At 40.5% G+C, this 144179-nt stretch overlaps 3 protein-coding genes across 3 annotated transcripts; all 3 read right to left on the bottom strand.

Moving 5' to 3' along the window:
* Window positions 1-9920: 9920 nt before the first annotated feature.
* Window positions 9921-20105, bottom strand: LOC139461846 (uncharacterized). Its single transcript, XM_071243324.1, has 4 exons — window positions 20023-20105; window positions 19075-19154; window positions 10282-10345; window positions 9921-10122 (listed from the first exon to the last, which is right to left on the bottom strand). The coding sequence occupies exons 1-4, from the start codon at window positions 20072-20074 to the stop codon at window positions 9977-9979; spliced, it is 342 nt and encodes a 113-aa protein (XP_071099425.1). The 5' UTR covers window positions 20075-20105; the 3' UTR covers window positions 9921-9976.
* A 5690-nt stretch (window positions 20106-25795) lies between these two features.
* On the bottom strand, window positions 25796-47937 carry LOC139461845 (thrombospondin-2-like). Its single transcript, XM_071243323.1, has 6 exons — window positions 47574-47937; window positions 46625-46816; window positions 27600-27791; window positions 27271-27462; window positions 26344-26463; window positions 25796-26064 (listed from the first exon to the last, which is right to left on the bottom strand). Exons 1-6 carry the CDS (start codon window positions 47887-47889, stop codon window positions 25796-25798), a joined length of 1281 nt encoding a protein of 426 aa, XP_071099424.1. The 5' UTR covers window positions 47890-47937.
* Window positions 47938-60514: 12577 nt separating this feature from the next.
* Window positions 60515-134971, bottom strand: LOC139461844 (coadhesin-like). The gene is made up of 8 exons (XM_071243322.1): window positions 134620-134971; window positions 132909-133100; window positions 116972-117163; window positions 114863-115051; window positions 64607-64798; window positions 63183-63374; window positions 60947-61063; window positions 60515-60783 (listed from the first exon to the last, which is right to left on the bottom strand). Exons 1-8 carry the CDS (start codon window positions 134951-134953, stop codon window positions 60515-60517), a joined length of 1677 nt encoding a protein of 558 aa, XP_071099423.1. The 5' UTR covers window positions 134954-134971.
* Between the last annotated feature and the right edge of the window lie 9208 nt (window positions 134972-144179).

The raw sequence follows: 144179 nt of genomic DNA, 5'->3' as shown, positions 1-144179 counted from the left end.
AAAGATAGATCTAAATTGATGCATGTCATCGTATACCAACTGCGTGGATTGATGCCCATGAGGTCAATCACTGGATAGTCTGGTCCAGTCTCGTGAATTTACAGACCGCCGTCATTTAGCTGGAATATTGCTAAGTGTGGCGTTCAACAATTACACCTTGGTGGTTGTTTAACGCCGCACTCCGCAATTTTCCAGCTATATGATGGCGGTCTGTATAAATAGTCAAGTCTGGACCAGACAATCCAGTGATTGACATCATGCGCATCAATTCACGCAATTGGGATCGATGACATGCATGAACCAAGTCAGCGAGCCTGACCACCCGATCTCATTAGTCGCCTTTTACGGCAAGCTGGGTTGCTGAAGACCTATTCTAACCCGGAATCTTCACGGGTCATTGCTGGCTATCAATATATATCGAAAAGATCAATATATTCGTTCACTGAATAACGATCTGTTACTAATGAATATCAGAAGTAATTTTGAGCAAATATTCAAAAAGCTCAGAGGCACCACAACATGTTTCAAGTCACGGTTATCGGTGACACATTTTTTCATGGATTACTTTGTGGACATTTATATTATGATTAAGATATAACATAATCAGTTGCTTGCCGTCTTCGGCAATGTTGAAAACCAAATCTGCTTGAAATTAATTCATCACAATAGTTTGTGTAAGGTATTATTGATGACACAATTTTCATATCGATAATTGTTAATATTTCTTCCCATCAATTATAAGTCTTTTTAGCCAGCCCTACCTTTCAGGTGTATGGGGTGGCTACTTTGGAAAGCATCATTCCTTTTTTAACTTATAATTTTCATGGGATGTTGTGTGTGGTCATGTTAATTGTTTATTACATTTCTTTTTCAGCAGCACAGGTGGTGACTCATGAAACAAGAGTTGGAGACTCCTCAGACGAGGACAATTGAATACAATTTTCAACGAATAAATATCTCCTCAACCAGAGTTTTCAAAAATATTGTGCTTTATTTTGCTGTAATGTTCACCTTATTTTGATGTAAGAGAGATAATGGAATACTGTAGTGCCTTTGTTGGTCTCGAACCTGCTCTGAATGCTGTACAGTGATATTGCTGGACACAAAGTAATGGCAACAGGACTTTTCTTTTGATAGGACATCTGAAACCCTGCTGTTTACATGTAGGGTGACACCAATGGAGATTAAGATTACTTCATTTTATCGGACATATTATCTCATGGCTTTTTCAAACTTCTGGGTAAAATATTAATCTTTAATTGGCATTTGAATGATTTGAAATATTTTGATACAGTTGATCATCCCGTGTTTAGTTATAACTCTACATTTTAGGACTGTCACTTAAGAAATAGGTCGATGTGATTCTATCATAATCATAGCTTTAATAATGGATATCAAGGAAATGGATCAAGATGCATAGATTATTTTGCTGGTTTCAGTCTTGCCCTCATGCGGAATGTATGGAGTATGGCCAAGAACAATTCAAATGTTTCACATTATAATGTGTGACTTTGTGAAGGGCTTATTTCTAATGGTTTTTTGTTTGCTAATTCTTGGGAAAACCATCTTTAAATGACATTGAAACATTTGTGAACAATTTGCACATATCCTTGAAAGTTGCTTTGGCAATAAATAACTTATACAACCTATTTGTACATGTAATTTAAAAAACATTTTGATTGTTTTCTTGGCCCAACATCAAACAATACGGGGATACCCTACCAAGAAAGAGAGCATTTCATAGACTTGCTGTTTAATGGATAGAATTCAAAGTGAATTCAGCTGGCAGAATGTATTGTTTGTTTACCTGATGTCTCAACTAGATTGGTACAACATTTTAGGTTGCCTGGAAGGTATTGAAGAATTAAACAGGCGTAATTTAACGTTGGCTATCAATGTTGGCCCAACGTCATTTTGACCGGCGGCCCAACGTTGGCTAAATATCGTTGGCCCACCGGTCAAAATGACGTTTGGCCAACGTTGCCCCAAAGTCTGCCTACTATCTGGGTGGTAGATTACGTACACCGCACTCAGCAATGTTCCACCTATATTACTGTGGTCTGTAAATAAACGAGTCTGAACCAGACAATCCAGTTATTAATAAACATGATCGAGCATCGAATACTCCGAGACGCAGTTTTTAAAACATATCTATACGTTCTTCGCCGTTCAAATTAGTGTAAGCCATTTCGACACTGTGTCCTTGACTCAATACTGCTCAAGCCTCGTTTTCGATTCAAGATGGCTAACGTGTGAAAAAAGATTAATACAACGGCGGCCTGTAAAATATTCCAGTGTCGACCAGACAATCCAGTGATTGACATCATGACCATTATTAGCAACCCATGCTTGCCGCGACTGGGGATCGAGTGGTCAGGGTCGCTGAATTGGTTGATGCGTGGATCGATGCTCATGACATCAATCACGGGATTGTCTAATCCTGACTCGATTATTTACAGACCGCCGTCATATAGCTGGAATATGGCCGAGTGCAGCGTTAAACCACCAACAATCATGATGACAATCAGTTGATTGTTTGGTCCACACACGATTATTGACATTCAGACAGCCGTCATTTAGCTGGAATATTGCCAAGTGAATGAATAAATCCTTTAAGTATAAAAGTGTGTTAACCAAGTGCTATGTACTTTGTAGTAATTATAAAATTATAGGTTGCACACAACAAATGTCCTCAGAAGGACGGAAAGAATTCCTTGGTATAACTATTTACACCATCCATTTAGGTCGGTGTATATAATAAGGAAATTGGTACATTAATTGTATTGGCCCCGGGTTTGCAGGCTAGTGTTAAGTTCTCTAACCCTGTGTAACTGATAATCAAACAGGTTGATATTTTGTTCGATTAAAGATTGTTTATCACTGATTGTTATGCAAAGACACCAAAAACGATGATTACACTAAGAGTATTTATTAACGTTGGTTGGTTTGTTGTTTTACGCCGCACGCAGCTATATGACGGCGGTCTGTAAATAATCGAATCTGGACCAGACAATCCAGTGATTGACATGAGCATCGATCCACGCAATTGGGATCGATGACATGTATCAACCAAGTCAGCGAGCCTGACCACCCGATCCCGTTAGTCGCCTTTTACGGCAAGTATGGGTTGCTGAAGACCTATTCTACCTCGGAATCTTCACGGGTCTATTTATGAACGAGATATCTACATCTGGGTGGAATCAAGGGGATACCTGCAACAATTGTCCACACATGTAAATTCTTCAGACTTAAACGTTTCCGGTTTGTGCAGTGGAATTTAAGACACTATGTTCCTCGCAAGAGCAAAATTTCCCGGGATCATGACTCAATTGTTACCCTGACTTGAGTATACACAGAATTCTAAAAATTCAATTTGCATTGTTCATATTGCTCAAAGGTATCCATTAAGGGATAATTTGTATGAGACATTTTGAGTACGTAGCCGCTGGCATATGTTGGAAACTGAAACACAGGCTGTTTTTGCTCTGATAATCTTCGAATGATTTGTTAAAGAGGAAACTTGGATTGACGAATCATTTTCTTCAGCTTTCCCACAAAACTTTCAAAGGGAAAACTCGAGAAGTTGTCTAATGGGCCAATTTTTTCTACATGTTAGGCCAAATGAACAAGGTTGTGTTTATTGTACACAAGCATATCTTTGCCATACTAATTCCCAAACTCTTGTACAAAAAGACCAAGGATTTCCCTGGTATATTCACGACGTGATTGACAGATCTGGTCACTTGCAGGGCAATATATTCCAACAAATAACAACATGAAATTCTTATACATGACATCCGATAGCTTTCCACAAAGAACAACAGGTCCCGTATACAGGAGAAAGAGCCTAAATTCAGTTGCCTTCCATCTATCAACTTCACGAAGTGGTCGACCCTTCCGAAAAAAACTCTTTGGGAAAGTAACTTTGCATGGCCGTAACATGACCTGAAATCTGACTGATAAGGCTCGACCCTATCCTACAACCAGTTTAAAGAAGACCCTTCATCCACAACCTAATAATTCTTTTGACCACTCCCAAACACATCAGTTGCATATGATCAAGAGGGAATTGGGATACCATACCAATGTTTCAAGACCTGAGAGAAGGGCCCAAATGATGATTTTCATCAGCCATTTCGTCAAACTGATCATCCGTTCGAAGGGGGGGCTGTTTGTGACAGGAAAGATCAACAAACAAACCAAAGCATGGGTGTCACAGATGAAGTTTTGGTTTGGTTTGTTGTTTTAAGCCGCACTCCGCGATATTGCAGCTTTGTGACGGCGGACTGTAAATAATCTGGTTTGGACCAGACAATCCAGTGATTGATACCATTATCATCGATTCACTCAATTGGGATCGATGACATGCATCAACCAAGTCAGCGAGCCTGACCACCCGATCCTGTTAGTCGCCTTTTACGACAAGCGTGGATTTCTGAAGACCTATTCTACCCCGGATCTTCAGGGGCCGGTTGATGCATGTCTTCAATCCCAATGATCGATGCTCATGATATTAATCACTGAATTGTCTGGTCCAAACTCGATTATTTACAGTCCGCCGTCATATAGCTGGAATATTGCTGAATGCGGTGTTAAACAACAAACCAACCAACCAATCTGGGATCCACAAAAGTAGTAAATGTCCATAAGCTGCATCAATTTGGACTTTCCGCCCACTGTAAGATTAGATGCTTTGATATAACTGAAATACTGATTAAAAGCGGCGTTGTTTACACCAATTTACTCACTCACTCAAACATGTTCAATATTTAATATTTATAACAACAATCACATCATAGATCTATGCAAATACTTGAAGTAGAATCCAATTGATGAAGGGGAGGTTTGCCACCGTGGCAACCCTATAGCGAGATACCGGTAGCGCTATGGCGAGATAACAGCACTGCTGGGGGTTGAAATGCCGACGAGGCTGCGCAGGTAAACGGAACTGTTTCCCAATTTTTTACATCGGAAACAAATACGCAGTAGCCAAACAAACACAATGCGATCCACTGCTGTACCGGAATATTGAAAGAAGTCATATCAGTTACTAGCTTAAAGTTTGTTTGAAATATACGCGACAAGTGTTGCGGACAGTCTTTAAAAAGACATGGCTAACGACACCTCGCGTCAATATTCGGACTCAAATGTGCCCATTTTGCCATGAAGAAATACTTTATATGTCTAACAATTTCTTGCAACTATTAGAAAATGCATTTCAAGGAAAAGACATCATTACATTGTGTACATGAACGATGAATGAACAAGAAGACTTTGATCTAACCTTTTGGTCTCGTTTGCTTTTGCCGCCCAAATGATCACGCTAATCCGCAGTGAATGTAGTATTTACTGCTGGAGATTTTGCAAAAATATATGGAGTCCGCCTTCTTTGGTAAAAACATACTTATTTCAAGATGAATACATATCTTTCAGTATATATCATAACATACTTATTTCAAAACATACTTATTTCAAGATGAATACATATTTTTCAGTATATATCATCACTTATTTGTAACTACATGTATGTATGTATATTAATAATAGAAAAGCCCCCTGTCGGCCCAGTGCTGTTCAAGGATGCAGATATTAGCCGATGGTGCCGACTGTCAGACAATGATGACATGCTACCTGGGTTGTTGGGTGCTACGTTAAACAACAAACAAATAAATGTCAGAGAGTCATCTTGTGACAACTTTGAAGTTATCAATTACCTTTCCATACACAGGTCAACTTTCAAAATAGGACAACTTGATTAGTTTTAAGTAAGCGAAAATGTACGAAGACCAAGTTAAATTAAGTCGTAATATGGTGAGTTGATAAAATCAACAGATTTGTACAGAACTGACCCAAAATCATGTTTTGTATTGGTGAGGACATATTCATGTTTTATATTTATTTTTTTGTATTAAGGCCTTGTTAATGGTTTGTCGTTTAACGCTGCACTCAGCAATATTCCAGCTGTTAATGGTAATGTTTCTTGTGCCAAACTGAACAAACCCATCTAGTTAATACTTGCAGTAAAAGTATGAACAGTGATGAATATTTTTAATAAATGAACCGGGAGCATTGCGTGGATCGATGCTCATGATGTCAATCACTGGTTTGTCTGGTCCAGATTCGATTACTTACAGACCGCTGTCATATATCTGGAATATTGCTGAGTGCGGCGTTAAACAACAAACCAAGCACGCAAGATTTCATAGGTTCAATGCTTTGTACTTCATCAATGATAAGAACATTATGGAGATCCTCAAAGCGTTTGTAGAGGTGGGATACGGGTGACCCAGTTTAAGGCGCCGCGATTCGCTATGCAGAGTTGCGTCCTTTGGGCACTCCAGACACCTATGATTGTGGGTTCGATTCCCGGTTCACCACGATTATGTTTCTATGTTTGCCCGCACCATACCCGTGCTCCTGGGTTTCACCGAAGTGCTAAACGTCTGAGACCTGCATCACTTTGGGCTTTCCCTTCAACATTAAGCTGACACGCCATGATATAACTGGAATGTTGTTAAAAGCGGTGTTAAACCTGACTCACTCACTCACGTTTGTAGAGCTACGACTGTTGTGAGTTTTTCATGTGACACTGAGTTATCAGTCATTAAAAGATTAACACTTCATAAATTATGCTCCTTGAGATGAACTTACGCTTGTTGTCAAATACTGTCAAGAGGGATGTTGTATGTTAAGACAGACATTTCGTGTTTCGTCATTATCACTGATAATGGATAGTCAACTAAAGACTTGATTCTCTCTTAACATGTTTTGGGTGTTACTATCATAATAAAGTTACGTTGATATGTATTGATATGAAAGTTACTTAGGCTGGCCACAAATATAGTGCCTGAAATATATGCTGAACACTTCAAAATAAATTTTTCAACCAGATGCTGATTTAAAGATGATAAATTTCCAAAACAGTTGTCAAACAGCAGAAACATTAAACCCTATTGAAAGGTGAGGATCCTCCGTTTTGCATCCCTTGTGATGAAAGAATCACAGTCAAGCATGTCCTGCTTGACTATTGATTTTGCCATCACAAGGGATAACTATTTCAAATCTTCATCTCTAAAGGATCTTTTTAATGGTATCAGTTGTCATTTAATTGTTGGATTTTTAAAAGAAATAGAACTTATTGATAAATTTTGATTGTGTACATAGTTGATTTTTATAATATTGGTAGTGTTTAATGAGTAACATAGATGGTTAGTGGCTGTATCCTCAAAGGGGGTTGAAGTAGTGTAAAATTATTGTCCCCCTGAGAGGTTATGTAAGACCACGTCCTGAAAGTACGTGTATTCATACCACTGTTTTTAAACGTCTACTAGTATATTTGTTATGTTTTAATTATGGCTTAATTGCGTACCGTCGCCAGCTGCTGAAGGGATGGTGTAAATCCTGCTGGGGAGCCATGCAGGTAGCAGAAGTATTGTAAGTCCCCACGGGCCCCAGTTAGGTGGCCTAACTTTGATTGCTGGCGATCTCTAGCCCGTTTTTATAATGTATTGTTGAATAATAGGTTATTCTTTTAATTGTTCTAAACTAGTTTTACTTATAAATTGTGATATGCTAGTTGTTCTACTGTCCGTCGATGACAGGTGTTTTATTCTCTTGTCAGTATTATAAATGTTCTCGTCACGATATGGCTGAAATATTGCCGATGTGACGTAAAGCTGTAACTCACTCACTCACTGTTCGATGAATGTGCGCCATGCAGATACGACAAAAATGAAGTCATTGCAAATGATGATTTACGGCAGTGAAAGATGATCTGTACAATGAAGATTGTCAATCATGAACAGGAAAAATATGTGGGTTGTGCAGGTACGGAATTAACATGACCTGAACATGCCCACTGCAACAAACCGTATTGAGCAAGAATTTTGTAAATGGGGCTATTCCAAAGAATTTTGTATTGATCATTTTCCATGACGCCCTCTACATGTTCCGGGGTGGACCTCTGTGTCATAACCACAAGCATAGCGAAGACGGTAATAAAATAATCAAGCTATACCATCATGTTGCTTAAGATACAGTTTGTGCCAAAGCTGGGCATCCACTGGTAATGTGTTTGACAGTCTCATTAAATTCATTACATAATCTACATTTCATATTTACATTTTGATGCAAAATCACATATTGACGGTTTCGAGTGGGCAGTGACTGGTCCTGAGCAGCGAACAGAAAGGTTTCAGTTTTGAGGCCAGACGACGTCATCCAAGCGAAGGATTGATCCAAGATATTCTTGGATGGGTACTGTGTCTCCCCCTGGGGCAAGTCCCATCTCCAGTTTGGTGGGTGTGTATACCGGACGGAGGGAGGCTGACTGGGCTGCGGAGTTGAACAATGGTGTTTCTCTTGGCGTTCTGTAACCCAGTAGTTGACCAGCTTAAGGGTGTTCGTCCTAACTGGATGATGTATGTTTAGTTCGGGGGAATAATGACTAAATTGTAATTATATTAACTTGGTCGTGTCGGCTCAATGTGGGGGGAAAGCCCGAATTGATGCAGGTCTCAGACGTTAACACTTCGGTAAAACCCACGAGCGCGGGTATGGTGCTGACAAACCTAGAAACATAATCGGGGCGAACCAGGATTCGAACCCACAATCATAGGTTTCTGGCAAGTTCATGGGACGCAACTGTGCACAGCGAATCGCGGCGCGTTAGACATCTGTGGCCCCCCGTGCCCCCTCTGACATGTCATGTCGATGACATTTGTTTGACCTTGATCTATGTATAGCTCATGAAATCAACATTTTCTACTTGGGAACGGAGGTATGTGCGCATGACTACCCAGTCCCGTTTACAGGCCGCCGACGCATAGCAGATGTACTGTTATGTGGCGTCAGGCATGAAACACCTTATTTTGAAACTTGTGAGGCGGGTGCTGCCGGTAGAGCAGGACATACTTACCTTTTTCACAAACACCTGGTGTCATTTGCAATGATCAATTCATATAATTACTATGCTGGTAGATATCACGAAGGTGGTAAATATAGTACAGATCTGCATCACCTCGGGCTTTCCTTCCACGCACACGTTGAAATACAGTAAAAACAAAACTCGTGTCATGTGGAAGGAATGTTTGGTGCTTGCTTGCACCTTGTAATCAAAACTGGGTTTCGCCTCAAGCTGAAGACTTCTAAAATGTCCTCCACCCATGATGTTGGTTGTTTGTCGATTGAGGAACAACACTAAATATCAATGTAATAACGCCAGATTCAACCTCATATTGGCAGCCAATTTGGTTCATGTAGAATCAAGTTAAACTTCCGGACAAAGGAAGGAATACCCCCTTGGTTGATGGTGTCTAAAAATGAAACAAACAAGTAATGGCTATTCCATGATGATGTCTTAGATATCGGTGTCATATTTGTACTTCGGGCCTTGAGTTTGTAGTATTTCGGTGACTGCTTTTAGTCAAGTAACATTTTGAAAACGGTTTATACTTCCTTTGTCCAGCAGTGTGAAAGCGTCATGATTACCGCGAGGTTGTTCTTCCAGTTCCAATCCAACATGGCTTCCTCCGAATGAAACCCGTGAAGATCCCGGGTAGCATAGGTCTTCAGCAACCCATGCTTGCCGTTAAAGGCGACTATGCTTGTCGTAAAAGACGACTAACGGGATCGGGTGATCAGGCTCGCTGACTTGGTTGATGCATGTCATCGATCGCAATTGCGTGGATCGATGCTCATGATATTAATCACTACATTGTCTGGTCCAGACTCGATTATTTACAGACAGAAGACGTCATATAGTTGGAATATTGCTGAGTGCTGCGTTAAACAACAATCAAACTGAAGCGGCGCTATAATTAGATGGAGATCACACAGGTTGTTTGACCATATATTACATACTTTCTTTCAAAGGATTCCGTCAACTTCAATTTCTATTTATTCATTTTTATTAAGTTACATCGTTGCCCAAGGCTGATATGAAGGGTATCACCACAATTGAGTGTTTCAATTCTTTCTATATTTTACTGTTGCATCCATCAGTTTCACAAAAACAGAAACGCGCTGTAAAATTGTTGTTGCTCCACTGGTGACATCCATTGGTTTCATTCATCCTGGGTAGAGATCCTAGGGGGTAACAGACTCTCATCACACCAACCCAGCCTGGAATTACAGAGAGTATGTAATGCTTTATTACGCATAATAAAAGTCAATGTGACTGGAAGATTGGTTTCACCAAAATGGCTAACGCCTACTGGACCCGTGAAGAATCCGGGGTAGTATAGGTCTTCAGCAACCCATGCTTGCCGTAAAAGTACGTACCGTCTTCTGCAGGATCTTGTATTTGTGTTCCACATTTTACGTTCTCGTCATCACATTCTACGGGCTGAAATTTAAGCATACACGAATCAGTTCTTGCACAATGAGTATGTTATTTATTCTTCTTACACGCCTGTGGGTGAGACACCCATTTGAGATAGAAACATATGTGTGAGATCGCATTCCTGGCCCGTTATCAGTTACATCGTTTGTTGTTGTCAACGTTATGTTTTTTAGAGTGTAAACCTGGATGCCACAGCGATATATATGTCCCTCCTCTTCAACTCTCACTTCGAAGTCGCATAAAATTTAAAATACATTACACCAACTAATACACTTCACAGTTTTGAATTTCCTCTTCTCTGATATCATTTCAGGCTAAGCAAAATTACTGAAAGTGACATTGGAAATCTTGCTGAATCACAGTTCACAGCGTTATTTACTGTGTGTTTAGAAATCTAAATATGGGTTATTTAATCTAAATATGGGATATGTACTCGAAGAATTAAATTTTCAAACAACATATTTATTGACTATGGGTAACTGTTTTTCATCAAATCACTAATGAGAATTCTGAAACGTCACTGATAAGCCTAGAATCGTTTAGAATGTTTTGGAAAATACGCATACACGAACGCCATATTGGATTGTGTTTCTAAATGCCTGTCATGAGACGCCTATTAGATCAAGTATATTTCAAACTCATCTGCGATACATGCATCCCCGAATTCCTCATACATTTATTAATCAAATGACCAATGGTTTTTGTCATCAATGAAAATTATCTAGATGGAATCAAGCGAAATAAATTAGGTGTGGAAGCGAACATGCACTGTGCTCGGAAAACTGTACTAACTGAAATGTAAACAGATTTTACACTGTAGCATTTTTAGAGGTACTTTCGTCTAATTGTTGCATACATTGAATCGATCACGCGATTGAGAATATTCATTGGACGAGTATCGTCGCACGAATATTGGAATTACTTATATATATATTATAATGATGTGTAAATTCAACAGAAATCGTAAAGGTTTCCGTCCTGTGTGACACCATGACTAACGCAAAATCACGCGCACCGACGACGGTAGTTATCTGCATTTCTGACTAATTCTCTTGATTACATTGAAAACCTAAAACAAAAAACAGTACGCCGATTGTCAGAATGTTTCTGATTACGTATGTGACACGTTCATGTGTATACGATTCCTCAATCAACAAAAATCCACCTCTGAAAATCCCGCGTTGTGTTGTCAGTGAATACGCCATTTCGTAAAAGTCGGTCACAGGTAGTGATGTCATACAGAAGTAAACATTGTTGTACATATTTGGTAATTTCTCTGAGGTGAAAACTTTTAACTCGGCATCCAGCGTGTTCTTTGTGTTTGTCTAGTTTGCAGTATCATCATCGCCTTGATAATCCACAGATGTGGCAGAAACCTTTGTGTTTAGGGTCACATGATTTATCATAAAATGGGTAGGTTTCTCGGCAGGATAAAGCCAACGGATAACAACGACATCCGTTGGGATCATATGCGGATAGAGATGCAAATATCAAAGGTCAAGTAGGGACTACTTTCACTGTTTATGAACAACTTGTCATTCGGCATCCAGTCAGAATTAACCATCGGGAATCTAGACAACCTACTGGGATAACTGCTATCACTATGAAAAGAATAGTCTAATATACTGAAAATCAGTGTCTAATTGTGACGTAGCTGAGGCATTTTACAAGTTTGGGCAACTTTGGAGATAAAATTTGCGAAACAATTTAGCGAGGGCACATGCCTAGCGGGATCACTTTACATATCTGTTCTGGTAGACCTCTGCGGCTTGGAACTATATTCGCTATTGTCACTGTCCGATTGTCACATCACTTACCCTCTGACGTAATATATATAACCTCTATATATGCGTAGATCTAGTAAGCAGTACGTCGGATGACGTCACTCATGGCCGTAGTGTTATGTATTAATGCGCTACTGCGATCATGAGACAAAATGCATCGATGATTCGATGCTGAATGTGTGATTTTAGGGTGTGTGAGAAACAGATTACTGCCTGGCAGATACCATTTATCTTACAATTAGTTGTTACAAAGCGTATCTAACTCTTAACAGAAAACAACCCCGTAAGATATCTGGTATCTGACAGACACTCGTGTAGTTCTCTATTTATGCACTTTTTTTGTTTTTAGTTATTCATTGATATTTGTTCATATACAGACAGATTACATACTGAACTGGATTCTGCCGCTATATTGCTGGAATATTGCTGAGTGCGGCGTTAAAAAACAAAAACAAACAAAACTAGATCGTTTCACAAGAATTGTAAGTTATATTATTATTTGTTAGTTTGTTTAACACCGGACACAGCAATATTCCAGACCGCCGTCATATAGCTGGAATATTGCGGAGTGCAGCTTTAAACATAAAAATGCCGAACAAACAAAATTCGACTGCGGCGAATATTGTGACGATGCTTCGATGTTATGCTTATGATTGATGCTCTTAACCTTCACAAAACCACGATGCTCTCTCTATTTCAAACGTGTTTCTTTGCGAGGTCTGCTCTAGATTAACCGCCCCTGCAACAACTCACAGAAACATTCAGCGCATTGCGTGTCATCAGCACGTCACTCAGACAGATAGTGTAGATAATCAGTTTACATTTGCACTGTGCCAGCAACAGAACGGAACAAAACAGAACTTAAATTAGTCTCGGGTCGGGATCTTCGGCATATATATGAGCTACGAATTTGCAAACATTATGTACCCCGTGAAGATCCGGGGTAGAATAGGTCTTCAGCAACCCATGCTTGTCGTAGTAGGCAACTAATGGGATTGGGTAGTCAGACTCGGTGACTTCGTTGATGCATGTCATCGATCCGAATTGCGTGGATCGACGCTCATGATATCAATCACTACATTGTCTGGTTCAGACTCGATTATTTTACAGACCGCCGTCATATAGCTGGAATATTGCTGAGTGCGACGTTAAACAACAATCCAACCAACCAACCATCCAACCAACATTCCTGATGTTATCCGTCTGATATAAATTGCATTAATTTTCCTTTCAGTGGGTGGGGTACCGTTCTACCGTCCAACCTCAATCGGAATGCGATGACTACACGTTCTAAATTGAATAAATATATATCCATCTATTTCAAAGTGAAAGATGACTCCAGTTGCACTGACTTAGTTTCAAACGCTTGACGATGTACTATAAATCAATGCAGACATGTGCTGACGTTCCCATTCGAATGACAAGTTGATTACATATGCCCCCGAAACGTCCGTATTTGATGTAATGAAACACCTTTTAATGAAGGTGTGTTATTAAACGGGTGATCTCTTCACGGATGAGTAATCATTCAACAATCTCGACCGCAAGAGCAAAAATAACACACACTGTCACTACAGGACAGATTAAAAAACAATGCAACCGCAGAGTAGCATTAGCGAAGGACAACACTTCTGCTATCCCCCACGAACACTAAATAGATTGTCATTCAACAATCTCAACCGCGAGAGCAAAAATGATACACACTGTCACTACAGGACAGATAAAAAAAAAATTACACTACAGGGCAGAAAAATGCATCAACCGCAGAGTAGCGTTCTAGCGAAGGACAACACTTCTGTTATCCACCGCGAACTCTAAATAGATGGTCTTTCAACATTTCAACAAGCAATGGTAAAATAGTAAAAAATGCAGATATGCTTACTTCTGCTAGTACAAATTCATTGCCAAATACGGCAAATACATCTATGAGCCGTGTCTTTCAGTAAAAAATGTTAACTGTTAAAAGGAAACTTTTCAAATATGTATTACAAATATACAATTATCTCGACTTCGCTTTTATAGCCAGCCTTAGCTAAAACCCTTCAGATCCGAATATGCAATAATGCAACCGCGCAAACTTCTATCCAATTTGTAATTGCCATTATCAGTCAAATGTACCCCATCCTTCCGGAAAATCGATAAGGAAGAATGAAAGATTTTCTTATGTTTCCAAAAACACATGCCTCTCTCCGGTAGCATAACACTCAAGTACTGGTTAAATTGCAGGCGTTTTCTCTCATACCCAACTACAACAGCGTTCTCGGAAGACCTAGGGAATTCTTCGCAGATGACTAGCTTGATTATGTTATATTTTGATTTTATCTCTTGGAAAAACTCCTCAAACTCCCTAGCGAGTTTTAGAGGGTCAACATCAGAAGGACACAAATCATTGCCACCCAGTTGAATTACAAGTATTTCTGGGTTGTAGTGATACAATCTCTCCTCGAAATCGCGCAAATAAATGGTTTTCAGACGATTCAGTGTCAATCCCCCGATCCCAAACCAATTCATACTACTTCGCCCTGTAAATCCAAAATCATATCTAAAAAGATCATGTCCCCAAGCAATATCCTTTTTCAGCCTAGCAATGAAAGAATGTCCTACAATCAAAATACGTTCTGACCCAGGCATTCTATGTAGCTGAAGTTTTGATACATCCATGATTACAATCCAACAAGACTAAGACGCCAGTAAGGATCGTACTTGCATTTGATTTGAAAAGAACTGAAAGTCCTCAATCCCTTTGCGTCCTAAGTAATTTTAAGTTGCTAAAATGAGACAGGGTAAAACACGTCTGGAGCGGGCGGCTATCTAAGCGGAGATGCGCGTAAGTCGGAAAGCTATAGCTAACGTGGATGACGTCACCGTTTACGTCATATCCTTTTAAGTGATGTATTGATTCCCGCCATGAGGTGTAACAGGGCAGCGCACATGAAGTGCAACTTGTTTTTTTCCCATAAAAAAGTTTTTTTGATTTTTTTTGCATTTAATGAAGGTTTGTTATTAAACGGGTGATCTCTTCACGGATGAGTAATAGTTGGAAATATTAATGTCCTGCACGAGAAACATTTATACTCCGAAGCTTGTTTCCACGGAAGTCATCGCATGGGTGAGATCACTTGTCCAACATTGCCGTGTTTCGGGTTGTATTAATATTCTTAAAGCTTATCATCATCCTTAAAGAAGCTGTACATGGTATAGAGAATCTCACCCTCGTGTCTTTTGATATCAAATATATCAACGAGTGATATCAAAAGACACGAGGGTGAGATTTTATTTATCATCCAACATCATTCTTCTAACTTTTTCAGTTTGAAGACTAATAAGCAGTGTCTTAAGTGTAAGAAGTACTGCTAACTGCTTCAGTAGCAGAGCTATTAGTGATGTCATTTGATTGTGACGTAACAATTACGTCACAATGGACTGCAAAGCATTGTGATGCAATTTCATTGCACCGATATCTGCAGTGTAGATATAGAGATTACTAAACGAGTGTCTGTCAGATACGGTTGATCTTACAACGAGTTGTTTCAAAACGTATCTAACGAGCGAAAGTTGTAAGATCAATGGTATCTGACAGGCACGAGTGCAGTAATCTGTTTCTTACACACCCTAAAATCGCACCTTTTTTAGCATCGAACCGATGCATTTTGCCTATTCTCATGATTGCAGTAGCGCATTAATACATAACACCACTGTCAAAAGTGACGTCATCCTATGTGCTGCTTACTACTCATAAATAATGGGACCCTACACAAAAAGGTTTCCGTCATATCTGTGGATTATCAAGCCGATGATAAAAATGCAAACTAGACAAAAACAAAGAACACGCTGGGTGCCAAGTTGAAAGTTTACACCTCAAAGAAATTACCAAATATGTGCAACAATGTTTACTTCCGTATGACATTACTACCGGTGACCGACTTTTACAAAATGGCGTGTTCACTGCCAACAGTACGCGGGATTTCCAGAGGAGGATTTTCGTTGATTGAGGGATCGTATTCAGGGATGCATGTATAGCAGCTGAGTTTGATATATACTAGTACCTGATCGAATAGTCGTCTCATAACCGAAGTTGTGTAAACACAATCCAATATAGCGGAACGTACGCTTCGGCGTTCGTGTATGCGTATTTTCAAAAACATTCTAAACGATTCTAGGCTTATCAGCGACGTTTCAGAATTATCATTAGTGATTTGATACCCGTGATCGCTAATATGCTGTTTTTCTACTATAATTATTTGAGTAAATATCCGATATTTAGATTTCTAAACACACAGTAAATATCTATATAATGCCGTGAATTGTGATTTGGCGATATTTACAATGTACCTAATTTCCAGAAGTCACTTTCAGTAATTTTGAATTGCCTAAAATGACAGTAAATGATAAACTGAAGGGGGAATTCAAAACTGTGAAGTGTATTAGTCTGCGTGATGTATTTTGAATTTTATTCGACTTCGAAGTGAGGGCTGAAGAGGAGGGACATATCTGTCGCTGTGACATTCAGGGGGTTTACACTCTGAAAAAAGACGATAATGTTGACATAACAACATATAACGTAACTGATAATAATAACAAACAAACTCGCAGACAAGGACGAGTTTGTTTATTTCTATTATTAATTACACGGTCCTGTTGTTCAATACAGACGTAGGTGAACATTCGACTGAAGTACGAGCAGCTTATGAATGACTTACACTCAGGAAAGAAGTCCGTCATCATCTGACCTCAGGTCATCACCATGGAGTAGCCAATCACGGGCCTGGAATTCGATCTCACATATGTTTGATACCATTTATCTCAAATGGGTTTCTCACCCACAGGTGTGTAAGAAATCTAGAACTCTCTAAGCCAGATAACGTTATTGAGTATGACGGTGACTGACAGTACATCAAACAAAGCTAACTAAATCACGACACAGCTGTATCCAATTATTGAATGAGAAAGCGGCAAGAAGCGACCACTCAACCTACACAAAACAACGCTGTTCGTTAGGAATATTGTGATCGGGTACATCTGGTTCTAGCAGGAAGACAAGAACTCTAGAACTTCTGCTACTTCCAGACCATCAAAGACTTGAAATTGATAAAACAAGGCGCTACAAACAGTGCTGGTGAGGGTGATGGGGGTCATTAGATAATATTTCATAATATAAGTATGTAACGGAAAAAGCACATCTACGTAACTGATGTTATCGTGTGTGTAATTAGAAGTCGAAAAAGGTTATAACTGATTTTGACATCATAGCATATGATTTGTTTGTGTTTTGTCGCTGTCGCCGCCCTCAGCTATATGACGATGGTCTGTAAATAATCGAGACATCTGTTCTCCAAGTCAAAAATTGAAGCCCAGTGTTGAGTTAGTGAGTGAGTTCAGAGGGTATTTTTGTGCTTTTTCTGGAGACAAATATTTGCAGACAATCCTCTTTTGTTGAACGATTCTGTTATTGCTTTGCAAAGAAAGTTTATTTTTGGGGAAGTATATTGTTTAACATGGGAATGAGTGAGTGAGTTGGGTTTAACGTCGCTTTTAACAGTATTCTAGTTATATCACGGCGTGTCAGCTTAATGTGGAATGAAAGCCCGAAGTGATGCAGGTTTCAGACGTTTACCACTTCGATGAAACCCACGAGCACGGGAATGGTGCCGACAAACCTGCAAACTTTAACACTGGAAGTAGAGGTAAATTTGGATAAGTCTAATTCAATAGTGTTTCGACATGGCGGTAATTTGCGTAGTGTAGTAAGGTTGTTTTATTTTGCGACTGAAACGAAGACAGTCGTAACTTATGATAAATATTTAGGCTTGATTGTTGTTGTTTTCCAAGGCTAGAGTCGTCCAAAGCCTGTACATGCCTGTAAGACTACCTTTCCTGTCCGCAGAGTCGAACTCATTCGTCTTTGTCATTTGATACCATTCAAAATATATTTGATGCTAAAATTGCACCAAGCTTATTTGTATGGTCAATAAATTTGGGGATATACTTTTAGGGAGACCATACAAGAGGTACAGAGTAATTTCAGTTAAAAGTGTCTGGGCGCCTCTAGACGAACGTCAAGCAATGCTGTATTAGGTGATGTGGGCAGAAGTTATAGGTGTGTTCATTATTATAGTCGGTATATAGGTCATTGGTGCAGATTTCAGGTATCCTAGGATTTGCTTTGATATGCTGCGTATTCTTTATGATTATGGTAAAATAAATCGCGCTCTGCATTTATTAAATCTGTTCTTTATGTGTTTGGATCACTCAGGACTGTGTTAATAGTAAAGCATTTTTGAGAATGTTTGCACAGAGATGTAAAGATTTACAGTTGTAGAATTGGCCTGATAATATATAAAAGTCCTCTTTTATGAATTTGTATTGTATTTTCAAAACTGTAATGGATGTTGGAAAATACATAAAAGAATTATTTCCTGCCAACCATTTTGTTATTAAAAGTGTTAGCTTTGTATTTGAAAATATAACAAGAAAAACACCAGACAGATAGATAGATGAACGATTGTGCTTTTTGTTACACGTGTGGGCATGAGAACACCCTGAGATCCCCGCGGTCATCCCGGGTTAGTATTCGTCCCAATCTATCTATCTTATGTCCATGGCGAACATAGTTGGTTGGTTTGTTGTTTAACGCCGCACTCAGCAATATTCCAGCTATATGACGGCGGTCTGTAAATAATCGAGTCTGGACCAGACAAATCCAGTGATTGATATCATAAGCATCGATCCACGCAATTCAGATCGATGACATGCATCAACCAAGTCAGCGAGCCTGACCACCCGATCCAGTTAGTCGCCTTTTACGACAAGCGTAGTCACTTTTTACGGCAAGCATGGGCTGCTGAAGACTTATTCTATCATGGCGAACATAAACGTTGTATGTGTTTTATTTCTTCACGTTGCCACCGCCTACAAAATCTAGCGGGCATAGTATTAAGGGTACATTACCTTAATCCTCTCTGTGTTGACATTTGCCCCACAGAACTCGCTCCCTGCGCTGTCACACACATAACACTGCAGCCCGGAGGCTAGGATACAAAATATAATCAGTTAAATTGATTGCACCCTTTTTATATTTCCGTTACTGCAAATAGAAATGATATCATGTTTTTAGATTTGTTTCAACCTGAAAAATATCGATTGGCATGGCATGGTGGCCTTGTGATGTAAGGCACCGCAATTCGTTGTGTCAAGTTAAGTTCCTTAGTTGTGTCAAATTCAGCTAGTATTAGGTTCTGATAGCGAAGCCCGAAGTGATGAAGATCTCAGACGTTTACCACTTCGGTGAAACCTACGAGCACGGGCAATGTGCTGACAAACCTAGAAACATAATCGTGGCGAACGGGGATTCGAACCCACAATCATAGGTTTCTGGCCTGCCCAAGGGACGCAACTCTGCACAGCGAATCGCGGCGCCTTAGACGACTGGGCCATCCGTGCCCCCTTATATATGATTAAACAAGGCGACACAAACATGTCCATAATCATAAGAAATCTCTCCTGACAATAGTCAGTTATACGATTCCGAGTATATCATAAGCATGTGTAAATGAATTATTCCCATACCTAAACAAACATCAACTAAGATGGTGTTCTCCCGTTCACTAACAGCAACACACACACACACACACACACACACACACACACACTACCATTTTATTTTATGCACACAAGGAAATGTATGCCCTCTTAACTGAACTATTCATACAGTGATCAGTTAAGACACATTTGCAAACTTTAAGATATTTTCATACGCAACCATATCACTTCATTCTAACATACATGGTCATAATGCTGGTTTGTTTACACAATAGACCAAAGCATATTATACCAATTTATGCCTATTAATCATTTATGCCAATAAAAAACTTTAAACTATGAACAAAATCGACTTACCAACAACAAGCGCGGCACAAAAGATGCAGATTTTCCTAAGAATATCGTTCATGTTTCTCCTTCGTGGACTGCCGTGCAAATGTTCTCTCTAATTCACCTCACGATTTCACCTAGCGTTGTTCAAGCAGAAGTGACGATAATTATAGGTCAAGTGAAATAACAGGAAATACTTCTACAAATTGGGTAGAACTGAATGTCAGAAGTGTTCAGCTAACCAGCAAATTGCGACAATTTGAGCACGCGCTGGTTCTAGAGTATGCAACCTACAGCTGGGGGCGAAATCGCTGTGACACAGAAACATACTGCAAGGACTAGACGGCCATTGAAGATCACGGCAATATATGTTGATCACCTTTGTTTGTTGCTTAACGCAGCGCAATATTCCAGCTATATGACGGCGGGCTGTAACAAAATAAGTCTGGACTCCAGACATTGACATCATGAGCATCAATCTACGCAATTGGGATACGATGACATGCATCCACCAAGTCAGTGGGTTGCCGAAGTCTATGTTGATCACACAAATGACGTTTCAAAACCCACCTTTAAATATTAGGTGGACTCGGAATTATCTGGAAGTTTCAGATTTCAAGCGACTGTAACTTTAGCTGGTGTATGGTCTCGGCATCGAATCGTTGCAATTTTAGAAGTTCAATCGTTAAAAACAAAAAAATAACTTTCAAGTATGTTTCAGAAAGCCCGAAAAAGATGAATTTCCTTAAGGTAAAGCCGAATTCTCACCGATTAAGCATTGACTTCGGGATATCATGTTATAGAATCGGAAAAATGAAAATGTGACCAGTGATCAATCTGCCCCAAAAGTGTTGTGTTCGTGACACAAGTTGTTGGGGAAGTTGAGGTTATTTGCATCCCAAACAGGGATGTACAGCAGATAGTGTTGAAATTCTCTACAAATTATTTTTTTTTTGTCCTGGTCTCACTTGGCAACAAGTATTATATTAGTTAGTTTTAGTTTGTTTGTTGTTTAACCCCGCACTCAGCAATATTCCAGCTATATGACGGCGGTCTGTAAATGATCGAGTCCGGACCAGACAATCAAGTGATTGATATCATGAGCTTAATGCTACATAGTAATATCATTAATTTTATAACTCTTTTTCAGTTATCGGGTTAGGCTCGCTGAATTGGTTGATTCATGTCATCGTATCCTAATTACGTGAATCGATGCACATGATGTCAATGTCATAAAGCTGAAATATTGCAGAGTGCGGCGTTAAACAACAAACAACAAACATCAAACAAACAAACCAATCAATTATCGATACCTTAAAATGATCAGTTTCTTTTGTATTTGAGTATGGATTCAGATATACACCAAAAGAATATCACATTTATTCTACATGTAGAGCACGTTTCTTTTTTTAAGAACATGATTCATGATCCAAAATAATAATTGTGACTTACAACCCTACTTTACAGGGACAGAGTACATTTATGGAATAAGCCTTTGATTGGCCTTGTCAATCAACGCCGTTCAGTTGAGAGTCGCAGCTGCTGTCCGCGCTTCAGCTGATTACCGTCTCCTGTGTTAACCTCACTTGTAACTGGTCAGTAGACACTCGGACTAAATATTGTTCATACTCGACCTTACATCTATGAAATGGTGGTTAATGATGTTCATTTGAGGACACGTATTTTCATCGATGAAAAACTGCAACTATAATATGTCACCGTGGCATGGCACTACTTGCACGAGAGAAGTGTAATCAAAATTGGTTGTCTCCGTCCACATGAAATCGTTTGCGTTCCTCCCGAAATCGTTTCAGGAGCAAGAGTCGAAAACTATAACGGCAACATTAACGACATAGGGTACACACGTTCACCATACACTCCAGTTATGCCATTTCCGATGATTGTTTCCTTAATAACTTCCCCTTTTTTCTGTTTCCGAGGTACAAATAAGGACTTTGTCCTGGCTGTTTTGGGGTTTTTTTTCAGAATAAGACAATTATTAGGGTTGTAAATGATATTTAGTCCACACAGTGACCATTAACTGTAGTTTCGCCGTTTGCGATTATCTTCTTGGTATTTCTCTTTTTTGGATTTAACGAGCCCGATTTTCGCTTGCAGCAACGTAATTAATGTGGTTGGTAAAGTCATTATCATTTTTCTTTATAAATTTAAATGAAATTTGCAATATGTGTACATAGTATTAGTGTTCAACGTACATGTTCCTTTCAGCTATATTTCCGATATCGACGTTGATTTTGAAGCACTCCAGCCATTTTGAAAACTGAACTACTCATGGCAATCACTCGGCCGTCTTTGTTCTGAATGTATTGTAATTAGTACATGTGTTGTTCGTAGAAGGGCAGTTTACGAGATAATGTAAATCATGACCACTAGAAAAGCAAATTACTACACTACATTTAAGACTACTATTATTAGAGAACCTTATCTATTAAGTGTAAATTTACATTAGTTTAGAACAGCTCTTTCTCGATTTCGTTGTGGCTCACATGGTCTATTTATTGAAACAGGCAGATATGAAGGTATTGCAAGAGAACATAGACTCTGTAGGATTTGTTAAACTGATTGTATTAAAGATGAATATCACTTTTTATGTGTATGTCCACCGTATAAAGATTTAAGAACAAAATATCTAAATAACTTTTTCTACCGCAACCCAAACTGTAACAATTTTTTTTAATATAATGACTTGTGATTGTACAGAAACTATTAGAAATTTATCAATGTTCGTTTATCATGCTATATAAAACTAACGAAATGTATGAATTTGTAACAAGCCCCAGACAATGTACCATGAATAAAGATTGATTGATTAACCCACTGGCACTAGACCGATGTGAAAAGCAAGTATCAACAAGAAATTTTCGACGGTTTAAGAGTTCGGTTCCAGAAACAGAAAACGGATGAAGACAGACGGACATGTATTGTAAATCCATTATATTAGGATAAATACCATGAACCCATTTCCTGCCATAGTTTCGTTTTAACCTCATTCTCTGAGAAAACCAATGAGACTACATTGAGCGAGAGAAACCGTGTGCTGAATTAATGACAATGAATATGGAGATGGTGACGTCGCTTAAGCTTCCGCTACTAAATTCTGATTGTAACAAATCATATTTTAACTTGCCATCAATATATTGCCTTTGGACCATAGACAAATGTAGCGCATTGACATGACTAAGTTCGATGCAAGTTCCTTGACGAGAGACATCGCGATCGGGCAGTCATCCATCTGACGTTCCCTTTGGTGTCCAAATCAAAAGTGTCGCTAATTGCTAAATGACAACATGGATTACTCTTAAATTGTTTGATATTTTATTGGCTCGTCGTGGTGAAATGAAAACCATTAAAGTACAGTTACCGAAATGTTACAATAACACCAAAACGCAGTCACTGGTAAACCGTTTTCAAAACGACAAAGACGCAGCTGTTAATTCTTTCACAAAATACCACTCCAATGTTGAAAATAAAGTTGGTGTAAACAAATATCTTCGACTAATATAAAACAGGAAGTGCACATGTAAAAAATATGTAACAATGGGGTTATAGAATATAGTAAATTTTATTAATGAAATACGAAAACACGAATATGAGCCTCATGTGTGTCATGAGTTGTTCAAATATATCGAATATATTCTCAACATTAAACTAGTTTAAAGAAATCGGACTGAACTCTGAGGTGGACATAAAGCCTTGCAACAGCGAGTGAGTGAGTGAGTTTGGTTTAAGGCCGCTTTTAACAGTATTCCAGTTATATCACGGCGTGTCAACTTAATGTGGGAGGAAAGCCCGAAGTGGTGCATGTCTCAGACGTTTACCACTTCGGTGAAACCCATGACCACGGGTATGGTGCTGACAAACCTAGAAACATAATCGGGGCGAACCGGGATTCGAACCCACAATCATAGGTTTCTGGCGTGCCCAAGGGACGCAACTCTGTACAGCGAATCGCAGCGCCTTAGACGACTGGGCCACCCGTGCCCCCGCAAGTGATACTAAACGACATGGCACACAAGTGATGACACAAATGTTGTGCATAATGTATTTGTCGAGCTGAGCCTGTAGATGCCTATCAAAACGTGCTAGCAGTATACTGAATGTGAGGGAATAAAGAAACTACATGTACGAAGGTTGACCCTATCAATGGCTTTCCAAAATTGTTTCATCCATGGGGAGGAGAGGGATCGCACCAGGATAAATGGAGCAAACTGGGATGCATCTCAGCATGTGTTATGGATCTCCGTGGAGATTAAGATTTGTTTGTTGTTTAACGCCGCACTCAGCAATATTCAAGCTTTATGACAGCGGTCTGTAAATAATGGAGTCTGGACCAGGCAATCCAGTCATTGACATCATGTAAATCAATCAAACTTGGATACGATGACATGCATCAACCAAGTCAGCGAGCATAGTCACCTTTTACGGCAAGCATGGGTTGCTGAAAACCTATTCTACCCCAGATCTTCACGGGTCCCTTATGATGGAAAGATCAACATAGTCTTCACGAAGATTAAGACAATTGGTAACCAGCAACCTTGATTGTACGATGCCACTTCATGGGGCGGGTGGTCAAATAATGTGACTTGGTTGATTGCGTGTCATCGCAAACAACCTTATCATCACAGTGTTGTGTTTAAAACTAGTATGTAACCATTAAAAATATCACAATACACAACAATACATTATAAAAACGGCCTATAGATCACGGCAACCAAAGTTTGGCCGCAATACTAGGGACCATGGTGACTTACGGTACCTCTGCTACCCCCAGGGATTCCTGGAGGATTTACACCATGCCTCTAGTTGCTGGCCATTGTCGTCAAATTTAGCCACACACTAACAAAACCCAATTATTTTACGATGAAGATAGTAGGAATGAACGTACTTTGATTATGTGATCTTCCATACCCTCTCAGGGGGGACAATTACTTTATGCTACTTTTATGATACATCCGTTAACAATTTCAGTTACAGAGTAGACACTTCTAATATTATAAAATGTTTACTATGTACACAAATTAAAAAATATCAATTCTTTTTAATAGCAAATGATTAAATGCGGCGGAACATTGTTAAAACATTTCTTCATGGTGGTTTTTGGTTGGTTGCTTGTTGGTTGCTTGTTGGTTGCTTGTAGACTTGTTGCCCCCCCCCCCCCCCCCCCCCCCCCCGCCTCACTGATTCACCACGTGGTTAATATGCCTGCGTGCTACATGTATTTGTAAAGGAGTAACATTTAAAGCACTTGATCTACTATTACTTGTGTGGTTGTTTATATGGTTGTAACGAGCCCTCTTATCTACCCGTGAGACCGCTTCCGTGGTCTAGTGGTATCGCGTCCGCCCGGAGAGCGAAATATCCGGGGTTCGATCCCCGGATGCGTCATACCAAGAGAAGTTAATAAATGGTACTTATTGTTTCTCAGTCTGGCGCTAGGCATTAGGGGCCTAAAACAAGGACTGGTCGGCTTGGAGTCAGTATACTGTGTCTGAGTGGGGCATTCGTGTTGAACTGCGGCACGGTATCTGAGTGAGCTAGCACAAGAAATCGGCATCAGTCAGGACTAGTACAAGCAGACACACACACACACACACACACACACACACACACACACACACACGTCGCTATATAAGGGCAAACATCTTGGACGCGACGTTAAATCCTATTTCACCTCACCTCACACACACCAGTGACTTTCTAACCATACAAACCTGACGCCATCCTTTACATGAAACACCCGTGTAGTAATAATGTAACTCCGCGTGGAGAAATAAGTTCTCTAAGCACAATTACGGATTATCTGATGATACGTGGTGCTGTTGATAGCCGAGCTCGATGGTACATCGTACCAAGCTGTTGTGCTCAACCAACAACTCTTCCTGGTAAAATCATAGTCAGCGGTAATGCAAGTGAAATTCGATGCTGATAGACACAGACTGGTGCACTCCTCTATTGTTTGAATGGAGTAGACAACATTGGCATTATAACCATTGGTGACTTTGTTGTTAAAGATGGTGAAGCCTGATCCATATCCAGAGCTACCACAATCTGAAAAAAGGAGCGAATCGTTTGATATGAGAATAAAGTTTGTTTATTTGTTTAACGCTGCACCCCACAATATTCTAGCTATTGTACAGCTGTCTGTAAATAATCGAGCCTGGATCAGACAATCCAATGATAGACATCATGAGCATTAATCCACGTAATTGGGATACGATGACATGCATCAACCAAGTCAGTGAGCCTGATCTCCCGATCCCATCAGTCGCCTCTTACAAGCATAGACGCCTTTAAGGGCAAGCATGGGTTGCTAAAGTAGATACAAACCTTGGACACAACTGCTGCCACGTTTCACATACATGATGTCGCACACACAAAAGCCGTTATTGCAGACCACGTTCGTCCCAGAACAATATTCGTGGCACGTGCCAAAGTTTGGTGGAGTTCCTGAAAAGAGGATAATCCATATACGCTCGTACCAGAATAGGCATTCATTTGAACAGACAATCCATTGAAATCGTAACCTTTAATCATTACGTTTCATTCTCGCCATCGCCAATACACTACGATTCTCCACTACCCATGATTGCATACGATCACTGTGCAGTGTGAGGCCTTTCGTCGGTGGGGTGGAATACGCTCACCTTTTCACGAATATCAAGCATCATCACCATGTGGTAATGATTCGTAAACACATTCTAATGATATCATCGTACAAGGTACTCTGCTATGATAAGAGAGGATGTATTATGCAGTAATGTCACGTTTGGGATTTTAGAATTGCACGTGAAAGAACATATAGTTATAGTAGAGTAAAAAACAATCATTAAATATTTCATACAATCTTGAAATAGTACCTTCAAAAATCAAGAATTGAATAATAAAACTATTCGTTTTCTTCAGCGGTCAAGTGTTAATAAAACCCTTTCTACTGAAATGAGAAATATCTGCACATCGATTGTATCCGATCATAGGTATGTGTTTTTGAATTACTATTACAGTTTTTTGCCCAAAAGAGAGCGTATCACTTCCCACCGATGGCACCCGTCACAAACACATACAAAGACAAGTCAATTGTTCACCTGATTAAACACGGGAACATATGGCACAAGTCAAAATAGGGAAGTGCATGCACATCATGTTTTTGTTACTGATGCGTCACATTGGGAAATGTTCGCAGATCGGGGTTCTTATCCGTTATTCTGTGGTTTCGATAACCTTATCCTTATTAGTAATTCCAATGGGCAACCTTACCTGGACACGAAGAGAAACCACAGTTCTCACTAGTCGTGCTGGAGAGAGTCTCCGAACAGTCCGCTCCTCCGTAAGCTGGAGCAGGGTTGGTGCAGGTTCGGGTTCGTGTCCTTGTTCCTGTAGCAGTGATGCCGCAAGTCAGTGAACACACCAACGTGCCCCACGCCCCCCAAGCGCTGACACCTCCATCAACTGAAAAACATAGATATCGAAAGACCTGTTAATAATAATCGAATTATTTGGAAATGTCCCCTAATCGGGGTTCTTATCCGTTCTTCAGTGGTTTCGATAACCTTATCCTTATTAGTAATTCCAATGGGCAACCTTACCTGGGCACGAAGAGAAACCACAGTTCTCACTGGTCGTGCTGGAGAGAGTCTCCGAACAGTCCGCTCCTCCGTAAGCTGGAGCAGGGTTGGTGCAGGTTCGGGTTCGTGTCCTGGTTCCTGTTGCTGTGGTGCCGCAAGTCTGTGAACATCCCAATATGCCCCACGCACCCCAAGCGCTGACACCTCCATCAACTGAAAAACATATAAATCGAATGACTCGTTGTTGGTAATAGTAGTCAAAGTACTGTGTAACTGTACAAATGATCGACTCCTCGTCTAGTTTGGTATTCCGACTTGTGCACGGAGGAGGATGTGCAGGATGTGCCGCTCGCACATGCACCACCACTCGCTTCTTTCTGTAACCTACAAGAACTTGCGAGGAATGGCAGATAGACAGACATATCAGTTAAAGACGATAAAATACATACAATACGATAAAAATGCGTTTTACAAAATAAGCTGATCAATTTCATGTAGCGTAACTAGAGGCTTTTGGAAAAATAGTAATATAGCGAACAGAGATACATACTAGTATTACAAGGCAAAAAGAAAATCACAATAAATAGAAAGCGTAAACATAACTTAAAACTGTTGATTGATGTACACTATGTTCATATGTTTATCCAAGATTAGTTTGCAAGTTTTATGTACATTTATACAATTCCAGGCATGATAAAATATGTGAAGGCTCACCACGTGTATTTCAGAGCTAAAAACTACACTCAGCGTTGTGCTGAACATGTACTCCGGCCATTGTGTTGTGTTTTTTTTATCAGTGCTTTGTTTTTATACCCTCTGCTCCATCAACATCCCGGAAATTGGCTTCATACATTATTCCCATATGGATAAGCGAATCTGGGCTGAACGAACGGACGCTTTAACCACAAGGGAACCACACCACCCCTCATCAAAGAGAACATCATTGTTTTGATCGGAAGGTATGTGTTTTATTCAATGATTGTCGGAAGAGGCTACTGAAGGGATCGGGTGGTCAGACACGCTGACGTAGTTGATGCATATCACCGTATCCCAATTGCGTGGATCGATGTTCATACCATTCACTGGATTGTCTTGTCCAGACTTTTGTAGAGTCAAATTAAAAAAACTTCACATTTTTAAAAGTCATCTCACATATGATATACAACGGACAAATGTATCAGAGAAAGTAATTTTTAATCATTAATGTCCAAAGAAGGATTTTAATTAATGGTGGTAAACATAATTTGTTCCAAGCACCTACGGTATTCGGTAATAACATCAACAGTTTAAAGTCCCAAGTACGAGAATCTGATGGCACACAAGTTCAGTAACGTGTTTGGCCACCATGTGCGTTGACAACTGCCACACAACGCCTCCGCATGGACCTTGTGATGCTTGTGAACACACGACTGGGAAGACGACGCCATTGTTGCTGCAAAATGGTGCCAAGATCTTGCAAATTCTGTGGTTGGTTCTGGAGAGTGCGCAGACTTCTGCCAAGAGCATCCCAGACGTGTTCGATTGGATTGAGGTCGGGAGACCTTGACGGCCAGTCCATGACGTTGACTCCCGCATTCTGAAGGAATGTCAAAATTGCTGTGTGGGGTCTGGCATTGTCGTGTTGGAAGATCAAACCGGGTCCATGTGCTGCCATAAAAGGCAGAAGTTCTGGTGCCAGTACCTTGTCGCGGTAAGCAGCAGCGTTGAGGTTGCCACGGTTGACAAGAAGCCTGGAACGTGCTTTGCCACAGAAAGCACCCCACACCATGACACTTCCGCCTCGAAATCTGTCAACTTCCTGTACACAACAATGGGCGTAACGTTCATGACGGCGCCTCCACACCCTCGCCTAACCATCAGCAAATCGAAGATTAAATCGGGATTCATCACTGAAGACGACTTGATTCCAATTCCTCTGAGTCCATCGTAAGTGTCGCTGTGCCCACAATTGACGTTGACGTCTGTGTAATTGAGTCAGAATCGACCCGCAGTATGGCCGTCGTGCTTGAAGGTGAGCAGTTCTCAGACGGTTTCGAACAGTTTGCGCACTCAGTCTACCCCTAAACAGTTCATTTCTGGTTGATGTAGCCGTCAAAAATCGGTTACGGAGGTGACGTAAGACAATCTGACGATCCTCTGCATGTGGCGTCAGACGTGGTCGACCTGGCAGAGGGCGATCAGCGGTGGTACCCGTTTGCTGTAGACGCGTCTGTAAATCATAAACAGTCCGTCGACTACAACCCATCGTTCTTGCGACTTCAGCTACGGATGTTCCCGTCTGCAACATGCCGATTACACGTTCACGTTGCACATTTGAAAGGAGTGGCATGACAAATGGCCGTAAAGACTTTTGTTTTCTTGTGTTTTTCTTTATTGTTTATGACTGCTAACAAGTATGGCTGAAAACACCAGTTGCACATACATGTAAAAAAACACTTTTGCCACTATAGTGATGTGCACATGATTTTGATCGATTCACCTGCACAAAAACGGGTGTTATCTGAAGACAATACGTGGCCATTACTGTTTAAATACAAAATAAGGGCCCGCAATGATAACTGGTCAAAATGTTAAAATTTTAGGATTGTGAAGTTTTTAATTTGGTTCAGTATATTTACAGTCAACCGTCATATACCTGGAATAGTTCCTGAGTGCGGCGTTAAACAACAAACAAACAAAAGGTGTTTTTATCACAAGTTATGGAGATTCTATAGTAGAGTTGGTCCCCAGGAAACTATTCTAGCCTTACAAGGCGGCTGATCAGAGTCGACAGTTATGGTGACATCGTTGATTGTTTTATTTCTTTGTTTGCGGCACTCAGCAATATTACGGCGGTCTGTATTTAATCCAAACAGGTCGCTATATGGCTGCGATAACGCCGATGTGACGTTAAATTTTAACTCACTCACTTATCCAAACAGGACCAGAAAATCCAATGGCTTACATCATAAGCAACGATCTACGCAATTAGGATACGACGACCTGTATCAACCAAGTCAGTGAACCTGACTACCCGATCCTGTTAGTAGCCTCTCACGCCAAACATGGGTTGGTGAAGAACCATTCTAAACCGGCTCGTCACGGTTTTTTTTATTGTTTGTCATCTTAGGTGAGGTGAAGGTGAAATGGGGTTTAACGTCCCGTCCAAGATTATTGCACTTATATAGCGACGTGCATGTACGTGTGTGTGTTTGTGTGGCTGCTTGTACTAGTCCAGACTGATGCCGATTTATAGTGCTAGCTCACTGAGATACCATGCCGCAGTTGAACATGAATACCCCACTCCAACACAGTATACTGACTCCGAGCCGACCAGTCCTTGTTTTAGCCCCTTAATGCCGAGCGTCAGACAGGGTAACAACAAGTACCATCTTTTAACGTCTTTTCGTACGACTCGGTCGGGGATCGAACCCCAGACCTTCCGCTCTCCGGGCGAACGCTCTACTACTAGACCACGGAGGCGGTCTGTCATCTTAGCCCTAAGTGTGACGGTAAGAAACAAACCAAACCAAAACAAACAGTGAACTATAATTTGCTACATACGTTGGCTTGATTCCCGGCGAGGGCCACAAACACAACTCGTAAATGTTCTGCTTACATTGGGCTCGTGTATTCACAGGCCCCTTTCATGTAGCCGAAATATTGCTAGAGTGGGACGTAAACGCCATACGAAACGAAGCATAATCGCGATTCATAGACAAGCAAGGCTACGTGATTAAAATCTGGTGAATCAGTGTAAGTATAAATGCATCTTCAGGTACGGCGGTCTGAATATAATTGAGTCTGGACCAGACAGTCCAGTGCTCGTCATGCTTTAACCAAGTCAAGCGAGCCTGACAACCCGAAGCCGTCAGTCAGATCTTATGACAAGAATAGTCGCCTCTTACGGCAGGCATGGGTTGCTGAAGACCTATTCTACCCCGGATCTTCACGCAAAAAGGCATTTCATGATTGCTTCTCTCCTTGGCAAATAAACGTCCATGTCGTTTATTATCCCCCGTCACGAAGTGGAAGGGGCATATATGAATGGGTGCCGTCCGTCCGGCCGTCCGTCACATTTCGTTTCCGGAGCAGATCTTGAAAACCGTACCATATTTCTTCACCAAACTTGGCACATAGATAGATCTAGTGGTGAACCGGTGCCTTTTGATAGTTTGTGATTTTTTTAAAAGTTATTTTTCGAGTTTCCATGGCAACGACTTTGATTTAGACTGAAAATGGCGGTAGTCCTCGTTTCCGGAGCAGATCTTGAAAACCGTACCATATTTCTTCACCAAACTTGGCACATAGATAGATCTAGTGGTGAACTGGTGCCTTTTGATAGTTCGGGATTTTTAAAAAAAATATTTTTCGAGTTTCCATGGCAACGACTTTGATTTAGACTGAAAATGGCGGTAGTCCTCGTTTCCGGAGCAGATCTTGAAAACTGTACCATATTTCTTCACCAAACTTGGCACATATATAGATCTAGTAGTGAACTGGTGCCTTTTGATAGTTTGTGATTTTTTTTAAAGTTATTTTTCGAGTTTCCATGGCAACGACTTTGATTTAGACTGAAAATGGCGGTAGTCCTCGTTTCCGGAGCAGATCTTTATAAACGTACTATATTTCTTTACAAAAAGGCCCAGTGAACATAGTTCACAGGAGCTAATGCATTGCACACACCCGACATGTCATATTGGCGGGGGTTGTGAGTATTTCATGCTTGTTTGTCTGATAGTTTTCGAAGCGGACCTCATAAAATATACTGCATTGTCGTTAATGATTAGTCATTGCCTCCGCGAACGTAATCAATATTCCTTCCAACAATACATTGACAACTAATATCTTTATATTTTCTGGGAAAATTAAATTTCCTCGACATGGTCAGAAAAAAATGACAATGGGTGACATATTGAATAACATATCCGCATCCGTTTAATTGTCCCTCCTTAGTTGGAAATAATCTCACATTAAAAATATTCTCTCTCGTGGTAGCTGTTGTGTTAGTCTCTATTAAAATGTGAAAAATGATACCGAGACAAAACATATTTCATCGAGACATTCTCTTCAAACAATCCGAAAAATAAACAGTTGTTTTTGTCATGGTCTGTATTGGTTACTGTGATGGTAATAATATGCGCATTTTAGTCAGAATGTCTTTAGTAATGGCTTTGTAAACACTGGTTTGAAAAAAGCGATGCCACTGCCGAATTTCTGACACTCTACCTTTGGAAATTGTTTCTGTTTATTCTTTTTTCAAAACTAGCAACATGCTATTCTAATTTTAAACATACCCATAGCTACTGTGATCTGAGAATCTGGGAAGTATTTTGACTATGTTTTTTTAGGATACCAAAGTCTTGCAAAGTATTCTAATCGGCGCTACCATCCGGATTATCTTGGTTCAAGAACCGTCAGACCGATCAACTTGTACGATGTTCTTTTACTTTTGAATGACAAGAAGCAGGTGTAATTTACAAAAGTATACAACTTACAAAAAAGGCCGCGATCGGATCTTACTGTGAGAATGTAAAGTTTGGTGTAAACCACTGTCAGGGAAACCATAAGTTTATCAATATTATAGCTAAAATCGATAGAATTATCATTAAATGCCCACAAGCTATTGAAATCTGCGGGCCAGTGTAACCAGATAGCAGTCCGCTTTTCCCTAACGACGGGATGCTGTATGTTCTATTGTTATTTGACGTAACTAGCAACACGTCCGAAGTTATAGAGATGTCACCCGTCACGAGATGCCATCAATGTGTCTTGCACGTATCGGCCAACACGTAGGTCACACCGTCCGAAGTTATAGAGGATATCTCATGTGTCGAGTGAAATATCATGTTTCTCATCGCGGGACGGTGGGTGTGTGTGTGTGTGTGTGTGTGTGTGTGGAGGGGGGGGGGGGGGGGGGAGATGGCCACGAGTGCAAATATCTCCTTTTCACCCGTCAGGTGATGAGAGAAACACATGATATTTCACGAATCACATGGAATATCCTATTTATTATATACTTTTTGTGTAGTTGTCTTCCGGAAATTTTATCATTTCATTAAAAATGTTAAACTTTAAAACGTAAGTTCTCCAAACCTAACACACAGGGACGGTACTCCACCCCTTGTATTTGCGACAATAAAAGTAGTTTCATTTTTTCAGCATCTTTATAAAATATAAACAAAAGTAACACAAAGTATTTAGGGGCAATTAAAATACGTATCATACATATAGATATGATTATATACAAAATCAACTTTAACAAAAAATATACTTGAAAACTACCCAACCACTGTTGGAAGTGAAATAATAAATGCTGATCAAGTAACAAAAATGGTTCTTTGCGAAACAAACTGTCTCGATTGACGAGTTTAGTGAGACATTAACAGTGTATAACGAAACATTTTCAAGAGAATAACAAACAACCTGAACCGATATTAACTCCATAAATGGCCATCTATCATTATTTTGCCTTACCAATGAGGAACTAACATAAAAAGGACGTAAAGGACGTCAACAGTTTCTGTACGGGCAGGAGACTTTCGATAAAGGGAGACAAATGAGGGGAGGTCACTCTTGTATGACAATACTTCCGTCAAAGTGTTATTTTCACAGCAGTGAAATATCAGGTGTTATGTTCACTGCAGTAAAATATCAATAATGTTCACTGCAATAAAAATATCACTTTTCTCAACTTCACACTTATATTAAGTATATTGCGTATATTATAAAATTTTACAGACGTTAATACATTTATCGTCAATACATCTTCACTTTCTTTTCATCACTTCACTTATTTTATGTCCGTTGTATGTAATAAACGTAACTCGGTTTGAAATCATTGACATTTCATCAGTTGTTTGACATAATAGCACCACAAACGGGCGTTGATTGTCATTCCTAATTTTGACACTTTCAATTACGGTCGATTAATCTCTGGACTATCATTTCCTTATACACTTTGATTGACTTGATTTTATTCGTTGTGTGTTTTTTAAAATGTGATGCAGCGTCTGCAACGCACGGAACGTCTACGGGCTATTGGCATGCTGAAAATTGGCAGAGGTCATCGTGCTGTGTCCAATACGTTCAATGGTTCACAATTTTTAATCAGTAGGCTATGAAACAGAAACTAACAAACCCCAAATGTTGTCAATCGATCCCACTAAGAGCGTCCCAGGTTAACGACAAGAGTACAGGATCAAATTATCCGAAACCAGACTCTACAAAATCGAGCTCAAACCCAGAATCAAACTTCTGCCAACTTTCATGACGCTTCTGGAGTACAAGTCTACATGCAACTCATCTCCATGCTTGATCGCCACGCGTTCAGCCGCCCCTTACAAATCGTCATATTGCCAACAAACGTCAATGGTGTACACAACGTCGGAACATTGATAGGCGTGGTCGTGTCTTTCGACGTCAAAATGAACGTCATACCAATGTCAACATCATAGGCCGCCGACCACGTTGGCTGTACCTTGATCAGGCACGGCTAGAGGCAGACTTCATCAAAACGCCATTCAGAAACTCATACGCAGTATGCCACGTCAAGTGAATGAATGTTTGACAAATCGGTATAACGCTCTACTCGTCAACTTTGAAATCTCCCATATTACACCTTTTATCCTTCAATATATTTGGCGGTCATAACGTCTACCGGTTGTAATGTGTTCCCAATTCGTTCATTATTATCATTCAACTATAACAAGAAACCAATATCTCTTACAATTCTGGAAATTTTAAGCTATTTCCGAGAATACCCTACTTTAGAGGAGTTGGAAATTTTAGAAGTTCCAACTCAATAAGTAAGGCATTTCGTGATAGCTTTACGCTGATTGTCAATATCCCGTCATTGTGTTTTAATTACGAAGGGGATCCCAACGTGAAGTTCATTGTATAATTAGTTATGGCCACAGCGAACATAATACATTGTCCATACAACAATTTATTGACTGATAACGAAACTGATATCTTTATATTTGTTGAGAATACTAAATTCCCTTTACATGGTTAAAAACAACAACAATGGGTAACATATTGAATAACACAACTGCATCTGTTTCTTCTTCGTTCATTGGAAAATATTTCACTCTAGCAAAACATACCTATTTCTGATATTTCTAATACCGAGAAAACGTATACCATCGGGACATTTTCCCGTAAAACAATCTGAAAAACAAACAGTTGATTTGCCAAGGTATGTGTAGTTTTATTACAGTGACTGTAATTGTATGGATCTTTTCGTCATTTGCAGCATTTGCATCTTTCAACAAACACACGGCCTTCCCATGGGATTCCCGCTATCAACCTTGATCACCGAGATATTAAAGACCCACCTTGAAGAAAATGCCCCAGAAACATCCCAAATAACTCCCCTCTGCTGGTTCCGCAAAGTAGGTGACATCTTTTTAATCCTACATCCCAACAATGACCCCAGAACCCTACTGGACCACCTGAACTCCCCAAACCCACGAATGCAGTTCACCATTGAGGACGAAACTAATCGTCAGCTACCCTTCCTTGATGTTCTTGTACAGAAAGACAATAACACCAAACTCCAGACCACTGTTTACCGGAAACCAACCCACATAGGTCAATATCTTCACTATGCCTCCAACCATCCACTTAAAGAAAGGTCAAGAAAGGAATTATCTCAACCCTAGCGAGTCGACCCCATCTGTTCTACAAAGCAACATCTTACAACTGAAATAAGCCACCTTAAACAAGTATATTCACATAGCACAACCACTACCCTGAGAAGCTCGTGCAACAGACAATACAGAACATCACCAAGAAATCTGAGAAATAACCCAATCAACAAACTGCACCCTTTTTGATCAGCTTCCCCTACTTTGGAACAGTTAGCCATAAAATGCAGAGACCAGGAATAAAGAAACAGGCCAACATTGATGTAGTTTTCAAGAGAAGTCACACCATTCAGAACACAATTTAAGCCACAGGACAAACACCCACCAGCCACAAACTAGAACCATTAGGAGCAGTGTACCACATTCCGTGCAATTGTGGAAAGGCTTAACAGTGGAGAAATATCTAGGCCCATCAAAACCCGAATTAAAGAACATCACAGCTCAGTCTCCAAAGATGACTCTAAACAGCTCTATCGGACCATATCCGAGACAACCCAAGCCACAGCATCCAGTGGAATAAAGTCAAAGCCCTCACCACAAAGACTTCAAAATCAGAAAACTACAAGAAATACACCAACCGTCAATCAACCGTGACCCCTGGTGTACCATCAACTCATCAAAGACCCCAATCAGTCATAATCCTTTTGTTGATATTACTGGCTTCCCCCTTTTGTTTATATTACTGACTTCGCCGATCAATATGTTTACTACCCTTTTTCCCTAATTAAAAACTTCACATTTTTAAAAGTAATCTCATATATGATATACAACGGACAAATGTATCAGAGAATACCATAATCATCAAGAATACGCAGCATATCAAAGCAAGTCCTCAGATACCTGGAACATTCCTTTTAAAGAAATATGCACCAATGACCTATATATCGACTATAATAATGAACACACCTATAACTTCTGCCCACATCACCTAATACAGCATTGCTTGACGTACGTCTAGAGACACCCAGGCACTTTTTACTGAAATTACTCTGTACCTCTTGTATGGCCTCCCTAAACGTATATCCCCAAATTTATTAACCATACAAATAAGCTTGGTGCAATTTAGCATCAAATTGAAAACTTCACAATTTTAAAAGTAATCCCATATATGATATACAACGGACAACGGAATTTTTAATCATTAATGTCCAAAGAAGGATTTTAATTAACGGTGGTAACCATAATTTCTTCCAAGCATCTACGGTATTCGGTAATAACATCAACAGTTTAAATCATAAGTCCAAAGCACGAGAATCTGATGGCACACAAGTTCAGTAGCGTGTATGGCCACCATGTGCGTTGACAACTGCCACACAACGCCTCCGATGGACCTTGTGATGCTTGTGAACACACGATTGGGAAGACGACGCCATTGTTGCTGCAAAATGGTGCCAAGATCTTGCAAATTCTGTGGTTGGTTCTGGAGAGTTCGCAGACTTCTGCCAAGAGCATCCAAGACGTGTTCGATTGGATTGAGGTCGGGAGACCTTGACGGCCAGTCCCGCATTCTGAAGTAAATTCCTTGTCAAAATTGCTGTGTGGGATCTGGCATTGTCGTGTTGGAAGATCAAACCGGGTCCATGTGCTGCCATAAAAGGCAGAAGTTCTGGTGCCAGTACCTGGTCGCGGTAAGCAGCAGCGTTGAGGTTACCACGGATGACAAGAAGCCTGGAACGTGCATTGCCACAGAAAGCACCCCACACCATGACACTTCCGCCTCGAAATCTGTCAACTTCCAGTACACAACAATGGGCGTAACGTTCATGATGGCGCCTCCACACGATCGTCTACCATCAGCAAATCGAAGATTAAATCGGGATTCATCACTGAAGACGACTTGATTCCAATTCCTTGAGTCCATCGTAAGTGTCGCTGTGCCCACAATTGACGTTGACGTCTGTGTAATTGAGTCAGAATCGGCCCGCAGTATGGCCGTCGTGCTTGAAGGTGAGCAGTTCTCAGACGGTTTCGAACAGTTTGCGCACTCAGTCTACCCCTAAACAGTTCATTTCTGGTTGATATAGCCGTCAAAAATCGGTTGCGGAGGTGACGTAAGACTGACGATCCTCTGCATGTGACGTCACACGTGGTCAACCTGGCCGAGGGCGATCAGCAATGGTACCCGTTTGCTGTAGACGCGTCTGTAAATCATAAACAGTCCGTCGACTATACCCATCGTCCTTGCGACTTCAGCTACGGACGTTCCCGTCTGCAAAATGCTGATTGCACCTTACGTTGCACATTTGAAAGGCGTGGCATGACAAATGACAGTACAGACTTTTGTTTTCTTGTGTTTTTCTTTTCTTGTTAATGACTGCTAACAAGTATCACTGAAAACACGTGCGGTATTATGGCCAAGTGACCAGTTGCACGTGAAAAAACACTTTTGCCACTATAGTGCTGTGCACAGGATTTTAATCAATTCACCTGCACAAAAACGGGTGTTATCTGAAGACAATACCTGGCCAATACTGTTTAAATACTGTAACGCAATAAGGGCCCACAATGATAACTGGTAAAAATGTTGAAATTTTAGGATTGTGAAGTTTTTAATTTGGTTCAGTATATATCTGATATCTACTCTACTGTATAAACACTGCCACCTACCTGTATATATTTGTATGTATATATATGTATGTATGTCATGTCATGTCAAACATACTCAGTACATCACCTGCGTGATAACAGTGTTAGAACCTTCACTAAAACGTGGCTCCTAATGTGTAATAAAGAAATTGTTCATCATAAATCTTTTCCTTACTCAGCAACATGCTATTTTAATTATAAATGTACCATTAATAACTATTCCATTTAGACCATGTGAATCTAGGTAGTATTTTAATTAAGTGTCGGAGAAAGTCCGAATTCGTCGATTAGTTTGGCTCATGATGCTTTTTCGAGACCCGTGAGGCCGAGAACGATCTTCGCGAGTGAAACTAATCGATGGACTTAGGACTCTCCTGCTTACAATGAATTCACTATTGTACTCACGTGTGTTACTAATGTACAGTGCACACCAAAACTGGTTCTTACGCGTACTATAACATTTGGTTGATGCATGTCATCGATCCCAATTGCGTGGATCGATGCTCATGATGTGACTCTCTGTATTGTCTGGTCCAGACTCGATTATTTACAAACCGCCGTCATATAGCTGGAATATTGCTGAGTGCGGCGTTAAACAACAAACAAAACTCTTAAAGGCGCACCTGTTAACAATAGTCCTGCTGAACAATCATCTGGTCGTGAGGTATAAAAATGAAACAAAACAAAAAGAAATTCCTGTACAAGTTTGGACCCAAAACCGATTTAAATCATCCTCATAAAATGATGAACTTTAGACGTTCATCAATTCCGATAAATCAAGCAAAAAGCTCAGTAATTCTCTTCTTAATTTGATTGGCCTGAACTTTGCTCTCAGGGCAAGACACGAGCACCAAGTATTGTGGGTAGGGGACACCTCTCAAGTTAAGGTGACGCAAAACTTGAACCAAGGGTCCAAGGACTTTGTTTACACTAAGGATACGTCCAAGGCCAACAGGGGTGGCCTTGCGCACCGGAAGTGCGAGCGTGAAATGGTGAAGGTGTCTCAGAACAACGAGGGTGATTCTTGACTCATTTATACAAAAGGTATATGAATCTAAGAGATATGACATGAGGTACTGAGGTAGATCCATGCATGCAGCTTCCATATCTGCATTGCCCTTATGCCTATGGGAAGTGTCCCGACGCTGATGTCTTACATTTACCACTTTGACATATTCTAATTTGATATTTGCAAGGTTTGCATTTGAGAGTTACAACAGAAGCAACTTACTAAAGAGGCCGCGGTTGTATCTTCTTGTAAACACGTTACCTTTGGTGTACACCGAAATCAGCGAAAATACAGCTATTGGACGGTTGTGCATGGATAATCGAGTCTAAGTCAAGAAGACAGTGCTTGACCGCAGAAGCAACAACCCAGGTCGACCGCGCATAATCACACACAAAATCACATAATGTAACATCCCAATGCTGAATAGTTCTCTCCTATCAGAGTGAATTAGTTTGGTTTAACGCCTTTGTGAACAGTCATGTAGTTCCACCACTGCGTGACAGCCTGATAAGGGAGGAAAGCCCGAAGTTATGTAGGTTATACTAATCTGACACGCCTGAAGAGTGCACATCCGAGTCGTGAAGATGCGAGGTAAAATAAGTCTTCAGCCCATGCTTGTGGTAAAAGGCGACTATGCTTGTCGTAAGAGTCGACTAACGGGATCGAGTGGTCAGGCCCGCTGTCCTAGTAGATGCATGTCATCGTATCCCAATTGTATGGATCGATGCTCATGATGCCAATTACTGGATTGTCAGGTCCATGCTCGATTATTTTTCAGAGTGCAGGGTTAAACAACAGACAAACAAACAAACTTCAGCCAGATGTTGCACCGTCGACGATTGCACGCAATATCTTGTAATTAAGCAGTTGAAACTTTGTTAAGACTTTGTTTAACATAGCACAAACCACAGCCTTCGACATTGTAATGACAGCCATGGAATGACATCATAGATCCACATATCAAAGCAGCCTGCATCCCTTAAAGGGGTAAACAGAAGCAAGACGATGCTTTCATAGTCATAAGAAATCTCTGCTGAAAGCAGCATCCATTGTACAAGTCCGACTACATCACTATCAACAGTGACACAAGCGAAAAGGTGGGCGTATCCGGCCCCACCGGTGGCACCCGTGACAAAAACACATGCAAAGGGAAGTCAATTGTTCACTGTCACCGGGTCGTAAAGCCAGTCTAGTCACGGTCTAGTGACCGCTCCGCTTCTCGCTTTTAATTATCCAGCTTCCGTTACCATTCGGCAAAGTCCGGCGGTCGCCATACGCCGATGTCTGTGCGAGAATTGATGACTCGAAAATTGTATTCTTAAGCTGTATAATCACACACTTTCATCATTTATTGATTTGATATGTTGTTATCTTATTAATGATTGCTACCTTATATATGCGTTGAAAATGTTTTAGTAACATTGATTTTCGCGGAGTAGCCGGATTATCTGGCACTGGTAGATATCTCACATGTATTTAAGGTCATATTTGCCACCTCGATAAATGTACATATACTCCACGACAAAAGTTCCTGTGACACCAATATTTCAGTGTATTTTCCAAACAAGTAAAGTTTGGTTTTCAATATTGTAGTACATGTATGGAATCAAGTCACCAAAACGCAACTGCTACAGAGAAGCATCCAGTCCATGCAAAATTTGACTTTTATGCAAGCCCAATGAATTTCACTATTCAAGAATGGGTATTTAAACATGTGCGTTAACAGGATTCCATATGCATTGTTTAGGTTCGTGCTGACAACAACCCAAAATTACGCAATTATTCAACATTACAAAATGCCACGCCTGTCCGAAAATGAGCGTTTGCGAGCCACTGGTATGCTTGAAGCAGGATCGAGGCAACGTGATGTTGCAAGACAATTTTACGTCCACAGAAACACCATTTGGTGTTTATGGCAACGTTGACAACAGACGAATGCAGTCAGAGACCATCCTCGGACTGGCAGGCCACGCGTAACCAATAATTGACAAGACAACTGGATTCGAACAACACGCCTAAGAAATCGATTTCAGCCAGCAACAGTGACTGCAAGAAGCATCCCTGGCCTTCGACGAATATCTTCACAACCCGTACGTCACCGCCTCAGATGTGCTGGGATTGTCGCCAGAAGACCCGCCATACCACCATTTGGACAGGAAACCACCGTCAAGCACGTCTACAGTGGTGCAGACAGCGTCTACGTCTGCACACACATATAGAAAAATCACGTGTCTCTACCTCCAGGTAAGGCTAGACTGTTTATGGCTACTGGTTTGGTCAGGTCGAAACTAAGGTTTCGTGAGCAAGTGGTTATGGGGCAGTATTGAACTGAAACTTATTTGCTTGGCTTTTATTTTTAGTAACCTGTTTTTCTAGTAATCCGTGGATAACCCAATTTCATGCGATTGTCTATTTACTACTGGAGTCAAGCTACTCTTTTGGTCAAATACCCTGTTTTTAATGACTGAGTCTACACACTTCTTAGGTCAAGTACCTTGTTTTTTTGTTTGTTTCTTGTTGTTGTTTTTTTTTTTTTTTTTGTTTTTTTTTGTTTTTTTTTGGGGGGGGGATTTCCGTGCCCAGTCAAAGTGACAGAGTCTTAAGGTTATAAGTCTAGTTTGATATTCAGGCGTTTCTGTCTATTTTATCGTTCAAGAGCTTTATTTCAGGAATGGGCCCAGTAGTATAGATGATGGGGGTTCTGGCTCACTTCAACTAGAGCTAGATTCATATACTTATACAACCAACACAGAGGGAATTTTTTATGTCAAAATGATAAGGCTATTTAACAATCGTCATGATATCATATTAAAAGAATCATCAATATTAATTAATAATGAATAAAATTTATTATTGCCAACGAGGATATTGGAAAGGTATAGGAGCAATACAAAAATTAGCCACCTCGGCAAAGGCATCTAAAGATGTGGCCAAGGATTGGTTAAAGAAACAAGCGATGTGGCAAATATACTTACCAGCACCGCGTTATATACCGAGGAAGAAGTTTGATATTTTTACAACGAATGAAGTTCATCAGGTTGACCTCTTGTTTCTTCCCCATGATAAGGTAAGACGCAAAACGTATAAATATGCTTTAACCATAGTGGATGTGGCTAGTCGATAGAAAGAGGCTGAGGCATTAACCTCGAAAGATTCAACAGAAGTAGCTCTGTATCTTGCTCTATTCTTGCAATTGTACTCCGTATGGCACTATGTTTGGTTTCCGTATGCGCAGAAATAGTATGCAAAATTGTTGTATGAATCTGTCCTCTTTTTTCGCCATCTGGAGTTTCTCCCATACTTGTTCGTACTGCTGTAGATATTCTTAATACAATATATTGTGCAGAAGTATCTTCTCCTGTTGTACATAGCAATTTTCCCTTTCTGTATACACATTCTTTGGAATGTAGATATCCAAACGCGTACAAATCGTCTACAAATGTTGGTAGGCCTTCTAGCAGTTGTAGATTTGTTCTACCAAGATTTCCTGCCAAATAGTCGGCATTGGTACATCTGGTACTAGATTGCTCTGGTACGCATTTTCGAGCTATAGGTGGGGTGCTACCGATTTTGCGGCTCGTAGGCCCATACTTTGGTATGTTGTCTCCATTCTATTTTGCTCCATTGTTGCTCTATATACTTTGGGCTACCAAATGTCTATATAGAAATTTTTCGCAACTTGTTCTACCTTTTTCTTTGTAGAATTGGGCTTGTGGTCTGTTTTTCGCTATACACTGCTGCCTATTTTGTAGATACTTGGGGATATGGTTTTTGGACTCTTTGGAGAAAAAAGTAGCCGGAAATTTGGTAGCCCTTACCAAAAATGCGCTCTAGTAAATACGAATCATGATGATTGTTAAATTACATTATCATTTTGACATAAAAAATTCCCTCTGTATTGGTGGTATAGGTATATGAATATGGCTCTAGTGGAAGTGACCCAGAACCCCCATCATCTATACTACTGGCCCTCTGTGTTTATTTCCTGTTATTTACCCCAGCAGATGGTATTGTGGTAAATAATGAGTAAAGCTTTAATTATGTTTAACTCGGTAAGCACAACGCAGCCGATCCGCTGCTAAGGTTACGATCCGCACGTGGTTCTGCTACCGCGAGGGCACTTCGCCTCACCCATGACGCTCAGTCATCTCCCTGCAGGCGAGAAAGTAAGACTCGCAAGCAATGGCGTGCAAAGAGAGTGTCGACTTCGAATCCTGTTTGGAAGAGCAAAGTTTCAGCAATAGCTCTATCTCGAAATTGCTGGCGGAAGAGTTCGTCGTGCCAAGTCAACATGCAGACTTAACTAAAGACGATATTGACGAGTTAGGTTTCAAGATGGCACAACGAAAACGTCTTGGGAAAGTGGTTGAAGACATGAAATTACCTTGTCATGACCAGCAACAACAGCAGCAGCAAGATAACCATACTACAACTAAAGACCTAGTGGCAAAATCCCAACTGAAACAACTACTAGAATCTATGGGTCGGCGTCATTGAATGACATCTTACATACAGACGATAATGGTGTTACCACCACAACTACGGTTAAATCAGGTGATAAACCATACTTTATACATGACTTTATTACCCGGCCCAAATGTGTAGTCCAAGATAATGAACAGACTTTTGGTTTATCAGATGGTAGTAGCCAACTTGTCATAAGGAAAGGAAATAGTAAATTAAAGCCAGAAGAAATTTCAATGTCACAGTGGATCTCGGCGAACGCAAGAATATTATCTCTACTCGGAGAAGGGCGTTTAGACTCCCAGGGACTGTGTGAATACCTTGAGTATACAGCCTGTATCGGCGACTATTTACAGTCCCACACCGTATCATCTGTAATGACATTTGACCACATTCACAGGCAAACACAGGCAGAACAAGGAAAACGTTGGTGTAAAAAAGATTTCTACTATTTCTACTATTCTACTATCTAAAAAAGCGGGACATGGGACGGAAATATGTAAAATCAGGCAAAGAGAACTCACAGTTTGTTCAAGTTTCCAAAATTCACCACTGCAAATATATGCACGTATGTATTCAGTGCCACGGCCCTCACCCCCAGTTTCAGCATAACAATTCCCATCAGCGATCGGAAAACTATCAGTCCAATCTCCATAGTGAGCGTATCCATGGGTAGGACAATGAACTTCAGGGAGACTTAGATAGAAAATTCATTTTAGGTGGCATTAAACATGGCTCCAGGGTTTTAGATAGAAAATTCATTTTAGGTGGCATTAAACATGGCTCCAGGGTTATAGATAGAAACGTTCAGCTTAAAGACGTGTATTGTAAAAAATCGAAATAGGCGCTTACTCCTGAAACTCGGGATAAAGTTGAAAGTCGATTGAAGTGTTAAATGTTACAGGGAAACTATATTATTACCCATAAAAAGCCAACGATCGTCAGCAGTCTGGCAGCTATCCCAAAAGGCAATTCTGATGTGCGCGTTATACATGACTGTAGTAGACCGGAAGGGGCATCAGTGAATGATTACGTCACTAAGAACTCTGTTGTGTACGACACCATAAGGATAAGGCGACAGCCATGTTACCACCAGGGGGTTATATGGCGAAACTGGACTTAAAGAACGTGTACAGAAGCGTACCCGTCCATCCAGATTCCTATCCCGCGCTAGGGCTTCAGTGGCAGTTCTCCAGGGATGATCATGTAAGTTACATGTTCGACACCAAACTTCTGTTCAGCTCTTCCCGGAGCCCCGAGATCTTCCAGCGCATATCGTCTAGCATTACGGGTATGATTAAACGTACGGGGTACGATGTGACTATAGTTTACCTGGATGACTTTGCTATCATTACTGCGAATAAAGGCCACTGTGAGGAGGTTTTGGAATGCTTGCGCCGGCTTATTGAAGATTTTGGATAAATTGATAAATTCGTAGCACCAACCCCCAAAATGATATTTTGGGGTATACAAATAGATAGGATCGGGTGGTCAGGCCCGCTGACTTGGTTGATACATGTCATCGATCCCAAATGCGTGGATCGATGCTCATGCTGTCAATCACTGGAGTGTCTGGTTCAGACTCGATTATTTACAGACCGCCGTCATATAGCTGGAATATTGCTGAGTGCGGCGTTAAACAACAAACAAACAAATTTTGTTACTGTTATACACTTGCTTAGCTAATTAGCTTGTATATTTGTTCTGGTTTAATTGATCAGTGTTCGTTGGCAGTGTAAATTGGTTTTGTTTTTATCCTTATTATTGTTGTCTATCCTCAAAACTAGCTAATAATAATAAACCTGTGAATCTAATACCGCGTGTGCATTATTAATTTATTCTTGTGTAATGGCGCCCTGATCTCTGGAGCACAGCTCCGTGACATTCACCTACAAAAAACACGTGAACGTGAACATATGGTAAAAGATAAAGTAGGATATCATAAAACACGCGCAGTTTATGCGTTCCCGGTGTTGATAACACGTTTCACATCAAACAAACAAGTCTACGAAGATTTCGGAGAGCTCCCCACGACTCTTGATCAAAGATACAGAATTCACTCAGAAAGTTTTATGGTAGACATGTGGAAGACATTTCCATATTTGACGCATCAGTCACCTGGTATCATCACTATGATGATTCATAAACTCAATGACATGCTTTTGGTATGGGGTTCAAATGCAGCTGGACCCGAGAAGATTCATGGGTAGAATAGGTCTTCAGCAACCCATCCTTGCTGTAAAAGGCGACTGCGCTTGTCAATAGAGGCGACTAACGGGATCGGGTGATCAGATTCGCTGACTTGGTTGATGCATGTCATCGCATCCCAATTGAGTAGATCGATATGTGATACTCACTTGGACATCGAGGCAAACCACAGCTGAGTTCGCCAGTTTCCGAGAGGCTCTCTGTGCAGTCAGCTCCTCCATTAACTGGAGTCGGATTGGTGCAGGTTCGAGTCCTGGTTTTCATGATGGTGTGCGAGCTCCCACATGTCTGAGGGCAAGCTGGTCCTGACCACTGGCCCCAGGTGCTGACACCGCCGTCAACTGAAGACAATTTCATAATTTTTAGTCACATGATTTAAGACCCGTGACGTTCCGGGTAGAATAGGTCTTCAGCAACCAGACCAGACAATCCAGTGATTAATATCATGAGCATCGATCCACGCAATTGGGATCGATGACATGCATCAACCAAGTCAGCGAGCCTGACCACCCGATCCCGTTAGTCGCCTTTTACGACAAGCATAGTCACCTTTGACGGCAAGCATGGGTTCCTGAAGACCTATTCTACCCCGGAATCTTCACAGGTCTATTATATACAGACCGCCGTTATATAGCTGGAATATTGCTGAGTGCGGCGTCAAACAACAAACAAAACTGGTTAGAAAAATGGTCTTGAACGAAACTGTTTTGAATTAATGTAGTCAATGCGAAAAGCAGATTCCTCAAGACTTCAGGTAAATACACCACTAATGCAGGATTGAAACAGGGTTTTCCTTTGCACTCATTACATTAGGGAATCTGCATCAGCCATTTTCTATCATAGTTTTGCATATGACAAACATTAGTGCATACAGAGCAATCTGCGTCGTTATGCAAGTGTGCTATCGAGGAATCCTACTAATGTCAGCATTGTCATTCCTGTTTTGCCATAACATTTCACTTTTCGTTGGTAGTGGGAAATGGTTATCTCATGTGAATAGCTTCTGATATGATTCTATGTCCTGGCTTCTTATGTCAGATATGTGACAAATAATTGTTTAAAATTAAATTAAATTTAATTTAAGAGTGTTTCCTTTACCTGGTGCACAAGTTGAAAACATGTTGAATCCTGATTCACTGGCAAACGTCATTGCTGCTGGTGTTGTGAGAGGCACGGTGTATGCCACACATTCTCTACTGGCCTCCTTGTATCCAAAGGACTTTATCACGCTGAAGAGGGAGCAGCGCGCTGCACATTCGGCACGACTAGTCATATCAGTCTTTGTCCACAGAACACCCTCACTAACTCTCTTGTTCTGGAAATCTGGCAATGATTTAACCTCGCATACACCACAAAAACTTTTTACAAGACCAAAACCGCCACAAGCTATCATCAAAATCAATCGTATGGTCATGATTGAAAACAGTCTCCTTTCTTACCAAACGTCATTTGGCAATGGCAACACGCATTGCCTTCTGGTGACTAGTTATAACAGACTAGCAAATCGATGTGTTTTGTCTTTTTGTGATTTATAGCCACAGAACTGACACTGCAGGAATAACAAGCAATTATACTTGTTATGACTGTATAGAGAAATAATACAAAAAAATACACACAAGGTATGATAACATGCAATCAATCAAATCACAAAGCATGACATTGTTCACCAGATCCTCTTACACGCACCAGCTTGACTATTGATTTCAACGCCATAGAATAGATATCCAAGTCTGGCGAAATACATTTCAATGGCGTAAAAGGCAAATTAGCTGTGAACATTCTGTGAATGAATCATTGCAAATCAGTGATGACACCAGGTGTTCGCGATGGGGTAAGCATGCCTACCCTACCGGTAGCACACTGAACTTTCTACTTCATTTAGCTTGATGGTATTAACACTATTCATGCCCAAAACGTGTTCTTTAACTTAAACCTAAGACTTTAAACCTGAAGATTCCGGGGTAGAACAGGTCTTCAGCAACCCATGCTTGCCGTAAAAGGTGACTACAGTTTATGTTTGTCGTAAAAGGCGACTAACGGGATCGCTGACTTGGTTGATGCATGTCATCGATCCCACTTGCAGGGATCGATGCTCATGATATTAATCACTTCATTTTCTGGTCCAGACTCGATTATTTACAGACCGCCGTCATATAGCTGGAATATTGCTGAGTGCGGCGTTAAACAACAAACCAAACCAAACTTAAACTTAAAACGCTTACCTTTTCGCTAACGTCTGGTATCACCACTTTTTGAAATTATAAACAAACGCTTATAACATATTGGGAATCGTACACTGCACTCTGCATTTAGGAGAGATTTCTTATGATTTTGGAAATGGTTTTGTCGCTATTATTAATGACACATACGGTACTACAGGTTTAATAAGGGTGAGTGAGTGAGTGAGGTTTTACGCCGCTTTTAGCAATATTCCAGCAATATCACGGCGGGGGACACCAGAAATGGGCTTCACACGTTGTACCCATGTGACGAGCTAACGCTTTAACCACTAGGCTACCCGACCGCCCCAGATTTGAAAAGGGAAAGCAGTAGAGAGATGTTAAAGGGGCGTTATCCTCGGACCAATTAGTATTTCCATCAAGTATGAATCACGATTGGCCCAGCAGAGTTGTTTCCCATGGGGACGCTAGAAATATATGATTCCTAGGTTCGAATCACGGTTTGGGTTTGCTCAGATTGTGTTTCTAGGTTTGTGAGAACTTTACCCATGCTCGTTGGTAAACGTCTAAACCTGCATGAATTGGGGCTTTCCTCCCACCCATACTTAGGTGACCCACCGTGATTATACTGAAATTTTGGACGAAACCGCATTATCATTGGTTCGAGTGTCGAAGAGAGCTAACTCTAAATATATTTTGAAACTATGCTGTTTAGTTACGTATCCGAGAAAAACATGGCTATGGGAAAGCGAAACCTGTTCTTTTCGTCACTCGGTTCATAATTACTACACAGGTATTCTATTAAGTGAAACACGTCAATCAATACAAACAACATTAGTTTGCTTTACGATTGTTAGAGATGTTTGTCAACACTACTGAATTGTTGACCACTTACTAGCTGGGTCGAAGATATGGGCCCACATTTCATATGAAGTACTTCCTTACAAATCTCATTAAAACCAGACTGAGGACATCTCATTACGGGTCACGTCAGATCGACCTTATGCGAACTTTGACCGGCCTATGGAATGACTGACAATAATTCGACAATAGCCAATCAGAGGGCAGCTTTCTCTTGTGCTTTATTTACGCTTCTAGTTTCAAACTGGCGACTACGCGACGAAGCATATTTTGACAAATTCTCGATTTAAAATTTTAAAACCGAAAAAAGACTATTGTGGAATGGCTGATTATCTAATTGACTGTAGATATATATATATATATATAAAGCAGTACGACAATTGATATCACCAAGTAAACAATGCCAAGTTCATTCATGTAGCTTGAGTAGTTTCTGAGAATACTGTGCACACAGCAGAATAACACGGGTCAAGGGACGTAACTGTGTAAAACAAATATTTCAGAACTCAAGCTGCTTTCCGACACATACCCATTCTGTGCGGGTCTGCTGTCGGCCTGATGCGCCCAGTCGGCTTCAAAACGGCGAGTCGACGGATTTCGGTCGATATTATTTTATAGGAATAAGGAATTTGGAGATATGTATTGGAATCGATAGAATTGTCACCCGACACAAGGTATGAAGATATGAAGTTTTTATGCCTGATTTGCGATGTGACTTTAGAAACAGCGACGCAAGGCGAGCGGTGATGCAGGGAGTGTCTGGCCTTGTGTAAATATATCATAGGACAGTGAATGTCTGACACTCATCATATTAATTGATCTAAAAATATATAGACAACGACACAAGGGCCTGTGGGTTTGGCTCGATGATCTCGATGACTGTATCGTCGTACCCCGTCGTTGGGTGACGTTTCTCATGATATCAAACACTGCTTGTTTTAGGACTCAATTATGTACATGCCGACGTGATACAGGATGAATAATAGTAACTGGGGCATCACATGAAAATAACTGAAGCGCAGTTAAAATCACGAATGTTACATTGGATATTGTTCTTTATGGTCCCAAATGACAGTAGTGAATGAGTATGGTTTTACGCCGCTTTTAGTTATTATTTTTTTATTTTGTTGAACGCCACACTCAGCAATATTCCAGCTATATGATGGCAGACTGTAAATAATACAGTCTGTACCAGACAATCCAGTGATTGACATCATGAACATCGATCCACGCAATTGGGATCGATGACAGGCATCAACCAAGTCAGCGAGCCTGACCACCCGATCCCGTTAGTCGCCTTTTACGACAAGCATGGTCGCCTTTGACGGTAAGCATGGGTTGCTGAAGACCTATTCTACCTTGTCTACATGTATCATGACACATGATTCAACTCATTTTAACTTAATTCAACTAATTTGTGGCGTTATTAAAATGTATCGCCCATGGGCAGGCCCATCAGGTATGTCAGTCCTACATTTTAAATACATTGTACATTAATATACGTAATCATAACTTTTTGACCTGTCAAATCAGTCTAATGAAGACCACACACTGAATAATTAAAATTAATTGTTTGTTAAAAGAAACAAAATTTCATTGCATATGTATCTTGAAATTAATGAGTTCTGGTAACACTCAGAAAATAATCCTGAAGATATTGTTGTATAAATGGTAATAAAATATTTAAGTCAATTTACATGAAGATAAGAAAAAAAGGATGGAATTAAGCTGTGGTGAAATGAATTACGCCGGTTTTCATTTGACAGGAAGGTTGTTTCGACTTGCTTGTGGGTCAAGGTCGCTGCTAATGTAAACAGTACAGCGTAGTTTGCGGACCATGGCCCAGTTACCACTATTCTTTGAACATTGATTGCCGCGAATTTATTAATATCGATAAAACAATATACGTAAATGTATCTTTATTGTAAAAGGAGGAATCTACTGTACGTCTTACCGGAGAGAGCTGTACACTGATGGCATGGTATCCCTTGCGGCATATGTAGGCCGCTTCGTTGTTTGGTGATGGTTGTTTTATGACAATAAGTGTTCCGTCACGGCACTGAGAACTTTTGGAAAATGACCAATTCTATAGAAAGCTTGCTGTACCTTGGTTTGCTGATCGTGACTCCAAGGTTGTTGGTTGGCTTGTTGTTTAACGCCGCACTCAGAAATATTCCAGCTATATGACGGCGGTCTGTAAAATAATCGAGTCTGGACCAGACAATCCAGTGATTGATATCATGAGCATCGATCCACGCAATTGGGATCGATGGTATGCATCAAACCAAGTCAGCGAGCCTGACCACCCGATCCCTTTAGTCGCCTTTTTACGACAAGCATAGTCACCCTTTACGGCAAGCATGGGTTGCTAAAGACCTATTCTACCCCGGTATCTTCACAGGTCAACTGACGGGATCAGTCAAGGATAATAATACACTTGATAAACCAGGGTATGGGAAGTATGTTACAAAGCGGGTTCCAATTCTAGAATTCCTGATTACTTTTTTATAGGTTCGTCGACTCGTTGGATTCACCGAAATGAAAAATTTCTGAGACCAACATCACTAAAAAATATTCTCTTACCAAGTTGACATATCGTGAAATAGCTGTAATTTCATCTAAAGAACAACCAAAGCCACGCTCACCCTTGATTGAGCTTGAATACTGCTAATAGCACAATGCTACATTCACTCAGAATCTGTTTGTTTATATGTAAATTCAAGTCTATGGGGAAATGATGCACCAGTAGGCTGGGGTGAAACAAGACATCAACTATAAGGATCTTCCCACAGGTAATCAGAATTAGCCATCCAATAAGCTGGAACAATACCAGATTATGATATATGCATGACAAAGATATCACCTTGCTGCGACGAGAATGACATATTTTGTGGCAGTACGTCTCAGAATGTAGATATGGTTAGCCAAGTGTAACTCCATGCGCTAACGACCGCCAGTGCCCTGACGGCTACCAGATTATGCTTTTTCGCAGGGTAATAATTAGCTGTGCGGAAGTTGGTTTGTCGTTTTAGGCCGCATTCAGCAATTTTCCAGCTATATGATGGCGGTCTGTAAATAATCGAGTCTGGACCAGACACTTCAGTGATGGATATCTAGGAAATTGGGATCGATGACATGCATCAACCAAGTCAGCGACCCTGACCACCCGATCCCGGTAGTCGCTTTTTACAGCAAGCACGGGTTGCTGAAGACCTATTCTACCCCGGATCTTCACGGGTCAGCTGTGCGAAGGTGTCGGGTCGGATTACTTGTTTAATAGATTGTTGATTTGCCTCGAATTATCGTTCAATATCGTTTAAAATATTAATACTTAAATTAATACTAATGATGAATACAAAATTCTTTGGAATGGGCTCGTAAACAGCCTCAGACTTAGCTAAGCCATCAAACCTCATCCTGTTCGTTTTGATAAATCCTATGAAATCACTTTTATGATTGAATTTTCTGTACCTTTTGACATACTTGTGATTGACAAATATCGCTTTCGAAATGTCACGCTTGCATCCCAAGTACCAAGTTGTCCGACATTCCATTGTTCTTGGTACCTTAGGTTTGGTATCTCCCAATCTGTTGACTGACGTTGGGAGAGTACCCGGGTTTGCTGCCAGGAATACAGCCCTTCTCACATTCTGAGTAATACAAAAGTCTGCAGCGTTGGGGAGTCTTCACATTCTCCGAAACGTTCTGACTGGCTTCGACTCGGCAGCGCTTCCTTGGAGAAGTCCAATTCGCTGCGTGCTGATGATGAGCCTAACCAGCCTGACTGTGCCAGGATCACCCAAACCCTATTTACTACATTTTATTTATTATAATCTGCATATAATAGTAATAAAAGGTTATCATTGTGTCATGTGTATATGTCCCATTCAAAATAATAACAGTTATAAGTGTACAATACACCTGACCATATTTGGCCTAAATAACACGTTTTGTCTCTCTTTTTAACCTTAGCCTCATTTCATTTGGCTGACAAAAGCATGGGTTGCTATTCTTTTATGTGCAATTGTATCCTATAATATGAAGGAATAAAATTTAAAAAATTAAATCAATACCCTGTCCAAGAATTCCACTTGGTCCTCCCACTACAAACAATAAACTCAAAATGTAAAACCATTCCTAGATTGTAGAACATTTATGTAAACAAATAAGCAAGACTTATTACAAGATCGGATGATACTGATGACACCGTGATAATTATTATGAGTTGTAGAAGCATCTTTCCGAAAACCATCTTTTGTCCGTATATTAGACAAGATATTCCGTTAAAGGGGAATATGTATTTTTTTGTGACAAAACACATTATCATAGTATACCTCAATGTCAGAATAATGAAATCTGATTGGTCCATGTGATCTTAATAAAATACTGTGTATTCCGTCTTGAGGGGGATAAAAATGGTTGGGATAAATGCTATTTTCATAAGCCTATGAATGAAACCAGAAAAGCTTATTTCTGGCTTTCTTTCTTTTCTTTGTTGTTTAACGCCGCACTCAGCAATATTCCAGCTATATGACGGCAGTCTGTAAATAATCGAGTCTGGACCAGAAAATCAAGTGATTAATATAATAAGCATCGATCCGCGCTATTGGGATCGACGACATGCATCAACCAAGTCAGCGACCCTGACCACCCGATCCCGTTAGTCGCCTTTTTACGACAAGCATAGTCGCCTTTAACAGCAAGCATGGGTTGCTGAAGACCTATTCTACCCCGGATCTTCACAGGTCCCTGATAATATATATTGAGATAAACACCCTGCACCTATTTGCTGCCATAACCTTTTAGAAAAGACACGTTTCTAAACAAAACAGTCCAATGAGATTACAATGAGCGAGAGAAACTTGTCCTGAATTAGTGATAATAAATAGCCAGAATCATAATAGCCAGAAGATAAAATACACTTGATAATCGAAGATGCGATTGTAACAAAATGATATTTTAACTCGCAATCGATCTATTGCCATTTGGACGGTTGATAATTGTAACGCATAATCATATGATGCATTGATGTCATGACGCTAAATTGTGAAATTAAAACACTGATTATTCTTTCTTTGTGGGAGATTTTATTAGCTCGTGGCGGTGCTTTACAGATAGTCTCAATAACGTACAATTATTTATACGTTTTCAAAGACCACTCACATCTATAGATCAAGTTGGTGTTAAGAAATGTCTATCTAACACAAAGTGCACATCAATATATATCACCAATGGCATCAATATATACTGAACAACAAAAGTTCCTGTGACATTGAATAAGATTTAATGCAAAGTTGTGTTTTTCACCAAATCCGAAACAATTTCGGTTTGCAACAGATAAAAGACTCCTGTTAGTGTTCAAATTGTTCAGAAAATGCAAGATTTCATTAAAAAAACATGAACTTGCCAAAATGTCAATTTACAAATCAACAGCGTCTGTATCCACCTCTGGTTGCCATGCAATCAATACATTTTCGTCTCATGGAATGGACCAGGCGTCGCACAAAGTCCTGTGGGATATTTGTGCAAATCTGCTGGAGCATGTTTCGAAGTTCCTGGAGTGTCTGTGGAACACGTGGTTGACGTCGAAAGCGCCGATCCATCTTATCCCGCATGTGCTCGATTGGTGAGAGATCATGGGAGCGAGCCGGTCAGGGGATGACATTCACGTTGTTTTGTTAAAGAGAATACTGAACAAGTCGAGCAATACGTGGCCAGGCGTTGTCATGTTGAAAGGTAATGCCTGGGCCAGGACAACGCAAAGACGGTAGAACAACAGGGGCGATGATCTCGTCGCGGTAGCGCTGTCCATTGAGATTTCCCTCAACCACTATCAAACGGGGTCCTCTGTCTTGCTGTAATCCCACCCTATACCATAACGCTGCCGCCCCCGTACCGATCTTCCATGACACAATTATTGACGTAACGTTTACCTCGACGTCGGTACACTCGAATCCGCCCATCGCTGTGGCTGAGGTGAAAGCGAGACTCGTCAGTGAATAGAAATTGTCCCCACTGCATGCCCGGCCAGCGTAGACGCTGTCTGCACCACTGTAGACGTGCTTGACGGTGGTTTCCTGTCAAAATGGGACGTCTGGCGGGTCTTCTGGCGACAATCCCTGCACATCTGAGGCGACGACGTGCGGTTTGTGAAGATATTCGTCGAAGGCCAGGGATGCTTCTTGCACTCACTGTTGCTGGCTGGAATCGATTTCGTAGGTGTGTTGTTCGAATCCAGTTGTCTTGTCGATTATTGGTTACGCGTGGCCTGCCACTCCGAGGATGGTCTCTGGCTGCATTTGTCTGTTGGCAACGTTGCCATAAACACCAAATGGTGTTTCTGTGGGCGTTAAATTGTCTTGCAATATCACGTTGACTCGATCCTGCTTCAAGCATACCAATGGCTCGCAGATGCTCATTGTCGGACAGGTGTGGCATTTCACAATGTTATATAATTGCGTAATTTTGTTGTTTTTCTGAGTGGTTGTTGTCAGCACGATGCTAAACAATGCATATGGAATCCCGTTAACGCACACGTTTTCATACCCATTCTTGGGTAGTGCAATGCATGGGGCTTGCATAAAAGTCAACCTTTGCATGGAATGCATGCTTTTCTGTAGCAGTTGCGTGTTTGTGACTTGATTCCATACATGTACTACAATATTGAAAACATAACTTTACTTGTTTGAAAAATGCACTAAAATATTGTTGTCAAAGGGACTTTTGTTGTTGAATATATAACAAGATGGTTATAAAATATAATAAATTGTAGTTAAGCGATACCAAAGAACGAATATGAGCCTCATATCGGTCATGAGTTGTTCAAATATATTGCATATATTCTCAACATTAAACAAAGAATATCAGACTGCACACTGGATGAACATGGTGCATTGCAACGGCACGTGATACCAAAAGACAGGACAATAAACAGTTGTGAATGATGTTTTATGGTAGCTATGTGGAGGACATTTCCAAATTTGACGCATCAGTGACAAAAATTATTTCCGATGAAATTCCCTATTTGACTTGTACCATTTGTCCCCGTGTATTTTTTAAGGTGAACAACTGACTTGCCTTTGCATGTGTTTGTGACGGGTGCCGCTAGTGGGGCAGGATATGCTCACCTTGTCGCGAACACCTGGTATCATTACTATTTGATAGTGAGTCATAAACACATGCTCATGATGTAGTTGGAATCGTACAATCAACTCTGCTTTATGCAGAGATTTCAATTAGATATGGAGAGGATTTTGTAGTTTTATTGTCAAGCTGAATTAATAGATGTTTATTCAAAAGTGCAAGCAGTATACTGAATGTGAGTGAATACAGAAGCAGCGTCGCTTTAAAAATGTGAAAACAATATCACGGTGGTCGACCCAATCTGTGGCTTTCACAAATTCTGTCATCCATTTGGTGTGGTTAAGTGTGGGGTTTGGAATGTTTTTTTGTTTTACGCCGCACTCAGCAATATTCCAGCTATATGATGGCGGTCTGTAAATAATCTGGACCAGACAATCCAGTGATTGATATCATGAGCATCGATCCACGCAATTTGGATCGATGACATGCATCAACCATGTCAGCGAGCCTGACCACCCGATCCCGTCGCCTTTAACGACAAGCATAGTCGCCTTTTACGACAAGCATGGGTTGCTGTAGTCCTATACTACCCCGGATCTTCACGGGTCGGGTGGGGTTTGGTACCCAGATGATTAGCGAAACGAACACACTGGGATGTCTCACCGCATGTATGGTGGCAATGTACAGTAGCCTGGTCCACAGCTACATTCTGTTGATCGAGACGGGTGGCCAGAGACAGATTGCTTTATCTTGTGTAACGCCGCACATGACAGTAGTGAGTGATTATGGTACACCGCTTTTAGTTTTTTGGTTTGTTTGTTGTTCAACGCCGCACTCAGTAATATTCCAGCTATATGACGGCGGTCTGTCAAATAACTGAGTCTGGACCAGACCATCCAGTGATTGACATCATAAGCATCGATCTACGCAATTGGGACCTATGACATGCATCAACCAAGTCATCGAGCCTGACCATCCGACCCCGTTAGGCCAGCGACAGTGACTTGGTTTATAGTGTGACATGGAACTACATTTTACTGGTAAGAAGTAACCAGCATAGCATTGCATTTGGCGACATCCCGACAAATTCAATGTAACCTAGATATACGACGGCAGTTTGTGTTAACATCGCTTTGAACAGTATTTTCGTTAGTACTAAATCATATATTTATAATAGAGTAAACTATACGTTTGTTTGTTTGTTTTCTTGTTTAACGCCGTACTAAGGGACCATTATGTAATATACGGCTGGTTGGTTTGTTGTTTAACGCCCCACTCAGCAATATTCCAGCTATATGACGGCGGTCTGTAGAGGATCGTGTCTGGACGAGACAATCCAGTGATTGATACCATGAGCATCGACCCAGGCACTTGGGATCGATGATATGCATTAACCAAGTCAGCGAGCCTGACCACCCGATCCCGTCAGTTTCCTTTAACGGCAAGCATGGGTTGTTGAAGACTATTCTACCCCGGATCTTCACGGATCCATATTAGAGATATATTAACAAGGATGCTTCATTAGAGCATGTTTCATGAATTATTATTTGTTTAACGCCGCAGCAATATTCCAGGTATATGAAGGCGGTCTGTAAATAATGGACCAGAAAATCCAGGGATTGACATCATGAGCATGGATCCACTGAATTGGGATCGATGACATGCATCAACCAAGTCAGCGAGCCTGACCACCCGATCCCGTTAGTCGGTTTTTACGGCAAGAATATTCGCCTCTCACGGCAAGCATGTGTTGCTGAAGACCTATTCTACCCCGGATCTTTACGTGTCTTCGGGGGAAGCCCATGTTCGATATTCTCTTGCGAGAATTTAACCCCGTCCGTCCGCTTCTCAATGGAGACGAATTTTCTGAACAATTACTTAAGTTAGAGAAATAAAATTTCAGACAATGATGTTACAGGTCACGATCTCAAAGGAGTTGGAGTCTTAATTTCATGTTGTATTTTGCCCTTTTATATTGGTGCTCCTTGACATAGAGACACGTTTTCTCTGAAACTACTGAAGTTTCATGAATAAACCTTTGCAAGCGTATCCAAAAGATACTTATCAAGACTGAGCTCAAAATCTGGTGCCATAAATTATTTATTCTACAGAACGGGTTGTTTGTGTACTTGTGAAGGAGTAATATTTTTAAGCACTTTAACTACCCTCGCGTAACCTTGATTCGTGAATATAAGAAAGAAACGCTACCCAAATTCGTGGTTTAAATGTCCGATTTTGTTTTGTATACTCACTGATCATTTAATTCATCTATTAAACTCTAAGAAAATGACGAAGATTCCACTCGTAACTGAAAAGTTATGTTTACCGAAGCCATTTGCATTCATCAGCAATTCATGTGCACACAAAACGTAGTAGTTTATTGTTTCACTATGTACGAAAGCCCAGTACCGTTACTGTGTAATATTTTTTTATGAATTCGAATCTATACCTACCAGCATTTCTGTCGGCTGATAACAGTTGAAAAGCATAGTTATTCAACACACAACTCCAAAAACGATTCTTGTCAATAAAGTTGTGTACACTAATTACAGGTAAGTTTGTGTCCTTGTGTCTCCTACTCTTCCGATGATTTGAATGGCAGACCATGGCAAGGGCAAGAAAATGTGTCATGAGTCCGATGCACGCGCACTGGACAACAATACTGTAAGTGCACCCAGTGGTTACAGTCATGATACTTGCACTGCCCCCATTGTACGAAAACAGTGAAGTGCATTGGGCCAGTTCTGCGGGCTAAAAGTGATGACGCGCAACAAGTTTCGTCATCGGATATTGGCGAGTCCTCACTGTCACTGCTGTATAATGAAGTGTGACGACGGACGATCTCTCCGAAGAAATCTCGTAGGCCTCGGATTTTCTTCAGCCAACAATTTTCGGTGCGACATGGGACTGGTTGATTCCTTTGTCATCCACGTTATAAATTTCTTCTGGTCTTGATTAGAAGTTCATCAACATACTTGTTGGTGCATTCCTTTGAACTAGCTTTAGCACGATGTTTCGTGAGAGACTTAATTGGCACTCCTAACTTTCAACTCCGGCCATCGCTCCAACAGACCATACATATAACCACTTGACAGATAATGGATGGGCCAGGTCACGTTTTCCTAAGCAAAGTTAGACCCTCATTGGATAAACTCTTTCCTGGTATATCCGTATCCGATGGATGCCATGTATGTTACATGGTCAACAAGTCTAGTTTTCTTGCTTCGCATCAAAAAATGGAGTCGCACCTGACTTGACTGTGACAGCATCAATCTTGACTTTTATCCTGTCTCTCAGTGTTTGCTCGGGTACAGAGAAGTTTAATGCCGCTTATGAACTGCAACTTTATTGGGGTTTTTTACATCTAAGTAAGCATTAGTCAAAGCTGTAGGCGAATAACTTTTGTATCCCTGTCGTGAAGGTGTCGGTGAACCCTATGAAAATGAGATAAAAAAAAAAGGCTATACGAGATGGCCCGAAACTGTTTCCATATATTTTTAATTTTAACAAACATACTAAAGTCACGTGACTTATGTTTATTGACATCTAGACAAGCAGACGACGAAAAGGGTGGTGCTTACGGTGTATATTTTATTTGATGTTTTGTAAACATGAAATTTTGTACGAGTGATCTATGGCTATTTATCTCAATGTTGGACATTTGGTTTTTCTGTACTTACGTGTAATACAGCGATTCGGAACACTTTTGTCAGCAGGGCGTGGCACTGCGTGTACATCAAAAGTACTTAATTTACGAGATATCACGATTACCGCGATCCACGAATCAAGGTTATCCACGAATTTAGGTAACGGTTCTGTACTTCCAGTCTATCCTTTTTGTGGTAGTTTATACGGGTGTCACGAGCCCTTTCTCACCAGCTTTGCTAACCATACAAAAGTAACCAAAGCCGTACTTTAAGCACAATTACGGATTATCATCTGATACGTGTCGCTATCGACAGCCGAGCTCGATGGTACAGCGTACCAAGCTGTTTTGCTCAAGTAGCAAGTCTTACTGTTAAATTCATAGTCCGCGGTTATACAAGTGAAATCCGATGCTGATAGACACAGGCTGGTGCACTCCTCTATTGTTTGAATGGAGGAGACAATTCTGTCATTATAACCAGCAAGGAGTTTGTCGTTAAAGATGGTGAAGCCTGATCCATATCCAGAGCTACCACAGTCTGAAATAAGAAGCGATGTATGACATGATTACTGGGGGTTGATGTTAATTACAATGGGGAGTTTCGGGGCAAAACAGGACTCATACATGAAGGAATTATCATGTTTCTTGGGTCAATAAACCATCCTATTGCCCGAATTGTATTACCTCAGATAAATACATACCTTGGACACAACTGCTGCCACTTTTCACATACATGATGTCACACACACAGTAGCCAGTATTGCAGACCACGTTCGTCCCAGAACAAGAGGAGGTGCACGTGCCAAAGTTAGGATTATCTATACAACAGAAAAGGCATTCATTTGAACAGACAGTATTAAAGTTACCATAATCAAATAAATAAACCTGAAAACAGCGTTTTCATATTCCCCCTAATGAGGCACATTAGATAGAACACATAAACTATGAAATGGTTGGTTGGTTGCTTGTTGTTTAACGCTGCACTCAGCAATATTCCAGCTATATGACGGCGGTCTGTAAATAATCGAGTCTGGACCAGACAATCCAGTAATTAATTTCATGAGCATCGATCCACGCATTTGGGATCGATGACATGCATCAAACCAAGTCAGCGAGCCTGACCACCCGATCCCGTAAGTCGCCTTTTACGACAAGCAGAGTCACCTAATACGGCAAGCATGGGTTGCTGAAGTCCTATTCTACCTCGGAATCTTCACGGAGCTTGTCGTTAGAGGCGACAAACGGGATCGGGTGGTCAAGTACGAAAGCCTATTAGGGCCAAATTCATTGATAACATTTTTTACTTAAAAGTTGTAATTACAAGTTTCTAAAGGTGTAATTACAGAACTTCAAATGTTTCGTTCATTCAGTGAAATTTCACATTTCTAACTCATAATTACACCTTTTCAAACCTGTAATTACACCTTTCAAAACTTGTTATTTCCATTTCTAAACTTGTAATTACGCCTTTAAATCTACTTATTCACCTTTAAAAACTTGTATTTTTATCTTTTAAACTTGAAATTACACTTTAAAAACATGTAACTACAACTTTTTATAAGTCGTAATTACACCTTTTTAGGGCCACCTATTAGGGCCAAATTCATTGATAACACTTTTTTTATTTAAAAGTTGTAATTACAAGTTGTAAATTAAGTTGTATTTACAAATTGTAAAGTTGTAATTACAGGTTGTAAAGGTGTATTTACATGTTATAAAGGTGTAATTACAAGTTAAAAAGGTGTAATTACGACTTTTAAAAAGTTGTAGTTACATGTTTTTAAGGTGTAATTTCAAGTTTAAAAGATGAAAATACAAGTTTTGAAAGGTGAATAACTAGATTTAAAGGCGTAATTACAAGTTTAGAGATGGAAATAACAAGTTTTGAAAGGTGTAATTACAGGTTTGAAAAGGTGTAATTATGAGTTAGAAATGTGAAACATTTGAAGTTCTGTAATTACACCTTTATAACTTGTAAATACACCTTAACAACTTTTAATTACAACTTTACAACTTCTAAATAAAAAATGTTATCAATGAATTTGGCCCTATTAGGCGTTCGTAGTCAAGCTTGCTGATTTGATTGATGCATGTCATCGTATCCCCCCAATTGCGTGGATTGATGCTCGTGATGTCAATCACTGGATTGTCTGGTCTAGAATAGATTATTTACATTGTAGACCGCCGTCACATAACTTGAATATTGCTGACTGGGGCGTTAAACAACAAAGTAAGTTCTGAGAAAACGTGCCCATTTCACACGGTATGCACTAAGGTGAAAAGCACGGAGCAAGGTACGGAAGCCTTTTCGGGCCATTTGTTTTTGGGTTTTTTTCGATACTATCTTGAAATTTCAAAAAAAATTGACGGGACCGATTTTGAAGTCTATTGAGAACATGACAAGAAACATCAGTGTAAAATTTCACCTGTCTGCCTTAAATAGTTTTGGAGAAAATGAACCGGACGAAGGATAATATCGAAATAGACACTGATATCGTAACATTAAATCATTGTTTTATTCTATCCATCGTCAATACTCTACGTTTCTCCCGCGAATACATACGATCACTTTGCAATGGAGTCGCTGTTGTTAACCAACGAATCACACCATGTGTTTGTGACGCGTGTCGCCGCTGGGATGTGATACGCTCGCCTTTTTATGAACACCTAATATCATCACCATTTGATTGTGATTCACAAACATGGATAAATGATTTAGTCGGAATTGTACAATCTTTAAAAAAGTGAGCGTACCCTGCCCCACAGGTGACACTCATCACAAACACGCTCAAAGGCAAGTCAATTTTTTACCTGGAAAAACACGGGATTATAAGGCACATAATTACATATTATTAGGCAATTACATCGGAATAAGTTAAATTCACTAATGAGTTAGATTTTCTTATAACCTTTTCTTATCAGTAATTCCAACCTTACCAGAGCACGAAGAGAAACCACAGTTCTCACTGGTCGTGCTGGAGAGAGTCTCCGAACAGTCCGCTCCTCCGTAAGCTGGAGCAGGGTTGGTGCAGGTTCGGGTTCGTGTCCTGGTTCCTGTTGCTGTGGTGCCGCAAGTCTGTAAACATACCAATGTGCCCCACGCACCCCAAGCGCTGACGCCTCCGTCAACTGAAAAATATATCGAAAGACCTGTTAGTAATAATCGATTCATTTGGAAATGTCCGCTGATCGATTATTTACAGACCGCCGTCATATAGCTGGAATATTGCTGACTGCGGCGTTAAACAACAAACAAACAAATTAGTTTCTGAGAAAACGTGTCCCCATTTTACACAGTATGCACTAAGGTGAAAAGCACGGAGCAAGGTAAGGAAGCCTTTTAGGGCCATTTGTTTTTATCGATACTATCTTGCAATTTCAAGATACAAAGCTTTTTGACGGTGATGTGTAAATAATAGAGTCTGGACCAATAATAGAGCATCGATCCACCCAATTCGGATACAAGGACATCCACCAACCAAGTCAGCGAGCCTGACCACCCCATCCAGTTTGTCGCCTCTTATGACAAGCACTGGTTGCTGAAGACCAGTTCTCCCCCCTCGATATAAGACTGAAATAATGCCGATGCGACGTAACCCGTGAAGATTCCGGGGTAGAATAGATGTTCAGCAACCCATGCTTGCAGTAAAAGGTGACTGCTTGTCGTTAAAGACGACTAACGAGATCGGGTGGTCAGGCTCGCTGACTTGGTTGATGCATGTCATCGATCCAAATTGCGTGGATCGATGCTCAAGATATCAATCACTGGATTGTCTGGTCCAGACTCGATTATTTACAGACCGCCGTCATATAGCTGGAATATCGGTGAGTGCGGCGTTAAACTAAAACACAACCAAACAAACAACCGATGCGACGTTAAATTTTAAACTCATTCACTCCGCCCTGGATCTTCACGGGTCTGAAAGGATTTGTAAGGCGTGAAGCTTCCATGGTTAATCACAGAATTCTTGCTATACGATGCGGCTAATCAGTTACGGTGACATTGTTGATAGTTTTAATTGCTTGTTAGAACTTTAACGCCGCTCTCAGCAATAATATATCTGTATGACAGCAGTCTGTACATACTGGACCAGACATCATGATATGTGTCTTTGTTGGTTGTTTAACGCCGCGCTCAGCAACATTCCAGCTGTATGACGGCGGTCCGTTAATAATCGAGTCTGAACCAGACAATCCAGGGTCGATCATGAGCATCGATTCGCGCAATTGGAATACGATGACATGCATCAACCAAGTCAGCGATCCTGACCACCTGATACCGTTAATCGCTTCTCACGACAAGCATAGTCGCCTTTAAAGGCAAGATTGGGTTGCGCAGACCTATTGTGTGTGATACTCACTCGGACATTGGGGCAAACCACAGTTGACGTCACCTGTTTCCGAGAGGCTTTCAGTGCAGCTTGCCCCTCCTTTTTCTGGAAACGGGTCCGTGCATGTTCGAGTCCGGCTTTTCGTTGTGGTGTGCGAGGTCCCACATGTCTGAGGGCAAGCTGGTCCAGTCCACTGGCCCCAGGCGCTGACACCGCCGTCAACTGAAGTCAATATAAAAATTGATTTCGTAACGTCAATGATTTCTTTTTGATTAGTCACTGGAATTTAATCAAATATATAATTAAACACTTAATTTTTAATTGATCTGCAAAATTGCCTCTCTCTCTCTCTACATAGGTTTCCCTTGAAGAAATTTACGAAATTTCTGCATTGGACCATGAAAAGGGGCCGTCATGTATATGCAAATTACAAATGGTTAAAAAGATTGTCTCGAAGAACGAAATATTCATTTTAATGAAGGTTCTCGAGGCTACATGCAAATTACTAAGGATATCAGTTAAAAAAAATAAAAGCAGGAAGGAAACTAAAGATATTCTTCAGATTCTTTAGATTGTGGAATTTTCTATCAATTCTTGAAATATGAAAGTCATCAGTACACATTGAACAATCTGTGTCGTTCCGGTGTTCTAGCCACATTCGAAGAACCGTGCTGATATCAGCATTATCATTCTTGTTTCCGTAACATTTGCGCTTACGTTTGTAATGGGCTGTGGTTATCTCTTGTGGCTGCAGTTTGATAGATTACTATCGCCTTGCTTGTACACAGAACAAGTAATTCAAAATTATCATGTCGTATTTATTACTTTCAACAAAATCTGTAAATGCACTATCGTGTCATGGTTTGTTACAAGCCACCGTCGCATGGCAGGAGTACTGCTGTGCGGCGTCAGGCAATAAAGACTTACTTCTTGAGCAAATTGTGTGAATGGCGGGAGCTGGCAGTAGGGCCGGGCATGCTTACCATTTTCGCGAACATGGTAAGCAAGTCCCTACTGCCATCTCCTGATTTAGGTTTAATGTTTGCACTCAGCAATACTCCAGCTATATGACGGCGGTCTGTAAATAAGTCGATTCTGGACACCATGACCATCGATCCACGCAACTGGGATACGATCGCCAGTGGTCCATTCATATAATTTTCACAGCTCCATGTATTTTGCCCTGAATGTCTAATGGAATATGTTTCTGCAAATAATCTGGACTGGTTATTTTCTGGCATTGACAATTAATATTCTAATGCCAGTTCCAAGTGTAACTTAAGAGTGTTTCTATTACCTGGTGCACAGGTTGAATACATGTTGAATCCTGATTCACTGACATACGTCATTGCTGCTGGTGTTGTGAGGGGCACGGTATATGCCACACATTCTCTACTGGCCTCCTTGTATCCAAAGGACTTTATCACTCTGAAGAGGGAGCAGCGCCCCGCACATTCGGCACGACTAGTCATATCAATCTTCGTCCACAGAACACCCCCACTAACTCTCTTGTTCTGGAAATCTGGCAGTGGCTTTACCTCGCATAGACTACAAACGAAGGCAGAACTTTTAACAAGACAAAAACCTCCAAAGGTTATCAAAATCAGTCGTAAGGGCATGATTGAAAACTGTCTCCTTCTTCACACTTGGCAACATGCAATATGCGTGGTGTTAGGGGTTGAACAGCTTAACAGCTTAAATCGATATACCTTTTCAATATGCAGATAACAAGTCATACACTACAACCGTGACTAACTGCGACTATAGAGACAACAAGCAGTTAAGGTATGTGAGACTTACAAGACAACGAAATCCCAGAAGTAACTTTGGTGGGATGTTTTGTTTCTCTAATTGTAAGAGTGTCTCTAGAGTCCTATGATAAAGACACCGCAGGAACCTACTTTGTGATGCATCTACTAACCTTAGATGACCTTTTACTTCTTGAAGATTGTTTTGTTTGTTTGTTGTTTACTATGGAAATGATTTTGTCGCTTTTATTACTATACGACCCGGGGTAGAATAGGTTTTCAGCAACCCACGTTTGCCGTAAAATGCTACTACACAGTAATAAATCTGCGTTTATATTTTATACATTTCGTGTTTATATTTTAAACACTACACTGCATAATAACAATATGACATGCGTACAGTTAGATCGCACATAGCCGTTAATACCTGAGCGTTTAAGTTTTAAACACTGTTAACTTGCAGTGTAAGAAATTACTGAAACATATATGATGTAAAGAGTCTGCCACGTAACATGTGTTTGGACGCAATATTTTAACTTTTTGATGACACGCCAAGTTGTAAAACTGATTTATCTGTTCAGTGTCATAGTTTTGCGGTTCAGTGTAAAACTTACATGTCAAAAAGTTGTACGCGGAGTTTTACTATCACCTGTAAGATATCTTAAGACTTATTCCTTCATGCCTGGTATGAGTTTTTAAAGTTGAATTAAAACATGAAACTGTCCAATGTTAAACACAGGTGTTAAGATCTACCATTCGCAGTCTAAACATACTGTGTTGAAAATACAATCCGCATTCGGGTCAATACACACCGTGTCGGAATTTCCCGATATCATGTGAATGCATATGACAACACTTCAAGCATTTACCACAATGAACTCTGGGTAGGAACGTGACATATGACGTCATATTTGTACGCCATTTTGCATCCGAGACACGTCTGGCAACGGTGTTTAGTAAATCTCTATTCTTTATGTAGAACAATACCACAAGTTATAGTTACAACACACCAAGACGAGTTGTTTGGGCAGTAAGAGCACGGTTTGGCTTGGCATTTGATTGACAGACAAAAGGACCGAGGGGCGGAGCCCCGAGGTGATACTTTTGTCTGTCAATCAAATGCCAAGCCAATCCGTGCTCTTACTGCCCAAACAACGAGTAGGTGGGTGTGTTGTAAGTGACTTGTAGCACGGGTTGCGACGGTCATTCCAAAATTGCGCGAGTTTGTGTAAAATTTAGTGACGTTGAATATGACGTCACATGCTTTCTAACTTCGAACCGTTCCGAAAATACTGCGTCATTTTGAAGCAATCGTTCGAAGTGTAACCATGTGGACTGATGAAATTGATGATATTACTTTGACTCAAGCTGCAGACGTGATCGAAATGAACTTTGCACTAGATCAAATAACGTTATCGCAGGCTTTCAATGTATTTGACATTAAAAGCGAAGACATGGATATTGATCTTGATATCAACTTTGAGATCGACTACGACCCGTTAGATGAGGACTAAAATGATTCAAAACGCTTCCCTAAGTCTGTTTCTGAACAACACATAGCATCTTTATTGAAAGACAGTGAAAGTAAGAACACGCGCAGCAACACGAATTGGGCTCTACCAGTTTTCAATGAATGGAAAGATATTCGGTCTCGACAAATGAAAGTGCCCGCGTTGAAGGATTTTACTGCTGATGATGTAAACACCTACATGTCAAGATATGTTCTCGAAGCAAGAAAACAAAACGGAGATGAATATCCTCCAAAAACATTGTTTCAAATTGTAACAGGACTGTTACGTAACATGCGAGATGAAGGAAATATTCATGTGAACTTCTTGGATATAAAACAATTGCAATGTTTGCGTTTTAGACAAGTGTTGAATGCTGAAATGAAAAGACTGACTGCAAAAAGTCTTGGAACCAAAATCAAACAAGCCGAACCAATCACTGAAGAATCCGAAAACACACTTTGGGAGAAGAACATGTTAGGAGACAGTACATCACAGAGCCTACTCAACTCTGTCTTCTATTATAACTGCAAGCTCTTTGGACTCTGTGCATGTGACGAGCACAGAAGTTTACAAGTTGAACAGATAATCGTGGATAAAGATCAAATCGGAGATTATATTGAATTCAGAGGGACGACGGCGAAGAATTACAACGGCGGTCTTTATCACCGTTCAGTGGAGGCCAAGAACATACGTCATCATACAACCGGGGATCTGCCGAGATTGTACAATACTTACCTGTCGAAAATTGGTAACACTGGACCATTTTACAGGCGACCACTGCCAGAGAAAGACAACGACAACCTACGCTACAGCAGCCAACTGATCGGTGTGAACAAACTTAAAACTTTAATGAAGAAAATGTGTGAAAGTGCTGGAATAGAAGGATATTTCACGAACCACTCCGGGAAACGTACTTGTGCAACGCGTTTGTATGAAGAGGGCATCGAAGAGCAGGAAATCATGCGTATAACTGGCCACAGAAGCACAAAGGCAGTGAGAAAGTACAAAAGACCGTCGCAGGAAATGCTGTCATCTATTGAAAACGTATTGGATCCACCCAAGAAAATCAAACTTGCCCCAGACTCGGAGGTGATCACGCCAAGTCATCCTACATTGGATTCCAAGCCACACGCAGTTGTGAACGGTGAGAAAGAAAATCAACCAACTTATTACCTAAACTGTGTTTTTAACTTTTAATCTAATCAAGTGTAACCTTAGCAAAATGCGTTCTGTGTCCAGTTGACAGTTACATTGTAATCTCTTAATAAAGTTATAAACATTTCTATTGTTTATTGTGGTTTATTTACGTTATTACTCTTGAACACGGTGTACAACACTAAAGAAACATTGTTGTAAGTTTGAAATTTCTCAAGCTAGTAGGCGGGGCTAGCTGATCTTGGCATCAGCCAATGGTAATGACCTTTAACAAACCGTGCTCTTACTACCATGATACAGCACGGGTAAGATCAAAGGTACCGCGCGCAACCCGTGCTACAAGTAATACTAACAACTTTATTTTGATAGGCACAATGTTGTTCATGATATGTTCTGGTTATTTTAGACTTTTTAATCACTTAATCTAGGCCTAGTGAGAGTTTATGGGGAAGGTCACCAAACGGCCGGGCCTAATGCTATCAGCCTAAGATTATTATATTTCATGTTCCCAGTTATTCTTCGTACCCTCGAGGGGGGTTGAAGTAGCGTAAAATTATTGTCCCCCTAAGAGGGTATGTAAGTCCCCAACCATTCGTAGTATTTTTATGCATACCAGACTTTTAAATCGTAGTATATTTGTTAGTTTTATTCAATGGCTAAACTTGCATATAATCGCCAGCGACTGAAGGGATGGTGTAAATCCTACCGGGATCCTTGCAGGAAGCAAAGGCACTGTAAGTCCCCATGGTCCCTGGTGTGGTGATCTCCCTTTAGTTTAACTGTTCTGCAACTAGTTTTAAATCTTATCTGTGATATTCTAGTTCTCATACTGTCCTTTGATGACAGATTTTTATAAAGTTTAAATATTTGTATATTTCATGTCAAATTTCTCGTCACGATATGGCTGAAATATTGCCGATGTGACGTAAAGCAGTACCTCACTCACTCTCAGGTATAGTAATATCACATCATGCTCAAAGTGTCTTAATCCCGTCAACATTTGTCTCGACATGGACTGCTCTATGTGTTATTTTCATAGTAACAACCACAGGCAAAATTTGAACAACATCATACGAAACCACAAGAATGACCCACACTTTTTAGTGTCATGTACATGGAATGGTTGTTGTTACACGACAAAGAGTATAACAGCATTCCGCAAACATGATTTCAAAAAGCATTCACAGAATGAAATGCAGGATCTAGATGGTAACGATACTGGATTAGAGACAGTGTTACCTGACCCAGACACACTTTCTTCACTTCCAACTCTATCACACAAATGTTACACAGAATTTAATTTTGTAACGTCCTTACAGGCAAAACATAGTTTGTCAAACAGAGCAGTTGATGCCATCATTGGCGAGACATGCCACCTGTTGGAAGAGAATTACAAGCTCATTATGGAGAAGGCTAAAGAATGTTTAGTTCAGCATGGCCTCAATGACAAACTCTTAGATAATATTGAAAATGACATGCATTTTGAGGCATTAGCAAATCAGCACAGAAGGGGAAAACACTATTAAGAACATTGCAGATTGATAGACCCTGTAAAGGTACTACTACATCAGTAAAACGATGCAGGGTGTTACGAGAACCAAGATATGGCTACATCATTCCTTTTGAAAAGCAAGTAAAGTCACTGCTTAAATTACCAGAAATTAGGAAATGGCAACAACAATCACATGTGTCTACTTCAGACGTGATGTTTGACATGTGTGATGGCATATTCTTCAAAGAACACCCATTGCTTAGTCAAAAATCGAATGCATTGCAAGTTATGATGTACACTCATGACATTGAAATCACAAATCCTATTGGAAAACATGTGAAAAAAACACAAAATTACAGTTTTTTACTTCTCACTGGGAAATATTCCACCACAATTTCGTATAAAACTGCATCGCCACATTCTAGTTATACTTCCTTTCTGATGTTTAATGGAAGAACTTAGCAGTGATTATTATCATGTGAGGACGCTTGTGGTCTTCTTGTTGAAATCTCTAGATGACAACATAAATATTTTCTTTCACAGGGACTTGGGCCATTTATTTCATCCTTCCTGTGTATGGAAAATGAAAGTGACAGAGAAAAGGGTAGAAAAACCGCTTCAATATTAGTCCACCACGTAAGTCATGAAGTAAGAAACTTCATCTATTGTCCAGTATGTGACCCTTCAAATCATATTTAAGTGAGTGACTTGGGTTTAACGCCACTTTGAACAGTATTCCAGTTATATAGCGGTGTGTCAGCTTAATTTGGGAGGAGGAAACCCACGAGACCCACGATGCAGACAAACGTAGAAACATAATCGGGGCGGACTGGGATTCAAACTCACAATCACAGGTTTTTGGTGTGCCAAGGGACGCACCTCTGCACAACGAATTGAGACGACTGGGCCACCCGTGCCCCTCATATTTAAGGTCATATTAATGAGAAGCATTGCTCTAGTAGTATTTTATACATTTTTTTTTAAATTAATGCTATACAATTCGGTCTCACTGGGATCTTGCATTGTTTATTTGATTATTTCAGGATTTTTCACCAGACGAAGTAGACAAGGCTGAACAGAAAGTGTCTAACGAACATTCACCAAGACTGATGGTGTTTGTGAATGATGATGCAATTACTCATGCCATTGTCAAAGCTGATAATGTAAACCACTCTTCTTGTCCAACATCAGTCTGTTGGGGAAGTGCAAATACAAGTTCTAAAGGAAAAATGATTGAGTAATTTATTTCTGACAACAACCTGTGTATATTTAATGATGATTCTGCCACATATTTACATCCAGCCACTGGCTCGTATTCTGCCCTCGATCTGTCACTTGTATAATGAATTTGCATGGTCAGTCCATGATGACCTCTGCGGGAGTGATCATTTTCCCACTATACTTAAAACTGTTAATCCTACTGATGAACCACCATCATGCAGGTGGAACTTTACCAAGGCTAATTGGTCCTTATATAAGGTACTGTGTACTGACAAAATAAGACATGATATTTTCCAGAATATTCCAGATCCGATACAGTTGTTTTCGGATTTACTGAATGACATTGCTGACCAAACCATTCCTAAGTCCTCTGCGAATCCCCATATTCGTAAACCATGGTTTACTAATGACTGCAAACAGGCCAGAAAGTGTAGGAAGAAAGCAGAAAAATATTTTCTCCCACATCCTACAGTCCATAATTTGGATAGGGTCAAAATTACAAATGCCAAGGCACGTCGTTCTTTTACACAAAACAAGCGACAATCTTGAAAGAACGTCTCCAAGATAAATTCCCGTACACCCATGTCCAAGGTGTGGAACATGGTTCAGAAAATAAAAGGCAAAGGCTCAAAATCTTCTGTTCATCATCTTAAGGATGGTGATCAGTTATTAACTAATAAAACTGACATTGCAAATAAGCTTGGAGAAACGTTAGCAAAACATTCTTCAACATCAAATAATGTCCCGGAGTTTCAAAAAATTAAGAAACAGCAGGAAAAGATCAAAGTAAATTTCACTTCTGATTATGGTGAAGACTATAATGAAGTCTTCTCATTACATGAGCTACACAGGGCCCTTGAGCAAGCTCATGAAACAGCAACGGGTGCTGACGACATACATTATCAGCTTTTAAAACATCTACCTGAATCCTGTCTGGAGACACTTTCAGATATATTTGATCAAATATGGATATCTGGGAATTTTCCTCCTTCATGGCATAATGCCATTGTAGTTCCAATACCAAAGCCTGGCCGGGATCATACAGATCCCTCTAACTATAGACCTATATCCTTAACAAGTTGCGCGTGTAAAAAACATGGAACGAATGGTAATAATAGAATAATTTGGTATCTGGAAACCAAAAATATAATTACAAATATCCAATGTGGTTTCCGAAAAAATCGAAGTACTATCGACCATTAAGTACGCTTAGAATCCTTTGTGATAAATGCTATTGTAAACAAACAGCATGTAGTGTCAGTCTTTTTTCGATCTTGAAAAGGCCTATGATACTACTTGGAAGCACGGCATTCTAAAGGATTTACATGATTTTGGTTTGAGAGGCCGTTTGCCTCATTTTATATCACAGTTTTTAACTGACAGACAATTTCAAGTCCGAGTGGGTTCAACCCTGTCTGACCATTAAACTCAGGATCAGGGTGTCCCACAAGGCAGTATTTTGTCTGTAACATTATTTAGTATCAAGATAAACAGTCTGTCAAACGTTAAGAATGATTCCATTGATGGGTCGTTATTTGTGGACGATTTGAACATTTCTTGTCGCTGGAAAAACATGAACACTATTGAGAGACAATTGCAGTTGTGTCTCAATAAAATCCAAAAATGGTCGCTTGCTAACGCCTTTAAATTTTCTAAAACAAAAACTAACTGTATACACTTCTGCAGGAAATATAGACAGCACAAGGACCCAGAACTATTTCTATCTGACACACCCATAAAGGTAGTTGAGGAGACTAAGTTCTTGGGGCTTATTTTTGACCGCCACTTGACATTCTTGCCACATATAAAATATCTCAAGGCAAAATGCCTAAAAGCATTAGACTTATTGAAAGTCGTCTCAAACTCTAAGGGGGGCGGGGATCAGACAACCCTTCTCCATTTATACAGATCTTTGATCCGCTCAAAATTAGACTATGGTTCCATCATTTATGGTGGAGCCTGTAAAAGTAACTTACAAAAACTGGACTCAATTCATCACCAGGACTTGAGGCTCTGTCTGGGAGCTTTCAGGACCTCTCCTGTTGACAGTCTCTATGTGGAGGCTGATGAGCCTTCATTAAAACAACGCCGTTTATAAATTGCTTTACAATATATCACAAAATTAAAATCAAATCCGTCTAATCCAGCCTATGATTGCATATTTAATCCTCCCTACAAGGACTTATTCCATACAAAACCAAAGCTTGTTCCTCCACTAGGGATTAGAATAAAACCTCATGTAACAGCAGCAAATATTGACCTTGATTTTGTTGCACCGTACCGTTTACTATCTACTCCTCTTTGGCAAGTAATCCACCCCGTTGTAGACCTCACACTTATTAATTTTAAAAAATCAGACACAAATCCGTTAGTCTTTCAGCAAGAATATATCCAGTTGAGATCAAAGTACGATTCTCACCGCTCCATTTTCACTGATGGATCCAAGGATGGTGGCAAAGTTGCCAGTGCTACCATCGTTGGATCAAAAACTATTTCTTCCAGATTACCAAACAATTGTTCTATCTTTACTGCTGAGGCCAAGGCTATTCAAACAGCTTTGGAGTATATTCAGACACAAAATATCTGCAAAAACTTCATCATCCTCTCGGATTCTTTGTCATGCCTACAGGCATTAAAAAATGTCCGCTCAAATCATCCACTCACTCTTGATATTTTAGAATTACACAATACTCTTGCCACTGGCCAATACGACATCGTCTATTGCTGGTTACCCAGTCATGTTGGAATCACGGGTAACACTATGGCTGATGCTGCAGCAAAAGCAGCTCTCAACAAATCTGTGACCCCACTTCTTATACCATACAGCGACTACAAACCTTTAATTATATGCTATATCAAAGTCCTTATGCAAAAGATGTGGGACACCCAAGTAGGTACAAATAAATTACATGCAATAAAACCAACTATCGGCTACACCTACATGGGTTGTCAGTCCAGATTTGAGGAGGTCATTTTACGACGATGTCGCATTGGCCATAGGAGATACACTAACGAATATTTGTTGAAAGGTGAAGATCCTCCATTTTGTAGCCCTTGTTATGAGAGAATCACGGTCAAGCATGTCCTGCTTGACTGCATTGATTTTTCCATCACAAGGGATAAATATTTCAAAATTACATCCGTAAAGGATCTTTTTAATCAAATCAGTGCTCCTTTAATTATCGTTTTTTTTTTAAAAAAATAGAATTAATAGATAAATTTTGATTATAGTATGTACAGTATAAAGTAAATGATTTTTAATTTGGTGGAATGAAATCATAACTGAGATTGTTAATGGCTGTATCTTCACAGGGGGTTGAAGTATCGTAAAACAATTGTCCCCCTGGGAAGGTACGTAAGTCCGGTATCCTTCAACGTATCATTTCATTTCTCTGTGATTTTAATCGTAGTATTTTTGTTGATTTTACCTCTTTGGCTAATCTTTCTGATTATCGCCAGTGGCCAGAGGGATCGTGTAAATCCTGCCGGGGTACCATGTAGGTAGCAGAAGTACCGTAAGTCCCCATGGTCCCTAGTATGGTGGCCTAATTTTGGTTGCTGGCGATCTACAGCCCCTTTTTTATATTGTGTCGTCTGTTATAATCTGATTATTTTATTATTCTATAACTAGTTTTACAATTATAATCTGTGATATTTTGCTAGTTGTTGTACTGTCCTTCGACGACAGGTCTTAATATATTATATAAATACATAACTTGCTCAAGTCACGATATGGCTGAAATAATGCCGCTGTGACTTAAAATTTTAACTCACCTCACTCACCTCACCTCCACCTGTTGGCAGTGTACTATATTGCTTGGATATTCTATCCAAGACAGTATTCTCAGATTCTTGGCCTCTTACAGCAATTGGTTTTGGGTGAAGTGTTCACTGAACAGAAATCAAAAAAGTATCTGCGGTTTGCTCACATTTTGACTAACTTGTGGCCTGTAGAACAGAAGCTCTAAAGCACATCGCATTAAGTCTCATGGGACATCAGACATCTGACTTAGATTTACTTACAGCGTTTAGTGTTATATTGATTGTTCAACATAGTTTTGCTATTCAGAGTTAAAGTTTAATTATGCAAAACACAATTCTTATTGTCACAATAATGGTACTATTCCAATAGATAACATTAAGGTTCTTGGCCTCTTACAGTAATTGATTTTAGGTGAAGTGTTCACTGAACAGAAATAGAAAATTCAGTGTCGTGGGACATCAGACTTAGATTTACTGACAGCGTTCAGTGTTATATTGATCGTTCAACATTGTGTGTTTTAATAGTTCTGCTATTCGGAGTTAAAGTATAACCATGCAAAACACATTTTCTATTGTCACAATAATGATACTATTAACTTTCGTTGTGAATAGAGCTTGTGTCATCCAGGTACGTCACGTTTCAAAAGATGATATAAACAGGCTGTCAAGAATAAATCTCATTACTTTCTAAAAATCTATTTCGTGTTGACAGCTTTAGTCTGATTATATTATACAGATAATGTCCACAGTTTCTAAATGTCCAAGGATCTCTCTCTCTCTCTATCTATCTCTCGCTCTGTCCTAGATCCATGAAGGCTGCAGTACATGGACATCAGATGTACACACTTTTACATCTTCTTTGACAGTACTTGTTTACTTGAGTTTAATCATGGGATCAATACATTGTTCTGTCGCAAAGTCGTTCTTTGTTAGCGTACAGGGTGTATTTCCCTTGCCCCAAATCTTTTTTCCACTTATATGTGTACTTGATATATTCCAAACATGGAGCTGCAATAGAGAAGTCACATGTGATTATATGACCTACAGTTGATCCGGGGTAGAATAGTTCTTCAGCAACCAATGCTTGCCGTAAGAGGCGACTGTGCTAACGGGATCGGGTGGTCAGGCTCGCTGACTTGGTTGATCCCAATTGCGTGGATTGATGCTCATGATATGATCAATCTCTGGATTGTCTCGTACAGGCACGATTATTTACAGACCGCCGTCATATAGCTGGAATATTGGTGAGTGTGGCGTTAAACAACAAACCAACCAACTTTACTGCTGAGTCCAAAGCTATCCTAACAGCTCTGATTTATATTAAACATCAAAAACAATCTACCAATTTCATCATCTTCTATGATTCGTTTTCTTGCCTTGCACGTGTCTCATCATATCACCCATTTTAGAACTGTATAATAATCTTTCTACTGGCCGATGTGACATCGTTTCTTTTGCTGGTTACCAAGTCACATTAGCATAACAGATAACTGAAAAGCCGATGCTGCTCTTGACGATTCGTTATTTATGACACCCCATTAGAACCATAATAGCTCTTCCCCCGTGTGGACCCAGGGCAGAATGTGTCCACAGCCTCCCATTGCTGGTCGTATGAGGCAACTAAAATGAGCAACCTGTTTGCCGTGGGTTGCGTTCCTGTGTCGGTGGAGGAAGGGATTCTGGTGGTTGAGGGCAATGGAGCCAGGAACCAGTATTTTTTTGCCCAACACACCACTTTGACCCTGACTTCACCAAGACTGGTGGTAGGATGGGCCCGGTCTTATCAATCGGCTGGTCATGCCAGGCCCTGTGCATAATATTGTGTTTGCACAAATGTGATTTATATGCGAGGACCAGGGGTGTCGAACAAATATATTTCACCATGTCACTTATACAATCTGGTTCAACTCGAAACGAAAAAAAGACACGACACAAACAAAAAATCACAAAATATAGATTCCTGGTCTCGGTTCTTGGTGATTGAGGCGTCTGATTATGAACCAATTCAATTATATCCTTTTGCTGTATCTAAAGCTGTGTCAGGAATATGTGGAGAGGTGAGAAATGTAACTCGTCTTCGGAATGGCTCTCTTCTTGTTGAGTGTGACCGAAGACAACAATCTCTAAATCTTTTGTCAGTAAAACAGTTTGCAAATGTTGAGGTTGTGTGTCCGCTCACAGAAGACTAATCTCATGTCGGGTCATTGTTCGAGACCGAGCGCAATGCCTTTCTGATATGACCGAACAAGAGATTCAAGCTGAACTTAAAGATCAGGGTGTAACAGCTGTTAAGCGTTTCACCAGAAAAGTTAAAGGTGTTATCAGATAAACAAGTACTTACTTTCTAACTTTTGCCAGCACGTCAATTCCACAGTCTATTAAGGCTGAATATTTTAACAACGGAGTGGAGGTGTTTGTCCCCTCTCCACTCAGGTGTCATACATGTCAACAGTTTTGGCCACAGTTCTAAATCGTGTCGCAGCTCTGCGGTGTGTCAACGATGTGGTGAACACCATGGCCACGGTTCTAAATCGTGTCGCAGCTCTGCTGTGTCATCGATGTGGTGAACACCATGAAAATTCTGAATGTCAAAATTACGTCAAATGTGCTAACTGTGGTGGCAGCCATGTTGCCTCATCAAAGTCTTGTCCTGAATGGAAACGCCAATCAGAAATCGTTAAAATAAAGTACAAAAATAACATTTCATTTTCCGAAGCAAAGAAACTCTATCTCAACCAGACAAAAGCTCCCTCAACTCTAACTTACTCTACTGTGGTCAGTCGACCTGTCTCAACTACATCTATCACGTGTCAGACTGACTTAACATGTTTAAACTCAGATCAGCCTGTTAAAACCATTTCAATTATTAATCCCTCATCAGCACATTCAGAAACTCAGACCATGAATCTTACTGTGGAGCAGAATAAACCAGCTACCATGGTTCAGGCTGAGCAAATTACTGACACACTAGAACTTGCTCACTTGTCAAAGAAACAAAGGAAAAAACTTACTTAAGTACTCACGGAAATAAAAAAACTTTTTTCGATCTCAGATATTAAATAAATGCAGTTAATATAGAAAATATATAAATATTTAAACAACTCAATGAGTATTAATTGGGCCTTGGCACAAATACAGTGTATCAAAGGTTTTTATGTCTTTTTACACGAAAAAGTGTGTAAAAATATGAACGAAACAGACTATTGTGAAACTGAGCATAACCAGGTGTTAGTAGATCAAGGTGAATGTCCATGACCTATGACACCTTGACAACAGGTGCTTGAAACCCACGTGCAAGTGATTTGTTAGTGGTTAGTGATTTGTGAGTGGCATTGTGGGATAGTGAATCATCGTCATAATATCAGAACGTAAAACTAATATATTCCCTTCTCAAACAACACCTTACATGTCATTATTATTATGTACATAAACATAGCTGTTATTTTTAATGTTGTTTTGATAACTTTTTCTCAGGCTTATTTGAATAATGCCTATAGCCTGTTTCTGTCATGTCAATTTGGACTTAGTTCTATTTTTGAATGTTGAAAGTGGCTACAAATTACCTCCTGTAAAGTACATTTGTATCAAGCACTGAGATAAAACTAGCAAATCCAGTTCTTCTCCAGTTGTTTTGTTATTTCGTATTTACATCTACGTAATGCTTTGTGTCGATTATTAAATCCAGCAAAACAGGTTTTTTTATTTCCATGTGTACTTTAGGCAAATTAAATCTAGGACATCTTCTCCTTCGGACCTTACTGTACATAATTCGTTTGGTCCTTTAGACATGGATGTTACTTCATCCCAGGACAGAGGAAGGAGTGTTTCTTCTTCACGTTCACGCGGTAGGTCTCCAATTGAACCACCATAACTGGCTCGATGAATTTGATCCAATGGAATTGCAGAGGACTCAGAAAGAATTTTAATGAGATACTCTTATTTGTTCAAGATTATAAACCATCTGCATTTTGTCTCCAGGAGACATATTTTAAACATACAGATACTTTTGACCTGAGACGGTATAATGTCATCATTCATTTTCTCCTCCGGGTGACAAAGCGACTGGAGGCTCTACCATTTTAGTCAGGCAGGATGTCATTCATAGCGCTGTTCATCTGAATACTAACCTTCAAGCCGTTGCTATCCGCCTTACCTTGAACGTAGCATTGACTTTGTGCTCTTTATATTTACCACCTATATATGCTCTTCTAAAATCTGATCTTCAGAATCTATATGATCAGCTCCTTAAGCCCTGCATCATCATGGGCGATTTAAATGGGCATAACCCTCTATGGGGAAGTACAAATACACCATTAAGCGGAAAGTAATTGAAGATTTCATTTCTGATAATAATTTATGCATTTTTAATGATGATTCACACACATATTTACATCCTGCAACTGGAACGTATTCTGCCCTTGAACTGTCTCTCGCAGATTCAACTGTTTACAATGAATTTGAATGGTCTGTGCATGATGACCTTTTTGGAAGTGATCACTTCCCCAAGGTCCTAAACTATCTTCAACCGGATGATGAACCACCCAGATCTCGTTGGAATTTCACAAAGGCAAATTGGTCTTCATATGAAATATTATGTGGTGAAAAATTGAAACCTGACAATTTCAGAAATGTACCAGATCCTATCCAGTTGTTTTCGAGTCAACTGAATAATATTGCTGATCAAACAATTCCTCTGCAATTCCTCATATTCGTAAACCATGGTTTAATAATGACTGCAAACAAGCAAGAAAGTGTAGGAAGAAAGAGGAAAAATATATCCGCAAACACCCTACAGTACATAATTTGAAAAATGTTAAAATTACTAGTGCAAAGGCACGACGTGCTTATAAACAAAATAAGCGCAAATCTTGGAGGAACTATGTCTCCAAAATTAATTCACTTACACCCATGTCCTAGGTGTGGAGCATGGTTAAAAAAATAAAAGGCAAAGGTTCAGGATCCACTATACACCATCTTAAGGAAGGTCATCACTTACATGTACTAACTGATAAAACTGACATTGCAAATAAACTTGACGAAACTCTTGCCAAACATTCTTCATCGTTAAATTATGTTCCTGAGTTTCAGAGATTTCAGAAACAACAGGAAAGGAAAAAGGTTAATTTTGATTCTAATAACGGTGAAGATTATAATGAAGTATTTTCATTGCATGAGCTACATACTGCACTTGAGCAAGCTCATGATACTGCTGCAGGGGATGATAATATCCTCTATCAGTTGTTGAAGCATTTGCCTGAATCGTAGCTACAGATATTTTTGACCAAATATGGACCTCAGGGAATTTTCCACCATCATGGCATAATGCCATTGTAGTCCCAATACTAAAACCTGGCCGGGATAATACAGATCCCTAAAATTACCGCCCTCTACCTTTAACCAGTTGCGTTTGCAAAACCATGGAACGAATGGTAAACAATAGATTAGTATGGTATTTGGAAACCAATAATCTAATAAAAAATATTTAATGTGGTTTCCGCTGAAAGTCGAAGTACTATAGATCATTTAGTACGGCTAGAATCCTTTGTCAAAAATGCTAATGTATGCAAACAACATGTAGTGTCAGTTTTCTTCGATCTTGAGAAGGCCTACGATCCTACCTTGAAACATGGTATTCTAAAGGATTTACATGATTTTGGCTTGAGAGGTCGTTTACCTCATTTTATATCACAGTTTTTATCAGACAGACAATTTCAAGTCCGAGTGGGTTCCACCGTCTGACCATTATAATCAGGATCAGGGTGTCCCACAAGGCAGTATTTTGTCTGTTACATTATTTAGTATAAAACAAGTCTTTCAAAAGTTTTAAGTGATTCAGTGGATGGATCCCTTTTCGAGGATGACTTTAATGTTTCTTGTCGTGGTAAAAATATGCATACAATAGAGAGGCAGTTACAAATCTGTCTCAATAAAATTCATAAATGGTCTCTTAAAAATGGGTTTAAATTTGCTACATCAAAAACTAATTGTATACATTTGTGCAGAAAATATAAGCCACATAAGGACCCAGAACTGTATTTGAATGGTACCCCTATCAAAGTTGTGAAGGGGGCCAAGTTCTTGGGACTTATTTTCGATAGCCACTTAACGTTTTTACCACATATTAAATACCTTAAAGCTAAATGCCTGAAGGCACTTGATTTGTTGAAAGTCGTTTCTAATTCGAAGTGGGGAGGGGATCAGACAACACTCTTGCACTTGTACAGGTCCCTGATCCGTTTAAAACTTGATTACGGCTCCATCGTCTATGGTGGAGCCTGTAAAAGTACACTACAAAAATTAGATACTATCCATCACCAAGGCCTGAGACTTTGCCTTGGAGCTTTCCGAACATCTCTTATTCATAGCCTGTATGTGGAGGCGGATGAACCATCCCTGAAGCAACGCCGTTTAAAATTGTCATTACAATGTATCACAAAATTATCTTCTAATCAATCAAATCCAACTTTTGATTGAGTTTTTCGTCCTCTTTATGAAGAACTCTACAACAAAAAGTCACGTCTAATTCCACCACTTGGAATAAGGTTACAATCTCATATTTCTGCTGCTAAAATACATCTTGATAATATAGCCCCAACTCAGCTTTTGTCTTCTCCACCGTGGCAGGTTGTTAGACCTGAGGTGGTGATGCTGTAGCCAGCGCTACTCTCATTGGATCCAAGACTATATCGCAACGACTACCAGACAACTGTTCCATTTTTACGGCCGAGTGAGTGAGTGAGTATGGTTTAACGCCGCTTTTAGCAATATTCCAGCAATATCACGGCGGGGGACACCAGAAATGGGCTTCACACATTGTACCCATGTCGGGAATCGAACCCGGGTCTTCGGCGTGACGAGCGAACGCTTTAACCACTAGGCTACCCGACCGCCCCTTTTACGGCCGAAGCAAAGGCCATATTAACAGCACTTGAATATATACTGAACCAACTTAAAAACTTCACAATCCTAAAATTTTAACATTTTGACCAGTTATCATTGTGGGTCCTCATTGTGTATTTAAACGGTAATGGCCACGTATTGTCTTCAGATAACACCCGTTTTTGTGCAGGTGAATCGATCAAAATCATGTGCACAGCACTATAGTGGCAAAAGTGTTTTTTCACGTGCAACTGGTCACGTGGCCAAAATATTGCACGTGTTTTCAGCCATACTTGTTAGCAGTCATTAACAAAAAAAAGAAAAACACAATAAAACAAAAGTCTTTACGGCCATTTGTCATGCCACGCCTTTCAAATGTGCAACGAGAACGTGCCATCGGGAACGTCCGTAGCTGAAGTCGCAAGGACGATGGGTTGTAGTATGTTTATGATTTACAGACGCGTCTACAGCAAACGGGTACCATTGCTGATCCCCCTTGGCCAGGTCGACCACGTGTGACGTCACATGCAGAGGATCGTCAGATTGTCTTACGTCACCTCCGTAACCGATTTTTGACGGCCCAGTCGTCTAAGGCGCCGCGATTCGCTGTGCAGAGTTGCGTCCCTTGGGCACATCAGAAACCTATGATTGTGGGTTCGAATCCCGATTCGCCCCGATTATGTTTCTAGGTTTGTCCGCACCATACCCGTGCTCGTGGGTTTGACAGAAGTGGTAAACGTCTGAGACCTGCATCACTTCGGGCTTTCCTCACACATTAAGCTGGCATGCCGTGATATAACTGGAATACTGTCAAAAGTGGCGTTAAACCCAACTCACTCACTCACTCAGCATAATGAATGGTTGACCTCGGAACAACTGGAACTGTATACAGATGCAGCTAGTACATGCGGCTTTGGAGAATATTTCAAAGGAAGATGGGCAAATGGTGCATGGCCGCTGCAATGGATAATCGCTGGTCTTACCAAAGACATGACATACCTAGAGCTATTTCCAGTCATGGTAGGACTTCGCTTGTGGGGAACCAAGTTCTTTAACAACATGATTGTGCTTTTTTGTGATAATAGGGCAGTAGTCTACATCGTAAACAAACAGTTTGCAAAGAATCCAAAGTTATGGTCACTGGTCCGTCTCATAGTAAGTACTTGTCTAAATCACGACATTCTTCTTTTGCCAAGTATGTTAGTGCTCATGTCAATGTCATCGCTGACGCTCTTTCGAGGTTTCAAATGGACCGGTTCAGAGAAGCAGCCCCGACAGCAGAGACGCTGGGAACACCCGTCCCGCGAGACGTTTTGAATATTTAGTACAGGAAACTAGCAGATTGGTGGGTCTGTCCTTGTCGGAAAACACATGGCGAACCTACAACACAGCCTTGCAGTCCTTCGTTCAGTTCAGATTATCAAACATGGCCAGCTCCACTAGACCATCTGCTTTTCTTCATGGCTGCGTTGTCATTAGAGGGTATATCACCACGGACTCTCTTCTCATACATATCGGCGCTAGGTACGTGGCACAAACTGCAAGATATGCCAGATCCTACAAAACCTTCCCTATTGAGGAAAGCACTGTTACTTATCCTCACGGACTTCACGCTCTCCATACTTATTTGTTCATTTTGATGGACTAGATTTCAGTTTCAGGCTGTGCTAACAAAATCTATTCATCACCAGAAGTATACTTCTCATTCATTTAGACTTGGCGCCGCAACTACAGCAGCCATGAACGGCGTGAATGCAGACACCTTAGAACAATACGGCCGCTGGTCTTCAAACGGTTTCACTAATTATGTTGGCTACAAGGTAGGCCACCATTTCCTATTTCTGGCTTGTTTACACAATTTCAAGTGCCATCGGCGACAGCTATCTGGCCAGAACGAGGCGCCACCTGTCAGCCCTGCTGTCTGGTGTTGGTCCGTAACGTTGGAAAGTCCAACGGATTTTGGAGAAATTCAGACCGGCGCTGCAATATCTCCCCGTCGCCGGAAGTCCTCCCAAGTACCTTCTTATTCACCTCGGCTCCAACGACTTGGGTGAGATGAAAGGCCATGCACATGCTCTGTGGGAACATCTACGAAGATCTGCTCTATGCAAGACTGGTACTGCCTGACACCACCCTAATCTGGTCCTGGATGCTGCCTCGGCGCAAGTGGCGCTGAGTACGTAACTTAAAGAAGCTAGAGCTATCCAGAAAAAAAACCTAAACCGGCGCGTTGCGAAATGCGTCGCGGAACTACAGGGTGTAGTTGTGCGACATGACCACGTGGACCCAAGGGTACCAGGGCATTACACGGCACCACTTCATGCTTAACGTTTTTTCAGTTTTCAGGTATTCTTACACTTCGGTTGGAGCAGGGGAGAGGTACACACTACATCAGAATCATTTGATAACATTAACTTCTTTGCCATATAGTTTATTTCATTTCATTCATTAGATTTTTATTTCCTTGTTTCTTTCTCAGTTTGATTTGGGTAAGGTGTGGATAGCGTAGCACCTTTGGTGCTCGGTGGCAAGGTTCGGGCGGGCGCTGGACCGATAAGGTCTCGTTCGTATGCTCGGTTGCCTGCTTGCACAGTGGGAGCCCATTCCAGCCCTCATGTTTCCGTGGGTGGACACAAATGCATATAGCTCGTCTGCTGTACAGTAGAGAGCACATGGTTTTCGCTGGTGCTGCTGGGAGTTATCTCCCTTTGCTCGGTCTAGCGCCCGTCTCCGCCTTCCACACCTGGCCTTTTCATATCGAAACATTCTCTTCTGTTATTATTCTGTTCCATAGTCCATAACAAGTCGGCCGATAACAGTATTCCAGTTATGTCGCTGCGTGTCAGCTTAATGTGGGAGGAAGGCCACGAGCACGGGTATGATGCTGACAAACCTAAAAACATAATCGGGGCGTACCGTGATTCGAACTCACAGCGAATCGAGGGGCTTAAGACGACAGGGCTACCTTGGGCCCATCACATGGCTTGAATATTGCGGAGCGTGGCGTTAAAGAACAAACAAACAAATGCAGTAAAACTACCACTAACCCTAACCCTGAGAAACTGTGCTGCCCAACCTTTGCAGACGGTAGAGTACATGTTAAGATACGTGAATATTCATATCGTAAAGCTGGGGATGAGCAAAGATGATAGATCTCCGTATCCATGCTTGATCATAGAAGAAGAATGACTCGTCGTGGATCTATATCATTTTTATTCAACATTGAATGAAAAGTAAATTATCAAGGCAACATAAGTAGATAGGTTTGTACAATATATTAAGAGGGTCGGGAAATACTTGTTTAAGGGCAAGGGAATTGTCCCCATTGCTTTCGAATTCACACCGAGTGGTATTTTTTTCCTTCAACGTTAAGCACTGATTGCTCGGACATATTGGTAACGGCATTAAACCTTTCCTCACTAACACACTCACTCTTTCAATTTCTCGATGCAATTGTTTGATGTCAACACAAATTCACAGGTGCAGATGATGTTTTTGAAAGTTTAAGAGAACAGTAAAAAAGCACTAACATGAACCTCATTTGGGTGGTGAGTTAAAATATTGTAACTAACATATCCTCAAAATGAACACACCCGTGAAGATCCGGGGTAGACTAGGTCTTCAGTAACCCATCTTCATTTTGCTGCAATATTGCTAAGTGCGGCGTAAAACAACGGCAAGCATGGGTTGCTGAAGTACAAGAAGATGTGGTTCTTTACAGACTTGTCAACCATAAAAAATGTATGCCCATTGTTTTTTTGAAAATTTTAAATGCTGATAAAAATGTAAATTTTAGAGTGGATATAAGTGAGTGAAGCTTAAACACTATGCATGCAATAATTGGGTGAGTGGGTTAAAATTTATTGTCACATCGGTAATATTTTAGCCATATCGTGACTAAATCAAGTTATACAGAATACAGCATAAATATACACTATAAAACCAGTCGACAAAGGACAGAAAAAGAACTAGAGTATCAAAGCTATAAATATAAAACTTGTAAGTAACCATAAACTTTTGATTATTCAGTATTATACATTATAAACACAGGCTCGAGATCACCACAACTATAGGAAGGGGAATGCCAACAATGGCATTAGTGATGGGAACTGAACTCGAATCTACTGCACAGCCACCTAATTATACCTCCGACAAAATGTCGGGGGTATATAGTTTATACCAAGGTTCCGTCCGTCCGAAAACTTTGTCCGCGCGATTTCTCTTAAACTATTCAGTTGATTCATCTCAAACTTAGTACATATAAAATGTGTCATTTGGAGGGGTGCAGTGTAAAGAAAAAAATGTTTTTTTACTAATTTTCCATTTAAAAAGAATTAATTCAAACCCTAACGTTCGTCTGAAAACTTTGTCCGCGCGATTTCTCTTAAACTATTCAGTGGATTCATCTCAAACGTAGTACATATAATCTGTCATATGAAAGGGTGCAGTCTAAAGAAAAAAAAGTTTTTTTACTAATTTTCCATTTAAAAAAAAAATTCAAACCCTAACGTCTGTCCGAAAACTTTGTCCATGCGATTTCTCTTACATGTAAACTATTCAGTGGATTCATCTCAAACTTAGAACATATAAAATGTTTCATCTGGAGGGGTGCAAAAAAAATGTTTTTATTAAGTTTCCATTTTTTTTTATGAATTGTTCAAACCCTAACGTCTGTCGGAAAACTTTATCCGCGCGATTTCTCTTTAACTAATAAACGGATTCATCTCAAACATAGGACATATAACCTGTGTTATATGGAGGGGTGCAGTTAAAACAAAAATATAGTTTTTATTAATTTTCCATTTTGTTAATGAATTTTTCGAACCCTAAGTTGACCTATCCTTGCTATTTAATTTGTAACTACTGACACACAAGGCGGGTCGGGGGTATTAGTGAGCCACTCTCACTTTTGCACTTGTTATAAGTTTGTTTGTTATCCGCCCGGCATGTAATGCGGGTGGATATTAGAGATCAGCGGGTCTGTCTGTCCGTCCATAATCATGTCCTTTTCCGGGGCAGAATTCGAAAACCATTCAGTGTATTTGATTGAAACTTGGCTAATCTATCAGGCACATACTGAAGTGGTGCCTTTAGATATTTTGGGATTTTTCTAATTTTTATTTATTTTTATTTTTTTATGGAATGAAGTTGGACATAGACTCAATTGGGGATGGGGTTTGTTTCCGGGGCAGAATTCGAAAACCATTCAGTGTATTTGATGGAAACTTGGTTGGTTGGTTGGTTGGTTGATTTGATGTTTAACGCCGCACTCAGCAATATTACAGCTATATGACGGCGGTCTGTAAATAATCGAATCTGGACCAGACAATCCAGTGATAGATATCATGAGCATCGATCCACGCAATTGGGATCGATGACATGCATCAACCAAGTCAGCGAGCCTGACCACCCGATCCCGTTAGACGCCTTTTACGACAAGCATAGTCACCTTTTACGGCAAGCATGGGTTGCTGAAGACCTATTCTACCCCGGAATCTTCACGGGTCGATTGAAACTTGGCAAATAAATCTTTCAGGCACATACTGAAGTGGTGCCTTTTGATATTTTGTGACTATTCACATTTTTACTTTTATAATTTTTTATGGAATGAAGTTGGACATAGACTCAATTTGGGATGGGGTTCCTTTCCGGGGCAGAATTCGAAAACCATTCACTGTATTTGATCGAAACTTGGCAAATCTATCAGGCACATACTGAAGTGGTACCTTTTGATATCTTTTATATATTTTTTACGAAATTTTAATTTTTACAATTTTTATGGAAAGAAGTTGGACCTAGACTCTCCATTGGGGAACGGGTTTATTTCCAGGCCAGAATTCGAAAACCATTCAGTGGGTAAACAATGTATGCTTCTTAAAGAACATTCAACTGTTGACTCATTACATACAGAAATGCACATTTACTAGTTGTTACTTTACAGACAGCTGCCGGGTGGATATGTCATCTTTTTTATGACTCTTGTTTGTTAAAGCCGCACTCAGCAATATTCAGCTATATGACGGCGGTCTGTAAATGATCGAGTCAAGACAATCCAGAAATTGACATAAGCATCAACCCACGCAGTTTGGATACGATGACATGCATCAACCAAGTCAGCGAGACGAGCCTGACCACTCGATACCGTTTGCTTCTGATAATGTAGAGCTGTGTAGAGCACCCTACTTGATCTACCTGAAATCTGACTAACCTCAAAGTCATGAACTTGCAAAAGCAATACTTATTTCGCATCGCCATGATTGTCAAGTACACAAAATTACTTGACATGATACAAGTGACCTCTCCTTTCCGACTTTTAAGCACAATTACGAATTACCTGGTGATACGTGGTGCTACCGACAGCCGAGCTCGCTGGTACATCATACCAAGCTGATTTGCTCAAGTAGCAAGTCTTTGTCGTATGATCATAGTCCGCAGTAATACAAGTAAAACCCGATTCCACCTGGCACAGACTGACACACGCGTCAATTGTTTGAATGGAGGAGACGGTCCTGTCGTTGTAACCACTCAGGACTTTGTCGTGAAAGATGGTGAAGCCTGATCCATATCCAGATCCGCCGCAATCTGAAATGTGAAGAAAATCATTTTATTTGAGTGAGGCATGAATAAAGTCGTTATTACAGAGGTCATTGTAATTGGAGCATAGCACAGAGGTCATTGTAATTGGAGCATAGCCGATACCCTAAGAATCAGGGGGCTCTTACTGTTGGACTTGCTTCATTTACGTCATCGTGCTCAATTTGCGTGAATATCTGCTCTTTCTAACTAATATTACAAGTTTGAATGTATTTGAGCCAGGCAAAACAGCACCTTTTGAGAGCAATTACAATCAGTTTGAATCAGTTCAAATATTGCGACCCGAGAAGATCTGGGCTGGAATAAGCCCTCAGCAACCCATGCTTGCCGTGAAAGGCGACTCTGCTCGTCGTGCAGGAGGCGACAAACGGGATCGGGAGGTCAGACTCGCTGACTCGGTTGATACATGTCATCGTCTCCCAATTGCGTTTATTGATGATGATGATGTCAATCACTTGATAGTCTGGTCCAGAATCGATTATTTACAGACCGCCGTTATATGTAGCTGCGTGCGGCGTTAAACGACAAACAAACAATCAATCAAAGTTCATATATTGCAACTGTACACACACCGAGATGAGTGTATTCTTGGGACAATGATATGGCTTGGGTCTGCTTTGTTCTGAAATCCCCACTGAGTTGCATTCTTAGTTTATCGGATCCGGGGTAGAATAAGTCTTCAGCAACCCATGCTTGCCGTGAAAGGCGACTATGCTTGTCGTTAGAGGCGACTAACGGGATCGGGTGGTCAGGCTCGCTTTATGCATGTATGTCATCGGTCCCAATTGCGTGTATCAATGCTCATGATGTTATTCACTGGATTGTCATGTTCAGACTAGATTATTTACAGACCGCCGTCATATAGCTGGAATAATGCTGAGTGCGGCATTAAACAAGAAGCAAACAAATTTTATAAATCACATTTCATGTCCCTTATTTGCTTTAAAAATTTTACCCTGGACACAACTGCTGCCACGCTTGACGTACATTATGTCACACACACAATAACCGTTGTTGCAGACCACGTTCGTCCCAGAACAAGAGGAGCTGCAGGTGCCAAAGTTAGGAGAGTCTATATAACAGAAAAGGCATTCATTTGTGAGTGAGGTGAGGTGAGTTAAAATTTTAAGTCACAGCGGCATTATTTCAGCCATATCGTGACTTGAGCAAGTTATGTATTTATATAATATATTAAGACCTGTCGTCGAAGGACAGTACAACAACTAGCAAAATATCACAGATTATAATTGTAAATCTAGTTATAGAATAATAAAATAAACAGATTATAACAGACGACACAATATAAAAAAGGGGCTGTAGATCGCCAGCAACCAAAATTAGGCCACCATACTAGGGACCATGGGGACTTACGGTACTTCTGCTACCTACATGGTACCCCAGCAGAATTTACACCATCCATCTGGCCACTGGCGATAATCAGAAAGATTAGCCAAAGAGGTAAAATCAACAAAAATACTACGATTAAAATCACAGAGAAATGAAATGATACGTTGAAGGATACCGGACTTTCGTACCTTCCCAGGGGGACAATTGTTTTACGATACTTCAACCCCCTGTGAAGATACAGCCATTAACAATCTCAGTTATGATTTCATTCCACCAAATTATAAATCATTTACTTTATACTGTACATATTATAATCAAAATGTATCTATTAATTCTTTTGTACAGACAGTGTTAAAGTTACCATAATCAAACAAGAAAACAGCGCAAATGAGGCACATTAGAAATTTGTTTGATCACATAGCTGTATAGCTGGTTGGTTTGTTGTTTAACGCCGAACTCAGCAATATTCCAGCTACAAATGTATGTGACGGCGGTCTTGACCAGACAATCCAGTGATTAATATCAGGAGCATCGATCCACAGTTGTTGGTTGGTTTGTTGTATGACGGCGGTCTGTAAAATAATCGAGTTTGGACCAGACCATCCAGTGATTGACATCATGAGCATCGATCTTCGCAATTGAGATCGGTGACATGCATCAACCAAGTCAGCGAGCCTGACCACCCGATACCGTTAGTCGCCTTTTGCGACAAGCATAGTTACCTTTTACGGCAAGCATGGGTTGCTGAAGACCTATTCTACCCCGGAATCTCCACGGGTCCGATTACTCTGGCCTTGCTTGTACACAGCAGACGTAATTCAAAATTATCATGTCGTATATGTTAGTTTCAACAAAATCTGTAAATGCACTATCGTGTTATGGTTTGTTACAAGCCACCGTCGCATGGCAGGAGTACTGCTGTGCGGCGTCAGGCCATAAATACTTACTTCTTGAGCAAATTGTGTGAATGGCGGGAGCTGGCAGTAGGGCCAGGCATGCTAACCATTTCCGCGAACATGCAATACTCCAGCTACATGACGGTGGTCTGTGTAAATTATCAGGTCTGGACCAGACAATCCAGTGATTGACATCATGTCATGACCATCGATCCACGCAACTGGAATACGATTGCCGATGGTCCATTTATATAATTTTCACAGCTCCACGTATTTTGCCCTGTATGTCTAATGGAATCTGTTTCTAATAATCTGGAATGGTTATTTTCTGGCATTGACAATTAATATTCTGATGTCAGATACATCACAGTTGCAAGTGTAATTTAAAAGTGTTTCTATTACCTGGTGCACAAGTTGAATACACGTTGAATCCTGATTCACTGGCATACGTCATTGCTGCTGGTGTTGTGAGAGGCACGGTGTATGCCACACATTCTGTACTGGCCTCCTTGTATCCAAAGGACTTTATCACTCTGAAGAGGGAGCAGCGCGCTGCACATTCGGCACGACTAGTCATATCAGTCTTTGTCCACAGAACACCCTCACTAACTCTCTTGTTCTGGAAATCTGGCAATGGCGTTACCTCGCATACACTACAAACGAAGGCAGAACTTTTTACAAGACAAAATCCACCAAAAGTTATCAAAATCAGTCGTATGGGCATGATTGAAAACTGTCTCCTTCTTCCCAACATCACTTGGCAACAATGAATAAGCGCGGTGTTCGGGTTTTACTAACAGCTTAAATCGATATACCTTATCAGTATGAAGATAAAAGGTGATGTAGTGCAACCGTGACTAACTGCGACTACAGAGACGACAAGCACTTAAGGTTTTTGTCATGGAAGTACATCTACTCAACAACAGAAGTTCCTGTGGCATTGAAGAAGATTTAATGCAAAGTTATGTTTTTTACCAAAGGTGAAACAATTTCGGTTTGCAACAGATAAAAGACTCCTGTAAGTGTTCAAATGGTTTAATTTGCCAAACTGACTTCAGAAAATGTGTGATTTCATAAAATAAACATGAACATGCCAAAATGTCAATTAACAAATCAATAGTGTGTGTGTTAAACTCTGGCTGCAATGCAAGCAACATATCTTCATCTCATGGAAAGGACCAAGCGTCGCACAAAGTCCTGTGGGATAGCTGTCCATATCTGCTGGAGCATGTTTCGAAGTTCCTGGAGTGTCTGTGGAACACGTGGTTGACGTCAAAGGTGCCGATCCATCCATGCATCAACCAAGTCAGCGAGCCTGACCACCCGGTCCTGTTAATAGGCGACTAACGGGATCGGGTGGTCAGGCTCGCTGACTTGGTTGATGCATGTCATTGATCCCGATTGCGTGGATCGATGCTCATGATATTAATCACTGGATTGTCTGGTCCAGACTCGATTATTTACAGATCGCCGTCATATAGCTGGAATATTGCCGTCATATAGCTGGAATATTGCTGAGTGCGGCGTTAAACAACAAACCAACAAACCAATCATTCCACATGTGCTCGATTGGTGAGAGATCAGGGGAGAGAGCCGGCCAGGTGATGACATTCACGTTGTTTTGTTGAAGAGAATCCTGAACAGACCGAGTAATATGAGGTCGGGCGTTGTCATGTTGAAAGGTAATGTCTGGGCCATGACGACGCCAAAACGGTAAAACAACAGGGCCGATGATCTCGTCGCGGTAGAGATTTCCGTTAACCTGTATCAAACGGGTCCCCTGTCTTGCTGCAATCCCACCCCATACCATAACGCTGCCTCCCCCGAACCGATCTTTTTCCATGACACAATGATTGACGTAACGCCTACCTCGACGTCGGTACACTCGAATCCCGTCTATCGCTGTGGCTGAGGTGAAAACGAGATTCGTCAGTGAATAGAACTTGTGCCCACTGCATGGCCGTCCAGCGTAGACGCTGTCTGCACCACTGTAGACGTGCTTGACAATGGTTTTCTGTCAAAATGGGACGTCTGGCGTATCTGAGGCGGCGACGTTCGGTACGGTCGGGTCCTAACGTTAAAAGGCGACTAACGGGATCGGGTGGTCAGGCTCGCGGACTTGGTTGATACATATCATCGATTCCAATTGCGTGGTAAAAGGCGACTAACGAGATCGGGTGGTCAGGCTCGCTGACTTGATTGATGCATGTCATCGATCCCAATTGTGTGGATGATGCCCATGATATTAATCACTGGATTGTCTGGTCCAGACTCGACTATTAATCGTTTCCAAAATTACTGTCATCGATCCCAATTGTGTGGATGATACTCATGACATTTATCACTGGATTGTCTGGTCCAGACTCGACAATTAATCAATTGTTTCCAAATGTAATTTATTTTCTATTCATGAATATAATGTGTATATATCAAATTGGCCTTGTCGCTATATGGCTGATATAATGCCGATGAGACGGTTAAATTTGAACTCGCTCACTCACTCATTTTGGAGTTGGGGACTGAAATATTCCAAACAGCATTAAATCTAATATCACCCACTCACTATTTACAACAAGATGTGGTGCTTTACAGAAAAAATATGAAGACATTGCCAACCATCAAATGTAATTCTATTGTTTTGTTGACATTTTTAAAGGATAAAAATTGCAAAAATAATACTAGATGCTAGAGGTGTTTCACGCTGCCTTCAACACCAAGCAAGCAATATATGGGAGGCATACCAACAATGTCTTTGATGTCGGGAATTGAAACCGAATCTACTTCACAGCCACCTAACTATTGAGTGTAAGTCCTCCATGACCCCAATGAGGTGGCCTAGCTTTGGTTACTGGTGGCCTATAGCCCGTGTTTTAAAACTGAATTGTATTGTTATGCTCAAATATGTTTCATAAATTGTTTTTAAATATAGTATGCATGCTCAAGCATGTTTCATGAATCGTTTCTAGATATCACCAGCTCTAATCTTGATTATGGCTCCATCGTTTATTGTGGAGTTTGCAAAAGTAACTTAAAACTGCTTGATTCTGTCCACCATCAAGGCTGAATCAGGCTTTGCCTGGGTGCATTCCGAATATCTCCTGTATCTAGTGTGAGCCATCCCTTAAAGACCGTCGCCTAAAATTATCTCTACAATATATCACCAAACTATATTCAAATCAATCAAATCCTGCGTATGACTGCGTTTTTCATCCTCATCATGAACACCTATACTATAACAAACCGTCGCTTGTTCCACCCCTTGGAATAAGAATATAACCTGACATATCTGCTACAAATATTGATCTAACTATCATATCTCCGACTTAAATATATAAATACTCAGTCCAAACATAGTAAATTCATCATATTTTCTGATTCCCTTTCTTGTCTTCAAGCCATTAAGAATATGTCATATGAACATCCACTTTTACACGAAATTATAGAATTATTTAATGATCTTGCTACTGGCCAATATGACATCGTCTTTTGTTGGCTACCAAGCCATGTTGGTATTATTGGTAATAAAATGGCCGATGCTGCTGCAAAAGCAGCACTCAACAAATCTGTGACACCACTTCTTATCCCATATACTGATTATAAACCTGTAATCAGATCTTACATCCGTGATGTGATGCAAAAGAAGTGGGACACCCAGGTAGGTATAAATAGATTACATGAAATTAAACCAAATATCGGTTAAAACTTTGGGACCGTCACGCTCTTGGAAATGTTTTTAATGGCGTGTCTTATAAATCTTGCTGGGAAATTGTCAGGTGGCAGAGGAACCGGAAGTTCTAACGGTCCCTAGTATGGTGATGCACCTTTGGTTTCTGACGATCTGCAGACCGGTCTTACATTGTACTGTCAAATAATAGTCATACCTTAGTAATAATCAAGTTATTATATTGTCCGTTGTCCGAGGGATTTTATATTATTTTATACATTGGTCGAGCCACGATAAGGCTGAATTACTGACGATGTGATTTTGAACTCACTCTATTGTTATGGGGATTGTTTACATTATACTGTTACCCCTTTGACATCACAAACTGTTTCCTCTTAATATTGAGGAGATAATCACACTGTTTTCGATGTTTGTTTGTTTGTTGTTTATCGTCGCACTCAGCAACATTCCAGCTACATGACAACCCGATCCTGGTAGTCGCCTTTTACAGTGAGTGAGTGAGTCGGGTTTAACGCCGCTTTTACCAGTATTCCAGTTATGTAGCGGCGTGTCAGATTAAGGTATTCCCTGTATAATGGGACACTTCCGGTGAAAACTGCGACTTATGCCGATGTTTCAAACATCGGCAATGTTCGGGTGATGTAATACCGAGTACTGGGTGAAACTCTAGCTGAGCATTCCTCCTCGTCTAACTATGTAACTAAATTTCAAAAATATAAAAAGCAGCAGGAAAAAAACCCTATCAATTTTAATTCAGATAATGGGGAAGATTATAATGAAGTCTTTTCCATTCATGAGCTCCATACTGCCCTTGGGCAAGCTCATGATACTGCTTCAGGGGCTGGTAACATACATTATCAACTCCTCAAACATTTACCAGAATCATGTTTGGAAACCTTACTTTTCATATTTGATGATATATGGACATCTGGAAAACTTCCTTTTTCGTGGCGTGATGTTGTTGTTTCTATACCGAAACCTGGACGGGATCATACCGATCCATCAAATTATAGACCATTTTCATTGACTAGTTGCGTTTGCAAAACCATGGAACGCATGGTCAATAATAGATTAACATGGTACTTAGAATCCAATAATTTAATTACAAATATTCAATGTGGATTCCGTAAAAATCGCAGTACCATTGACCATTTAGTTAGATTGGAGTCATTCGTTAAGGATGCCATTGTTAACAAGCAGCATGCAGTGTCTATCTTTTTCGATCTGGAAAAATCATATGACACTACAAGGAAGCATGGCATTTTCAAAGATTTACATGACTTTGGATTGCGAGGCCGTTTGCCTCAATTTATATCCAAGTTTTTAACTGACAGACAATTTCAGGTCCGTGTGGGTTCTACCCTGTCTGATCATTACAATCAAGATCAGGGAGTCCCACAAGGCAGTATCTTGTCTGTCACATTGTTTAGTATTAAGATTAACAGTTCATCTAAAGTTTTAAATGTGTAGCACAACAGAAGAGTCGTTCAGGGTTATAGCGGCTTTCTTTAATAACTGTTAACAAATACTTAGCAGTACAATACGTTTTTACCAGGGCGAACGTGGCAGAGACTTGTGAGAGGAGACTGTGGTGATTGATCAGGCACGACCAGACGCGACAAGAGCTTGTCCCTATGTGTTGTTCTGGTGGGAGCTAGGTTGACTGGTGGTTGTTGGTCGTGGCGGCTGTTAGAGACCTGGGGCTGCTCTCCGGGACTGCTTTGTCGATCTGGTCTTGGTTGGTGTTGCGCGTTCTGTGCCTTCTTGCCTCTCTCTGCGTCCCTCTGCGTCTCCTCTGTACTTTACTGACGGACCGGCTTATATGTGGATAGCCCGGCTGGCTGAACGTGACCCAACACGCGCTTGCGCTACGATTTCGTCAGCCTGAATCACGATTTATCAATCAGCCAACGACAATTGTCGGTCAGTACATGACAGTTCGGGACCATTGGGTCACAAAACAGGTCCTTGATATATCCCCTGATGTGTGGAGGGTGTCCCTCCACATTAACACAGTTCCTGACCACTAGGTTACTGGAGAATCAAAGCACCACTTTGTCTAACACGGTCGTCAATCAGCCGGAGGCAATTTGTCAGCCAGTAACTGTCTCATCGTGTCCATTAGGTCACCTGGACAGGAAACTCTCCAGTATAGCCGGCGGCAACATACAGCCTCTGCCCACACTGAATAGTGTTACAAATGATTCTATTGATGGTTCGCTTTTTGAGGATGATCTTAATATTTCCTGTCGTGGCAAAAACATGCATACTATTGAAAGGCAACTACAGCTATGTTTCAACAAAATTCATAAATGGTGTTGGCACTCGTGAAGAGCAACCTCCCCGTGGTGAGTGCTGGGTAGCGCTAATAGCTCTTCCCCCGTGTGGAACCGGGGTAGAATATTTCCACAGCCCCCCATTGCTGGTCGTATGAGGCGACTAAAATGGGCAACCTGTTTGCCGTGGGTTGCGTCCCTGTGTCGGCGGAGGACGGGATTCTGGTAGTTGAGGGCACTGGTTCCTGGAACTGTGTTCCTTTGCCCAACACACTACTTCGACCCTTACTTCGCCTAGACGGGTGGTAAGATGGGCCCGGTCTTATCAATCGGCTGGTCATGCCAGGCCCTGTGCGTAATATTGTATATGCACTACTGTCTTGTATTATACTGTATATTTTGGTCTTGGCCATGCATACTTTGTATGTATTAACAATTTTTGATGGAATTAATTGCCTAGAGTCTTACGCCAGAAGGCGGTGGCTCATGGGCCAATCTGGTGATGTTGACCTCTGTATTCTGTATGTCTCCAGTTTCTTGTCATGGACTGAACCTGCCTGGCACTACATCTGGTAGATAAACATAGCTGTACAAGTCATATTCGCTGGAGTATAACATCCCTGTATCCCTGGTGTTTGCATCCTGGATATCCGGTGCAATATAACACTGTCCTTGTTGACACTCGATGGCGGGTGGGGAACAGGGGTGCTGAATCATTTTCTTTTCAACATGGCTCTCCCACAATCTGGTTCATCTCGTAATGAAAAAAAGAGACGTCTGGAGGAAATTGAAATTTCAACGGGGAATCTTTCTCCAAATATTGATTCATGGGCTAAATTCCTGGTGATTGAGGCTGCTGATAACTTACCCATAAAATTGAATCCTTTTGCTGTTTCTAAGGCTGTGTCCGGGATTTGCGGTGAGGTCAAGAACGTCACCCGTCTCCGTAGTGGTTCGCTTCTGGTGGAGTGTGCTCGGAGACAGCAATCTCTCAACCTTTTATCTATCTCTACATTTGCAAATATTGAGGTTGCTGTGTCTGTGCACAGAACATTAAATTCTTGTCGAGGCATTGTTCGTGACAGGGCTCGTTGTCTGTCCGACATGTCTGAAGACGAAATCGCTACGGAGTTGGCAGACCAGGCTGTTACTGCAGTTAAACGTTTTACATTCAAGAAGGACGGTGTCATCACCAATACAAATACGTATCTAATGACGTTTGCTCGTACAACTCTTCCCCAGTCAATTAAAGCAGGTTACTTCCACATCGGAGTGGATGTGTATGTCCCCAATCCGCTCCGATGCTACAAGTGTCAACGTTTCGGTCATGGCTCCAAATCCTGTCGTAACTCTGTGGTATGTCATCGTTGCGGTGCCAACCATGAGAGCACTGACTGCGAAACTGATTTGAAGTGTGCTAACTGTAATGGCCCTCATGTTGCTTCATCTAAATCTTGCCCTGTGTGGCAGATTGAATCTCAAATAATGAAACTGAAATGTGAAAGGAACATACCGTACCTGGATGCTAAAAAACTATTGAAAGATCAGAGCACGACTCCATCTACTATTTCTTACTCCGCTGCAGTCTCACGCCCAGTAGCAACATCATCTATTTCGTGTCAGACTGACTTGACATGGGTCAAGTCAGAACAACCTGTTGCTACCATTCCAAATTCCACTATTTCCATACCTATTCCTGCCATCAGTCAATCAACTTCTGGATCTCAGACTGAAATTCAGTCTGAGACAAAATCGCAACCGTCTGGGAAACAACCAGCAAATCTGGGGAAAAAAGAGAAAAAGAAATTGAGTAAAAAACAGCCACCTATTGTCCCTTCGCCTTCAGGAGTTACTTTACAGAACTCCTTTGGGCCTCTGGACATGGAGGTTACTCTGTCCTCTCAGGACAGGCGGAGGAGTAGTTCCTCCTCACATTCACGCGAGCGGTCTCCAATTGAGCCACCATGACTCAGTTGTCAAATATCATACAGTGGAATTGCAGAGGACTTAGGCATAATTTTACTGAGATACAATTATTGATACAGGATCTTCAACCGTCAGCATTATGTCTTCAGGAAACATACCTGAAAACTACAGATCAGTTTACCTTAAGGCAGTACGATGATTATCATTCCTTTTCTCCTCCTGGAGATAAAGCAACGGGAGGCTCTACTATCTTAGTGCGGCAGGGCATCATACATAGCCCTGTAGCTCTTAATACAAATCTTCAGACTGTTGCTGTTCGTCTGACTCTGCACATTGCTTTTACGCTGTGCTCTTTGTATATCCCTCCTTCTTCTAATCTTCGACAGTCTGATCTTCAAAATCTATATGATCAACTTCCAAAGCCCTGCATTATCATGGGTGATCTGAACGGACACAACCCGTTGTGGGGAAGTCCAAATGCTAATAATAAAGGAAAAATCATTGTGGATTTTCTTTCTGACAATAACTTATGTATCTTTAATGATGATTCCAGCACTTATTTACATCCAGCCACTGGTACTTATTCTGCCCTCGATCTGTCACTCACAGACTCTACTTTGTATAATGAATTTGCATGGTCAGTCCATGATGACCTCTGCGGGAGTGATCATTTTCCCACTATACTTAAGACTGTTAACCCTACTGATGAACCACCGTCATCCAGGTGGAACTTTACCAAGGCCGATTGGTCCTTATACGAGGTACTGTGTACTGACAAATTAAAACATAACATTTTCCAGAATATTCCAGATCCGATACAGTTGTTTTCGGATTTATTGAATGACATTGCTGACCAAACCATTCCGAAGTCCTCTGCGAATCCACATATTCGTAAACCATGGTTTACAAATGACTGCAAACAGGCCAGAAAGTGTAGGAAGAAAGCAGAAAAATATTTTCGCCGACATCCTACAGTCCATAATTTGGATAGAGTTAAAATTACAAATGCCAAGGCACGACGTGCTTTTAAACAGACTAGGCGTCAATCTTGGAGGAACTATGTCTCCAAAATAAATTCCCGTAGGCCCATGTCCAAGGTGTGGAACATGGTTCAGAAAATAAAAGGCAAAGGCTCAAAATCTTCTGTTCATTATCTTAAGGATGATGACACGTTATTAACAGATAAAACTGACATTGCCAATAAGCTTGGAGAAACGTTGGCAAAACATTCTTCAACATCTAATTATGTCCTGGAGTTTCAAAAAATTAAGAAACAACAGGAGAAGATCAAAGTAAATTTCACTTCTGATAATGGTGAAGACTATAATGAAGTCTTCTCATTACATGAGCTACACACCGCCCTTGGGCAAGCTCATGACACAGCAACGGGAGCTGACAACATACATTATCAGCTTTTAAAACATTTACCTGAATCCTGTTTGGAGACACTTTTAGATATATTTGATCAAATATGGATATCTGGGAATTTTCCTCCTTCATGGCATAATGCCATTGTAGTTCCGATACCATAGCCTGGCCGGGATCATACTGATCCCTCTAACTATAGACCTATATCCTTAACAAGTTGCGTGTGTAAAACCATGGAGCGAATGGTGAATAATAGATTAATTTGGTATCTGGAAACCAATAATCTAATTACAAATATCCAATGTGGTTTCCGAAAAAATCGAAGTACTATCGACCATCTAGTACGATTAGAATCCTTTGTGAAAAATGCTATTGTAAACAAACAGCATGTCGTGTCAGTCTTTTTCGATCTTGAAAAGGCCTATGATACTACTTGGAAGCACGGCATTCTAAAGAATTTACATGATTTTGGCTTGAGAGGCCGTTTGCCTCATTTTATATCACAGTTTTTATCAGACAGGCAATTTCAAGTCCGAGTGGGTTCAACCCTGTCTGACCATTATACTCAGGATCAGGGTGTCCCACAAGGCAGTATTTTGTCTGTAACATTATTTAGTATCAAGATAAACAGTCTGTCAAAAGTTTTGAATGATTCAGTTGATGGCTCGTTATTTGTGGACGATTTTAACATTTCTTGTCGCGGGAAAAACATGAACACTATTGAGAGACAACTGCAGTTGTGTCTCAATAAAATCCAGAAATGGTCGCTTGCTAACGGCTTTAAATTTTCTAAAACAAAAACTAATTGTATACACTTCTGCAGGAAATATAGACAGCACAAGGACCCTGAACTATTTCTATCTGGCACACCCATAAAGGTAGTTGAGGAGACCAAGTTCTTGGGGCTTATTTTTGACCGCCACCTGACATTCTTGCCACATATAAAATATCTCAAGGCAAAGTGCCTGAAAGCATTAGACTTATTGAAAGTCGTTTCAAACTCTAAGTGGGGAGGAGATCAGACAACCCTTCTCCATTTATACAGATCTTTGATCCGCTCCAAATTAGACTATGGTTCCATCATTTATGGTGGAGCCTGTAAAAGTAACTTACAAAAACTGGACTCAATTCACCACCAGGGCTTGAGGCTCTGTCTTGGAGCTTTCAGGACCTCTCCTGTTGACAGTCTCTATGTGGAGGCTGATGAGCCTTCATTAAAACAACGCCGTTTAAAACTTGCTTTACAATATCTCACAAAATTGACATCGAATCCGTCCAATCCGTCCAATCCAAATGATTGCATATTTAACCCTCCCTACGAGGACTTATTCCATACAAAACCGAAGCTTGTTCCTCAACTAGGGATCCGAATAAAACCTCATGTAACAGCAGCAAATATTGACCTTGATTTTGTTGCACCATACCGTTTACTGTCTACACCTCCTTGGCAACTAGTCCACCCCGTTGTAGATCACACACTTACTAATTTTAAAAAATCAGACACAAATCAATTAGTCTTTCAGCAGGAATATATCCAGTTGAGATCAAAGTACGATTCTCACCGCTCCATTTTCACTGATGGATCCAAGGATGGTGGCAAAGTTGCCAGTGCTACCATCGTTGGATCAAAAACTATTTCTTCCAGATTACCAAACACTTGTTCTATCTTTACTGCTGAGGCCAAGGCTATTCAAACAGCTTTGGAATATATTCAGACACAAAATATCTGCAAAAACTTCATCATCCTCTCTGATTCTTTGTCATGTCTACAGGCTTTAAAAAATGTCCACTCAAGTCATCCACTCATTCTTGATATTTTAGAATTACACAATACTCTGGCCACTGGCCAATACGACATCGTCTATTGCTGGTTACCCAGTCATGTTGGAATCACGGGTAACTCTATGGCTGATGCTGCAGCAAAAGCAGCTCTAAACAAATCTGTGACTCCACTTCTTCTACCATACAGCGACTACAAACCTTTAATTAGATGCTATATCAAAGACCTTATGCAAAAGAAGTGGGACACCCAAGTAGGTACAAATAAATTACATGCAATAAAACCAACTATCGGTTACACCTACTTGGGTTGTCAGTCCAGATTTGAGGAGGTCATTTTACGACGATGTCGTATTGGCCATAGCAGATACACTCACGAATATTTGTTGAAAGGAGAAGATCCTCCATTTTGTATCCCTTGTGATGACAGAATCACGGTCAAGCATGTCTTGCTTGACTGTGTTGATTTTGCCATCACAAGGGATAAATATTTCAAATCATCATCTCTCAAGGATCTTTTTTATAATATTAATTCTCATTTAGTTATTGGGTTTTTAAAAGAGATAGAATTGTTTCACAAATTTTGATGATATATATTGTATAAAATGAATGACCTTTTAAGAATTAGTAGAACGAAATTATATCTGAGTTTGTTACTGGCCGTATCCTCAAAGGGGGTTGACGTAGTGTAAAATTATTGTCCCCCTGAGAGGATATTGTAAGTCCATGTCATTAAAAGAATATTTCTGGATACTAGTGTTTTAATCGTAGAATATTTGTCTTTTTACTTGTGGCTAACTTTGCAAACAATCGCCAGTTGCTGAGGGTATGATGTAAATCCTGCTGGGGTTCATGCAGGTAGCAAAGGTACTGTAAGTCCCCATGGTCCCCAGTATGGTGGTCTGCCTTCAGTTGCTGACGATCTATAGCCCGTTTTTACATTGTGTCGTTTGTTATAATCTGCTTATTTTATTGTTCTGAAACTAGTTTTACAATTAGAATCTGTGATATTTTGCTGAATGTTATACTGTCCGTCGACGACAGGTTTTAATATATTATATAAATACATAACTTGCTCAAGTCACGATATGGCTGAAATAGTGCCGATGTGACTTAAAACTTAACTCACTCACTCACTCATAAATGGTGTTTAGCAAATGGCTTTAAATTCTTCAAAATCTAAAACAAACTAATACAAACCTCACCCAGACCCGGAATTAATTTAAGATGACACGCCTATTAAAGTTGTTAAAGAAGCCAAATTTTTAGGTTTAATTTTCGATTATCATTTAACCTTTTTACCCCACATAAAGTACTTAAAGAATAAATGTCTGAAGGCTATGGACCTATTGAAAGTTGTTTCCAACTCAAAGTGGGGAGGGGATCAGAAAACCCTCCTCCAACTATACAGAGCACTTATCCGTTCTAAACTTGATTACGGCTCCATCATTTATGGTGGGGCTTGTAAAAGTAATCTCAAATTATTAGTTACTATACATCATCAAGGTCTGAGACTGCCTTGGCGCCTTTAGAACCTCGCCAATTGATAGTTTGTATGTAGAAGCTGACGAGACGTCCCATAAACACCGCCGCATTAAATTATCTTTACAGTATACCTCTAAATTACGTTCTAATAACTCGAATCCAGCATATGACTGCATTTTTAATCCTCTTTATGGAAATCTCTACAATAATAAATCATCTGTTCTTCCTCCTCTTGGAATAAGACTACGTTCTGATATTTCTGCTGCTAAACTAAATCTTGATAGTATCGCCCCCACTCAGCTTTTGTCTTCTCCACCATGGAGGTTAGTAAAGCCAGCGGGGGATCTGACATTAACTACACCAAAGAAATCTGAAACCAATCAACTTATTTATCAACAGGAATATAATCAACTACGAATCAAATATGATACTTACAAATCTATATTTACAGATGGATCCAAGGATGGTGCTGCAGTTGCTAGTGCCACCATCATTGGATCCAGGACTCTATCATCTAGAATTCCTGATAACTGTTCCATTTTTACAGCCGAATCAAAAGCCATATTAACAGCACTAGAATACATCAGTCGACAATCAAAACATAAACAATTTATTATATTTTCCGATTCTCTTTCCTGTCTTCAAGCAATTACAAATCAGTCCACTAAACATCCACTTTTAATCGAAATTGTTGAATTATATAATGAACTTGCTACTGGCCAATACGACATCGTTTTCTGTTGGTTACCCAGCCATGTTGGGATTACTGGGAACACAATGGCTGATGCTGCTGCAAAAGCAGCACTCAACAAATCTGTGACACCACTTCTTATTCCATACACAGACTATAAGCCAGTGATTGGATCATATATCCGAGATCTGATGCTGAAGAAGTGGGACACCCAAGTAGGTATCAATAAATTACATGAAATAAAACCAACTATCGGCTACACCTACTTGGGTTGTCAGTCCAGATTTGAAGAGGTCATGATACGCCGATGTCGTATTGGCCATTGCAGGTATACAAATGAATATTTATTGAAAGGCGAGGATCCTCCATTTTGTATCCCTTGTGATGAGAGAATCACAGTCAAGCATGTCCTGCTTGACTGTATTGATTTTTCCATCACAAAGGATACTTATTTCAATATTTCATGTATTAAGGACATTTTTAATATCAGTTCTCATTTAGTTATTGGTTTTTTTAAAGAAATTGAATTGTACCATAAATTTTGATTAATATGTTGTGTACATAATATACTTTTTATGATTGGCAGGATAAATGCAATAACTGAGATTGTTAGTGGCTGTATCCTCGAAGGGGGTTGAAGTAATGTAAAATGATTGTCCCCTGGAGAGGGTATGTAAGACCACGTCATTCAAAGTAGATTTGTTCTTACCATTGTCTTTAATCGTAGAATATATGTTATTTTAAAATGGCTAAAACTTGCGTACAATCGCCAACACCTGAAGGGATGATGTAAATCCTGCTGGGTTCCATGCAGGAAGCTGAAGTACTGTAAGTCCCTATGGTACCTAGTATGGTGATCTAACTTCAGTTGCTGCTATCAATTTTAAGATTCCATACTAGTTTTAAAATATATTTCGGTGATATGACTTGTTATTTTACTGTCCTTCGTTGGCAGGTTTTTATATAAATTTCAATATATGCATCATGTTTAACTATAGCTAGTCACGACATGGCTGAAATATTGCCAATGTGACTTAAAAGTTTAACTCACTCACTCACTCACTCACTAATACCGAGTAAGACTTAAGCCCCTTATTGTAAACAATCATGGCAACTGACAGAGACAGCTGTGGTCGATTCAAAAAGAAAAAGACCGGTAATCACACCAAAATATTAAAATCAAACGTGTTCATCGACCACAACTACGAAGCTGGCCATGTTTGCTTTGGCGATCCTTGCAAGGACGACGACTGTCCTCTTTTTCGAAACATCAAACTCGGCAAATACGCAAGCAGAGATCATGATGGATGGAAGGAAGGGCGAGGGATCGTTGAGATCGGGGAACCTCTCTCCAATCTCGTCGCTTGCAAGTACTGCAAATTGGGCCCTATTCCATGAAGTATGGGAATATTGTCGGTGAGATGAGGAACGGACTTTTGTACGTGAAATGTCAGAACGCGTTATGTGGGCAAATAAACAGGTTAGGGAAACCTACGAAACGGGCTATAAAATTGGGCTAACCGAGAACGTTTTCGGTTTTGTGAGTGGACCTCAAAAATACCGCATTTGCGTTACCCCATCGACTGACTTTAACCATCCATGAAAATAAGGAAAAAACACACATCGTTCAAGAGGTAGATATTCACAAATATACATACCCGACATGCTAAAAGACTTTTATAAAAGACAGCCATAACGGGAACTAAAAGGAGTAAAAAGTGGCAAAGGTCACGCTGCCACCAGCAAGCCACTGTTTTCCCTGCAATGTGTGCGCACTTCGTCAGCGACTGAACACGGACGATGAAAATCGGGAAAAAAACCTGAAAATGAAAGAAAGAAAACCATATAGTAAGGGATAGATTAACATAAATTAAAGTTGTTATGTAAAAACAGTATTAATTGTACTTAGAAAGACACAATGATATGCCACGTAAACGCATGTCATTGGTTCCGTAATTCTAAACAACCCACAATGAAAAGATAGTAGACACCAGCTTTGTGAAAGTGAATGATGGGCAATATTAGCGATTCAGGAGAAGAGGTAAATATAATTGATTACATCATGAAACTGTTATGAAAATTCGATGAAGAATTGAAGCAACAATAATTTAAAAGGGAATTATGCTAATAACAAATTACTAAGAAAATAATGATACCTATACCAATACATGTCGTAAAAGCAGTAATATGTTCAATATATTTACAGTACGTATTCCAAAAGAAAAGAAACAAGCATGAAATACTCACATCCCCCGCCAATATGACATGTTGGGTGTGTGCAATGCTTTAGCTCCTGTGAACTATGTTCACTGGGTCTTTTTGTAAATGGCCTAATTGCTGCATTTAAAAAAAATATTACTGGTGTTGTTTTTCCATCTGCAGTGAATGATAGAATGTGTTACTGAATTTGTAATGAGTAAGGATGAGACATATGGACGAAAAACTTCTTTATTACAATTAGGAGCGATGGTTTCGGTGTAGGTTCTAACACCGTTATCAAGCAAGTGAAGTACAGAGTATGGTTGACAAGAATATATCTTGTTTACACAGTTGAGTAGGTTTAAGATCAGTTACACTGTTGTATGTGTAATGAGTTGTGTTTCTGTATGCAGTTAGTCAGTGAATGCAACAACTGTGTCCATGACACTTTTGGAGGAACATACACTCAAGCAATGCAGAACTTACCAACAAGAAAGGTATTTTATTCAATACTGTGAGATGACGTGCCAAGCTTGGTAACGAAAAACAAATTTTTTTTAAATCCCAAACTATCAAAAGGCACCAGTTCAACAGTAGGTCTATGTGCCAAGTTTGGTGAAGAAATATGGTACGATTTTCAAGATCTCCTCCGGAAACGAGGACTACCGCCATTTTTAGCCTAAATCAAAGTCGTTGCCATGGAAACTCAAAAAAAAAATTTTTTTTAAATCCCAAACTATCAAAAGGCACCAGTTCACCATTAGATCTATATATGTGCCAGTTTTGGTGAAGAAATATGGTACGATTTTCAAGATCTGCTCCGGAAACGAGGACTACCGCCATTTTTAGCCTAAATCAAAGTCGTTGCCATGGAAACTCCAAAAATATTTTTTTTTAACAATCCTGAATTATCAAGAGGCACCAGAACACCACTAGATCTATCTACGTGCCAAGTTTGGTGAAGAAATATAGTACGGTTTTCAAGATCTGCTCCGGAAACGAAATGTGACGGACGGCACCCATTTCTATATCCCCCTTCCACTTCGTGGCGGGGGATAAAAAAACCCAGGTCAGCAAGTCAAGGGGCAGGATGCAACCTGCAAAGTTCATCACACAGGCCAAATCCCCATTGTCTACAAAACGGATGCCAAGGCCAGGACGGGGAGTCAGTCCAAGCGGCTGAAAACAATGTATAAAAAGGTAAACGGACAGCATAAGTATACATATAAATCAATACAATACATAATTACCAAAACAAAAGTAATAACTAACTCATTATGTTTGAGTGCTGATAAATGACATTCCTTTCACACCGGGTAGGGAACTGTCTGTAATTACGGGTTCCCAAGTGTACAAAGAAGTGAAGACCAAGACGGAATGGCACTGTTACTGGGGAACAGATGATACGGTGAAAACTTACAAGGTTTGAAAGCTTAACATTATGTTCACAATGAACCTGTGTATGAATAATGTTGAAAGTAAATAGAAAGAGGAATGCCATTGCCATAAACGTTGATTGTGTTAAATGTGAATAAACAGACGCTTGAAGTGACGACGTTAAATAGATATATATTGATAAAGGTTATATGAATAGCATGTACATACACCGATTTCAAATATTTTCGAATCCATCCAAGGAAAAGGCTAATATGGAGCCCCAGCCGCCGATTTCAAGCACGGATGTAACGTTCCCCTCCCCCGGTAAAGAAATGGTTCATAGCCAAGGAACCCAGACTGACCATTCAACTTTCAAGGTTTGGTTTGGTTTGTTATTTAACGCCGCACTCAGCAATATTCCAGCTATATGACGGCGGTCTGTAAATAATCGAGTCTGGACCAGACAATCCAGTGATTAATATCATTAGCATCGATCCACGCAATGGGGATCGATGCCATGCATCAACCAAGTCAGCGAGCCTGACAACCCGATCCCGTTAGTCGCCTCTTACGACAAGCATAGTCACCTTTTACGGCAAGCATGGGTTGCTGAAGACCTATTCTGACCCGAATCTTCATGGGTAGGTTTTCGATGTAGAGCATCGTCAACTGTATATTTAAACTCTATAAAATGAATGTGAATGGAACACTCAGCTTGGGGTTTCAGATGTTAAATGCAGTGCAGCATAGCATCCCAGGGTTGTTCGATCCATACTCTCAATGACCGACAATGACATATGGCTGGGATATTGCTTAGTGTGGCGTTAAAGAATCAAAAAGCAAATGCAGGAGGGAGAAACTGTGCTGTCCAACGTTTGTAGACGTTAGTGTACGTGTTAAGATACGTTAGTTTTCATATCTTAAAGCTGGTGATGAGTATCTCTGTTTGATCATGGAGGAAGAATGACACTTCGTGGATGGATATCAATTTTATTCAAAATTTGTCAGTAAAGTATCAAGGCGACAAAAGTAGATACGTTTGTACAATATATTACGAGGATGGGGAAATACTTGGTTAAGGGCAAGGGAATCGTCCCATTGCTTTCTAATTCACACCGTGTGGTAAACCTTTCATTCAACGTTAAGCACTGATTGCTCTGATATATTGGTAATGGCATTAAACCTTGCCTCATCATCACACTCACTCTTTCAATTTCTCGATGCAATTGTTTGTTGTCAACACAAATTTACAGGTGGAGATCGATGCTTTTGAAAATTTAAGAGTACAGTAGAAAAGGACAAACATGGGCCTCATTTGGGTGATGAGTTGAAAAAAAGACACCCGTGAAGATCCGGGTAGACTAGGTCTTCAGGAACCCATGCTTGTCGTAAGAGGCGACTAACGGGATCGGCGACTTGGTTGATGCATGTCATCAATCCGAATTGCGCGACCTATTCTATTCTACCCCAGATTTCTACGGGTCCAAATACAAGAAGATGTGGTTCTGTATAGACTGTGAACCATAATAAATGCCCATTGTTTTGATGAAATTTTTAAATGTTGATAAAAATACTAATATCATATTCGATGTTGGTTGGTTGGTTTGATGTTTAACGCCGCACCCAGCTATATTCCAGCTAAATGACGGCGGTCTGTAAATGATCGTGTCTGGACCAGACAATCCAGTGATTAATATCATAAGCCTGGATCCACGCAATTGGGATCGATGACATACATCAACCAAGTCAGCAAGCCTGACCACCCGATCCCGTTAGTCGCCTTTTACGGCAAGCATGGGTTGCTGAAGACCTATTTTACCCCGGAATCTTCACGGGTCCCACGCAGTTGGGATCAATGACATGCATCAACCAAGTAAGGGAGCGTGACCACCCGATCCCGTTATAGTCGCCTTTTACGACAAGCATAGTCGCCTTTTACGGCAAGCATATGGAGCGAATGGTCAACAATCGATTAGTCTGGTACCTGGAGACCAATAAATTCCTCAGTGACATTCAGTGTGGTTTTCGAAAAAACAGAAGTACCATTGACCATTTGGTGCGTTTAGAATCGTTTATTAAAAATTCCATTGTCAACAAACAACATACTTTATCAATCTATTTCGATCTAGAGAAAACATTTGATACAACATGGAAACATATGGTATTTTAAAAGATTTGCATGAATTTGGATTGAGGGGCAGATTACCTCAGTTCATATCTCAATTTTTAAACAACAGACAATTTCAAGTACGAGTGGGCTCTACCCTGTCTGATCAAGACCAGGGCGTCCCTCAAGGCAGCATACTGTCAGTTACCCTTTTCAGCATCAAAATTAATAGTCTCACTAAAGTATTAAAGAAAAGCGTTGATGGTTCACTTTTTGTGAAGATTTCAATATTTCTTGTCGTGGTAAGAATATGAATACAATAGAAAGACAGCTACAGCTCTGTCTTAACAAAATTCAAAAATGGGCCAACGAAAACGGCTTCAAATTTTCTAAATTCAAATCAAACTGTCGTAAATACAAACCTCACAAGGATCCAGATTTATTTTAAGATGGTACTCCTATCAAGGTAGTAGAGGAGACCAAATTCCTGGGCCTCATACTTGACCGTCATTTCACATTCTTATCACACATTAAATATCTCAAGGCAAAGTAAAGTGCCTGAAGGCTCTCGGCTTGTTAAAAGTTCCGAGTGGGGAGGGGGATCAGACCACCCTCCTTCACTGGTACAGATCGTTTATACGCTCCAAACTGGACCATGGTTCCATTGTCTATGGTCTTGGAGCTTTTAGGACCTCTCCCGTTGACAGTTTGTATATGGAGGCCGATGAACCTTCACTCGAACTGCGCCGCATTTAACTTTCACTGCAATATATCACTGAATTGCACAATTGTGTGTTCCACCCTCAACATGAAAACCTGTTTCAAAATCTATCAAACCTGGTTCCACCAGAATTCAACTTCAACTTCAAATCACTATAGCTATATTGGATTTGAATATTATTTCATCTCACCGTCTTCTGTCTTCTCCTCCCTGGCAGATGGTGAAGCCAGAAGTAGACCTCACTCTAACCAATCTAAAAAAGTCGGATACCAATCCTTTTGGTATATCAACAATCATATATAACCAATTACGCTCCAAATATAATTCTCACAGGTCCATGTTTACAAACGGGTCCAAGGATGGTTGCAAGTGCCACCGTCATTGAATCCAGAACTGTCTCCTCAAGAATACCTGATACTAGTTTAATTTTTACTGCTGAGGCCAAAGCTATCTTAACAGCTTTGACCTATATCAAACATCAGAACCAAGCACTTAAAAGTACCTCAAATCATCCTATAATCCTTGACATTTTAAAACTTTATAATGATCTTTCTACTGGCCAATGTGACATCGTCTTTTGCTGGTTACCAAGTCATGTATGCATAACAGGTAACTCAAAAGCCGATACTGCAGCTAAAGCAGCTCTTGACAAACCGTTGTCTCTACTCTTTATCCCGTACAGTGATTTCAAACCAACCATCAAATCTTAAACTCGGGATCTCATGCACAAGAGGTGGGACACTTAAGTAGGAAGCAATAAACTACACGAATTGAAACCATAATCGGTCATACCAACTAGGGTTGTCAGTCAATACATGACACGAGGTCGTTTTACGACGGTGTCGTATTGGCCACAGTCGGTTTACACACGAATATCTGCTTAAGACAGATGAGGACGAACCTCCTAAGTGTATCCCTTGTGATGAAAGGTTCACCATTGCTTGACTGTGTGGACTTTGCATTCGCAAGGGATTCACATTATCAAAGTGTAATTCTAAAAGATCTCTTTTACCGTGTCAGCGGGCATCTCATCATAAATTACTTGAAAGAAATTGGTCTGTATAATAAATTTTTAAAAATGTATGTGAATAATTAAGTGCTTGTTTTATAATTTGGTGTGATGCTATTATAGCGACTGACATTATTAAAGGCTCTGTCCATCAATTGTCATCAATTGTTTTTAAATATGACATTGCATAAATAACTAAATTGTGTATATATTAGCTTGGTCTCGTCGCTATATGGCTGAAATATTGCCGATGCGACGTTTAATTTTAACTCACTAACTCACTAGTCGCCTTTAACGGTGAGTGAAGTTGTGCGCCGGCTTAATAAACATTATATGACGGCGGTCTGTAATTAATAGAGTCTGGACCAGACAATCCAGTGACTGATATCATCATGAGCATCCATCCACACGATTCGGATACGATGACATGCACAATCCAAGTCAGCGAGACGAGCCTGACCACCCGATCCCGTTAGCTTCTGATAATGTAGAGTTGTGTAAGGGCATCTTACTTGATCTACCTGAAATCTGCTTAACCTCAAAGTCACGAACTTGCAAAAGCAATATTTTTTTCTGGCATCGCCGTAATTGTTCTCTTGGTTGGTTTGTTGTTTAACGCCGCACTCAGCAATAATCCAGCTATATGACGGCGGACTGTAAATAATCGAGTCTGGACCAGACAATCCAGTGATTGATATCATGAGCATCGATCCACGCAATTGGGATCGATGACAATTATCAACCAAGTCAGCGAGCCTGACCACCCGATCCTGTTAGTCGCCTCTTACGGCAAGCATGGGTACACAAAATGATTCGACATGCTACAAGTGACCTCTCCTTTCCGACTTTTAAGCACAATTACGAATTATCTGGTGATACGTGGTGCTACTGACAGCCGAGCTCGCTGGTACATCATACCAAGCTGATTTGCTCAAGTAACAAGTCTTTGACTGATGCTGATAGTCCGCGGTAATACAAGTAAAACCCGATTCCGCCTGGCACAGACTGACACACGCGTCAATTGTTTGAATGGAAGAGATGGTCCTGTCGTTGTAACCATTCAGGACTTTATCGTGAAAGATGGTGAAGCCTGATCCATATCCCGATCCGCTGCAATCTGAAATGTGAAGAAAATCATTTCATGTGAGAGGCATGAATAAAGTCGTTATTACAGAGGTCATTGTAATTGGAGCACAGCCGACACATCAGGATCAGGGGGATCTAACTGTTGGACTTGCTTGATGCTCGTCATCGTGCTCAATCAGCGTGAATATCTGCTCTTTATAACAAATATTACAAGTTTGAATGTATTTGAGCCAGGCAAAACAGCACCTTTTGGGAGCAATTACTATCAGTTTGAATCAGTTCATATACTGCGACCCGTGAAGATTCGGGCTGGAATAGGTCCTCAGCAACCCATGCTTGCTGTGTAGGAGGCGACTAACGGGATCGGGTGGTCAGGCTCGGTGACTTGGTTGATGCATGTCATTGTCTCCCAGTTGCGTTGATCGATGCTTACGATGTCAATCACTGGATTGTCTGGTCCAGACTCGATTATATACAGACCGCCGTTTTATAGTTGCAATCAATAGATTGCTGAGTGCGGCGTTTAACACTAAATGCACAATCAAAGTTCACACATTGCAACTGTACACACACTCTATCCTAAATTAGTGGATTCCTGAGACAATGGGCTTGGATCTGCTTTGTTTCGGAATCCCCACTGAGTTGCTCACTTAGGTTCTTATCAGTAATCCCCACTGAGTTGCTCACTTAGGTTCTTATCAGTCACATGTCTTAGCCCTTATTAGCAATAAATACTTACCCTGGACACAACTGCTGCCACGCTTGACGTACATTATGCTGCACACACAATAACCGTTGTTGCAGACCATGTTCGTCCCAGAACAAGTGGAGCTGCAAGTTCCAAAATGTGGTGTAGGTGCTGAAAATACGATAATCAATATACAAGAAAAGCAAAGACTTTATATTTGAACAGATATTATTTATTTGAGATAATATATAGAAGAGATTATTAATGTGAGCTTGATCATGGATCATTTGTTTGATTTGACTTGTTGAAGACCGACCATTTGATATTCTGGAGCAACCTCGGTTTTTTAGTGTAAAAACAGATTACCCCAGGTATAATGAAAGAAATAATTTGTTTGCAGTTAAAGGCGCCTATGCTTGTCGTAAGAGGCGACTAACGGGATCGGGTGGTCAGGCACCCTGACTTGGTTGATGCATATGTCATCGTATGCCAGTGTGTAAATCGATACTCATGATATCAATCACAGGATTGTCTGGTCCAGACTCGGTTATTTTACAGACAGCCGTCAAAGAGCTGGAATATATATTGCTGAGTGCGGCGTTAAATAACAAGCCAGCAAACGTTTTGTTGACAGAACATCCACGATGTTGTCGGTTAGTAGGTTTGTTGTTTAACGCCGCACTCAGCATTATTACAGCTATATGACGGCGGTCTGGAAATAATCGAGCGGCGTTAACAAACAAACAAACCAACCAACCAACCAACCAATTGGAAATAATCGAGTCTGAACCAGACAATCCAGTGATTGACATCATGAGCATCGATCCACGTTATTGGGATCGATGGCATGCATCAACCAAGTCAGCGAGCCTGACCACCCGATCCCGTTAGTCGCCTTTTACGATAAGCATATCGATTTTTCCGGCAGGCATGGGTTGCTGAAGACCTATTCTACCCCGGAATCTTCACGGATGTCTGAAAAATGAGATGGGTACCTTTTTTTTTGACTTCCCCAATTTAGGAATGAGAAGTACTTTTAGAGAGGTTGACCGAAAGGTATTAATTATGCCCGTAATAATAACACATCAACCACCCACCCAACAGAAAGTTAAATATTCGGTCCCTTATGTCTGATGTTGTATTTTTGGTTTCTAAACTGTCGGGAAATCAACGTTTATTGAAAGCTTCACTAAAACACATGGATCCTGCTTTGATGTTTCATTTAAATGTAGTTATACTTCAAAAAAAAATGTTGGAACTAACGAGTACAGGTTGTCTACCTACAAGTGCAAGAGGGCAGACCACAGTTGACGTTAGATGTTTGTGTACGACTTTCGGGGCAGTCAGATCCACCATTAGACGGAGTGGGGTTCGTACAGGTTCGAGTCCGGGTTTTGGTCACTGTCAGAGTTGGGCCACAGGTTTGTGAGCATGACCCAATCCATGAACCCCAGCTGCTGATACCGCCGTTCACTGAAATGTATCGTATCTTAGTGGCTTTAACGTTAAAATAGGACCTTTTTAAATCAAGCATAACATTTATGTAAATATACCCAACAACAAAAGTTTTTGTGACACCAATATTTTAGTGTATTTTTCAAACAAGTATAGTTGGGTTTTCAATAATGTAGTACACATGTATGGAATCAAGTCACAATAATGAAACTGCTACAGAAAAGGATGCATTCCATGGGAAATCAATATTCCAGAAAAGCAAAGACTTTATATTTGAACAGATAATATTTATTTGAGATAAGATCTTATTAATGTGAGCTTGATATGGATCATTTGTTTGATTTCACTTGATGAAGACCACCATTTGATATTCTAGAGCAACCTGGGTTTTTTAGTGTGTAAAAACAGATTACCCCAGGTATAATGAAAGATATAATTTGTTTGCAGTAAAAGGCGCCTATGCTTGTCGTAAGAGGCGACTAGCGTGATCGGGTGGTAAGGCACGCTGACTTGGATGATGCATGTCATCGTATCCCAGTGTGTGAATCGATGCTCATGATGTCAATCACAGAAAAGAATACTTTTATGCAAGCCACATGCATTTCACTACGCAAGAATGGGTATAAAAACATGTGCGTTAACAGGATTCCATATTCATTGTTTAGCATCGTGCTGACAACCACTCAGAAAAACAACAAAATTACGCAATTATTCAACATTACGAAATGCCACGCCTGGCCCAAAATGAGCGTCTGCGAGCCATTGGTATGCTAGAAGCAGGATCGACAATGTAACGTCGACAGAAACCATGCAGTCAGAGACCATCCTCAGAGTGGCAGGCCACGCGTAACCAATAATCGACAAGACAACTGGATTCGAACAACACACCAACGAAATCGATTCCAGCCAGCAACAGTGACTGCAAGAAGCATCCCTGGCCTTCGATGAATATCTTCACAAACCGTACGTCTTCGCCTCAGATGTGCAGGGATGTCGCCAGAAGACCCACCAGACGTTCCATTTTGACAGGAAACCACCGTCAAGCACGTCTACAGTGGTGCAGACAGCGTCTACGCTGGACGGCCATGCAGTGGGGACAAGTTCTATTCACTGACGAGTCACCTCAGCCAGAGCGATTGACGGATTCGAGTGTACCGACGTCGAGGTGAACGTTACGTCAATCATTGTGTAATGGAAGAAGATCCGTTCGGGGGCTGCAGCGTTATGGTATCGGGTGGTATTACAGCAAGACAGAGGACCCGATTGAAAATGGTAGAGGGAAATCTCAATGGACAGCGCTACCGCGACGAGATCATCGGCCCTGTTGTTTTACCGTGTCATGGCCCAAGCATTACATTTCAACATGACAACGCCCGGCCTCATATTGCCCGACTTGTTCAGTATTCTCTTCGACAAAACAACGTGAATGTCATCCCCTGGCCGGCTCGCTCCCCTGATCTCTCACCAATCGACCACAAGTGGGATGAGATGGATCGACGTCAACCACGTGTTCCACAGACACTCAAGGAACTTCGAAAGATGCTCCAGCAGATATGGACAGAGATCCGAATTGCGTGAATCATGTACCCGTGAAGATTCCGGGGTAGAATAGGTCTTCAGCAACCCAAAATTGCGGTAAAAGGCGAATAACGGGATCGGGTGGTCAAGCTTGCTGACTTGGTTGATACATGTCATCGTATTCAAATTGCGTGGATCGATGCTCATGATGTCCATCACTGGATTCTCTGGTCCAGACCCGATAATTTACACAGACCGCCGTCATAGAGCTAAAATATTGCTGAGTGCGGCGTTTCACAACAAACTAATAAACAAAATCATGATATCAATCACTGGATAGTCGAGGTTCAGACTCCAGATTTATTACAGAAACCTGAATAAAGCTGAATCCGATGTTAAATAACAAACAAAGAAACATACCTGGACACGAAGAGAAACCACAGTTCTCACTGGTCGTGCTGGAGAGAGTCTCCGAACAGTCCGCTCCTCCGTAAGCTGGAGCAGGGTTGGTGCAGGTTCGGGTTCGTGTCCTGGTTCCTGTTGCTGTGGTGCCGCAAGTCTGTGAACATGCCAATGTGCCCCACGCACCCCAAGCGCTGACGCCTCCGTCAACTGGAAATCATGGATGAAGGTTTATGTTATGGTTAACATGAAGGACGATCACGAGTGTCATGGTTTGTTCTTTGTTGAACGCCGCACTCGAGTCTGGACCAGACAATCCAGTGATTGACATCATGATCATCGATCCGCGCAATTGGTGATGACATGTATCAAACAAGTCAGCGAGCCTGACCACCCGATCCCGTTAGTCGCCTTTTACGACAAGCACAGTGGCCTTTTACGGCAAGCATGGGTTGCTGAAGACCAATTCTACCCCGAAATTTATCAGCGTCCAAGAGTTTTTTGTAAAGTTATCACTCATATTACCCATCTTGCAGGACGATTCTTGATCAGCCTGTTTTTCAACATGGTTTTGTAATGTTTGTGAACTAATTGCAAGTCTATGATCAGCCAAAACACTGTGACTGACAAGAGTGAGTGAGTGAGTATGGTTTTACGCCGCTTTTGGCAATACTCCAGCAATATCACGACGGGGGACACCAGAAATGGGCTTCACACATTGTACCCATGTCGGGAATCGAACCCGGATCTTCGGCGTGACGAGCGAACGCTTTAACCACTAGGCTACCCGACCGCCCCGTCTGACAAGAGCATTTCGCTGGTATGTCTTACGCCCTCTTGTGAAAGTGTTGGACATTCCAGCCTTTTCACATGCCCTACAAAATATAACTATGCCATCGTTTGACGATGTTTGTCTCAGCCAAAGAAATTCACTTTCCTATTTGTGTAAATAGTCAGGTGATTTGCGAGCTTTTTTTATTTCGGAACAAATTGTAGACTCACTAATATCAGAATCGGTGTCTGCACTCGGATCTGCTTCGGTATTAGCCTAGAGTGCTAGGCGACACAAACCGTAACAAAGAGGACTGTTTTGACATCGTGAATCCTGTTTACGTGTGTGTCAATTGTATTCTAGCAGAGAACGTTCAAACAATTTGTTAACCAATCAAAGCTCCCGTTACAAGGACGCGATTCAAAGCGCCATCTGGCCACATTCTATTTTCAGCTATGGGAATTTCCAGGCTTTGATTTATTTTCGTCTGAACATCGTAAGCAGGCTATCAGCTTCGAATATTTTTTTTATTTTATGGTATTAATTCAAAATTCAGTATATCACAATCTCTGCGTGCAAAACAGGCATGCAAAATATTTTTTGCGTGTTTATATCATTTCAATGCGTGAAAAACGCAGGTTTCTGCGTTAACGCGAACACTGCTTGTCTTCTGTCTGTCTTTGTTTTTCTTCTGTGAACGACATGTCTTTGGGGTGTGTTGTGTGTACCCATGAATCAAAGTTACCATAGTATCATTGAGGACATTGACATGATACTCATTGTAATAAGCTTTCTCAAAACTAGCCAACCTATTGTTTATCAGACTCTCTTCAGAAAACTGCTTGCAGCACTGAGTTGCACTGTCACCATGGGTGTATTCACAACCCTCGCTTAGAAAAAGGCTTAACTGCCATCATGTCATCATCACATAGAAGATCCTGGTTGTTTTCCGATGCCTTCCATTGAGTGCCTACAATTTCCTTTTCAGTATTATCCTGAGTATTAACATCTGTATCCCCATCTTTTTCAGAACTGTCATATGTATCATCCTGACCTTCATCCCCACAACCTAGGATGTCGTCATCCTCATTAAAGTAGTCCTCAAGAGCAAAGGCAATATCACAGCTACTTACAGAAATATCCCCGTAACTGTTCAGATTGTCAGCAATATTGGGAGCACTCATATGCTCTATTACAAGTACTGATTATAGAGCCGACCAGGGAACTCAGCTGAATGCACACCAAATGGCTCCATGTGTGAAAACAGCACTCTTCAATGTATTTATGAACTGCCAAGGAAGAACGAAAACGCACTCTGAACTTGTCTTTACCAGAATGCCACCATTCTTGCAAGAGTTCTGAACATGTAAACTTACACCCATCTGAAAGAGCACACTTCATGGCAATTTCACACAAGACATCACACGTCATGTGAGTAAATGCAGTATAAAGTGTCTCTTTTTTAAGGCAATACTGACAGCCATAGTAATTCATCTTGACGCTACACCAATACAATTTTCTAGCAACACCAGTTGCAAGTTTTGTTGCGATTGTAGGAAGACTAATTTGCTAATACGACATCCATAAATGCTCAACTAATGGAGATGTCCAGCATTCGTGAGGCATGATTCGAACAGATTGTCCTTTAATTATCCCTGCCCTAACGAAGTTGGCGGGGGATATAGAAATGGGTTCCGTCCGTGTGTGCGTGCGTCCCGAAATCGTTTCCGGAGCATAACTCAAAACCCATTTAATACTTTCCAACAAAAACTGTGCATGTTTACCTGACGCATACTGGACTGGTGCCTCTTGCTATTTAGGAATTTTAGAAATCTTTAGTTTTCACATTTCCATGGCAATAAGTTGGACTTAGGTTCTACAGGGGTGGTGTTCGTTCCCAAAAAACGTTAAATACTTTCTTACAAAACTTTGCATGTCTACTAGGCACATACTGAACTGGTGCCTTTTGATATATAGCACTTTTAGAATTTTTTATTGTTTGTTTCCATGACAACAAGTTGGATTTAAGTTTTAACATAGGATTGGTTTACTTAAGTAGTATAACAAATAAACTGTTAATTATTTAAAATACCTTCCACTGCATGTCTATATATAAAGCGCATACTGAACTAGTGCCATTTGATATTAAGGAGTTTAAGAAATGTTTACTTTAGAATTTCCATTGCAGCTCTTTTGACATGGGCTAAGAGAGTGTTGGGTCAGTTACCTGGTTTGGGCCCATAACGTGTTAAAATGGGCGGGGGAAATATAGATGACTCTGACAACTATGCGCTTTATATTTTAACGTAGAGTGACATCATAACCGACTTGTAGTACCTCTTTGTTTTTCAATTCATTTTGTAGGAATTGTCATTCTATAGTTCAAAACTGACCCGTGAAGATCCGGAGTTGACTAGGTCTTCAGCAAACCCATGCTTGCTGTTAAAAGGCGACAATGTTGTTGTTGGTTTGTTGTTTACAGCTATTTGACGGCGGTCTGGTAAATAATCGAGTTTGGACCAGACAATCCAGTGATTAATATCATGAGCATCGATCAACGCAATTGGGATCGATGACATGCATCAACCTAGACAGCGAGCCTGACCACCCGATCCCGTTAGTCGCCTTTTACGACAAGCATAGTCGCCTTTTACGGCAACCATGGGTTGCTGAAGAACTATTCTACCCCGAAATCTTCACGGGTCTATATAGGTCTGCTCGTGAACTGGTGCCTTTTGATAGCTTGGGATTTTTAAAAAGTTATTTTTCGAGATTCCATAGCAACGACCTTGACTTAGACCGAAAATGGCGGGATTCAGAGTGACAACACACTCTCCACAAGACTGTATAACAAGAGGGGTGCCATCAACTTTACAATAGTCACCTTACCCTTCATGTTGAGCAGATCCACCCTTTGATGTTTACTTTTAACAGCTTTTGAGATACAATCGAGCATGCTCTTTCTCCAAAGATTTCAAGGGGCGTCATACGACTCTTGCTCAGAAGTTTCCAAATTTGACGCATCAGAGACAAAAATGATGTTCGATGCAATTCACTATTTTGACTTGAACCGTGGTTCTTTTTTCAGGTGAACAATTGACTTGCCTTTGCATTTCTTTGAACCGGTGGGGCAGGAAATTATCACCTTGTCGCGAACACATGGTATCATCTCAATTTGATTGTTATTCGTAAACGCATAATGCTCATGAAATAGTTGAAATTGTACGACGGAGGTTTCTATAAAATATGTAAAGGGTTTTGTCACCCTTTATATTTAAGACAATGACACAAAGTTCTTTTTGGAATGTAACGACTAATTTAATTGTTAACGTTACACCTGAAACTTCATATGTGTATGCTGAAAATGAACCAAATGCTTCAGGGATAATATATTAAATTTATCACAAAAAATTAATACATTTGTATGTATATTCCGACATGATATTTAAACGATAAATTCATAGGTTTAACTCATTTATGGGCCCCGTGAAGTTCAGTATTTTAATAGGTCGTCAGCAACCCATGCGTGCTGTAAAAGGCGACTATGTTTGTCGTAAAAGGCGACTAACGGGATCGGGTGGTCAGGCTCGAATGCGTGGATCGATGCTCATGATATTAATCAATGGATTGTCTGGTCCAGACTCGATTGTTTAAACCGCCGTCATGTAGCTGGAATATTGCTGAGGCGGCGTTAAACAACAAACAAACCAACCAACCAATCAATTATGAGTAAATTAGGATACATGTTCACCGTTGAAGTCGTGAAACAAACGTTCAAATGATGTTTTTGGTTTCATAGTTATTGAGATTTACAACCATACGAAATGAATTGTGGGTTTTACCGTAGTTACGTTACGTCGTCTTTAGACGAAAGTATGTAGATTTTAAAACGTCACTTATGGACCCGACACAACGAAAGTTAACAGTTAATATTTTATGTGAGTGAGTGAGTATCACGGCGGGGGACACCAGAAACGGGCTTCACACATTGTATTCATGACGGGAATCGAACCCAGGTCTTCGGCGTGACGAGCGAACACTTTAACCTCTAGGCTACCCGTCCGGCCCTATAATTTCATGTGACCCCCAGTTAGTTAAAGCATATATCGACATGGAACTGCCCCTAACTTGTAGATGCGTCCCAACAGTAGTCAGGCTGTTAAAAGGGATAAACACATTCTTGCACGCTCTAGTTATTCCATAAAATACGTGTGAAAACCCAACCATATTGAAATCAACACAAATAACCCGAATCGTAAATGAACGGTATGTTGTGGCATTGTCACAGGGGAAGATGTCAAAGGGAAAAGATAGGCCGATTTCAATATCTATAAATTGTTAATGCCAGCAGTGTTCATCCATCAGTTACTGAGGGAATATACTTTATGGTATTCTTCCGTGAAGGTGTTATGTACTTTATGGAAACACACGAGGGAATTTCATGGTCATATAATGTGATGTTGTTAAGAGCTGTAGCAGAAGCACTCCATTGCTGTTTTTCTTGTGAATGTTCCAGAACCTTCTATCATGAATAATTCTGACTTTGCTACATCACCTGAACTCACTGATTCTCTCTGCATTAGCCATTTATATATTGCAGTCATAACGCTACGGTAAACATAAGTGGTGAGCACTTCTGGCTTAATAAATTAAGCATGGTTTCCATTATGGAAAAACACAAGCCCAATGCAGAACGACTCTGTTAACTCATTTTATCTGTAATGGCCTTAAGAGTGACACCATTATGACAGATGACAGATATTGAGTTGCTTTCTTGTACTTAGAGGCTGATAACTGATTGAACAATGCTTTGATATTTCATAATCTAATCAGAAATGTCGCATTTGTCTAGTACTGGTAAGCAGAAGACAAACAGGGAGCTCTTCAGTTAAAAAATATATAAAGATACTATGTTATAACGTCAGTATAGTAGGTGTTAATACAGAGAGTAGTAAAAAAGCAACCGACCTTACACACCCAACGTTTTTAGTCGATACCTCTGGTGCTCGGTTTCAAACTCAGTTCCTTGATATCTTAATTTACAAATTCACAGCAGCAAACGTTAAAACAGTATATGCAGTTCTGGCAAAATAAGCTAAATTTCGCTATATGGTGTGCCACAAATGGCTGTGGGGTGTCTATCAGTGACCATCGTGACAAACTAAGTAAGTATAATTATTTTCTTTCACATTTCAGATTGGGCGTATCCTTACAGAACTAAGTGCACCATTACCACAGGTTCAATCATGAAATGCGTCAAATAATCCGTACAATCGGCGGGGCATATGAACGTATTTGTGGGGAATTTGCTATTTCTTTATGTAAAGATTGGCGTGGTCATGGAGTTTACCATGGTCTAGGTACTCCATACAGTGGCGTACACTCTGTTAAAGAAGTCAGTGATGATTTAATTTGCTCTCTCGGGTAACGAGTGGAGAGACGATCGTATGAACTTCAAGGGTGGTGTTGCTTTCACCGTCCCAAAAGTTTGAGCAACCACAAGATGCCGAAAATGCTTGGAAAGAAATAATTTTCAATAAATCAAAAGGTTTTAAACTCACCCCAGCGTTGATAGAATTAATGATTCAATCAGAATTTATATATGGGCTCAATCACAAACACGCTCAAACATCATTTGATGCACAAAAGCAGTTTACTGCGAATGTAGAGGCTGCTATTTCATCACCCATTGACCTACTTTGGCTATCAGTCGATATCAAGATGCACTACAGATTGCTGGTTCTAAAGTAGACTCTGTATTTGGAATATGCCTGTACATGTCAATGAGTAACATGCAACTCAAGATTTGCCAAGTGGTAGGTTATAATAATGACACTTGTGGTTGCTACCGGTAAACAAACATTAGGTTTCACTTCAGATCTTATCACTATTAATAACACAACCCAACACAGGCGAAACAGGAATAGTCAAGCCACAGTCATCTAGATTCTACTCCTATCTTTACTGCTGAGGCCAAAGCTATCGTAACAGCTATGACCTATATTCAACAACAAAAACAATCTAAAATCTCATCATTGTCTCCGATTCATTGTCATTTTAGAACTGTTCGATGATCTTTCTACTGGCCAATAAGACATCATCTTTTGCTGGTTACCAAGTCATGTAGGCATAACTTTTAACTCAAAAGCCGTTGCTGCAGCTAAAGCTGCTCTTGACAAACCGTTATCTCTACTACTGATCCCGTAAAGCGATTTCAAACCAACCATCAAGAGTAATACTCAAGATGTCATGAAAAAGAGGTGGGACACCCAGGTAGGAAACAATAAACTTCACGAATTAAAACCAACAATCGGTCATATCTACTTGGGTTGTCAGTCAAGACATGACTAGGTCGTATTATGCATTGTTGTATTCGCCACAGACTATGCTTGTCGTAAAAGGCGACTAACGCGATCGGGTGGTCAGGCTCGCTGACTTGGTTGGTGCATGTCATCGATCCCAATTGCGTGGATCGATGCTCATGATATCAATCACTGGATTCTTTGGTCCAGACTCGATTATTTACAGACCGCCGTCATATAACTGGAATATTGCTGAGTGCGGCGTTAAACATAAACCAACCAACCAGGATCTACTCGTCCATGCATTCATATGTTACATACGCAGGCTACAGCTCAGATGTATTTTCTATCTATCAAGGTGTTGATCAAGGACGTGTACTATCCGCCTGGCTCTTCACAGTGTATATCAATGATGTCATTTGCAAGCTTGATTGCTCTGGCTACGGCCCCCGCTTACCTTGGGGTCACTATCCGGGTCAACTGCTAGCAGACGATACGACCATTGTCAGTAGCTCTCCATCAGCACTGCAAAACCTGCTAGATATTGCTCACAACTATGCGTGTAGATGGCGTCTGGTTTATAATGTGAATAAAAGTGCAGTCGTAGTATTTTCGCACTGTAAATATAATGTACCCGACCCTCATGTTTCCTGTGGAAAGATATAATTGCCACACAAACATTTTGTAACGTATGCTGGTGTATGCCTTAGTAACAGTATCTCAACACTCGAACGCTCGCGTATTGCATGTGAAAAACTGAAAAGACTTATTAATGTAAACCATAACAATGGCTTGTATGTCGGTGGGTTGAACCCAATTGCAGCTGTGCGAATACTACAGAGAGTTATCTTGCCATGTGCCTTATATGGATGCAATGTATGGGGGCAACTTACTGGTAGAGAGTATGAATTGCTGGAAATACCACAGCGCTACTTCAGTAAAAAAGTACAGGGTCTACCAAGACTTACACCAAGCGAAGTTGTATTGGACAGTCTAGATCTTATTACCATTCAGGCGTACATTGATAAACAAGCTCTGCTCCTATTTGGTGAACTGTCGATCTAGCTGCGACTTCTATTTCAAACAACTATTTATTGGCAGAATTGCGCAATACAAATGTCAACCAGATCTTGTCAAAATATGTTATAAATCTCCCCGTTTTAACATGCTGCGCCTTTTCCATGTCTTGAATGATTACATAGCTAATTGTAATGTTCCCAGTAAATGTAAATGGACTAGTCTTGTGAATGAAAAGATAAGAAATGTAGACTCTGTTAGGCTATTGAAACAAATGTGCGACCGACAGGACCTGTTAAGATAAACTGGTATCAGATCAGAAGGTCAACACAGGATTTGGCAACTTTCTTTACGATTTCCTTCAACGTTTTATGCTCTGTCTAATATGGTCAAAATAGGATGCTCTAAGATTGAATCACGAGAATGCCATTGCGGAACTGTAGCCCATGACATAGTCAAACACATTTTTATGTCATGTACTATGAATATGCAAGAAAGAAATGAAATGTTCGAAATTATCTTTGATACCACAGATGCGAATTCCTTTGTTGATCTTTGGTCAAATGATGATGATGTTATCATGTCCTTCCTCATAGGTGGACTGCCTGATTACATGAAAAACCTTGAGCTTCAAATATGGGGCGAAACTATGTTACTAGTCTCTAATTACGTTAACAAGTGGCAACACTTGTTCATACCCCCTTCACCATGACATGTAACTACTTTGTTTAGTTTTAATCTAATTCATGTATCTACAATGTATCTTATATAATGTATCTTCAGTACTGGAGGAAATAAAGACATCCTATCTATCTTAGGCCACAAATGATCCGAGTGTATATATGTTAGCCAGCTACATCAACTGCGGTTAAAGCGTATTAATATGTTTGGCGTCTTACCTCATCATGAGGACGAAACAAAAGGTCAGCCTTATGAACTTCTTTTGTTGTAAACATATCAAACTTGTTCCTGATATATAACGCAGGGTTGGTAGGTTTATTTGCCATATTGCTTGTTTCTTTAACCAATCATTGGCAACATCTTCAAATACCTAAGCCGCTGCAGCTAGTTTTTGTATTGCCCCTATACCTTGCCAATATCCTCGCGGGCTATTGTAAATTTTATCCATTATCAATTAATATTTATTTTTCTTTAATACAACCATTTAGACCAATGATCACATAAATATACAACAATGGACGATTACAAGCCAACAAAAGTAGAACTTTATTAGGGGTGACTATTGAGGCATTTTTGACTATTGTGATACTACTGCGATAGTTAAAACAACTATTGCGATAGTGGCCCTACTATTGCGATACTATTGGGATAGTTTTCACTTGCAATTATAGCAGGCTTTGGCAGCATATATTTCGCATTTTGACTGAAACCATCAAAATAATCATAACTTTCTGATAAGTTGCAATCGATAGTGTACTATCGTGAGACAAGCAATCGCAATCAATCGATAGTTCGATGTATCGTTACACCACTAAACTTATGCTCCGGTACAAAATTATCAAATGGCAAGAATTACCACAAGGTGTATATCTTATCAGGGATGACAAGCTGTCCAAATCCCGTTATCAATCGTTTCAGTCCAATTGTGAAAAAGAGTATACAGTCTGGTCGCCAAGTAATATGAACGAAGAACTTAGTAAAAATGTTGAATATAATTTTGTCCGTAATGTGTGTATCACTCAAAATAATAACGAATATCGACATTACAATTTAGCTCAAAAACCATGACGATCCATGGGTAGTCATCATATAATTCGCATTAGCATAAGACCCCCATAGAAGCATTCATAGGGTCCGGGAATGGTTCAGGTGTTGGTGAGTCAGGATCCTTATCATCTATACCACTTCACCGTTAACTCATATTCTCATTCACCATTATGGTAATAGTTATTTTGTTTTCAGCTATCCTCCAGGATGCATATTCATTTATATCTTTTTTTTATGACACTCATGTCTCCAAAATGAACAATTAAATAGTTGAACATTGAACATCCAAATCTAAAGACTTAGATTAAAACTGACGAAATTAAGAATGCAAAATTCCAAATGTGACAAGGGCTTCAGATTCACCATGAATGCCCCCCTTGTTTGACGAACCATGCCATGTTCGGGGGATTCTCAAAGACGGCAACCGTCCAAGGCTTACACACACAAGTGATGACGGTACCCTTTGTCAGTAAAAGCTGATTCAGGCATACTGATCAGGTGTCGACACTACTTTTGAGAGTAACTGAGACAGAACATTTTAGTTAGGACATGATTGCATTTCTTGTTCCACAAGTGACTGCAATGCTTCATTAGGCGTCAATTCTTTGTCAATACAGTGCACCCGAACGAGCTTCACACTTTATGCTTCCTTGGGTATTACAATGCGTGAAATTAATAGTTTGCTCTGCAATTGCAACAGTGAGCCAAGATTAATTAAAGCTGCAAGCAGCAATGGCGGGCTCCAAGAAACACTGTGCCCAAACGTCCATGTTCGAATCCTCAAAGGGTTTCCTTGAACCAAATCCATCAAATGTAGGCACCACTTGCAGGGTATCGTCGCAAGGAAAATGGCGTGTGCCAGGGTGTCCAGGTCTGTTCTAAACCCATTTCCGACCTCGAACATGTTCGAATCCATAAAAGGTTGGCTTGTACCAACTCTGTCAAAAGATAGTCACCGGAAATCGCCGCTACGAAATTGGCGTGTTCCAGGGGTGTCCCAAATATAAATCAAATATTACCACCATGCGGTGTTACTTTTAGCATACAACCAATAACAATAAATGAGATGCATATGGCACACTAACTTCATGTAAACTTGCAATAGTTTCTGAGGAGAACCTTACAAGATATGATCTTTAAAGCAAAATTTCGTTGAAAAAAATGACCAAAATCAAAATTCAATACGGCCGTAACTAAAAAAGAATTCAAAAATCGGCTCCTAAAGTTTGATGTGTTATGTATGGAGATAATTATCAAAAAGTTTGAAAGCATTTCATGCAGTGGACTCTTTGCGTTTAAAGACAGGTACCCAAAAAAACACTATGGAAACCTTGAATCCATAATGGCTGCCAAACCACGTGACCAATGACCAAAGTCAAAGAACAAAAAATGTCAAGCAGCTCAAGCAGCAGATACATGCAAGGTTTCAAAGTAATCAGATACGCGGTTGCTGAGCAATAGGGCGAAACATATCTTCAAAATATTCTGTTCTTTTAGTTATCTGCCCTTGGCTTTTGGGCCTACGGCCTTGGGTTTTTGGAGGGCACTAGTACCCAATGGTACACATACACACACAAAATGTGAACAAAATCGAGCCAGTGGTTATTTTTCTAGCTCTGGTACAAAAATCAGCGGAATAATAATAATATTAAATCAAACGCTAACACTCTGGGACTCTTCAGCCTTTCGGCTTGGTGACTCTTTTAACAGGCCGTAACTTCTTTGTCAGTTGGGCTCCAGTCAAACGGATTAGCGTTCTGCGTTCGTCCGGGCCCCGGGTTCCTGTCGCATTGCTGAGATAGAGTGCTAAACCTGTTCCCTACCTCGTTCATATATTCGAATCCTCAAAGGGTTTACCTGTGAGACATCACCACTACAAAAATGTATCTGGGTGTCCCAGGATGTTTCAACCAATTTCCAACTTCGACCATGTTCGAATCCTCAATTGGTTTGTTTGTGCCAATGCCATCAAATGTAAGGAACCACTTGCATGACATCGCCACATGTGTCCCAGTGTGTTCTTAACCCATGTTTGACTTCGACCATGTTCGAATCCCAAAATGGTTTGCTTGTACCAACGCCATCAAATGTAAGGAACGCTTTGTGAGACATCACCACACGTGTCCCAGTGTGATCTTAACCCATGTTTGACTTCGACCATGTTCGAATCCGCATATGGTTTGCTTGTACCAACGCCATCAAATGTAATAAACCGCTTGTGAGACATCACCACACGTGTCCCAGTGTGTTCTTAACCCATGTTTGACTTCGACCATGTTCGAATCCGCATATAGTTTGCTTGTACCAACGCCATCAAATGTAATAAACCGCTTGTGAGACATCATCACACGTGTCCCAGTGTGTTCCTAACCCATGTTTGACCTCGACCATGTTCGAATCCTCAAATGGTTTGGTTGTACCAACGCCATCAAATGTAATGAACTGCTTGTGACACATCACCATATGTGTCCCAGTGTGTTCTTAAACCATGTTTGACTTCGACCATGTTCGAATCCGCATATAGTTTGCTTGTACCAACTCCGTCAAAAGATAGTCACGGTTTGCAGGACATTACCGCTACCAAATTTACGTGTGCCACAGTTTCCCAGAGTGTACTAAACCAATTTCCGACCTCGGCCATATCCTAATCCGCAAATGGTTTGCTTTAAACGACGCTGTCAAAAATAAGGTACCGTAGCAATTGGCAATTGAGAAATGAAGAATCAAGTCTGAAGCGAGTCTGACCACCCGATCCGATTAGTCGCCTCCTGTGACAAGCATAGTTGCCTCTTGAGAAAAGCATCGGTTGAAAAAGGCCAATTCTAACTCTGGTCGTCAAGGGTAGTACACATAATATTGAACAAGGCTGTGGAGAACGCGAGGGTATCTGCTAGGCCAGTGAATGGGGGTTTATAGTAGATTTATGAGGCGCTTCCTTCAGTATTTGTACTCAAGTCTGATTTTTTTACTTAAATCGAATAATACCACACCAAGCAGTGGTGCTTTCAGTGTGCAACCCAGGACAAAATGAGCTGCATATAGTCTCAAAGTTTTATGCAAACTTTCAATAGTTTCTGTTAAGAACCTTACAAGCTATGATCTTAAAAGTAAAATTTCGGTGAAAAAAATGATCAAAATCAAAATCCAATATGGCCGCAACTACAAAAGATATCGAAAAATGGCTATGCTAATTTGTTGTGTTCTGTATGGAGACAATTCTCAGAAAGTTTGAAATCATTTCATGCAGTGGATTCAGAGGAGATAGTATTTGAAGACAGGTGCCCAAAAAACCCTGGCAAATCCTTGAATCCAATATGGCTGCCAAACCACGTGATCAATGACCAAAGTCAAAGAACAAAAATTATCAAGCAACAGAAGCAGTAGATACATGCAAGGTTTGAAAGTAAACGGACAAACGGTTGTGGAGCAACAGGGCAAAGTATATCGTCAAAAAATACTTGTTTTTCAGTTATCTGCCCTTGGCCTTTGGGCCTACAGCCTTGGCTGTTTGGCGGACACTAGTACCCAATGGTCTACAAACACACACAAAATTTGAACAAAATCGAGCTAGTGGTTATTTTGCTAGGGCAGGTACAAAAATCGGCGGAATAATAAATAATAATAATAATAAATAATAATAATAATAATAATAATAATAAATCGAACGATTACAATAGGGCTCTACAGCCTTTCGGCTTGGAGCCCTAATTAGGAACCAGAACACATTAATCCTTAGCCATGATTAAGTGGGTGAGCAGGGCTATACATAAGTGTTTAGCAATATTCTATCAATATCACGCACAGGAACACCAGAAATTGGCATCTGCCCTATATATTGGGGCATTCCAGGCACCATACATATTTGTGAAATACACTTTTGTTTGTTTGTTGTTTTACGCAACATTTAGCAATATTCCATCTGTACAAGGGAGGTCTGTAAATAATCGAGTCAAGCAGACAATCCAGTCATTGACATCATGAGCATTGATCCACGCAGTTGGGATCGTTTACACGCATCACCAACTCAGCGAGCCTTAACACCCGATCCCGTTAGACGACAAACATAATCGCCTTTTCACCTATTCTATTACTTTAAGTTCCGATGTTCAGCCTCGCTGGTGTGGCAGTTTTGTTCACACAGCCAAAAATGCATTATGAGAGATTTAAGGATCATTGTCAAAACAAGGTTCATAAATAGATAATGAATTAGAAAAACGTGTTACGTTCAATTACTAATTGAACCCATACCAACTTTCATTTGCTCAGTGGTTTGTGAGGGGATGATGTCTTAAGTGCAAAAAAATGCATTTTGAGAGAATGTTAGAGCATGGTCAGACATGTTTGATTTACGATAAAGATGCTATGGAACTGGCCCTATAAAAAAAAAATAATTTTGATGCCTTGAATAAATCTGAATCAGAGTATAGTAAGAAAATATCCACAAAAAACTTCAGCTGCATCCATCAAGCTATTTCGGAGATGAAGTCGAAAATGTGAAACATTTCACGAAGACGGACGACTTAAACGAACACATAAACTCACATGGCATTTAGGCCAGGGGAGCTAACATTGTATTCCAGAATTGTGTTCGAATCCTAAATGAAACAAGACTAAAAGTGACCAGGGATCACTAATAACCCCGACTTCGGCTCCAACATATTTCGAAGTTCAAAACGTGAAAAAACATTTATAAAGAAAATCCACTAATCGAAATCCAACTTTGTACGCACCTCTCCTATTGGTTAAGAAACTCTACCCCAAAGTGGAAAAGTAGTTTTGAAGTTATAGATCGCTCTATTGTTTAAATAAATTTCACAGAATGAAATAAACAACAACAAAAATTCAGAAAATACACATATTAAAATTAAACTTTGCACTGCACCACTCCATTAAGTATGATAACTGTTCCCTCAATTTGAAAAGAATCCATTAAGTAGTTTTGTACCCCAAAGTGGAAAAGTAGTTTTGAAGTTATAGATCGCTCTATTGTTTAAATAAATTTCACAGAATGAAATAAACAACAACAAAAATTCAGAAAATACACATATTAAAATTAAACTTTGCACTGCACCACTCCATTAAGTATGATAACTGTTCCCTCAATTTGAAAAGAATCCATTAAGTAGTTTTCAAGCTACAGGTTTTTATTTTGTTTTGTTTGTTGTTTAACACCGCACTCAGCAATATTCCAGCTATATGACGGCTGTCTGTAAATAAAGAGTGCGGCGTTAAACAACAAACCAACCAACCGACCTTTTACGGCAAGCATGGGTTGCTGAAGACCTATTCTACCCAGGATCTTCACGGGGTTTTTTAAGTTATTAAGTCGCATAAAAATTTGTCCTCGGAAGGACGGACAGAATTCCTTGGTATAACTTTATACTCCGCTCATTTAGGTCAGGGGTATAAAACTGATTGTGTGTGGTTCGTCTAAACACGTTCAGGATCTAAACACATGAAAGGCGAAAACACCGAGAAGAATCCCGACATCTACGTTTTACTAGGAATACAAATGTTTATAGTTGTGTATACAACTTAAAACGCGTTCGCAAATGTACATGAAATTGTTAACAATGATATATGCAAATATGTTCTTAATGATATGTCTGTGTGACAGAAATCTTCACAACTCGGGGCAGGGCCTCGGGTTGCCCAATCCTTCGAGGCGCTGTAATTCACTGTCTAGACGTGCGTCCCTTACGCCACCCAGAAACCTATTATCGTGGGTTCTTATCCCAGAATCGCCCTTATAGTGGTATTATTGTTGAGTGCGGCGATAAACAACAAACAAACACAATTAGTCTGTTTCTACCCATGCTCATAGGTTTCATCAAAATTGTAAATATCTGAAACCTGCATCACTTTGGGCTTTCCTCCCTCGTTTAAGTGTAACAAGAATAACGTTAAAACAGCGATCAACCCCGCTTCCTCCCCCACGAGCTCACCATTACGAACGCGAAGTACGCGGCAGAACAAGTCTCGAGTATCTTATACTCACCTGGAGCATCTTAAATCCCAACTAAATTATCCCAGTGTGTGGCCTTACTGATCATGTGTGTGATCGTATTGTTGCTTATTGTCTTAATGTCTAGATGCAAATCCTACAAGAGAATTATGACCAAAAAAATTTACTGACTTGGACATTCGGGCAGACCACAGCTGACGTCGTCAGTTTCCGAGAGACTCTCTGTGCAGTTAGCTCCTCCTTTATCCGGAACCGGGTTTGTGCAGGTTCGTATCCGGGTTTTCATGATGGCGTGTGAGGGCCCACAGGTCTGAGGGCAAGCTGGTCCAGCCCACTGGCCCCAGGTGCTGACACCACCGTCAACTGAAGACAATTTAAGAATGAATTGCATTATGTTAATGTTGTCATGGAAGAAATGCGCGTTACATTACATCGTTTAAATAATATTGTATTGAAGCCAGTACTTAAGTTACAATAGATAAGTAATAGGTAATGGACACTGGGCAAACGGGAGGCCGGGGGTAATTAGCACAGATAGGTGAAAGAATGGACGTAGCAAAGGGCAAATTGAAGCCAGCTAGGTAATTAGGCCCGACAAAGATCAAAGCAATAAGTCCCAAGTACTAGGCAGATCATGGTCATGATTCATGGCTGGCTGGTGTCTCCTGATGTCAATGGCTTCTTGTAGTTTCCTTTTTGTCGCTAGTTGTTGTTGTTGCTAGACAGGACTTTGGTTGCTTCCAACATGATGTTATGGTTTTGGTTCTTCAGGATGTGTTCGGAAATAGCGGATTTCAGGTCAAGTTTTTTAATTTTCTTTGAGTCTGGTGTTGCGGGGTCTAAGGGTTTCACCAATCTACTGGTGGCCACAGTTGCAGGGTATCTGGTATATGCATCCTCGGGGGTTGGGACTTGCGCTGCTTGTACCTCTGCCATTGGCTTTTTGGATGGGTTTTGATGGACTTGCCGCTAGAGAAGGTGACATCTATTTTGGCTTTGTTCTTGATGAGGCGGGAAATCTGATGAGTGACAGGGCCTTGGTAGGGTATGGTGATTCTGGTGGGCGATGGAGCTGGTTTGGGCCTTGGGTCGGGGTTCTTGAGAGCCTTAAGTACTGGCTTCCATACCTTCAGCGCTAATTACTGTAAAGTGTTTGCTTTCATTGTCTATTGCTAATAAACTATCAGCGCCAATCATCTGTTAGCTTCTCTTGTTAGTTTCTACCCTTTTTTATTTCCCACCTTTTGTTTTCTTATTAATTGTGTTGTCCTTACATGTACATATACATATTAATGCTCTCTGCCCCATGGCATTCAATCACCTGATGAAAGAGCAAGCATATATTCCGAAATATGTATTCCTCATAATTACCACAAAGTTGCCATCCATATATTCTCTTCCTTATGTGTATCATTTCTGAATGTCTTCCAAAAAACCTCATATGTTTATTGTCAACCAAATTTGGGGGTAAAGGTGGCCCATTTGTCCGAGGCGCCACAATTTACTGTGCAGAGTTGCGCCCCTTGGGCGCGCCAGAAACCTATCATCGTGGGTTTGAATCACGTTTCTCCCCGATTATCATTTTTGATTTGTTTAAGACCGTACCGATCTCATGTGATTCACCAATGTGGTAAACGTCTGAGACCTGCATCACTTCGGGCTTTCCTCCCACATGTGCTGAATCGCCTTGATATTTGACTGTAATACTGTTCAAAGCGGCGATAAACTTAATTCACACACTCAGCACTCATTAGGGTTTCCTTACTATTAAAACAGTAAATATTACGGTTGATATTTTTATTATTATTTCTAAATGAATTGTTATCAGGCTAGCCGTAGTGTCCATATTTCAGCAAGTTTCATTCAGGAAATATACCGTTACCTGGTGCACAAGTTGAATACATGTTGAATCCTGATTCACTGACATGCGTCATTGCTGCTGGCGTCGTGAGAGGCACAGTATGTGCCACACATTCTTCACTGTCCTCCTTGTATCCAAAGGACTTTATCACACTGAAGAGGGAGCACCGCGCTGCACATTCGGCACGACTAGTCATATCAGTCTTTGTCCACAGAACACCCTCACTAACTCTCTTGTTCTGGAAATCTGGCAATGGCTTTACCTCGCACAAGCTACAAACAATGGCAGAACTTTTAACTAGACCAAAATCAGAACAAGTTATCATCAAAATCAGTAGCATTTCACTTATGGTCATGATTGAAAACAGACTGCTTTCTTCCCCATACACTTTCTGTAATGACCACTTGTGCGGGATTATACAGAAACTATCAGATGAGATCATCGATTTGTTTGTTATTTCCCCAGATATAATCAGTCGAATCGTTCTCCCCAGGCGAATGTCCATAAATGAATGCCCACAAAGGCGGAGTCCCACAGAGATAACCTTTCAGCTTCAGACAGCGGAACACGAGTCGAGCACATACAGCTGCCGATACGTACACGTGGCAGAGCGATGAAATACAAAGAAGTACATTCAGAGGGGTCGTTAGATTCTATGGCAACATGTCTGATTGACAGTGGTAAGGAATTAATCATTCGATGGTCTCATGGGGGAGGGGGGCTGAACATGAATTGTTAGCATACTTATGGATTTACGAAAGACATTGTCCCTCAAGAGGTAACAAATTGTTGGTTTGTTTGTTTGTTGTTTAACGCCGCACCAAGCAATATTCAAGAGGTAAATAGTTGTTTGGCAACCTTTAACTATACTGCTCTATATCATTAAGCCGGACTGCATCTACTTACCCTTACAATGCTAAAGAAACACTGGTAAGACGTGTCTTTGTTGTTTAACGCCCGACTCAGCAAAATTCAAGCCAAAAGACGGCGGTCTCTAAATAATCTAGTCTGGACCAGACAATCCAGTGATTGACACCATGAGCATCGACCCACGCAATAGGGATACAATGACATTTATCAACAAAGCCTTGTACGACAAACATGGGTTGCTGAAGACCTATTCTCATCCGGATCTGATAAGAAGTAGTTTACACACAACCAAAAGCTAAGTAATGTCAACTGGTTTAGCTTTGCCTATACATCAAGAGTCAATATAATGGCATGCAGCGATGTTCAAATATAGAAAAAAGTATATACAAAAAAATTACATAATTCCTATTTTACGACAGGTCTCGTATAACCGCGTCGTTCTTTAACCTATCACGTCAATATATTGTTACCGTGTTTTTTCGTTTATTGTTGTTTATCGCCGCACTCAGCAATATTCCAGCTATATGACGGCGGTCTTTAAAAAAATCGAGTCGGGACCAGACAATCCAGTATTGACATCATGAACATGGATCCACGCAATTGGGATCGATGACATGCATCAAACAAGTCAGCGAGCCTGACCACCCGATCCCGTTACTCGGCTTTTACGACAAGCATAGTCGCATTTTACGGCAAGCATGGGTCGCTTAAGACGTATTCTAACCCCGGATCTTCACGGGTCGTTTCTATATTAGAGTCATGTTTTATTATGGTTACATTTTCTTGTATACAATATTAATTATATGTTTGGGCCAAGTGATTTCCGAAATTCTTTAATTATAAAGTGTGAATTTTGCGAAAAATATTGCATTCATGAAATGAACATTTTCTGGAATCTTTTCCGGCGGATATTCGAGTGGGCTCCTCCGTTAGCATTTTGTATTTATTGTTAGATATACTACAAAATCTAATTTTTTAAATTATCTACCAGACAAATGTAAATTGACTGTATTAGTCAAACACTCGTAAACTTTCGTTTTCGTTAGCTCTGCTTCTTTAACCCCGTTAACACACACCAATGCATTATACATTCTGCTTCAGTTACTTCGCAATTCAAGTCAATTCTTTAACCCTAAATGTGTTAATGGCAAGTTGTTTGTTTTTTGTTTTTTTAGGCAGCACTCAGCACTATTCCAGCTATATGACGGCGGCCTGTAAATAATCGAGTCTGGACCAGACAATCCAGTGTCTGATATCATGAGCATCGGTGTACGTAACTGGGATACGATGACTTGTAACAACCAAGTCAGCGAACCTGACCATCCAGTCCTGTTAGTCGCCTTTTACGGTAAGCATGGGTTGCTGAAGATTTATTCTAATTAAATTCTTATTCGACAAGACGAAAACCTAGGTATACCTCATTGTGAAACATTACAGTCTGTTGCAGTATAAAATGAATTAGATGAAAGCGTGCGAGAGAAAGACCACATGCACCATTCACACAACTGAAGTCATGACATGTAACATTGAACAACTTTTCATCACCTGGCTCAGTGGACAAAAAAGTGGGTCACAAAACTTAACACGATATATGAGGTTGCTGGTTCGTTTCACGTCAAGGAATTTTCATGTGAAAAAAATGCGACTTTTAACCAATCAAAAATCAACCTGAAATTCTTCTGAAAAGGCCAGTTTGTAAAACCTCAACTGTGAAACGGTCTGTCAATTCAAATGTAAAATCTCAAAGCAGGTTTATAACTTCAGTTTAGGTCTTAAACTTTAAAATGTAAAAAAGAAGTAGTATTTCTCACAAGGTTACAATGAGAAAGGAAAATACCAATAATGACATTAAAAACACTCTCCGTATGACAAGAGGGATGAATTCAACTTTCCATTGGTCAACTTACCCTTCATGTCGATCAAATTTCCATCAGCTCCAGCCAGTGGGTGTCTATTTCACAACTTTTGATATTCAATCGAGAATGCACTTTCTGCCAAGATTTCAAAGAACGTCAAACGACTTTTGCGCAGAAGATAATTGATCAAGGTTACAACATTCAAGGCAACAGTAAAGCTTTCAAAAAGTGTGATGGTAGACACGTGGAGGACATTTCTAAAGAGTATGTCCGATGCAATTCCCTATTTTATATGTTCCCGTGATTTTCCAGGTAACAATTTTGCTTGCCTTTGCATGTGTTTGTTGCTGCGATGGGACAGGTTATGCTGACCTTTTTGTACAGTGAATTCTGCTTTTTGGGAGAGTTGTTATGAATATGACAAGGGATTTGTCTTTTTTGTTAATTAACAATCACGCAGTTAATGCACTGTACAAGGCGAAGGAGCCTTGGTTCAGGGATACACACCGAAAGCCCGTTGCTCTCTACCTGACAGTCTGAGAGGATATTGTAAGTCCATGTCAGTCAAAGAATATTTCTGGATACTAGTGTTTTAATCGTAGAATATTTGTCTTTTTACTTGTGGCTAACTTTGCAAACAATCGCCAGTTGCTGAGGGTATGATGTAAATCCTGCTGGGGTTCATGCAGGTAGCAAAGGTACAGTAAGTCCCCATGGTCCCCAGTATGGTGGTCTGCCTTCAGTTGCTGACGATCTATAGCCCGTTTTTACATTGTGTCGTTTGTTATAATCTGCTTATTTTATTGTTCTGAAACTAGTTTTACAATTAGAATCTGTGATATTTTGCTAGTTGTTATACTGTCCGTCGACGTCAGGTTTTAATATATTATATAAATACATAACTTGCTCAAGTCACGATATGGCTGAAATAGTGCCGATGTGACTTAAAACTTAACTCACTCACTCACTCACTCACTCACTCACTCACTCTACCTGACACCGCTTTTCAAGCTGGAACCATTCCAGTGTTTATTTTCCCATCGGGTGTTGTAATCTATTTACAGGAGTATCTATAATCGTCCCTTTTATAAAGCTATACATTGAAATTAACTCTTTCGAACACATTGTATACTTGACAATGCACTTTATGTATGTGTAGAGTCATGCCATCCATAATTTACCATCACGTTTGCCTCCCACAGCCACAGGCTGATTGCACAAGCTATTTTACATAAATTGTTTGCATGACAATTGCATTTTATACGACTTGTGTGTATGAGTACCGTTATTTCATCGACAAACTAACATCACGTGTACCTCCCATATGAACACGCTAATTGAATAAGTTACCCCACGAGATAACCATTTTACATCGTTCGAATACTTGTATAAACATTAAACGCAGAGTTGCATGACATTGTATGCCTCAATAACCAGTGCCTGCCGTAAAAGGCGACTATGTTTGTCGTAAGAGGCGACTAACGGGATCGGTTGGTCAGGCTCGCTGACTTGGTTGATGCATGTCATCGATCCCAATTGCGTGGATCGATGCTCATGATGTTAATCAATGGATTGTCTGGTCCAGACTCGATTATTTACATACCGCCGTCATATAGCTGGAATATTGCTGAGTGCGGCGTTAAACAACAAAACAACCAATAATCAGTGGCTCGGCTCATCGGTTTGGTGAAAAACTGCTGTACACATTTTCATCATTAGCAGTATGTGAAACTGACACCTTGTCTTTTTGGAATTAGGGTCATCATCAGTCAGTCTGCATCAGCAGACTATCGCCTATATTGTGGCGGCATAATGTTTTTATACGATAAAATGAGCGAGTGAGTGAGTGAGTTAAAGAAGTAGTAGCAGATGAGTTTGTTTACCATGTTGCCGATGCCCTTAATACATATGCTATTTGAGAATGAACGCAGGACATTTAACAAGATGTAAGTTAATATTGCTGTTGCCGCGGTAACTGGAATATTTCAAGATTGTGCCTCTGTTAGTAATTTGAATGTGAAGAGTAAGCAGACTCACATTTCATTCAAAACTGAGTGGTATGATATTGAGTGTGAGAGGGTGAAAAGGGAGAAATTTTGGTACTTGACCAATTTAGAATAGCTGTATATTTAGAGGACCTTAGAACTTATCATACTTTAAGGAATCGATATTGGGGTATGTGCAGGAGGAAGACGGAAGAATACGAAGGACATTAGATTAGTAGTTAACTTAGTTCACAGGATATTAAGTGTTTTTCGAAGAGTTTAAAAATCTAACGAAATGTATTAATCTGACGCCATCGTCAATATCTTCCCCACAGTGGACTGAACATTTCCAACAGGTGTTGAACTCAACCGACATACCAGTAAATGATGATTTAATGGATGCAGCTGATACTTTTATTTCAAATCATTCTGCAGATGCTTGTGATAAATGTCTGAACGATCGATATATAGAAATTCTAAATGCTGACATTAACAGTGAAGAAGTAGATATTGCCATTAATTGTTTAAAAACAGGTAAAGCTGCTGGTCCTGATGGAACTGTTAATGTTACAGGAAATGTTAATATCCTGTAAGAGTCATATTATTCTATATTTGACGGGGCACTCGTTAAGAGCAACCTCCTCGTGGTGAGTACTGGGTAGCGCTAATAGCTCTTCCCCCATGTGTTTTTTTTGTTTGTTTTTGGATTGTTGTTTTACGCCGCGCTCAGCAATATTCCAGCTATATGACGGCGGTCTGTAAAATAAACGAGTCTGGACCAGACAATCCAGTGATTGACATCATGAACATCGATCCACGCAGTTGGGATCGATGACATGCATCAACCAAGTCAGCAACCCTGACCACCCGATCCTGTTAGTCGCCTTTTACGACAAGCATAGTCGCCTTTTACGGCAAGCCCCCGTGTGGACTCGGGGTAGAATTTGTCCACAGCACCCCATTGCTGGTCGTATGAGGCGACCGAATTGGGCAACCTGATTGCCGTGGGTTGCGCCCCTGTGTCGGTGGAGGAAGGTAGTCTGGTGGTTGAGGGCACTGGTTCCAGGAATAGCGTTCCTTTGTCCAATACACCACTTTGACCCTGACTTTACCTAGAAGGGTGGTAGAATGGGCCCGGTTCTATCAATCGGCTGGTCATGCCAAACCCTGTGCATTAACATTGTCTTGCACAAAATTGAACAAACTTTGGAATGATATGTCAACAGTTGCATTTAATCAATTTTCAACTAGGACAATTTCATTGAATTTATAACGGTTCATTACAATGTGAAGTTTACTTGTTTTGCACATAAATGTTATATTAAATGTATATTTGTGGGTCTTGGTTACTCAGCTCATTTAATTTCAATATATGTTGAAATAATGAGTTCAAATTATTGCCTCGAGTCAAATATGACCAGAAGGCGGTGGCTCATGGGCCAATCCGGTAGAACTATTAATCTTGCATCGATATTTCTGCTTGAGTATACCGCCCCAGTATCCTTGGTGCTGTCAATTTGAGGCCCACTGGCGTTTAGCATTGTCTTCTTGATACTCCGTGGTGGGTGGGGAGCTGGGACGATGAACTTATATACACTTACCATGATACCCCCCAAACAACTAAAACGTACGTTAGATGATAGTTCATCTGACGATGATACTGTTTTAAGAAACAAGAATGACTTTTGGTCTCGATTTTTGGTTATCTCGGCATCTGATGATGGACCTTTAAAGATAAATCCCTTTGCTCTTTCCAAAGCAATTTATGGTATTGCTGGAGATGTGTCCATGAAAAAGATACGATCTGGCTGTATCTTAATTGAGTGTAAATCTGCTTCTCAATCAGCTACGCTGTTGGCTGTGAAACACTTTGTTTCTGTGCCAGTTAATGTATCAGCGCACAAATCACTCAACAGTTCAAAAGGCATTGTCAGGGACAGAGAACGTTGTCTCTCAGATATGTCTGAAGATGATACAACTTTTGAACTGAAAGACCAGGGTGTAACAGGTGTCAAACGATTTACAAAGAGGCAAAATGGTCAAATTGGAAAGTTAAACACATATCTCTGTACCTTTTCTCTACCGAATCCACCCAAAGCAATCTAAGCGGGTTACTGTAACATTCGTGTGGATAAGTACATACCCAATCATGTACCAACAAAAAGAAATGTCATCGGTGTGGAGAATGTGACCATGAAACTTTAGACTGCTCAAACATTCCAAAATGTGCGAACTGTTCTGGAGATCACGTTGCATCTTCGAAATCCTGTCCTGTCTGGCAACAACATCAGATAATCAAACTGAAACATGAAAGGAATATTTCCTTTGCAGATGCCAAACAATTGGTAATGTCATCTACCACTCCTACTGCCGCCGTGTCATATTCTGCAGCCGTTACACCTACAGCTCCAAAATGCCCGAAATCTGTTCAATCTGTTAGATGCCAGACAGACATCACCTGGATTAAGAGCATGGAGTATTCTATTGTTGATACTCAATCTGTTGCATCTACGCAAACAAACTCTCCATCCAAATCATAATCTCGTTCCACATCTCGTTCACCATCTCCCTCTGTGCCAGCTAGACATTCAATTATTCACAGAAATCCGATCGAGTATCGAGAGGTCAACGTAATACTGTCCAACTGTTCAACAAATTTCAGATACTAGAGGACATGGATGTCACACCTCACCCCCGAACGCGAAACAACAGTCATTCGCCTCGGGCCTGGAAAAGATCTCCTATACTGCCACCTCATGTACCATGAACTCTAACTGTCCACTAATTCAGTGGAATTGCAGAGGACTTAGGGCCAATTTCAATGAAGTACAGCTATTAGTACAAGATGTTTAAACCTTCTGTTTTCTGTCTTCAAGAAACATATTTGAAGCAGACAGATAAATTTGAGTTGCGTAAATATCATGCTTACCATTCCTTTTCTCCACCAGGTGACAAGGCCACTGGCGGTTCCTCTATCTTGGTGAGGCAGGGTATTATACATAGTCCTCATCATCTTAACACTACTCTTCAGGCTGTAGCCGTCCGTTTAACTTTGCACCTTTCATTTACTCTGTGCTCCTTGTACATACCACCATTTTCCACTCTTCAGCGATCTGAGCTTCAGTCCTTATGTGACAGCTCCCTCGGCCCTAAATAATGGGCGATTTAAACGGTCATAACCCTTTATGGGAAAGTAGCACCACTAACCTCGAAGGACACACGCTAGAAGATTTCATATCTGACAATGGTCTATTTACACCCTGCAACAGGTAGTTATTCAGCCTTGGACCTTTCACTTACAGTTGCAACTCTTTTTTTATGAATTTTCGTGGTCAGTTCATGATGATCTATGTGGTAGTGACCACTTTTCTACAATTCTGACAGTCAATAATCCATAATTCTGACAGTCAATAATCCATCTGACGTTCCACCCTCGACAAGATGGAATTTTCAAAGGCTAATTGGGCTTTGACAGAAAGGAGAAGAAGAATATCATGGTCACCTGTCCCAAGATAGTACAGGAATATAACACATTCATGGGAGGAATAGACCTGCTGGATTGTCTGACATTTCTGTACAAACCTGGAGTCAAATCAAGGAGATGGTACATGTACATCTGGTTCCATACCATGGTTAATGCCTGGCTTCGCTACCGCAGACACAGCAAACTTCTTGGTGTCCCTCATCACACGAAGCTATGTGCATTTGGTGTCCAGGAAGCAGACCGTTGGCCGTCCTCGAGCTACTGACTTCAGTCCTCCACCATCACGCACAGTAAGACGTGGTCTCTTGCCTGCAGAAGTCCGTTTGGACCAAGTGTCTCACCTTCCTGAGTGGGCCGTCAAACGTGGATGATGCAAGAACAGGAACTGCGCACCCCTCACATGTGATGTGCTCTAAATGCAGAGCGTATGCAGGCTTTGTCTAAGAGAGGACCTGTTTGTAAATAGTCATTTGTAAATAGACTCTTGTAATTGATCTAAGGAACCTGTTTCAGTGAGAGAAATAACCTGCATGAGTTTTGTTACTGTTTGGAGTCAGTCAGTGACTGTCTTTGTGCTTCTGCAAAGTGTTTTAGGATTTGTCGTTAATCACTGAAAGTGATTATACAGTTTGTATTTCATTCAATTATTTCACTGTATTTATTTTTCATGTTGCTCAGGATTTCTAGAGGAAAAATGGTTGTGTTCATTCAATAGAAAATGATAGAATAATAAGCCAAAATAATCTCTTATCTATGTTTTAGTTGTTATTATTTAGATGTTTGGCATGAGTGCTGAGTTCCAGTACGTATCACAGGTCATACATTGTACATGGCAAACCCAAAACACTATTACCCATCGTATCACGGGTGATACAAACAAAACTTTGTAAACAATTGAACAAACAGTGGAAATCAACACATCTCTGTCTTAAGTTTGACCACAGGTGTGTCAAATTAGGATTTTAAGAATTTTTGGACAACTAGAAAGAGTTCTGGTTACTAGAGGGTTAACTGCTTGACTATGGTTTGATCTTTTAATATTGGTTAGCATTGAAGATGACCACTTGTGACCAAAGTGATGACATAAATCCTGCTGGGAATCATGCAGGAGGCAAAGGCACTGTAAGTCCCCATGATCCCCAGTTAGGTGGTCTAGCTTTGGTTGCCAGTGGTATATAGCCCAGTTTTATCTTGTACCAAATCTACTGAAGAATTCTTTGTTTTTATAGTGAACTAGTTAGTTTTATACCTTAGCTGTGATATATGACTTACTGTTTTACTTTCCTTTGTCGACGAGTACTTAATAAAAATTAACTTGTTTTCATCGCAATATGGCTGCAATGTTGCCGATGCGATGTAAAATTTTAACTCACTCTCACTCACTAT

Source organism: Haliotis cracherodii, unplaced genomic scaffold (genome assembly GCF_022045235.1).
Source record: "Haliotis cracherodii isolate W230 unplaced genomic scaffold, xgHalCrac1.p SCAF_15, whole genome shotgun sequence".
NCBI classification, from domain to species: domain Eukaryota; kingdom Metazoa; phylum Mollusca; class Gastropoda; order Lepetellida; family Haliotidae; genus Haliotis; species Haliotis cracherodii.
The sequence above is the reverse complement of the archived record's forward strand: the minus strand, read 5'-3'. Positions and strand labels throughout refer to the sequence as shown.

Excerpts from the sequence above, each read along its gene's own strand:
- LOC139461846 (XM_071243324.1), bottom strand. The coding sequence starts at position 20,074 with ATGAACGATATTCTTAGGAAAATCTGCATCTTTTGTGCCGCGCTTGTT. Across the intron at positions 19,155-20,022 it reads TTGTGCCGCGCTTGTTGTTG|CCTCCGGGCTGCAGTGTTAT; the intron begins GTAAGTCGATTT and ends TTTGTATCCTAG. Across the intron at positions 10,123-10,281 it reads ACAAGATCCTGCAGAAGACG|GCTGGGTTGGTGTGATGAGA; the intron begins GTACGTACTTTT and ends CTGTAATTCCAG.
- LOC139461845 (XM_071243323.1), bottom strand. The coding sequence starts at position 47,889 with ATGACCATACGATTGATTTTGATGATAGCTTGTGGCGGTTTTGGTCTT. Across the intron at positions 46,817-47,573 it reads GTTTTCAACTTGTGCACCAG|TTGACGGCGGTGTCAGCACC; the intron begins GTAAAGGAAACA and ends AATTGTCTTCAG. Across the intron at positions 26,065-26,343 it reads TGGCAGCAGTTGTGTCCAAG|ATTGTGGTAGCTCTGGATAT; the intron begins GTTTGTATCTAC and ends TCCTTTTTTCAG.
- LOC139461844 (XM_071243322.1), bottom strand. The coding sequence starts at position 134,953 with ATGACCATAAGTGAAATGCTACTGATTTTGATGATAACTTGTTCTGAT. Across the intron at positions 63,375-64,606 it reads TGGTTTGCCCCAATGTCCGA|TTGACGGAGGCGTCAGCGCT; the intron begins GTGAGTATCACA and ends TATATTTTTCAG. Across the intron at positions 61,064-63,182 it reads TGGTTTCTCTTCGTGCTCTG|ATAATCCTAACTTTGGCACG; the intron begins GTAAGGTTGGAA and ends TCTGTTGTATAG.